Source organism: Lepidochelys kempii, chromosome 12, assembly GCF_965140285.1.
Source record: "Lepidochelys kempii isolate rLepKem1 chromosome 12, rLepKem1.hap1, whole genome shotgun sequence".
In the NCBI taxonomy this organism is placed as follows: Eukaryota; Metazoa; Chordata; order Testudines; family Cheloniidae; genus Lepidochelys; species Lepidochelys kempii.
Genome location: NC_136391.1, coordinates 7,111,793 through 7,220,525, shown reverse-complemented (window position 1 = coordinate 7,220,525; position 108,733 = coordinate 7,111,793). Strand labels below are relative to the sequence as shown.

Below are 108,733 nucleotides of genomic sequence, written 5' to 3'. Positions count from 1 at the left end.
CACTCTTTTCTCTCTCCGTGCTCTTGTTGTGCTGGCAGTAAAATGCTGGAGAGAGAGGGCTCCAACCCTGGTCTTGGACACAGAGCGTTTGCTGTGAGGTTGGGCTGTGACTCGCATCATTCTGTTTGTCTTCTGCTGGAATCCAGTGTTGTGAACCGGAGTACCATCACAGCACAGACCAGAATGCTGATCTCACTTTTCTGTTCTGTGGTCTTTTCATATAATGTGCAGTGGCCATCTACAATCATCTGCCAACACAATGCTCTTCTGCTCTCCCACCAGGCAAAAGAGTGTCGGGGAATATTGGGCAATGATGAAACCAGGCACCAGGCTCTAAGAATTATCCACATGGTATTTCATTTTTAAAAGGAACTGTAAATCACTACAAATATAGAGCCATATTCTCCACTGCACTGAGTTTCCACAGGACTGGAGGCATCACAGAACTGGTTACAGATCACTGATTCCCTGACCAGCCTCAGGGCAGGATAGAGTAGCGTGGGGGCTGCTCTAATCTGCATCCTCCGGCAACAGTGCTCCAAGGACTGTCTGCCAGGAGCGTAAGAGCACAGTACACGTTAGTCATGCTTGTTTCCTGTCTCAGCCTGTCCCTGATACAACCCCTGTGCCAGGTCTCTTCAGGCGCTATTCCAGCTCCGCGCCCAGTGGAGATGCCCCCGTGCTGTTGGAATCCCAAGCAGGGGAGACAAGGCCAAATTCCCTCCCATATGCGCTGCCTGAGCAATGCAAAGGGGACTAAGTGGAGCAGAGAATCTAGCCCATAATTCATGTCCCGGCTAATTGCTACCGGTTTGAATTCAGATTGCTGTTGCTTTTGTGCTGAAGGAGGGTTTAGGAGAATTATTTTGAGACTATCCTTGGGGGAAATTGCACTTAAATGCAGATGCCTATGAAGCTCTTAATGCAAGGCTTCTGTGAACTTACGCAGTACATCGGGGCTTATGAACTTCAGTCAGCGAAAAGACACGCCCCTGCTGAACGGCAGTGTTGCTGCTGAATTGTAATGTTCTATCCAATGCAGTTGCAAGAACACACACTCGGCAGTTTAAAAAAAAAACTCTCAAAAAAGTAATAGGGCAATGGATCAAATCCTCCCTCAGGTAACGCCACTGAACTCAGCAGGATGATGCCAGGAATTACCTTGGCCCACTGAGTCTTACAAAACCAAGTCCCACTCTCATTTTTGTTACCAAAACATTACCTCCTAAGACTTTAAATTAAAATGCATTTTATGTAGCCAGTTATTTTCCAGATAAAAAACAAGGTAGCTGAGAAAAAGCCTTTTTACTTCTCCGTGTCTCCTTCAGCTGAAGGAGAAATTCTTATTTCACAGCAAGGCTTACTTAATCAGCAAGATTAAGTGCTGTGTAACTACCGGCCTCTCATATCTGGGCATAACTGACAACAACATCGCTGCGGTATTGCTCTTATAGGATACTTTCAGCTAGTAAAAGACCGCAGAAAGCAGGCCTCTCGCACAGAAGAATCACTTGTTTGTTTCTATCGAATAAGAATTCAAAAGGGTGAGTATATATGTGGGGTTTTTTCTCATCAGACATTTCATTGCCACTTTCTGGTTATAATAATTCCATGCCATTCTGCATTATACACTGTACCTTCAGCCTCCGTTCTGGCAGCTCCAGCTTTCTCCTCTTCCACCTTCACAAAACAAACAGACAGCGCTAAAGGCAAACATCCCATTCCATTACAAAAAGCGAAACAGAAAAACAATCCTTTCTACGCAAGGGTTGGATTTCAATGCAGTTTTAGTAGCAAACTGAAAGTTCATATTTCTAGACTATGTTAACAAGTTCCTCTGTATCTGGGGGGGGAAGACAGAGGTGGTCTGTAGATCAACATATCAGCTGTAAGCTCCTTTTATCCGGTTCACTCATTTTAGAGCAAAGACTCTTCTTGGAGGTTGTGGCTATTATATTTTCCTTTTCAATTTTTTTTTAAAATACTGTATGCTATACTATAGACTATTGTATACTATAAATACTGTAGGGAAAGACTAATACAATATGATGAGCACAAAGTATACACTGGCAGTTCTACAGCACCCAGAACACAGCACTGTGCATAAAACGCTATCCTTTAATGATGCTACAGGGGCTGGACCTAGAGGTGCTTGGGGTGTGGCCGCACCCCTGGCTTGAAGTAGTTTCAATCGCATGCAGGGTTTAGAGTTTAGGTCAGTGGCTCTCAGCACCCCCACTATACAAATTATTCCAGCACCCCTGAATGATGAACTTTTTTTTTGAGTGGGGCAAGGTGGAGAGCCTCCAGTGTTTCATAAGGAGAAACATTCTGATTATTTATCTGAATTCAGCACCCAGACAGTGTCTCTCTCCCAGATCTGTAGTTTTCAAACTTTTTATTTTCACTGTGTCTAGCTGCCATACTGTTAGCATCTATTAATAAAGTAACTAAATATGTCACAATCCTGAATCCCCAGCTTTACGTTGGTATTTCGTGTACTCACTGTCCTCTGGGTCTTCTGCATCCAACTTTCTAACTTTACTGCGGAGCTGCTCTATCTAAAGCAACTGAAACTCACTCAACTTCTAGGGCTTTCTAGATTTTCTTTCCCAAAGCAAGTTCAAGACTGCAGGGGAGTGGGTCAGCGCTATTACAGTTCCTTGCTCTGTGAACGTGTATTTATATTTCTTCCATCGTTCCAAAAGCAAACCCGAAATATGTACCCAGAGGCAAATCCTGCCGACGAAGGTCCTGAACACAGTGGAATTGGTATGGGCTCCGCTCCACAGAAAAGGGGCAGGAAGACCTTGCAAGAGCTTTACACCCTTTGCGCATCTCAGGGCACAACTACATAGGGAAAGCTACCTTTCCCTGGACAAAGAGGGAGTGGTTGTGGCAGGGATTGGAGCAAGGATGGAGGAGGAGCAGAGCCAGTGGCTCTAAGAGACAATTTCGGCAATAGTGGCTCAACTGCTTCAGCTACTTATCCCGCAGCCTGCAGAAAAGAACTGCCAGAGTCTGCCCCTGAGCAGAAACCAAAGCATTATGTCTCCACAGGCATCATCCTTAAACCTGCAAGCACTTGCCGTGTTTCTGGAGAGGGTGGTTCGCAACCTGAACACCTGAACTGCAAGCATTAGAAGCATTCTTGTACCTGTAGCAAAGGGCCTTTGGGAGCAGCCCCCTGGTCTTCTTCTAGCTGCTCAAAACCCGGGCCAGCGGCTGCCAAGGCACACTCATCCAGCTCACCACTGTAAGCAACACAAGGAGAGTGAGGCAGGGGTCTACAGAATGCAGATGAAAAGCAGCGAAATCAGAACAGGATTTCTTCCAGCCATTTCCGAGCCTGGGCACATGACGGACAAGAGACATCAGGGGAGTGGAAATGTCTCCAATGAAAAGGTCTCTTGAGTGTCAGGTTGCAAGACCATTGCTTCATAGGCTATCTACTAAAGCCCATTTGCAGATTAATGAGAACACACAACTATACCAGAGACGTAGGCAGGGGGCTGAAGGGAGAGAGTCTTAATAACTGTTGTTACTAGAAGAGACCATGGTCCATTTAGCCATTTGCAAAGCCTGTTCTAAAGAAAATAGATATTGATTACTCCAAATTTTTGACAAAAGCACCTTTTTCATAGCACTAACTAGAAACAGACAAATATCAACGAAACGTGATGTAGGTGATAAAAGTTTTAACGAGTGTGTGAGAAGAGACTTTCTTATAATGTTGGAAACAATATTAAGCGGGAGACCAAGTGAAAATAACATAAAACATACAACTCATTTGTAGGAAAATAAACTCATCTCGCTGTGCTCAATACATTTCTAATTTAAATGAGAGCCATCAAAAACCAGCAGAGAGCCTGACTTTCCAACAGGAGCCCCTGTATACTCCATCGAAACCCCCCATTTCCACACCTACATTATCAATGTAACACATAATGCTCATTTACAGCTCCCAGATTGCCAACTTTAGTGTCCAAATACTGATTCTGTCCATCCTACTCCGCCATCCGTATTTAACAAATGGGGCCCACGAGATCAGTGCTTTCAGTTTAATGTGACTAATTAAGTTTAATTGAAAAAAAATCATCAGCTTGGTGATCAACTTCTCTTAATGCTCTAATCAAAAATCACCCCCAGGTCAATGTGTTGGTTGCGGTGGTCGTGGCTTTTTGTTTCGTTTGTTTGCTTTTTGTTTTGGGGGGGGGGTTCGTGATGGAAAATGTGGATAATTAAGAAATTAAATAGGAAAATAGCTACCTACGTGACAATTGCAATGCCCACGTTATCCCATATTAGGTAGGCCCTTCACTATGAGGCTGTATAATAAAAAGAGTGACTCTTTCATCTGCATCCAGTTGTTGCTTCACAGAATTTTTGGGTTCATTTTAATTTAATAAAACCTGTTCAAAACCCCATCTCAAATCTTTGGATCTTATCCCAGCAGCACCCTCAGCCTTTCTCTTTTCCAGTAAAAACCCAAATACACTGAAAGTAGAACAATTGCAAACAAAACTGAAATATACATTTTACTAATAGCCAGTAATAAAGGATTTCACCTGTCTCAAAGCTCTGGTCAATACATTACAGAGCAGCTGTTTCTGAAAACCAGGTTTTGATAAAATAATAAGCAAACATTGTAACGTTTAAACGTTGAACACTGGTGCATTTTCAGTTTCCAGGTGAAAATGGAGGCCTTCCAGTTTTTAACTAAGAGGCAGAGTATAGTATCGCAGGAGTAGTAGTATTCTAGATAATAAAACTCCAAATGTTTGCACCATGTGAAACCAGAACAAACCACTCAGCTAAGCAAAGAAGCTTTCTAATGGATCCTTAGCCCAATGTAGCCATCTATAAAGGTTGCGGACACGTCAACCATTTCCTACAACAGAAAAATGATTTAAAAATTCACCTACTTGTATTAAATTGCATTTGTGGATCTAACACATAATCCCATCTTTAAATCCAGCTCCATAATATTCATAATAATCCTGAATGCATTTTATTAACATATATGTTTTTAAATTATCTGGAACGACTTCGAGACCAAGATTTTTGATCCTGTCTCTCGCTTTTGATGTCTGCAGATTAGCGGCAAATCCTATTTCCTGTAAATCAGCTCGAGTTGCTGTGCAGAGAGTGCCGCAGAACCCCTGTGGGAGGGGGCAACAGTTTAGGGACCAAAGGGCTGCAATTGCTAGGAGAAGCTGAGCAGTTGCTAAGGAGGAGAACATGTCGCTAGGAGACACTTGCTGGTTACTAGGTACCACACGTCATCAGCAAGCCCTTGAATAAGCCAAGTTAGCTAAAGCATCCTTTCCAGGCTGCACTTTAGCAATGATCTCTGAAAACAGTTCTGTCTCCTACACAGAGACATAGAAATATAAGACCGGAAGAGACCTCGAGAGGTCAGCCAGTCCAGTCCCCGGCACTCATCGCAGGACTAAGCATTATCTAGTCCATCCCTGACAGGTGTTTGTCCAGGAAGGCTGTGGAATCTCCATCACTGTAGGTTTTTAAGAACAGGTTAGACAATTTGTTCCAGTGCTTAACCACCCTGACAGTTGGGAAGATATGTGCATATCTTGCAAACAGCATATCAATTGCCATCAGAAAGGGCACTAGAAGATGTGGAACATTTGACCAGAACTCCCATCACATTCAAATTCAGCCTAAGGTGTGATCTGCTTTTGCAAACCTGCAGTGGTTCGTGTGAATTCTGTTTGTGGCTCTAAACTTTGTGACACGTCCAGATATACAAAATGTTTCTCTCTCTCTGCAAATATTTGTAGGCAGCTGCTTGTTGGTGCTTTTCAAGTTCAAAGTGGGCTCCACAGGAGAAGTCACCTGCAGCACATCATGTCGATATTTTCCTACATGGCCTCTCGCCTCCTCTGGCTCTAGCAAACCAGTTAACCCATGCAAAGAGCATGAACCCCCCCAAACTGAATCTTGCCTGTGGGTTTGCAGTGAGATTCATCTTAGGACAAAACCAAGTTTGAACCCAAACCTTTTAAACTCCATGGCCTGCAAAGGCACACGAATGGATTCTGATATAAAATCATAAATCCATGTTGAGCCAAACTGGAAAGAATTCACAAACTCTGAATAGGACTTACCCTGCAATCTTTGTTTCTTCCTCCTCATTACCTTTCTGGGAACATGATAAGTGCAACCTTGGAAAAGGAAAGGGTTCTTGTATTAAATATTCATTGTCTTGCACATATTTTGAGCCTTAGGTGGGAATTTGAAATCTTTAGACTATAAATATATAGCCACTTCTACCTACAAAACTCTTCAATAATCTTCAGGTCCCCTTGGGGCAGGGGCAAGGGAATGTACCTGCTCAATACCACAAAAGAAATATCTGGAGGAGAGGGATTTGGGGAGATTGGCCATGCCTTGTTTCACAGGCCTTCATCATTTGAGGGTTCTTAGTGGGGTGGGGGAGTGAATACAGAATATCTACAGAGTAATGGAGTAAAAATGTTATAAAACAGAGAAATTCAGTCTTGGACACTAAAAATTCTACTTGCTCTGCAGGAAGAGTGTCTTTTTCATAGAATCATAGAATATCAGGGTTGGAAGGGACCCCAGAAGGTCATCTAGTCCAACCCCCTGCTCAAAGCAGGACCAATTCCCAGTTAAATCATCCCAGCCAGGGCTTTTTTATAAGACAGGTTTCAAGTACTCCTTTTCTTTTTATAAGACCCCATTGTTAGTAGAATTCACCCTCCAGGGCAGGAAATCCGCTGCTGGCCATGTGGAATGTTAGGTTTCCAGGACTGTACATTAGAAAAAACCGTGTAACATATTTTCATAACAAATCCATAAATACATTTTCAGCCTGGTGGAAGGACACATCACTAAGCAGCAAAAAGTGAATGAATGGAACTCTGGGGCTCACTTTACGTTAGCACCGTCATTTATTGCAAGGCAAGCTAATCAGTGAGAAGCAATGGGATCCCCAGCTCCAGAACTGCAGAGCAGCAAAATCGATCAAGGACTGTGCCCAGCCGGTTAAATTCACACATAGAATTCAGGGTCTCATCTCTGAGCTAGCAGTAAAGACAATGTTTAAACATGGTTCTAGGACCACAGGAATTGTTATACCAGATCAGTTTCTCCACCACTGTCTCTCTCCCCTCTATGGTCTTATTTACACTACAGTGCAGACTGTGTTAACCAGGACTCATTATGGGGGTTTTACACCTTCCTCTCAAGCACCTGTTACTGGCTACTGTCAGCAAGACAGTGGACTCGGTGGCTCATCGGTCAGAGTTCGTTCAGGGCGGGGATGCATTCAGCGCACTGTTAAAGGGGATCCCAGCTTCCATTCTGGCATGCACTCTCCCAGAGGAGTGCGGACTGAGTTAGCCAGCAGGCCTCTGAAGAGATACAGAGACTCCCATCCCCCAAAAAGCAAGCTGCTGAACCACCTCGCTGAATCATGTTTTAGCCACTTGTTTGAAGGCAATGTAGAAAAGTTAACCCCTCTTCTGTATGTGTGTGTGGCTATGCTGACATCTGTTGGCCAGCCAGGCTCATAGCTCAGTGCTTTGAGCATTGGCCTGCTAAGCCCAGGGTTGTGAGTTCAATCCTTGAGGGGGCCATTTAGGGTTCTGGGCCAAAATTGGGGATTGGTCCTGCTTTGAACAGGGGGTTGGACTAGATGACCTCCTTAGGTCCCTTCCAGCTCTGATATTCTATAAATCCCAACTTCTCTTCCCTGTGGATAGCCTAGTGTAGTACTTGTTGATATCCCAAGAAATATATTCCAGGCCCAGTTTCTTATTCAAAGTGACCAATTTTCTATGGCTATGCAGGGCCATGTATCACATGTGCTGCTCCTTCTTTTCCTAGCTTGATCCAGATTTCCTTCTCCAGGCCCCTGACATTACTATGTTAGCTTGATGTACAGAATGAGATTAAACCAGCAGGATTCCACCAACAGCCTCTGATTTTGCTTTTCCTTCGTGAAACTTCCCTTGCCCCATAGGATAAGAAAAAAACTACCCTTTCTCCCTCTTCCTCCATTAGAGGATGCAGAGCCTGCCTGATTCCATGAAGCTGCAGCATTAAATCACACTACGTACAAGGATGGATTTCCTTTGATTCTTGTGCAATACGGGCTATAATTTGAAATAATTACAAATGTATTTATTCTTGGAAATTCCTTTTCCATGTACTGAATCTCTAGCCACATGGGGCTACTTCCCACTGGGATTTTCTACTCTTGCAATGATGTTTTCCTGAAAACCTGAAATTCAGCACTTGCAAATACTTACAATTTTCTCACCACCTGCAAATGCTGTTATTGAACTCAGAGATGCTTTCACAGTGCACTGCAGCCTCTATGGAAGCGTTTTAGGCTGGCCTATACTATTGATTATCTTTCAGATGCCCACCACACTGAAGACGATTGAATTCTAACAATCCAGGTGATTGTTAGGTAGGTGATTGAATTCTAACAATCCAGTCTTTCCAGCAGAGGTTTCAAATCTGTAAGCTGGCGTCTCCCACAAGACTCAGGAAAAGATCAGGTACATAAATCTTTAGTTACACTATAGCATAAGGGTCTGATGCTGCTCCCACTGAAATCAATGACAAAACTGCCAATGACTTCAATGATACAAGATCAGACCCCACACAACAGGTTTTTTTGGAAGAGATTAGATGAATTATATGGAGAAGGGGCCAAGAATTCCCAGTTTTAACAGTAATTATTGTTTTAAACAAGCCTTTTGGAAGGGATCTAAACCCTCAAGCTTCAGGGCATAAGCCAACCTCTAACTATTAGAGGTTAGGAAGAAACTTTCCCCGGGGTAGGTTATCTCATAACTGCCTACTACAGGGTTTGTTGCACCTTCTTCTGAAGCAGTTACTATTGGACCCTGTCAGAGGCAGGATGCCAGACTAGCTGAACAACTGGTCTGATCCCATCTGGCATTTCCTATGATACAAATCCCAGTGAAATCCAAAGGAAAGTCAATTGCTTGTTTTAGTAACTTTTGGAGGTTTGCAGTGCTTATCACTTCTGTAGTCTTGTGTAAATTACCATCTGCCAACTAACTCACCCAACATATTGTATGGCTACAATGAAAGAACAGACACATATGGATGATATTCAACCTTCATAACACTCAACAGTGGAGTACTTCGTTCTTTATGATACAACAGCCCCTTCCAATATCAACCTTCTCTTCCTACCTCTTTTCTTCTTCCTGAATTTCCTCTCTCCGGGAGTGGCTGGGAGGAGCATACACTGTAAATTCAGCCTCGTTGTCCCAGTGCATCACTTCTTCTCTGGCTTCGTTATCCCAGTTAGTATCTACCTCTTCCATCACAAGATCCACCTGCCCCTCGGGGAGGATACAGACTGAAATGGGAATGGTGGAGGAAGTGGTGAAGTGAAGGTAGCCGGTTTTATAAGCATCTATCCACACCATATTTTTACATGTGGAATGTAGAACTGTATAAATATCAGTAAACAGAGAAGTATTCAAATATGCCAGAACTCCGGAAATGTAGCTCAGGATTTGAATCATTTTCAGTCCTACTGGAGCTGTGATAGACATTACTTTTGTGGAGTTTTCCCTAAGGAAGAAGTTCAGGGGTTCCGTAATGGGTGTGGATAGGCCAAAATAAGAATCAGTCCTGCCTATAAAAAATGGCTTTCTCTGTACTCATATGCCAGCTATTGGGTCAGGTCTTCAACGGGTGTAAATTGGTACAGATCTGTTGACTTTGTTGGAGCGAGACTGATTTGCACCAGTTGAGGATCTGGCCCATCTATCTCTGGGCCATGATCTGATCGTTCTTGCAAAAATATGCAATGGTGGGGAAAGACCCATAGATTTGTAGATATTTAGGTCAGAAGGGACCATTATGATCATCTAGTCTGACCTCCTGCACAACGCAGGCCACAGAATCTCACCCACCCACTCCTGCGAAAAACCCAGAGAGCTCTTGGTCACTTGCACTCTACTACAAACAGCAGCCAGAATCCCCTCCTTATACATGCTGGGTGAAATTCACCCCAGTGGGGGGACATGGCCCCCTTCCCTTCCACTCTGGTTTACAGGCTGGGGCTGGGGCTTGTGGGATCACACCCTGCGCTCCTAGAACACCCGCCTGGTTCAAGTCCTAGTCCAGTACCTCCAGACTCCTTCTGCCTGCCTGTGTTCTCAGCAAGCAGAATGCCTCCAGGAAGTGTTTCTGGGCCAGTGCATCTCCACATGTAACCCTTCTGCTGCAGTGCCTGTTGAAGTCAGAGTTATAGATACGCTGGAGGGCAGGGATAGGATACAGAAGGACCTAGACAAATCGGAGGATTGGGCCAAAAGAAATCTGATGAGGTTCAATAAGGATAAGTGCAGGGTCCTGCGCTTAGGACGGAAGAACCCAATGCACAGCTACAGACTAGGGACCGAATGGCTAGGCAGCAGTTCTGCAGAAAAGGACCTAGGGGTGACAGTGGACGAGAAGCTGGATATGAGTCAGCAGTGTGCCCTTGTTGCCAAGAAGGCCAATGGCATTTTGGGATGTATAAGTAGGGGCATAGCGAGCAGATCGAGGGACGTGATTGTTCCCCTCTATTCGACATTGGTGAGGCCTCATCTGGAGTACTGTGTCCAGTTTTGGGCCCCACACTACAAGAAGGATGTGGATAAATTGGAGAGAGTCCAGCGAAGGGCAACAAAAATGATTAGGGGACTGGAACACATGAGTTATGAGGAAAGGCTGAGGGAGCTGGGATTGTTTACCCTGCAGAAGAGAAGAATGAGGGGGGATTTGATAGCTGCTTTCAACTACCTGAAAGGGGGTTCCAAAGAGGATGGCTCTAGACTGTTCTCAATGGTAGCAGATGACAGAACGAGGAGTAATGGTCTCAAGTTGCAGTGGGGGAGGTTTAGATTGGATATTAGGAAAAACTTTTTCACTAAGAGGGCGGTGAAACACTGGAATGCGTTACCTAGGGAGGTGGTAGAATCTCCTTCCTTAGAGGTTTTTAAGGTCAGGCTTGACAAAGCCCTGGCTGGGATGATTTAACTGGGAATTGGTCCTGCTTCGAGCAAGGGGTTGGACTAGATGACCTTCTGGGGTCCCTTCCAACCCTGATATTCTATGATTCTATGATCCCCAAGTTTGAATTAACCATGCCCTATGGCATTATACACTGCACACAGGAACTACCCTCCACATCCTAGTCATTTGCCAACACTGCAGGGAAATAATACTAGACAATCTAATGGTCCCTTCTGGCCATATGTTCTATCAATCTATATGTCATGTCATGCCATGCATCCAGAAAGGCCAGCAGGCCAACTTCCTGAGAAAAGCTCAGAGTACAGATCTGATCCAAAGCCCAGTGCAGTCAATGAGATTCTTTCCATTATCTTCAGCAAGCATTGGGTCAGGCCCCGCTGTCCATTCATATCTTAGATGCATGCGAGAAAATGAAGAAGAGGAGATAACGCTACCCAGACCATTTAGTACACAGGCAGGTAATTATGGGGTCTCACTAACAACTCGATTCAACAACTCTTGGCCACAAAACACATGGAGCCTATGATGAGTTTAATAAGAAAGTATGCATCAAATTAAAAAATACAGAAAGATAGAAAAAGGACAGTTATGATCCATTTTTATTCCATCACATGTGCACTCAGTAATACACTACAGGACATCATGCTAACACCACACATTTCACTTTCTCTTTATCTAATTTTTTTACAGAAATACAATTACAAAAACACAAAGAAGAAGAAAGACACTTTTCTACTAATCTCGGCTCTTGTTTTTAGAGTATATGAAAATAGGGCAACACAGAGCACTCAGCTACCAGATGGGCACATTATAAAAACACAGCTAGGATATGTTATTTTGGTTGTGTGGACAGTAACTCCTTGTTAAGGCTGCCTATCTTGTAAAGGAAACTAGTGGGGAACAACAGGTTGGCATGAAAAGGAGGCATCCGATGGTTTTTGACAGGCCAGCCCAGAATGCGTTGTGGGGGCATACTGGAGATTTTCATACAATGGCCCCTCTTGGAATAATTTCATTGCTAGGGAGTCACCCTGACATTTTTCAACACACTAGATCTGAAAAGTGACATTGTCTAGGGAAAAGTCAGCAAATACTCAGGCTGAATTAAGTTCACCCTTGTGAAGAGGGCCAGCACCAGGCCTAAGACAAAAGAATCCCATGCACGGCTACAGGCTGGGGACCAACTGGCTAAGCAGCAGTTCTCTAGAAAAGGACCTGGGGATTACAGTTGATGAGAAGCTGGATATGAGTCAGCAGTGTGCCCTCGTTGCCAAGAAGGCTAACGGCATATTGGGCTGCATTAGTAGGAGCGTTGCCAGTAGATCGAGGGAAGTGATTATTCCCCTCTATTCAGCACTGAGGAGGCCACATCTGGAGTATTGCATCTAGTTTTGGGCCCCCCACTACAGAAAGGATGTGGACAAATTGGAGAGAGACCCGCGGAGGGCAACAAAAATTATTAGGGGGTGGGGCACATGACTTACGAGGAGAGGCTGAGGGAACTGGGCTTGTTTAGTCTGCAGAAGAGAAGAGTGAGGGGGGATTTGATAGCAGCCTTCAACCACCTGAAGGGGACTCCAAAGAGGATGGAGCTCGGCTGTTCTCAGTGGTGGCAAATGACAGAACAAGGAGCAAGGGTCTCCAGTTAAAGTGGGGGAGGTCTAGGTTGGATATTAGGAAACACTATTTCACTAAGAGGGTGGTGAAGCCCTGGAATGGGTTACCTAGGGAGGTGGTGGAATCTCCATCCTTCGAGGTTTTTAAGGCCTGGCTTGACAAAGCCCTGGCTGGGATGATTTAGTTGGGGTTGGTCCTGCTTTGAACTGGGGGTTGGACTAGATGACCTCCTGAGGTTTCTTCCAACCCCAATCTTCTATGATTCTATGTGCCATGAATTTCACCTGACAACATTTGCTATTCTGGGTCAGACCCCACCACCCCCACATGCTAAAAGCAGAACAGCCCTGTAGTGGAAGAGAGAGAATACAAGTCTCCAGTGAGAAGTTAAAAGCAATTATTGAATCAAGCTAAGTCTTTGTAAAAGAGAACTCAATTCAAAGAAGTGAGCAGGTTGCAGCTGGTGTTCTCAGGGTGAAATATTTGGTATGTCGTGGCTTTTAAAAACATTTTGTGGTTTCAGAAGTGACGGGAAGAGGGAAAAATAAGAAGCTCTCTTTTTGGAAGGGTGCATGAGGGATATATTTCAATGCTCACATGCAGTATTTGTACAGCCTCTCGGCCATTACTCCCAGCCACGTTCTGAAGCGCCCACAGCTCCACCTCTGAGTTTCACAGATACCAAGTGAAAGCAGTAAAAGAATGAGTATTGGAGGTGATCAGAGTCAGATTGTCTCTAGGAGCAGAAAAGGAAAGGAAGAACCTCCTCTCCCCTTCATCAAAGAGGCAGTCAGTCACATGTCTAAGTCCTGTGACGGGGGCGGTTCTCCAAGGTCTTCATTTTCCATTTGTTTCAGAGGCCCTAAGCCCCTTCCCCCCCTGAAACAAAAGGAGAAGAAGGATTACATTAATAAAGGTGCTGGCTGTTTGGATTGGGAGCAGATCAGTCATTCTATCCAGTCACTGCCTGCATTTGTCGCATAAAACGATTTAAAATGCCACAACACACCAAATCAGAGATTTCACTTAAACCAGTTGTAGTAAGAAGAGGGCCTGAAACATAAGGCCTTATATTAGATGCCTGGTATGAGGCCTGAGGCCTGGTATTTAAAACCTTGCTGATATGAAGCAAACTTAAGTTGTGAGCAAGAGGCAGGCCCTGCTCACAGCATTCGGCAAGCATAGGGTTGATATTGCAAAAACATATGTTCCTAAGAGGTGCTAGGCACAAAACACTCATGCAAGCACATTCCAGAAAGGTGGTACCAGAACACCCCGATAAACACATTCCCCAAAGATAACAGGAACATGCTGACCCATCTTAAGGATAAGGTCAGGATGACAGCATCATGAATAGAGGTGTTTTGATTGCACCTACAGGTACAAGGCAATGGGTGGCGCCCTAATACGTTAGAGGTTGGCACCCTAGTATGTCAAGGATGATACGTAACTTGTATTGCTGTAAAAAGATGTACCTCAGAGGAAGTGTCTTTGTCTGGCCTAGGGGATAGTGGAAAGTCCCGCCACTAACTGACCCGGTCCATTGTCACGGGCATACATGTGTTAGTGTACCTGTAACCACTGAGCCAGGGCATTAGCACCATGCTTCATCAGCAATGAACCTGACCAAGTGTCTTCGCTACGAACCCAGTCTGTGAATGTATTGGGTGGTTCCCTTAAGGTCTGCTGTGGCAGCTGTCTGCGCAGAGCTGGGACAGCACACAGGAGAACACCCAGGAGAACACGCATGCAGCCAAACATCTGACAACACCAGTCATGCATGGAGGGTGAAATTCTACCCTATGCACACAGCTAGCACAGGGCTGCTACTCCACTTAAATCCCACTTAAAATAGGGCTTCAGGGGGACTTAAGTGGAGTATCAGCCTTGTGAAATTCGCCCTGAAAGTAAGTGTGACAGGTTCGGTCACAGAGACCCCCTTGGGACTGTCACCTGATGTGCTGAGATTACCTCTGAGCCTGTTTTCTCTGCCAGTTTGGGACTTCAGATCCCTGTCTTGTTGAGCCTGACATGCTAGCCAGCTGCAACACAGATCCAGGGTCTGAACCAAGCCCCCAAAGCTGCAGACTTAATTGAAAACAGCTCAGCAAGTACTCCTGTCTCCAGCATCCAGACACCCAGCTCCCAATGGGATCCAAACCCCAAACAAATCTATTTTACTCTGTATAAAGCTTATACAGGGTAAACTCATAAATTGTCTGCCCTCTATAACACTGCTAGAGAGATATGCACAGCTGTTTGCTCCCCCAAGTATTAATCACTTACTCTGGGTCAAATAATAAACAAAAGTGATTTTATTAAGTATAAAAAGTAGGATTTAAGTGGTTCCAAGTAATAACAGATAGAACAAAGTAAGTTACCAAGCAAAATAAAACAAAACACGCAAGTCTAAGCCTAATACATTAAGAAACTGAATACAGGTAAATCTCACCCTTAGAGATGTTCCAATAAGCTTCTTTCACAGACTAGACTCCTTCCTAGTCTGGGCCCAATCCTTTCCCCTGGTACAATCCTTGTTAGTTCCCAGATCAGGTGGTAACTAGGGGATTTCTCATGACTGGCAGCCCCCTTTGTTCTGTTCCACCCCCTTATATAGCTTTGGCACAAGGCGGGAATCCTTTGTCTCTCTCTGGGTTCCCTTCTAAATGGAAAAGCACCAGGTTTAAGATGGATTCCAGTATCATGTGACATGTTCACATGTCCTGTGAGACTTCATTACCCACTCGCTGACACACATGTATACCGAAAGGCTTACAAGTAAACAGAGCCATCTACAGTCAATTGTTCGAGTCAATGGGATACAAGATACTAAACCACCATTACTGGCCCACACTTTGCATAATTACAATAGGACCTCAGAGTTATGCTTCATATTCCTAGTTTCAGATACAAGAATGATACATTCATACAAATAGGATGAACACACTCAGTAGATTATAAGCTTTGTGATTGTCAAGGCTGAATCCCCACTCTGGCACCTCAAGTGCAGGAAGTGGGGGCCTGCAAGGATTTTAAAAATTAATACTGGCCACTCTAGGCTTGTATTAAACTCCCAACGTTACAGCTTCTTTCTGACCTTGGCTTGGTAAACACTGCCACTACCCAAATGCAAAAAAACCCCTTGGAACCCAAGAAGGAACACTTGGCTATTCCTCCCTGTGGGGTATCCTCAAGCCCTTTCACCTCCTGGTCAGTTGTGCAGTGCATCTTTGAAACCTGCCCATCCAACTCCCCAAAGAGCCAGAGAAGAATTCTCAAGTAATACAAGCAGATGACATCATTCAACCCTGAATGCTTTTATTTTAATGATTTTATGTCCTGTTTCAGGAAAGCCTAGAATAGAGATTTCTATAAAAGCCCACAAAGAAAAACACTCTCAGGAGTCCCGCAAAATCCTCTGACGTTTAAGTGAAGTCGAGATAATGATAGCTATATATTCCACCTAACAAATACATCCTGCTACTACTTGCATACCCTGTTTCACTTGCTGAATATAAGAGCCACAAAAGTCATACATTCCAACACTAAATTGGGCAGAAAAATCCAGATTTCGTGGAGGGGAGGGGAGGGGACCCAACTCCTGCCTTATTACTCCAAATTCCCAGTTTGGGGAAACATCCTAACACATTGCATGGAAGCGAGTTTAAAAAAAAAAACAACAACCAAACTGTCAATGATGACAACTAATCAACTATGACAACAGTGTCGCATTTTCCTGTATGCCGGCCTTCAGTTTTGCCATGTAACATATAGCTGACATTATCACACAACATCATAGCACGGTTTCATAATGCAGGATGAGCTGTACTTAGCCAAGGTAGATATCATCTCATTTTTTAACTACAAAGTTGTGCTGTGCTATTCAATGGTGGGAGAGAGTAGTAGCTGGGGCAAAGTGCCTTGCCTGTCTGTCTCACCAGGGGCCCAAAGGTGTCACCTGTTGCAAGAGTTACTTACGCCATACCCATGCAGAGGGATTTTCCTTCTAGACCCCTCAAACCCCAAGGACATGCCGTAGAGCATCAGGTCTAGGCTCACGTGTTAACGTAAAGAGGAAGCTTTGGAGGGGTTTAGAATGTATATTTGTTCCAAATTCCAACCACCTCCAAAGGTCGGCAAAATGTCCTCTGGCATTGCCCAAGGGTGCACCTCAAAGTGTCTCATATAAATTCTGTTTAAAGATCATCTGACAGTGACAGACTCACTCCCCAGTTTGGGATGTTCTTCATATTTGGAGAATTTACCCCCAGAATAGGACTGTCTTTCACACCGAGATCCAGACCAAAGAAAAGGCTCTGAGAATCAAACAAGCATCCCAAATCTACTCTGCACAGATTGAAATTTACCGCGAATGTACTGCAGCTCAAAACCATCTCAAAAATGCAACATTGACATTTTAACAATATTGTTCCCACAGCTTCTCTAAATACTTTCAGAACCTCTGCAGCGTGGAACCCACCCCAGACCTACCCGGGGATGTCTCTATACCGAAGCTGCAGCCCTTCTTTCTGAATCAGGTTTTATCAATAAAGGCCAATAATACTTGTCAACTGAAACTGTGTAACGAGAGGAATTGGTTACTTACTCTCTTCCACTGGGCACAAGGTTCCAACTTCTGCAGCCTACAAAGAAAAAAGGAAACAGTAAAATATTAATTATTGTTAACTATTTTTGACTATAGCCTCTCTCTTGCTTTCTCTCTCGGTGTTAACACTCTTCCTCTCTGGCAATTCAGTAGATGGCACCCTTCTCTTTTGCGTCAAACCCGAACCAGTACCCCAGCAAGTGATGCTGTGCTGTTAAAAGTCTTTTGCATGAAATATAAAACCAAGGTCCTATCTGTGGCTGTTAAAAATACCATTGCACTTTTTGTAAGACTGTCAGGGTCAACCCCAGCGTCCTGGCCAAATGTGTCCATTCTACCTATCTAAATTCCCCAGGCAATTTCCATTAGATACAGTATTTTTCTCTCTCCTCGTTAAACTTCTCTATACTACAGCTGTGTGCTGTTCAACAGCTGTCGTCTCACCCCAAATGTGACTGCATTTCAATGTCGGGCAAAGTGAGTTATTCCGATACTTGACAAGAGAGGGCCAAATTCTTCTCTCGGTGAGGTTGCTGTGGAGCAACTGAAAGTCCTCGGCCCACAATTTGTACATTTTGTTATTACGGCTTGCTCACTGCTTGGTCTGGGCAAGATTGCTAAGTATTGGCACAGATAGCTTAACCACGCAGGTTTTGCTGCAGTCTCCAGGGCTAGTCCCTTAACAGGTCTTCCTCCTCTAAGGCAGAGGACAGCCAGCATTGCCAGATTTAGATCAACGACTACAGCACCGTTCTTAAAAATCAGCCCAATTTATCAAGGCAAACAATGCTGCATGGGGATCTCTTTTAAGGCACTAAGGGCTAAGCAAAAAACGTGGGATGGCTCTTCCCCGGCTGACTGAGAGGTCTGGCTGGGGAGGGTAAGGGGGTCAGAGCAATGACAGAAGCATGAAATCTTTCGTCCGCTCTGCTCAGATCCAGGCACAGAACATCAGGTGGCAGCCTCTAGCTTTCTTGGACCAAAATGGAAAACAAATATTAGGCCAAATGCTGCTCACGGTTACACCAGCGTGTACTATGGTTCCACGTGCCCTCTGCACTGGCTTCAGAGCTGCTGGGATCTCCAGGAGAGTACAGGCTGAACCAGCAGGAGCTGTGTTCCCTGGAGCTCTGGGAGATATTGTCCCTCTAAACTCACACAATGGTGAGCATAACGCAGCTCGACGGGTATCCTGGAGGATTTGGGTTTTGTGCAACTTTGTTGTACAATGTATTTAAATATTAACAAAAATAGCATGAAGCCCTGCAAGGCACATCTGAGCTGGAGAGCAGGGGGTGCTACAGGAAACCTGGGAAATACCTGTGGGGAACCTCCCAGAACAGACTGAACATGTGGCCCTTTCACAGCAAGTCAGTAGAATAGAGGAGAGCCCTGCTGAAGATGTCGGAGCTTGGAAAGAGGACGTGGGGTGGGGATTACTAGATGTCGCAAAGTACGGATGAACGTTGCTGTGCTGACCAGCCCATGGCTTATATCTAACGGAATCCACTCAATCGGAGTAGTAAAAATGGGTTGGATTTGTTTTTTTTAACCCAGTCACTGCCACTGGAACATCCACGGGCTACTTGGCTTGCTTGGAGGAAGAACTTCCAGGGCTGGCCTGGTTGGTTCTTTGGATCTGAAGCAATGAAAGGAGGAACTTCATTTTCAGTCCCTGTAAGTTCTTTCTTACTTTATATTTGAGCTTCATTGATTTCAGTGGGAGCAAGATCAGACCTTTCAAATGCTGGTGATATGAGAGGAGCTGTCAGACCAGCTCAGAGCATCGGTCTAGCTAGTTCAGCAACTTTCCTTCCGCAGAGACCAACACCTGAGGTTCTAGAGAAAGGAAGGGAAAACCGAGCTATCATACACAGTTTGGAAACACTGCGCATGGGGGTGTGGGAATATTTCCTCCTGATCCTTGCAGGTGACCATGGTGTGAAATGTCACACTGCACATCTGAATGTTGCTAGTGGTGATAGAATTAGCCTAACTTCTACGACATCCTACCACAGTATTTTACCTTCATGGGTATTGATGCGACTTTGTGCAGAAGAGACTCCACCTGGCCAGCCCAATGTTAACGCATCATCATGGGAGAGCCCCACTGACCCCCTATCATTAGTTTAGTCTCTTTATCATCCCCACCACGTACCTGAGCATACCATTAACCACGTACCTGAGCATCTTGCTTCACTCTGGCGAGAGGCTGTGGAATCACCTTCTCCATTCCCTGAACAAACCACTTGAACACCCTGCCAGTCAGAAACTCCTGTTAAACTCCTGTTACAGCCCTTTCTTTCTTCATCGGGGGGGTTTACATGCAGCTTGAGCCAGGACAGACTTAGCACCACAAAGGGCCCACAATGCAAGAAGCGAATTTACCCTATATCTGTGTCCACCCTCTGCGTATTGCTCTGCACCAATTAATTCAATCAATCAACCAGTGACAAGGTGCCAGAGGTGGCTAGACGCACTCGGCATGTTCTTGGGTTCCCGCCATTAGAATGAAAGTTCCACCAGGCAAACACGGGGGGATGCACACGGGGCAGCAATGGAAAGGGCCAGCGGATCAAAGTGTTCGGGAACCCAAATACGTAAGACACCAAGGACCATCCCAAGGCGACAGAGGAACATTTCAGAAGGATTCACGCTGCACTACCTGCCACCGTCGCCCCCCAGCGTCTGAGGAAAGAGAGATGTCCCGAGTCCCACCAGGCTGTCTGTAGATGCCCGCTGTGAGGTTCCCGATACGCTGTGACTTGCTTGAGAGCTTCCCTTTAGTGCTGTCCTGGTCTTACTTACTTTCCTTTCTGCTTGGGATTGTTCACAGCGAGAGAGAAGCGACATCGTGAGTTTCATTGTAAACAGTGAAGGCCTTTGAGGCTTAAGCTATGTAGGTGAAATCCACCCTTGTGCAGAAGGCCAGAACCAATGAACATCACTGGAGCCACATCCGTCTACCGCAGCTCAGCACCCAGCCCAAGGTCAGAACGAGGTCCATTTTGAGGGCGTAAGTGGGATTTAGATATTGCACCCACAGCTTGTGCCAGCCCACTGCACAGGGGAGAGCTTCATGCTGTAGGACTTGTCAGAGCTGCCACCTGCTCGTTGATTTGTATTGTAGTGGCACCTGAGGCCCAAATCACGGATTAGGGCCCTGCTGTGCTAGCCACTGGACAAACCCAGGACTTTAAGGCAGTCGCTGTGCTGAGGCGCTTACAATCTGACAACCAAAACATCAGTATCAGCACCGCTCTCCATCACGTAGCTGCCTCATCCCAAATGATCACCAGCATTTTGAACTCTAAACCCTGTTAAAGCCATCAGCAGCAGGAGAAGAACGGACGGAGGGGAAGCTTCATTCTGTATTTTCAGTCATTGGTCTCTGAAACTAACCAGCACCACATGGTGTGGTTTGTGCTCAAAAATGAATACAGCTCAGAGTCTAAATGGCATCAACATTTTAAAGCGCACAAGGGGATGTTTCAGAAGGTGAAATGAAAACTGAGGTGCTGTGGGGCACTAAGGGATAAGACTCGGCCCTTTAATCTAGTTTTATAAACATTTATAGCAAAGAATGCCCCAGATGCCTTCGCTCTGCTGCCAACGTATCAGTACAGGATTTCTTCGAGAACTAGGAAGATTACTAACTCAGTGTGTCAGTACAAATTTCCCATGAGTTCTCGGATGTGTACTGCCCTAGGATTGCCATATGCACCCGGTTTTGACAGCACTAGTCCCTAGACAGCACAAGTACAAGTAATCTACTTCCTTTCACTGCCTGCAACTCCAAGGCTATGAAAGCAGGATACCGAGGGAAACCAGTGCAGTAAGATCTTGGAAAGAGACTTGGCTATAGCAGACTATGAAGTTTCCATTCCTGAAACTTCTACAGTCGGGCACCCCATTCACCCCAGCAAAAATCACTCACCTTCTTTTACAGCTGCCTCTTCAGATTTCCTCTCCTTTACATCCTGTCATACAAACACATATGGAATACACTGACATGCCGACGTCTGAATTAAAGTGACAATGCAGCTAATCGCAACACCTCTGCCTCCCATCTGCGTTCGTTTTCGCATGCCTTGGCCTGACAGCAGAGATGCCCGGCAGAAAAACAGTAACCAGCATTTATAAAATGAACAGAAATGAAGGAGTGATTTCCTTGGCTCCTGCTGCTTCCCAGGCAAATGTACAACTCTGGCTTATCTGACAGCTCAGTTCTACTTTGCCATGTTACCCCTCCCAGTATCAATACCCCTCTGGGGGAAATAAATGTTGGCAAAACGTATCTCCACTATCTTTTTTTGTTAATTGATTTTAAATTTTAAAAAGCAGCCCCTGAAGACTGTAACACCCTGCAGATCCCAAGGAGCAATCAAAACGAAACTTTGTGCGTACTTGAGAACTAAGCTTAGACTTCATGGTCCTGTCTACACTAGGGGAATTGGTGGTGGCACCAGTAGGAATATTTCAGTCAAGATTCACAGGGCCGATTCTGATCTCACACAGGGTTTATACCCATGTAATTCATTTCATGTAATGATTTCAGTGGAGCGATTCAGGTTTTACACCCAGGTAATGATTTCAGGGGAGTGATTCCTACATACACTCATGTAACTGAAAGCAGAATCAGGCTGTCACCTACTGGGGTATAAAATAAAACGTTGTTTGTTTTCTTTTCTAGATGCTCTCAATAGAAGATCATCAGGTTTCCCTCCCGAGGGGTTTGTGTCTAGATAGAGCGAGCACAGGGAAATCAGGAGCACGCTTTTCCCTTTGATCTTTCACTGACCTGACCTAAAGGGCAGTGCTTCTTGCTCACTCTTAAGTGAGCTTGGGCTAAAGATGCTTCCGCAAGAGAATCCTGCCTGTCAATAGAAATCTGTTTATTTTTGATCCTCAAGCTTTTGTGTATGCTGAAAATAATTTTTTCTCCTCTCCTGTCAGGTCAATGTTTGGTCCTGGATCGGCTGGGCAGGCATAAAAACAAGCAGGAAAATACCCCCAGGTGGATCAGATAAAGTATCAAAGAAAAATGGGTTCGTTTTCTTCGCAAGAGATCTCTTCTTGAGGTACAGCTCCATTCAGAATTAGCCCAGATGATTTCCACTGCTTGGGTATTTAAGAATATCATTACAGGCATTATTACTGGAAAGTCAGAACCACAACAGTCACTGACCTTAACTGACCGCACATTACCCAAGAACAAAGTGGTTTGCAGGACAGTGTGTCCCTGTACAAACCACACTGTATCACCACACTTACGTCTTCTGCTGCCTTTAGCTTGCTGGGGATTGTTTAACTCCGAATGTCCCAGCCTTCATCAGTATGGGTCAGATGCTAGGTGCTCTTTTAATGCAGAGTTTTACTGTTTAATTTGTAAAACTGGAAAACAAGTAGGTTGTGGAGGAAAATTTCCATATGGAATGGTCTTCACTAGAAAATTAAGTCATGTCAAACCATGCCCTTGAGGAGTTGTGCTAACAAACAGAATGTTAAACACCGTTAAGTAGTCCAGGTTACAGGAATCACGATACTTAACATTGTGAGTAACACCTGCTAGAACCGAGGGCTAACCACAACTAGCTGACACAATGTTAAACACAACTTGTCTCTGTCTGCATGGACTGAAAATTGTTTTACTATTGTGTTAGTTAACATGCTTCCTCAAGCTCATGTTCTTATATGACCTAATTTTCTAGTGAGGACCAGCCCATAAACAGCCGTAACAACGTTTACAGTGTCTGAGCCGTTAAAAAGTCAAAGTATGTGTATTAAGCCCCATAGATTCCTCATGGAAACCAGTACGTATGAGACAATCCTGCTGTTGCGTCTTGTGTTTACTATATTTACCTTCTCATTTTTCATTTCTAGAGATGGGTGGAATGGAATCTTTATTTTAAGAGCTCATCCTTCACCCGACGTATAGGGCACTCCAGGCAAGGAGAATAATATGCTTGCTCCAGCAATTCTGAAAATTAGCAAAATGGAGGCTGGAGTGACACGGGGAGTTGCTAATGGAGATTTTCACCCCTAGTTCACAAGTTCACATATGGACCAAATCAATAGGAACTGGAAGCCAGGATCACCTGACAGCTGTCTGGAGGCTAATACGAAATGGGCTGGGGGACTCCGTCTAGTGCTAGGGGAAAAGCGTCCATATCACAGGTGGTACTAACTGGCCCCTTTCTTGTCCGCAGCATTGTTATAGCCTTGATGGTGACTATGACTGGAGGGGTGTTAATGGGCCACTTCACTGTGAGTGGTCCCTTGAAATGTATTCATAGAATCAAAGAATCTCAGGGTTGGAAGGGACCTCAGGAGGTCATCTAGTCCAACCCCCTGCTCAAAGCAGGACCAATCCCAACTAAATCATCCCAGCCAGGGCTTTGTCAAACCTGATCTTAAAAACCTCAAAGGAAGGAGATTCCACCACCTCCCTAGGTAATGCATTCCAGTGTTTCACCACCCTCCTAGTGAAAAAGTTTTTCCTAATATCCAACCTAAATCTCCCCCACTGCAACTTGAGACCATTACTCCTTGTTCTGTCATCTGCTACCACTGAGAACAGTCTAGATCCATCCTCTTTGGAACCCCCTTTCAGGTAGTTGAAAGCAGCTATCAAATCCCCCCTCATTCTTCTCTTCTGCAGACTAAACAATCCCAGTTCCCTCAGCCTCTCCTCATAAGTCATGTGCTCCAGCCCCCTAATCATTTTTGTTGCCCTCCTCTGGACTCTTTCCAATTTTTCCACATCCTTCTTGTAGTGTTAACTCCTTGTGCTAAACAATCTGTTCCACCTTGTATTTAGCTGTGAAGCTCTGAGTACATTTCCCAGATCTGAAGAAGAGCTCTGTGTAAGCTTGAAAGCAGAAGTTGGTCCAATAAAAGATATTCCCTCACCCACCTTGTCTCTCCAATGCCCCCTTTCTTGACAGTTTCAACAGAAAGATCACAGACTGAATGAGCTCCAAAGACTGAATTGCCCTCTCTCCCCTAGAAGCAGTCCCTTGGCTTCAGGATTGGAGACATGCATATCTGCTACTCATGTTGCACTGTTCTGGAGACAAGCAGAGGACTCCAGTCTCCAGTGCTGTTAAATGGAGATTTTGCACAGAAGGCCAGAAGGGGCCACTAAGATCCTCTTGTCTGAGTTCCTGCAGAATACAGACCAGAAAATTCCATCCAGCCATTCCGGCAGTACAGGGAATTGCACTGCCCTATTGCTAAGTGAACACTGTTGAGCCCAATAACTTGTAGCCAAGCTGCAGCATCTTTCAGAATAAGATCCAGTCTGGATTTAAGGGCTCCAAGCAATGGTGCATTGTGACACATACCATGTCTAGCAGTCCCAATGGTTAATTACCCCCTCTGTTAAAAAGTTGTATCACTCATAGAATCATAGAATAATAGATAGATTAGCAAAACTTTTGACATGGTCTCCCACGGTATTCTTGCCAGCAAGTTAAAGAAGTGTGGGCTGGATGAATGGACTATAAGGTGGAAAGAAAGCTGGCTAGATTGTCAGACTCAACGGGTAGCGATCAATGGCTCCATGTCTCGTTGGCAGCCAGTATCTAGCGGAGTGCCCCAAGGGTCAGTCCTGGAGCCGGTTTTCTTCAATATCTTCATAAATGATCTGGAGGATGGTGTGGATTGCACCCTCAGCAAGTTTGCAGATGACACTAAACTGGGAGGAGAGGTAGATACGCTGGAGGGTAGGGATAGAATACCAAGGGCCCTAGACAAATTAGAGGATTGGGCCAAAAGAAATCTGATGAGGTTCAACAAGGACAAGTGCAGAGTCCTGCATTTAGGACGGAAGAATCCCATGTACCACTACAGACTAGGGACCAAATGGCTAGGCAGCAGTTCTGCAGAAAAGGACCTAGGGGTTACAGTGGACGAGAAGCTGGATATGAGTCAACAGTGTGCCCTTGTTGCCAAGAAGGCCAAAGGCATTTTGGGATGTATAAGGAGGTGCATTGCCAGCAGATTGAGGGACGCGATCGTTCCCCTCTATTCGACATTGGTGAGGCCTCATCTGGAGTACTGTGTCCAGTTTTGGGCCCCACACAACAAGAAGGATGTGAAAAAATTGGAAAGCATCCAGCAGAGGGCAACAAAAATGATTAGGGGATTGGAACACATGAGTTATGAGGAGAACTGGGATTGTTTAGTCTGCAGAAGAGAAGAATGAGGGGGGATTTGATAGCTGCTTTCAGCTACCTGAAGGGGGGTTCCAAAGAGGATGGATCTAGACTGTTCTCAGTGGTAGCAGATGACAGAACGAAGAGTAATGGTCTCAAGTTGCAGTGGGGGAGGTTTAGGTTGGATATTAGGAAACACCATTTCACTAGGAGGGTGGTGAAGCACTGGAATGGGTCACCTATGGAGGTGGTGGAATCTCCTTCCTTTGAGGTTTTTAAGATCAGGCTTGACAAAGCCCTGCCTGGGATGATTTAGTTGGGATTGGTCCTGCTTTGAGCAGGGGGTTGGACTAGATGACCTCCTGAGCTCCCTTCCAACCCTGAGAGTCTATGATTCTATGATGCTATGATTTCCAGTTTGAATTTTTCTAACTTCATTTCCAGCCAGTGGATCTGGCTATTCTTTTTCCTACTAATTCAAAGGTTCCCCTAATATCAGATGCCTTTTCCCCATGTACAAACTGAAATCGAGACGCTTCTTAACCTTCTCTTTGAAAACTAACTAGCTTGAACTCCATAAGTGTCCACTTGCAAGGCATGTTTCCCAGACCTCACTTTTCAGTAGCAGAAAATTAAGGTAACGATTTAGAAAAAGATGGGTCAATCAGTAACAACCCCTCTAGAAAGCCGCTTTCCCCAAATTGCAAAATCATGGTATTAAGAAAGAGTTGCCGTGGGAAAGCTGAGGGTGGAGTGTGCTTGAGGTCGAGAGGATACCATCACTCCTGAGGGTCAGAGGACTTGTGTACGTGTCTGTGTGTGCACGGGCTACTACGCACGGAATACATCATCTCTTGATGACACAGTGGTCTGGCAGAGCGATACAGGGAGCTGTCCCATGCTACAAGTTGAGCAGTTCCTGTTAGCCCAATGTCTTAAAACAACAAAGAAGGGGTGGGGGTCTCAAGAAAATTATTTGAAGTAACTTTACAAATTCTGGAGACCATACAAAGAAGTCACTAAACTGATCAAAATATCATCATTAATGGCCTAGCAGATAGAGCACAAGACTGGGAAGCAGGAGCCTGCATGCTATTTCTGGCTCTGCCACTGGCCTGCTGGGTGACCTTGGTCTATTCACGTCATCTATTGGTGCCTCAGTTTCCCCATATGCAAAACAGGGTAATGATGCTGCCCTTCTTTGTAAAGTGCTTTGAGATCTTCTGATGTGACGTGCTAGGTATTATTGTCATCATTATCAGGGGTCTTTCTATCACAACATAGGCTGATGCTTGAGCCTATACAGCAGAGGACCCCAAACTGTGGGGAATGTTCCCCTACCCAAGCCGCAGCCCTGCTCCTGGCCCAGCTCCGAGGGAGGCAGGGGGGCATGAACAGGGGTAAGGGGGGGGCGCAACCCTCAAAAGTTTGGGGACCAGTGCTATACGGTCTGGAGAACAGGAGGCTATACAGATCATATTGTCTTATTATAGTGCATAAGTACCCAAAAAGGATCACACAGGCTGGAATAAAGATCTATTTGAACTAAGTAGTTACAGGAGAAATCGACAATGCTGGCATTCTTTTCTTCTGAGGTTGATCAGTGTTTGGAATTCTGCATAGGTGCTGGTAGATTCCACCTTGTGGGGATTCCAGAAAAAATAACAACAGCAGCCAGATGAGTGCATGGAGCAGATGCTTAACACGGATTTCTGCTCCCCTGGGGAGTTTTGCCTGCATCAAATCTGGCACTGGGAAGCAATTTTCCCCACGGCCATATGGCCAGGGCCTTCCTTGCTTGTCACTGAGCATAGAATGTTCATTAAGATCAGGTGGGCAAACTCCTGTAATTACAAGGAGCCTCAGACAATGGTAGTCCCTAGTCCTTCCATCTTCCTCCTCTGTGTTTCAGTAATCTCAGACAAGGAGGGGGCTATTGACCATCCTGCAGGGACCTGTGGGGAAGAAGGGGTGAGGGGAGCCATTGCGTCTGTGTATGTGTGTGTGTACACCTGTAAGCCTATGGAAAAGTAGGGCTCGTCATTACACATTGGGATGTGTGAGCTCATGACATGTACTGGTGTTTCTCTTGTGCTGCCGTGACGATGTCTCTTCTTTGTCTTTGCTGCACTCACCTCAAGCTTGTTCATGTTTTCCGGCTGCGGGATCATCTTCCCAAATCCCTGCACCAGCCAGCTAATCACCCTGCTGCCAGTCCTGCAGAGAGAGATCACCCACCGTTAGGAGAGTTCTCCTTCTACCCTCACTAGAGCTGGAGCAGATCCATTCCCCTCTCCTCTCCTGCTCTCTCCTCTGGGCCCTAGAAGATTGCTCTCGACCGCGAAGGGCCAAGCAGCCTCGGCTGCTGTGGAAAGCCTAAACAATCAGGTTTTTTGCAGAGGCTGGGGAAAGGACAGAATCTTTCCCCCCTCCCCTCTCAAATCCAGAGTTGGGGCACAGAAGAGAGACCCAAAGCATCTCCACAAGGCACTCTCCTCCCGGTGGTACTGCCATCTGCCAACCTCTATATCCCTTCTCTGTGGGTGTTTTGGCCAGCAGATCTCCATAGTTCACAGGACCAATGGTCATACCAATAGTCAGCCATGGTTCACCCCCAAATCACCCCTTTTCCTGCACGGCTACATGGATTCATAGAGTTTAAGGTGAGAAGGGGCCATTAGATCATTCTGCACATCAGAGGCGAGAGAATTTCACCCCATTAACAGAGGCAGTCACAGTGCAGCAATTCTTTGCAGCAGGCAGAGAGAACCCCAGAGCCACCCTTGGCAAGATTAGATCATCTGGTCAGACCTCCCCACACCAGAACTCAGCTGTTCCATTGCTTTCCAGGCCACGTATCCCCAAGCAAGGGGCCCTAAATCCCTATCAGTGTTATACACGTATAGAGACTAGCTGGGGATCAATATAACAACAGAGCCTTAAGTGCAGGTTTATACACAGAGTAAGAGTGAAATTGGCATGACAGACAGAAGGGTGAATGAGGCTCAGATGAATTACCTGAGACAGGGTAGAGCTCAGAGGGGGAAGAAAGCAGAATTCTCACACTAGTCTACCAATAAATCCCAACCAGAGCCATCAGAAATACTAGTGACAGGCAAGCCGACTTTGTAAAATAAGCCCCATCAAAAGACCTCATGCAAAATCAAAACGTCCAAGCCTGTCCCTGCAATTCGCACACATGCACTCAGCGTCTGCATCTCTGTGCTTCCCAAATTTGAGTTAGACTAGAAGGGGAAGTACCAAAACACTATGCAAAAACCTGTTCTCATAAAATTTCCAATCCAGTTCTGCAGAGCCAAGTGTGCGGGAGTTTGGTTGCGATTTAGAAAAGCGTCTTTAAGCTTGGAGAGAGTGTTGTCCAGTGTAGCCTGACTGATTATTGCAATTATAAAATTGCTTATTGGGGTGCAACATGCACTTGTCACAAACAGCAGGTTCTTTATTCAGGTGGCTACTTAGCGTTAATTAAAAAGATGAAACTGGGGAAGCACCCAGCAACGCGATGAGATTTAGCTAATATAGACAATTATTGAAATCACAGAAAAATTTATATACATAAGTATATGAATCAGATAACTACAGTGAAGTGTTTCCTACATTGTTCATACATACAGGCTTGCATTGTGCATACTTACAACCTTTGGAGACATTAGAAACAAAGCTAGGAGGACCAGTCAGTGGAGCACATCAGAGCGTTGGTACTGATTTAGTTTACACCATCTCGAGAATCCAGTGCACCCAGAATTTAGGGAACTAAGTCACGTCTTTTATACCCATTCTTTATGTAACCATTGAGAAACAGAACCCTTTTCGATGCTCTTCTGTGACTATAATAAAGTTAACACCTGCCTATTATCCATATGTGATAATCTGGGTGTCCATAATTATACTTCCAATCACTGACCTAAGCATTATGAGTCAATCCATTTCTTAATAGACCATCTGCATCACTGTGGTTTAACTGCCTAGTTACTATGGTACAAGACATTGCAGAAAATCCCCCAAACTTCCTCTTACTTGGGCAACTTGCGGTGTACCTGTGCTTCTGTGGTCACTTGTTTGCTACATCTAATAAGAAGGTATCATTCATGACCTAGGGTTCAGTCCTCAGACCTGCATTAACTTCACTTAAAATTCAGCCTGTGGTTGACTAAAATCAAGCTTTTTACACCGGGCCTTTTTATTCTAACAAAGCCTAGGAACCCAGTTACGTGTGCTCTCCTGCTTGCAGTTACCACTTCAATACTGCTTCCATTATTATTTCTATGAGCAGACATAGTAGACAGATTATATTTTACCCAACCTTATAAACCCTCCAAAATTAGATCAAGGGTCCACACCAGGGAATCAGACAGTTCTACCCCAGCCCTGCTACTGACAGATCTTGAACAAAGGTTGTGTGATCTTGAGCAAATCACTAAACTTCTCTGCGCTGCCAAATTAAACTCACCGGGAGCTGGAAGGATCAGAAGTGCGATGGGCTGCCATCTGCTAAGTAGCCTGAGGGACTTGGGTGCCCTCCTGTTGAATGGGGCTTAAGTGCCTCACTGCCTTAGGTGTCTCTGGGGACATCTGAGCCATACTTTTTAATGAAAATATATGGGCCGTGTAGGGCACCCGTCTCTCCCTCTCTGCTAATCAAACTAAAGAGAAATACTGGGCATTGCTTTTGCCTCCTCCAGGATGAGGCTGTTATTGGTTCTCCAATGGCACCCTGCCTGTCCCAGGGATCTGTACTTTACTTGTACCTCATTGCATTCACCGAGCAAAATGCAGAGCTACATCGATCCTGCAGCCCAGGACCAGCAGTGTAAGAAAAGAATTACACTGTCCGCGATGAAGTATATCAGACCAGAAGGCCACGGCGAGTCACAGGTGCCGGAGGCAAGACACCACGACAAGATTTTAAGGACAAATGGATTTTTAAACAAATCTGCATCACTACTCTGGAGACAGACTCCCTGTGGCAACCATGATCCCAGCATTGCCCTACAGAGATTCCCCTGTTATGGAATGTGAAGAGAAATCCAGTCTCTGCATTCGTTCAATCCTGGGCACTCAAGCCAATATGGAAGGCCCACCTTCCCTTAGAGCAAGAGGTAAAGACACGGGCAGTTTTCAGTTCAATGAATAAAAAGGATAGATTTTTTTCCACACACCGTCTCCATTAACCTTCAGAGCAACGTGCTATCCCAGTCTCCCCAGCAGCGTGGCAGTCATGAGCATTTTAAACCCAATCTGGCTGCGAGTCAAGAGGGAAGGTGGCAAACCCGCTTGGGGTGGCTACCAGATTAGAGTTCCAATGGATAACCTCGTGTGCTTGAAATAAAAGAGGAAAGTGACTAAATGGACAGGTGCTACCATGCTACACAGCTTTCGGGAGGCTTAAGGGAACTTACCCTTTTTCTGAGGCATTATTATCTGAGCTGGAATGCAGCTCGCTATGATCCTGAAGCTCATCCTCATCTGGAGCGAGGGTTGTTATCTCTTGAGGGGCAAAGTAATAAAAAGACAGCATCAGGACAGTTAACCAGCTCTGCTGAAACAAACAATGCAGACGATGCAAAAGACAAGATTGCAAAGGACCCTGGTAGGTTTTAGTCACAGCTGATTAACCCACAACCACCCCATCAGTCATTGGGTTTTCTCTGCAGGTGGTGTTGGGGACCTGTGATGTACAAGAGATCAGACCCTTCTGACCCAAAACTCTGCAGAAAAGGACCTAGGGGTTACAGTGGATGAGAAGCTGGATATGAGTCAACAGTGTGCCCTTGTTGCCAAGAAGGCCAAAGGCATTTTGGGATGTATAAGGAGGGGCATTGCCAGCAGATCGAGGGACGTGATCGTTCCCCTCTATTCGACACTGGTGAGGCCTCATCTGGAGTACTGTGTCCAGTTTTGGGCCCCACACTACAAGAAGGATGTGGAAAAATTGGAAAGAGTCCAGAGGAGGGCAACAAAAATGATTAGGGGGCTGGAGCACATGACTTATGAGGAGAGGCTGAGGGAACTGGGGATGTTTAGTCTACGGAAGAGAAGAATGAGGGGGGATTTGATAGCTACTTTCAACTACCTGAAAGGGGGTTCCAAAGAGGATGGATCTAGACTGTTCTCAGTGGTAGCAGATGACAGAACAAGGAGTAATGGTCTCAAGTTGCAGTGGGGGAGATTTAGGTTGGATATTAGGAAAAACTTTTTCACTAGGAGGGTGGTGAAACACTGGAATGCGTTACCTAGGGAGGTGGTGGAATCTCCTTCCTTAGAAGTTTTTAAGGTCAGGCTTGACAAAGCCCTGGCTGGGATGATTTAATTGGGGATCGGTCCTGCTTTGAGCAGGGGATTGGACTAGATGACCTCCTGAGGTCCCTTCCAACCCTGAGATTCTATGATTCTATGAACCCAGCATTGCTCAGAGCTCAGACCTGGCATCACTCCCAATGGGCTGGTTTAATGAACAATACAAGCTGACTGGGAAGAATGGAGACTTTAAAGGACTGTACAGCCTGAATCTTCCCAGCGGCTAGTATTTATTATTTGTATTACTGTAGCATCTATGAGTCCTTGTCAGAGATCAGGACGGCATGGTGCGAGGCACTGTACAAACAGAACAGAAAGACAGTCCCTGCCCCCAAATTGTCACTTCAGGTCTGCTCCCAGTTGCCGCAAGACTGGTTTTACAATCTGTGTGAACAGGAACCAAGACGGGGCATCAAGCACCGAGAGGCCTCCCAGAAGAATGGGGAATCCTCTCCCAGTCCCATAGCTTATCGGGAGAGACTGGGCAGCGGTTTTACTTTCCCAGCCAGGCTTGCTGCTGAAGGAGATCAGGCTGTGAGTTACTGGTGCTTATGACCATCCCTGCAGCTCTCATTACTGTAGAGCTCAGGATCAGGCATATTTCCAGGGAGCTGAGCACTGTCCGTTACAGTCTCTCTCTCACACACACACACAGGCACCCTGACAGCTTGGGATCATCTCTCGGTGCTGCTTGGAGTTCCCAGTTCCAGAGGAGTCACACATGGGGTGGGCAAGACAATGATCATAGATATACTGGAGCACGCTGAGGATACAGTATAATCCATCCAAACCCCTAAAGAGCAGCAGGTGACATGCTCCCTCCTGAGCATGGCCAACCTGCAGGATGGGTGAGTTGCTGCAGTTCATTGTGAGCCTATGATGACAGAAGAGGATATTTCACTGGTTTTGCAGCTGCATCCACCTTTAAACAGAGTGGCCAAGTGTACAAAGCAGTGGACTAAGACTCAGGAGACGTTAGTTCTACCCTGGATCTGCCACTAGCTCAAAGGGTGACCTTGGGCCAGTCACCTCCCCGCTCTGTGACTCAGTTTCCCCATCTATAAAACACGGATAATGCTCTTGAACTCCTTTGTACAGTTCTTTGGGCTCTACTGATGAAAAGTGCTATATAAAAGCTAAGATATTATATCATTATTAAAAATTTTACCTAGTAGGTCGTCATCTTCCTTTATGCTCTGGACTTCAGTCTGAAGGGAACACAAAAAAACATGATTAAAGCCGCTGGCTAACACACTGCTCACAATAGGGGAACTATGGCATGAAACTCAAATGCCGTTACTCAGTGTTCCCATTGATCTGGTTCTGGTACGTACCTGATCAGGGTAGTCCAAACTGTTCTCGAAGCTCTTTCCAACGGTCTGCAGCATCCCTGGATTGTGGGCTGGCTGAGGGACTACCTTTCCCAGCTCCTGAGACAGCCATGAAAGTACACCCCTTCCAGCACTGCAAGAGAATGGACAGGCTAGGGTCTGCCAAGCTAATCAAACCGCAGGAGACAGTTTATGTCATACGCTTTCCCTTGTGGAGATTCCCCCACAGTGACCCAACAAAGAAGTCACTCCCTCCTCCATGGAGCAGATCACAGGATCCTCTAGAAACCTTGTGGACCCTGTGGAAGCTGTAGGCGATCAGGGCCAGTCACTGAGAGTTCTTCTCTTGCAATGTGTCCCCATCGGTCCCTCTCCAACTCCCAGCCAGCCCAAAGGAGCCATGCCACCAGAGACTCCCCCAAGGCCCAGAGACCCTAGCCTTAAAAGAGAGGTCCCCAGTGCAGAGGGGACTCTGGGCAAAAGATAATGCCACCTCAGGCTGTGTCACCTTTCCTTAGTAAGTTCCACAGAGCTGGACAGATAATAATACTCCATTGGCCCTCCCCCTGGCCTGCCCATTCCTCCTGAGCATGCCCTTTCTCCACTCCTTGCCCACAAGAGGACCTCCGTGGAGGGGATTGTGTGAGACCAGGGAGATGCCATGGAGGCAACCAAGCTCCTTTTGGTATGTAATTGGGGAGATCAGGGTGCAGAGGGTTCCTTCTCCACACAGATCCCCGCCCCCCAGAGCCAGATGTCTAGCAGCTATCTAAAGCCCTGCCTCTTATCTGAAGTCAGAATTCATATTTGTTAAAAGTCCTCTCTCAGCTGGTATTTCCAACCCTAACTCCTCACTGCCACGAGTATGAGAGAGAAAGAGAAAGTGAGAGAAAAAGAGGAAGACACCTTTCAGCTGAAGACACTGATGATGGGCCTGGCTCCTGGGCTGTGATGAATGTCACTTTCTTCCCTGCCCCTAAATGAAAGCAAAAAATAAATAAATAAAAAACACTTGGTAGAAGGACCACTGGTGGCCTAAACAGCTATATCTTGTCAGCACAAGCCAGACTGTTTGCTTTCAAGAAATGCATTTTTAAATACCCTTTCAAATCACCATCTCTTTGGGTTTTCGCGGTGTGCGGAGATGCCAGATTCTGTCAGGTAACATCAGTGGCGACGTGCAGCCCGGTCTCATGCACCCCGGCAAAGCTCTGCGCATGCAGATCTGTGATGACGTCGGCCCAGGCTCCCACAGGACCAGGCCCCTGCCTGGAGATGTTGCGACAGCACTGTGAGTGCTTTGGGGGAGTGAGCACGCTGTCGTACACCTCTGCACCTGAGGCACCCTGGGCCAGGAGAATCCCTTCAACCTTTACGGAATTCATATACGTGAGTGAAAGTTGCGGGTCAAGGCGGTGACCAGAGACACCCCCGGAGGGTGTGGTGTGGACTAGAGGCGTGGGCTGAAAGGCTGAGTGTATCTGGGCAGTGGTGAACAATGTACGTGTAAGAGTGACTTCTGGCTGAGAAATCCTAGCAGAGCTATAGTGGCATGACATGGAGGAAGCTCTGTTTTAGAGCTGATGCCTCCCGGGCAAGTCTCAGGTAAGCTGCCGTAAAGGGAGCAAACACTGAGTCCTGCCGTGGGACCATGATGGCTGCTTAGTAGACTCTGCTAAGTGGTAAAACCCTCTCTGAATGTCTGGCTTCCAGCAGGGGAGAAAGATGAGTAGCCAGTAGCTGACCCCGGAGCCCTTCCCAAGCTGGCTGAGTGGCCATGCTCTGGATACCTACCATAAGCTCTTGCTATTTTCATTTATGAAGTTTAGATTTTGCAGGAACGTTGTTTTCAGGAACTCACCCTCTATCTGACCGCAGTTGGAAGATTTTCCTGGACATGTGGAGTTTCCTTTTGGCAGCTTTTAGGGATTAAAACATGAAAGGAAAGATTTCAGGTGAAAAGTTACGTCACAACATCCATCCCTGTACTCCTAAATCGACCTGAGCTTATCAAACCTCAATTAACATCTAAACGACTTCATCCTCTATGCTCCTTTTCTACAGTTCCCACAGTCTGGACAATGAATATAGACTGGCCCCATTTCACCTTTGTTTACAGATGGATCCATATTCTGTATTTGGAACCACTTCGGCATGTAAGTTAGTGGGCGCGAGTGTCTGCCCATGCCGTTCCAGCTGGAGAATCGGGACCTTTGTTTCTAGTCAGTTTCACTGCCTGGTTCTCATGAACTAACACAAAGGTGCAGCAGTTTCAAACAGTGCCTGGGAACCTGCTCATGAAGACAAGACAATGAAAGCTCGAGCTAGACCTGTGTATTGTGCAGCCGGCATGCGCTGTGCAAGCCTCACTCACCCTGTTGGCCAAGAGACTTCTTTTCTCACCCGCATTCCCCTGCCTCGGCCAGTCTCCAGGAAGAGTCTCATCGGCAGCGTCAGTTTGGTTGCGGATTGGGATTGTTGGAGTTTGACAAGTAACCCGCCCTCTGTCTAACAAGTGAGCGGATGTGTAGCGGGATGCGCGCGCATCGCACTCTTCGTGCCCCTTGTACTCCCAGCCTAGCAGTGGCCAGCCCCTGAGCTCCCCCATCTCCCCTGGCTGCTCCCCGCTCACCTGCTCTGCCCCTCCAGGCCTGGGTGCGACAGTTACCACCCTGGGTTCTGCATTTTTGTCTCCGTTCTCCACTAGGGGTGGCTGGTGAGGGGCCCCAGGAGGGCGAGGCACCACTCTCTCGATCCAGCCAAGCATCCTGTCGCCTGCAGAGAAGAGATTTGTATCTTTACTTCTTTCTAGAAAGGCCCATTGGTGAAGACATGAAACTGCCAGGAGAGCTAGTGAGAGACACAGCACGGGTTGAAATGTCAGCAGGAGGCAGATAACAGCCAGCTCTGCATCTCCTTAATGTCAGCTCCATCCCCAAGCTGCCTGACTGCCTCTCTCAAACCTGCACCTGGAGAAGAGCAGCTGGATGAAGCTAAAGACTGAAGCGATGCTAGTGGGAAGGGAGAAGTGACTTGATGAGCTCTCGTCCTCCATAATAATCCCTTCCAGAAAAGGCATTTGCCCTCCGATTGTGAAATCAGCTCACAGCCTTGGGGTCCCACTAGGCCCTGCACTGTCCTTGGACACGCAAGTAGCTACAGCAGCAAGAAATGCTCACTACCAGCTGTGGTGTCCAAATGAATGCACCTCATCCTATCAAATGCAGCCCCGGCCTCATCTAAGCTAGTCTATTGCAATTCCTTCTATCCAGGAAGGAAGCCCATGCCCCGAGGAAGCCCCAGCTTGGTTCAGAACACAGCAACCCACCCACGTAACAACACAGGTCACTGGAAATACAACACCCTCTTATGCCACCCTCTGTACCGGCTCCCCATTGAACACAGAAACCAATTCAAGGCAGCTGTCCTGATTTCCAGAGCCCTGCATGGTATTGGTCCTGGTCACCTGTGAGATCCACAATCCTTCTGCAACTGTGACCTCCCCTGATAGCTGCATTTCACTGGAACAATGAAACTGTCTAGCAAGGGGTGTAATCTCATGAACAAAGGAGACAGAACCTTCCCAGGAACTAGAGCAAGAATGGGGCGTATGCTGCCGGAGGATATAAGACAAGAATTATCCTCACCACATTCAGAGCTAAATGCAAAAACTTCATCCAGGCTTTCCCACAGTAATACCCTCAGTCTCACAGATTCGTTAATAAAAAACACCCAACCCCTCTAAGCCTGCTTCTGGCTGGCAGGGAAGGAAGATAAAGAGCAGGTCATCTTTTAATTTAAAAGAGGTGTTTGAGTGCTCTGGTATGAACGTAATATAAATGACCATGTCCAATGCTTCCCTTTAGCTACTCCCTTTAGCACTCTACAGCTGCGTCCTGCTTATCTGAAAACAGTCCAGTGATGATTAACCAGTTCTCGTCCCAGATCCAGCCTTGTCTTACTTCCACATTAACTATTACACCAAATACCTGGTTACTATTCACTTTTTTTTTTTTATGGACTGAAGCCCAATAGCTATTAAGCATGTTTTCCCACAATTCTTGCCTTGTTCTAAGACCCTCGCCCACCTTCTCTTCAGGATTTGGGGGTCTATATGGCTGCGCAGAGTCCCCATGAATCGTTGTCTGTACTTTGCTTCCTTTATCTTAAGCAGAAGACTTTCAAGATTTGTATCTCCTAGCGCCATATGTGTCCAAACTGCACAGTATAAACATGTCCTCTAGGCATCATCCCCTCCCCATCCGGATCTGATAAGGAAAAAAGGGCCATTTTTACACAGCCAGTCTTCTGACCACAGCCTCCTCTGTAACTCTGCCCCCCTTACCTATTGTGTTTGTCAAACCATTCCTGTGACTTTCAGGCATTTTAACATGGATGAAGCTCATAGATACTAAGGTCAGAAGGGACCATTATGATCATCTAGTCTGACCTCCTGCACAACGCAGGCCACAGAATCTCACCCACCCACTCCTGCGAAAAACCTCTCACCTATGTCTGAGCTATTGAAGTCCTCAAATCGTGGTTTAAAGACTTCAAGGAGCAGAGAATCCTCCAGCAAATGACCCATGCCCCATGCTGCAGAGGAAGGGGAAAAATCCCCAGGGCCTCTTCCAATCTGCCCTGGAGAAAAATTCCTTCCCAACCCCAAATATGGCGATCAGCTAAACCCTGAGTATGTGGGTAAGATTCACGAGCCAGACACCCAGGAAAGAATTCTCTGTAGTAACTCTGATCCCACCCCATCTAACATCCCAACACAGACCATTGGGCCTATTTACCCTTAATAGTTAAAGATCAATTAATTGCCAAAATCATGTTATCCCATTATACCATCTCCTCCATAAACTTATCGAGCTTAATCTTGAAGCCAGATAGGTCTTTTGCCCCCACTACTTCCCTTGGAAGGCTGTTTCAGAACTTCACTCCTCTGATGGTTAGAAACCTTCGTCTAATTTCAAGTCTAAACTTCCTGATGGCCAGTTTATATCCATTTGTTCTTGTGTCAACACTGGTACTGAGCATAACCACACGCCCATGCAAGACCCGTGGAGTGAACAGGAAGGGACAGAAGTCCGATTGCATGAACCACAGCTGTGATTCAGTTAATAGACTGTCTGAAGCGGTAGAGTTAACACAAAAGAGTTATGCAGGTATAACGCATTCTAGAATAGAATTAGGTTGCTTCTAATGAGGATTAATTAAAGCAGGATAATATGCCATTGAAAAAAGAAATTGTGTGTATGGATGCAAGGCAATTTATGGAGGAAAAACTAAAGTTATACCAAAAAACTTTCTAGTGTAGACAAGGCCTGACCAATGAGTCCTCACAGAACTCCTGAGATGAAGGTTGTCATAAATATAAAGGGAAGGGTAAACCCCTTTGAAATCCCTCCTGGCCAGGGGAAAGCTCCTCTCACCTGTAAAGGGTTAAGAAGCTAAAGGTAACCTCGCTGGCACCTGACCAAAATGACCAATGAGGAGACAAGATACTTTCAAAAGCTGGGAGGAGGGAGAGAAACAAAGGGTCTGTGTCTGTCTGTATGCTGGTCTTTACCGGGGATAGACCAGGAATGGAGTCTTTGAACTTTTAGTAAGTAATCTAGCTAGGTATGTGTTAGATTATGATTTCTTTAAATGGCTGAGAAAAGAATTGTGCTGAATAGAATAACTATTTCTGTCTATGTATCTTTTTTGTAACTTAAGGTTTTGCCTAGAGGGGTTCTCTATGTTTTTGAATCTAATTACCCTGTAAGATATCTACCATCCTGATTTTACAGGGGGGATTTCTTTATTTCTATTTACTTCTATTTTTTATTAAAAGTCTTCTTGTAAAAAACTGAATGCTTTTTCATTGTTCTCAGATCCAAGGGTTTGGGTCTGTGGTCACCTATGCAAATTGGTGAGGCTTTTTATCCAACATTTCCCAGGAAAGGGGGGGTGCAAGTGTTGGGAGGATTGTTCTTAAGATCCAAGGGTCTGGGTCTGTAGTCACCTAGGCAAATTGGTGAGGCTTTTTACCAAACCTTGTCCAGGAAGTGGGGTGCAGGGTTTTGGGAAGTATTTTGGGGGGAAGGACGCGTCCAAACAGCTCTTCCCCAGTAACCAGTATTAGTTTGGTGGTGGTAGCGGCCAGTCCAAGGACAACGGGTGGAATATTTTGTACCTTGGGGAAGTTTTGACCTAAGCTAGTAAAGATAAGCTTAGGAGGTTTTTCATGCAGGTCCCCACATCTGTACCCTAGAGTTCAGAGTGGGGGAGGAACCTTGACAAAGGTAACTGCTACAATCTCCATTTTATGGATGGGGAAAGTGAGGCAGAGAGATGAAGTATAACTGCACCTTAAGACTGCCACTCAAATCTGCACTGTGTTAGAGATTGCATCTCATATATGTAAGTGTGACATTACATTCTTCATAGGAATATTGGTATGACATGAATATGGCATAACTAAAACAGGCTTTATGCAAGATGGGTCATGTGAGGTATCATTGGAAAGGTTATGATTTACTGGATATGATTATCCTATTTGTATGCATGTATCATTTATGTATCTGAAGTTAGAAATATTGACTATTTCTGTTGACTATTGACTACATTCCTTGAGTAGGAAATAATTACAACTGTGTTTTCACCTGAGGAACGCCCACCAGACAGTATGCAAGCAGCCGGGACGGGCCATTAGGAAGACCAATAGGACTTTGAGGATACTTATCTCCCTCCTTCCTGACAAGCTTCCTGGGATGCTACTTTGACACTGCAAGGCCATGTGATCATGTCACCTGGTATGGGATTCCATCTTGATCTGGTATTTTTTCCACTGGAAGGAAACAAAAGATTCCCGCCATCTGTAAATCCTATTTAAGGCTGGGGAGTGAGTTAATCTGGGCTCTTCTCCACTGACTCCCTGCCCAAGAAGGAAGACTGCTGAAAACATCTGAAGAAACAAAGGAACTAAGCTGGGGGGAAGCAGAGGCTGAGCCCAGGCGAGAAAGGTCAGCCTGTAGAAGGAATCCCTGGAGATTTAAGCTGCAAACAGTGCAGTTTACCTTCAAGAAACTGCAATCTGCTTGAAACAACATTTACGGCGAGAAATCATTATTTGTAGCCAATATTCCTTAGTGTATGAAGCTTAGTTTGCGTGTTTTGTTTTATTTGCTCAGTAATCTGCTTTGTTCTATTTGCTATTCCTTATAATCACGTAAAATGTACCGTTTGTAGTTAACAAACCTGTTTTTTGTTTATTCCAAAACCCAGTTTGTGCAATTCATAACTGGGGAGGGGGGGGGGGTTGAGCATATCTTCCTCCACACTGAGGAGGGAGCGAATTTCATGAGCTTACAGTATATAAATCTCTATACAGCCCAAGACAATATAATTTTGGGTTTACGCTCCGGAGGGTGTGTGCACCAAAGTGCTGGGCAATTCCCTGAGCTGAGTCCTCCCCAACAGAGCTGATTGCACACTCAGTGTGATTCTACAGATGGGGGTGTCCCTACCTGTGTGTGTGCTGGAAGGGGCCTTGAGAGCCTGCCACAGCAGCACAGCGTAAGGGGAACCCAGGCTGGTGGGACAGGCAGGCTCAGTGGGACCCCAGGAGAGGGGGTCCAAGCCATCACAGTAAGATCACCCACTAAGGCTGAATCAGAGCCTAAAAGAGGAAGCAAATGAACTGCAACTCCAAGACACTGCCCGATCAACTACAGAGTTGAAAGAGAAATAGGAATATTCTGCACTAACGCCACTGTTATGCGAGGTTGTCAAAGCACTTTACAAAAATCAATTACAACTCTCCTCACCTGGTGCAGTAGGTTAGTAGCATTGTTTCTATTTTACAGAGGGGAGAACTGGCCCACGGTCACCCACTGGAAACAGAAACTGGAAGTCTTAATGCCCAGCCCCTGCTCTAACCACTAGACAGCACTGTGGACCTAAATCCGTCTACAGGACAAACTGGTTCTAAAACTTAAGCAATGCATGGATTTGAGTTTCTCTGGCTGCTCCAAAACTTAAAAAACAATGTAACTATTGTATAGCTTTCAAAGAAATATTTTAGGTTTGGGCTGATAAAGTGTAAGCCAAGTTTCAGCAGCGCACAAAGTAAACCAGGACGTAAGACATGAAATGTCGGTTTAAAAATACAATAGCATGTCTTCTAATGGAAACGCTAATGGAAAAGTGACTAGATCCTTGTGGCATGAATATGCTCCCGGAGCCGTAAATTTGAATTGATGCAAACAGTCAGAACCTGAGGAACTTGCTTTGCTACAGCTGTGGCCTGACTGCAGACAGATGTGATCGTCTCAAATAAGTGGGTCCCTTTGCAGCTGTGTTCTTTGCCCATACACACATGCTCGGCATCCAGATACCTGTGCTCAGACAGCTGAGCTCTACTTCCACACACATGTACCCTGCACTGATTCATGTATACCCAACTACCGTGCAGCTGTACCTTTTGCTCGCTCATACATCCCCTCCTTCCCAATCCCTGTGCCCATGCAGCTATCCCATATTCCCAAATGCCTGCAAGTCAATTCCTGTGTCCTGCAGTTCTGGAACATCACAAAAAGGCGGAATCTGGGAGCAAATTCCTGCTCCAAATGGCAGCTCTCTCTGTCGCATTTTACCTGTTTGCAAAAGAATTAGTTCAGGTCGTCTGCGTTGATTTACGGGCATCTCAGGAAACGATGACACTCACTCTTCAAAGCATCTACTTCTTGTTAGGCCGCAGGTGGCATCCATGAAGGTAAGAGATAGCAAGTACTTCCTGGGCTATTTGGAGCTCCTTAATCCACACATACCCAGCAGGAAGCAAGAGACAGTTTATCCCATGCACAGCCAAAGCCCTCTGTCTGCAACATGTTGTAAACTCATCCTGCTCCCTGGAAACAACTCAGGGGTTGGAAGCTCACCCTACCCCTTCACTTAGAACAACAGCTTTTGTGTGCTCAGAAATCTTTGGATCCCTACTCAATAGAAAGCCATATTGAGGCACCTGATGAGCACTGACCTGATTGCCACAGGTATAAACGCATGTGGGGTGCAAAAAAGCACATTCGATTGCACACCGAATTTGTGCGTGCGACTCTTGCCTCCCACCAAAAGTGCATGCACAGATTGGGCATTTTTTCATTATAAATGATACTTTGCTATTATTGGTTACGTGGTAGCCATGTGTTCAGTGCTGCACAAAATACAGAACATGTCTCTGCCCAAAGAGCTTTGAATCTAAAAGAGTTTAGACAAAGACAGACCCGGAGAACAGCAATCACTTTATGGGATGGTTTCTTCTGGAGAAACCGTTGGGTGAGCAGGATAGTAGAGAGAACACACAACAGGGTTGTGTGACCTAGTGGTTTTAGCACCAGGAGTTTAGGGTCATCACATCCCTCACAAGTGGCAAAGTCAAGAGAAAGTTATGCAACTCCCTCCAAAATGAGTGTGGATAAAATATTCCAGGGCTAGAAGTGAACGCTGGTTCCCACAGGAAGCTTGAAATCTCTCTTCCCATCAAGGTCATGAGATGGTAGAACGTAACTGCCTCATCCCTGGTGCAGGAATGAATATTGCGCTGAGCAGTTGATTTTTCAGGGGGTGGAAGATCTGTGTGTAGGGCAGGATTTGCACAACAGGAAGAAAGATGAAAACATTTCCCTGTCAAGTCGCTTTAACAAAATATGGCAGCTCCTTGAAGCTGCTCTTTGGAATGTCAGAGTTAGACCCGTCAGAGACAGATTGGTGGGCAGAGTGCTGGTTAGACGGTCAAATGTGCAGGATAAACTGCAGATAAATTATCATTGTTTTGCAATTTATCATATATATATATTATTATTATTTATTATTAATTATTATCACTGATGCCAAGCCCCAGAGCGTGCTATGTGCTGTCTGGATATACAGAAGCACTCCCTGCTATCTAGAACATGGGGATGCAGCGTTGAGAAGGCAATGGTACAATGCAGCGGTGGGTTAAACATTCGGGCGTCTCATAAGAAGTTGATTTTCAGGAGAAATAGGAATCACAAAAGGCCGATGATTTGCCCGTGCAAGTAACCATTGGCATGGCAATTGTACGAATTGCATGGGCAAATGAGGTGCACAATCATGCACGCATTTTTGCACACTCAGTTGCATACACATGCATTGTTAAACATAAGAGACATGGTGTCTGCTAGCCTCTCTCTCCACGCACACAGAGACACAGTAGCTGAGTATCTCCATTCCATACCACTGACCAGGTTTTGTACACAATTCACGCCCGGCGAGCTCATCTTGGGACACTGCACATGGTCCTATTGATTGAGCTGAGAATGCCAGTAGAGGGACATTGGGAGAGTTCCACAAGAATCGCAGCAACAAATGAGCACCTCTCTTTCACTGTACCTGCTCAGACTCCAGCCACCTGCTAGCCCTCTCTCTGGTTTCTAACCTACTGCCTTCCTTCCTTGGAATACAACAGGGCCCTGGAACAGGCAGGAAGCACAGAAATTATTAGCAACTTGAAATAATCCAAGAGCAGTTTTAAAGTTCCCTAGAGTGGAACTGAATTTGTGTCACTCAGTTAGTTACTGGTTAAGCACAAGTGACCAAGCTTCACTCTCTGCTACGTGCATCACCTACCTGCTGTTAGGTTCCAGAGTAGCAGCCGTGTTAGTCTGTATTCGCAGAAAGAAAAGGAGGACTTGTGGCACCTTAGAGACTAACAAATTTATTTGAGCATAAGCTTTCGTGGGCTACAGCTCACTTCATCGGATGTTCTCATAGTCACCTAATTACACGTCTGCCCCACTATCCCACACCCACTCCCTGTATCCTTCCATTGTCCCTTGCACCTTGGCCTCATTACAGATCAAACACCTCCAGGACCTGTACAAAACTGCCATGATGCACAGTCTATCATCTTCCTCACATCTTTAGCTGCAGATCAGAGCTCTCCTTCCTCCTCTACATCCCTGCCGTTATTCTGCCTTCAGTCACTGCTTGCTCCTCTCTCTCATTAGTGATCTGAACTCTCCACCCTTACTCACCTTTTTATGATACTCCTCACGGAGTCTAGTGAAAGAACCCAATTCCTTTCTTAGCAGAGACAGGGCCAGGGCTGCAAAATTCAAATTAGAATCCACACTTTCCCAAAGTTTGGGGGTGTTTGGATTCAAGATGTTGGTTTGGGTCCATCTACTTCCTCCCCTCCATTAGCTAAATTGAACAGGGAGCGGGCTGGCATGCAATCTCTGAGAGTTTGGGAGGCCACAGAAGTTTCAGCTACCCCATCCTTCTCAGACCCCATCTCCATATCCCTGTTCCCCTGACACCCTTTGTGGGTTCTCCTAGTGGCCCAGTAGGTGGCTTCTGCCTTTCACCCCTCTGGTTCTTCCTGATACCCAACGGCGAAGTGCCAACCAGGATCCCAGCAGCTGCGGATTTAGGCGCAAAGGATCTCTAAATCATTCCCAATATGGGGCTGCTCACCTGGGCTACTGTCCAAAACACTCAGCTGGTCACATTTCGAAATTTAAACAGACAGGCTGTCGCCCCTACTGCCTGGTCCCTCTCCACGCAAATAAATCCCCAGCAATCCCCCTCCTGCTTTCCCTTCACCCACAACCTCAAAGACAGAATTTCAAGATCAAAACCAAAGCCAGAGGGTTGAATTCAGCCTGTGACTTTGGCCTTACAGCCAGCTCCACAGGCTACAAACCCCCAGAGCTGTTGTCCTGTCACTTCTACTACACATCAGCCTCTCTGTCCATTTCGTCTTCTTCCACGCTCACTCCAGCCTCCCGGTAACAGGACTTACCACAAGGTGTAGTCTGGAGGAATGCAGAGGTCCTGATTTCCCCTGGGTCATAGGAATTCTCTCCCCAAAAATGCTTGAGAGGAAATGAATCTAAGGAAAGGAGTTTGTTTCCTTCTCTGTTTACCTTGTAATCTATTGTAGCAGCTAGTGAGAGAGCCTGTTACTGTTACTCTGAGTCACTGTAATCCTGGCAGGGGATTAGCAAAGCACACCGTATGAAAACGGGGATTAATGGGGTAGAGTTGTATTACAATCCAGAGGCACAAGACTGTCCCATAACTCAGACACACCAAAGTGCGTGACTATTCCGGACCACAGAGGGTGTGTAATGATGCCCCACATAGCTGACCAAGAGTACAGTGTGATCTCTATTCACACCACTTTCCGCAAGACATGGATCTCTGCTTCTTGGCATGGCAGTCTCTGGGCACTTGGGAATCTGCAGATTCCTCTTAGTACTTGCCGCAGCTGGAGACATTAACATGATAAAGCACCGAATAGACTCCAAAATTCAGGAATCTAGGGCTGCCCCAAAACTCAGGTACAGAAAACTACGGAGCTGTCCCAAATGATAGCGACTGCAGGTTTATCATAACACTGTAGTACAGGGGTATGTCCTGAAACTGATGCAAGACTGCATCCCAGCACGGAGGTGCTGGACTATAAGGCTGTCTCCTCAACCAGGAGTCTGAAGGTGTGGGGACTGTAAATATATGGGGCACAGGAAAGCCGAAGGGTAGGATGATGCTAGGCTCTGCCCTAGCTCAAGATTTAAGAACACAGAGGGCTGCCCCTCCTCCCAAGGCTCCATCCCCACTGTCACATGGGGAGCGGGGGGAGCAAGTCTGATGGTCAGCAGAGGATGTCATTGAGCTAATCCTGCCTTTGCTGAGGATGCCAACTGCAGGCTGATCCATTTACTGCTGACCCTGTGAGGCTAACAGGATTTCCAGGTGTCCCTAATCCCTCCCTCGCTGTTTTAACGTGCTTCTTCTGGAGAGGAGGGGGCACTGAGTGAGGGCGCAGAATCCTCCCGTCCATGGCTGGATTGCCCAGACAGACAATCCATGCCAAGCACAGCCCACTTTCTGCACTCCTCTTGCTGTCAGCGGGAAGTGAGTGGGTGCATTCCGGGTAAGCCTGTATCAGCACTGACTGGCAGAGTGAAAGGCAGGTGGATTGTGGGAGCTGTAAATGCAACAGGCAGTGGAAGTGGGATGCTCAGCCTACCTTGGATTAAATTTTCCCATGATGCAATAGAATCCAGGCCACTTTCCAACAGTGCAGCTGTAACCCCTGTGCCTTGTGCTGCAATATTTGACATTAAAGTCTAAAGAAAGGCAGAGAAACAGGTGGGGAGGAGACATGGACTTTTGTTTGAATCCTCTGCTCAGCAGCTGAGCTAGAAAGGCCTAGAATCACCCACAAGAAGGGTCTGGGAGTTAGTAGGTATCCTTGGTAGCTGTTTCTGAAGCTGTATAGGAAGTTTCCATTAAGGGCAAGCAGGCTTGCAGGCCATACACATATTAACAATCAGACAGCTGAGCCGCTCAGTGGGGGAAAAGTTATAAGTACAGGCAATAAAGACAGTCCTGTGGATTCAGTGGCTGATCAATGCAGGACCAAGAGCTGTTTCTGCTGTGAGAGCTGAATCCCAATCCTGTACCACTTTGGATAGAGGCTACAGGTTTCCTAGCTCACCAGGAGTGGAGGAGACCAATGACCTATTAACCCAGTGCCTGGCATGCTGCTAGCTGGAAAGTGCCTCAGACTGCTGACAAGATTTGGGAGTGTCTGGACAGGAACAGCGATACTGCATCTTCTCAAACTCAGAAGAACCCCGGGGGCATACACTACATATTGTGGCCACAGTATAGAGACGGAGAAGTCATCACTGAAAGATGAGAGGGGAATGTGTTCATACGTGGGTGCTAAAGTACTGAAAGTAAATGGCATGTTAAAATCTGACACTGAAATATACCCAGCAGCAGAGTGGTAAGATTTCACATAAGGCACACCAGCAGATTTACTATCTAATAGCTTTTGTTTAAGAGCTTTTCATAAGCATTCCAAATGCTCTTTGCAATATTTTTCCATGTGTTAAATGTTTGTGTACTAAGAATTGTGGGGTATTCTGTTTGAACTGGGGGCTGTAATTAACTCCCACATTCAGGGCCTTGCATACAAGAGCTCTGAGGCTTAACTCTGTTAAATGCTTTCCAAAAAGACAGAACCCTGATCTGTGCTTCCAGAGCTGAGGTGCTGGAAAGGCAAGTGGAATAGAGTGGTACATAATATAATCCCCAGCATGCATTGCTCCCCCCCCCCCCAAAAAAAAGTGATGATCCCCCCATATCATGCCACCCTTACTTCTGTGCTGCTGCTAGGGGCCGCGCTGCCTTCAGAGCTGGGCACCTGGCCATCAGTCGCTGCTCTCCAGCCGCCCAGCTCTGGCTCGGGCTGTCAGCCCCAGGCCTGGCTGATAGCCAGAGCCCTGGTATGCATGGGGGCTGACAGCTTGTGACCCCCTCCGTAATAACCTGGAGGTCGCAGCCCCTAGTCTGAGAACCCCTGAGTGTGGCCTTCTAAATAACACAGGCCAGAGAACTTCCCCAAAATCATTCCTCTGTGATCAGGAGCAATTTTTTTTTTAGAAAAACATCTCATCTTGATTTGAAACATATCAGTTATGGAGAATCCACCACAACCTTTGGGAAGCTGTCCCGATAGTTCACTACCCGCACTGTAAAACCATACACCTTATGTCCCCTCTGAATTTGTCTAGCTTCAACTAAGCGAGTGAGCCTAAGGCCATGTCTGTACTCCAGGGACCACTGCAGCTAAGCTATGGCGTCATAACTACGCTGGCATAGCCCCAGAGCGTAAGCACGGCCCACAGCGATGGGAGGGGCTTTTCCTTTGCTGTAGGAACACCACCCTCCGGAGCGGTCATAGCTAGGTTGACAGAAGCATTATTCCATTGACGCAGCTACGCCCACACCAGGGGCGAGGTCGACATAGGTGTGGCATTCAGGGTGTGGATTCTTCAGACCCCTTCCCACCGTAGTTATGTCAACCTGCATTTTAAGTGGCAACCAGGCCTAAGTCTGCACCTCTGAGAGTCAGGCCTTGACTATCCTGACAGATGTACAGCGCTGTGAGTTAAACCCGCCTTCGTACAGCTGAGTAGGGAAAGCGCTGCAGTCTGTCCACACTGCCAGCTGCCAGCGCACTGTGGTGGCCACATTGGCGGCAGCATTGGGAGCGGTGCATTGTGAGCAGCTATCCCAGCATTCAAGTGGCTGCAGCGTGCTTTTCATATGGGGGGTGGGGTGGAGTGTGACAGGGAGCGTGGGGGGAGAGAGGTGGGTTTTGGGGGGCTGAGAGTGTGTCAGCCCACTGTCTTGTAAATACAGGACCCCCCCCCTTCCCGTCTCTCTCTCACTCACTGAAAGCAAACGGCAGGTGTTTCTTTTTTTCCTCATAGACGAGATAAGCAGCCGCTCGCCGAAATGGACCCCAACCCTGCTCCTCCCCGCGCCGCCTCTCTCTTCAAGCAAACATTAGCTGTCGGCACTCCAACGGAGCCCCCCGCCTGCCTCTCACTCATTCAAAGCCAACAGTAGCTGTGTCGTAAATATAAAGGGAAGGGTAAACACCTTTAAAATCCCTCCTGGCCAGAGGAAAAGCCCTTTCACCTGTAAAGGGTTAAGAAGCTAGGATAACCTCGCTGGTACCTGACCACAGTGACTAATGAGGAGACAAGGTACTTTCAAAGCTGGAGGGGGGGGAGAAACAAAGGGTTCTGTCTGTCTGTGTGATGCTTTTGCCGGGAACAGATCAGAAACGCAAGCCTTCCAACTCCTGTTAAGTTAGTAATTAATCTAGCTAGAAAATGCATTAGATTTTCTTTTGTTTAATGGCTGGTAAAATAAGCTGTGCTGGAGGGAATGTATATTCCTGTTTTTGTGTCTTTTTGTAACTTAAGGTTTTGTCGAGAGGGATTCTCTATGTTTTGAATCTGATTACCCTGTAAGGTATTCACCCTCCTGATTTTACAGAGGTGATTCTTTTACTTTTTCTTCAGTTAAAATTCTTCTTTTAAGAACCTGATTGCTTTTTCATTGTTCTTAAGATCCAAGGGTTTGGGTCTGTATTCACCTATGCAAATTGGTGAGGATTTTTATCAAGCCTTCCCCAGGAAAGGGGGCGTAGGGTTTGGGAGGATTTTGGGGGGAAAGACGTTTTCAAGCGGGCTCTTTCCCTGTTATATTTTTGTTAGATGCTTGGTGGTGGCAGGAATAAAGTCCAAGGGCAAAAGGTGAAATAGTTTGTACCTTGGGGAAGTTTTAACCTAAGCTGGTAAAAATAAGTTTAGGGGGTTTTTCATGCAGGTCCCCACATCTGTACCCTAGAGGTCAGAGTGGGGAAGGAACCTTGACAAGCTGTGTTTGTTTTTTTGATAAGCAGCCCCCCGAAACAGAGCTTTGAAACAGCACTGCGGCATCTGGAGTTCACAACCAAACAAGAGAGGACGCTTCAGCTGAAAGGCTTATGGGGAGTTTCCGGAGGCCAATCCGTGCGTAATAACGTTACTCCCTGTTTACGCTGGAGCGTCTCCGCCAATGCACCACAGCTGTTAATCCCCTTGGGGAGGTGGAGTACCAGGAGCGCTCCAGCCAGGGAGTCCGAGCGCTCTACGTGCCTTGCCAGTGTGGACGGGGAGTAAGGTAGAGCGCTCTGGGAGGCTTTATTGCGGTATAACATGCAAGTGTAGCCTCAGATCACTTTTCCTTAGGAGGCTGGACCTGCCAATGTGTCTTTGACACACCCTTCTCCAACCCCTACAAACATGTCCCACCACACTGCTGGAACCTCAAGCACCCAACAAAGCTGCAATTACACTCCCTTCTCATCAGAGGCTGCCATGAACATAAGATTGGCTATGCTGGGTCAGAGCAATGGTCCATCTAGCCCAGCATCCTGTCTCTGACAGTGGCCAGGTGCTTCAGAGGGAATGAACAGAAGAGGGAAAGTATTGAGTGGTCCATCCCCTGTTGTCAGTTCCAGCTTCTAGCAGTCAGATGTTTAGGGACACCCAGATCATGGGTTTGCATCCCTGACCATCTTGGCTAGTAGCCATTGCTGGACCCGTCCTCCATGAACGTAGCTAACTCTTTTTTGAACCCAGTTATACTTTTGGCCTTCAGAACATCCCCTGGCAATGAGTTCCACAGGTTGCACTGTGTTTAGAAGTCCTTTTTTGTTTGTTTGTCTGTTTTAAACCTGTTGCCTGCTAATTTCATTGCATGACCCCTGCTTCTTGTGTTATGCAAAGAGGTAAATAACACGTCCCTGTTCACTGTCTCCACCCCAGTCATGATTTTATAGACCTCTGTCATCTCCCCCCTTCGTCATCTAATTTCCATACTGAACAGTCCAAGTCTTATTAATCTCTCCTCATCTAGAAGCTGCTCCATCCCCTTAGTCATTTTGGTCGCCCTTCCCTGGACCTTTCCCAATTCTAATCTATCTTTTTTGAGACGGGGCGACCAAACTTGCACCCAGTATTCAAGGTGTGGGCGTACCATGGATTTATATAGCGGCATTACGATATTTTTAGTCTTATCATCTATCCCTTTCCTAATGGTTCCTGATTCTGTTAGTTTTTTGACTGCAGCTGCACATTGAGTGGATGTTTTCAGAGAACTATCCACGATGACTCCAAGATCTCTTTCTTGAGTGGTAACGGATCATTTTGTATGTAGAGTTGGGTTTATGTTTTGCAATGTGTGCTACTTTGCATTTATCAGCATTGAATATCATCTGCCATTTTCTTCTCTGGCACTAGGGCAGAAGGCAACCAGGCTGACCCAGCTCTTCCCCTCTCTCTGCTCCCCTTGCCAGCTAGCAGCCAGCATGGAGTGAGAAGGAGGCACCAGAGCCCCCTCGGTGCCCACTGGGAACAGGGTGGGCAGAGGTTGGAATGCAATGCCACAAGGGTCGGGACCATTGGAGCATTGTTCAGATGGAGGATCCTAGAGCAGAGGGGTGGCTGGGGTAGGTGAGAAAGTTGGGGGAGAGCTTCCCTATTGTATCCTGTGTACAGCTGCTCCCTAGGCTCCAGGGTGTCCCTTCCCAAAATCTGCTCCCTCCCCCAGACACCTACAGACTCCTTGTTTATCCCTGGTTCTCCCCACACACACTCCCCTCCCACCTGCACCCACCCCTTGAGGGGACGGAGTTAGTGACCGATTTTCATCAGGGGAAATGCCTCACATGGAGCTGCACAAAGCTGATCAGCTTCGGGTGCCTGAGTTTGGATGTGAGGGGCTAACTTCAGGCTCAAGAGTTTGAAAGTGCTGGCCATGGCCTTCTGCTGCGTGGCTGGGTGCCGTTCGCACTGCGGGCCTGGCTGTTCTGAGCACAACGGATGCCCTTTAGACACCCACCTAGCTGAGCGCACAGAGGCCCCTTTCAAAATTAGCTACTCCTAAAAGTGAGCATTTACCTTCATAGAATCCTAGAATATCAGGGTTGGAAGGGACCTCAGGAGGTCATCTAGTCCAACCCCCTGCTCAAAGCAGGACCAATCCCCAACCAAATCATCCCAGCCAGGGCTTTGTCAAGCCTGACCTTAAAAACTTCTAAGGAAGGAGATTCCACCACCTCCCTAGGGAACGCATTCCAGTGTTTCACCACCATCCTAGTGAAAAAGTTTTTCCTAATATCCAACCTAAACCTCCCCCACTGCAACTTGAGACCATTACTCCTTGTCCTGTCATCTGCTACCATTGAGAACAGTCTAGATCCATCCTCTTTGGAATCCCCTTTCAGGTAGTTGAAAGCAGCTATCAAATCCCCCCTCATTCTTCTCTTCCACAGACTAAACATCCCCAGTTCCCTCAGCCTCTCCTCATAAGTCATGTGTTCCAGTCCCCTAATCATTTTTGTTGCCCTCTGCTGGACGCTTTCCAATTTTTCCACATCCTTCTTGTAGTGTGGGGCCCAAAACTGGACACAGTACTCCAGATGAGGCCTCACCAATGTCCAATAGAAGGGAACGATCACGTCCCTCGATCTGCTGGCAATGCCCCTCCTTATACATCCCAAAATGCCTTTGGCCTTCTTGGCAACAAGGGCACACTGTTGACTCATATCCAGCTTCTCGTCCACTGTCACCCCTAGGTCCTTTTCTGCAGAACTGCTGCCGAGCCATTCGGTCCCTAGTCTGTAGCGGTGCATGGGATTCTTCCATCCTAAGTGCAGGACTCTGCACTTGTCCTTGTTGAACCTCATCAGATTTCTTTTGGCCCAATCCTCTAATTTCTCTAGGGCCCTCTGTATCCTATCTCTACCCTCCAGCGTATCTACCTCTCCTCCCAGTTTAGTATCATCTGCAAACTTGCTGAGGGTGCAATCCACACCATCCTCCAGATCATTTAGGAAGATATTGAACAAAACCAGCCCCAGGACCGACCCTTGGGGCACTCCACTTGATACCGGCTGCCAACTAGACATGGAGCCATTGATCACTACCCGTTGAGCCCAACAATCTAGCCAACTTTCTATCCACCTTATAGTCCATTCATCCAGCCCATACTACTTTAACTTGCTGGCAAGAATACTGTGGGAGACCATGTCAAAAGCTTTGCTAAAGTCAAGGAACAACACATCCACTGCTTTCCCCTCATCCACAGAGCCAGTTGTCTCATCATAGAAGGTAGGGGTGTCAGTTCCTTCAATTCAGTGGGGTGGCACCAACTTACGTCATCTCGGGATCTGGCACACTGACGTACTTTCTAGGGTTGTCAAGTGATTAAAAAAATTAATCTCGATTAATTGTGTGATTAATCGCGTTGTTAAACAATCATGGAATACCATTTATTTAAATATTTTGGGTGTTTTCTACATTTTCAAATATATCGATTTCAATTACAACACAGAATACAAAGTGCTCACTTTATATTTATTTTTATTACAAATATTTGCACTGTAAAAAACAAAAGAAATGGTATTTTTCAATTCACCTCATACAAGTACTGTAGTGCGATCTCTTTATCATGAAAGTTGAACTTACAAATGTAGAATGATGTACAAAAAATTACTGCATTGAAAAATAAAACAATGTAAAACTTTAGAGCCTACAAGTCCACTCAGTCCTGCTTCAGCCAATAGCTCAGACCACCAAATTTGGGTACAATTTGCAGGAGATAATGCTGCCCGTTTCTTGTTTACAATGTCATCTGAAAGTGAGAACAGGCATTTGCATGGCGCTGTTGTAGCCAACATCGCAAGATATTACGTGCCAGATGGGCTAAAGATTCATATGTCCCTTCATGCCTCAACCACCATTGCAGAGGACGTGCATCCATGCCGATGACGGGTTCTGCTCGATAACGATCCAAAGCAGAGCAGACCGATGCATGTTCATTTTTATCATCTGAGTCAGATGCCACCAGCAGAAGGTTGATTTTCTTTCTTGGTAGTTTGGGTTCTATAGTTTCCGCATCTGAGTGTTGCTCTTCTAAGATTTCTAAAAGCACGCTCCACGCCTCATCCCTCTCAGATTTTGGAAGGCACTTCAGATTCATAAACCTTGGGTTGAGTGCTGTAGCTATTTTTAGAAATTTCAAATTGGTACCTTCTTTGCGTTTTGTCTGATCTGCACTGAAAGTGTTCTTAAAACAAACGTGTGCTGGGCCATCATCTGAGACTGCTATAACATGAAATATATGCAGAATGCGGATAAAACAGAGCAGGAGACATACAATTCTCCCCCAAGGAGTTCAGTCACAAATTTAAGTAATGCATTATTTTTTAATGAGCATCATCAGTATGCAAGCATGTCCTCTGGAATGGTGGCTGAAGCATGAAGGGCATACAAATGTTTAGCATATCTGGCACATAAATACCTAGCAATGCCGGCTACAAAAGTGCCAGGCAAAGGCCTATTCTCACTTTCAGGTGACACTGTAAATAAGAAGAGAGCAGCATTATCTCTTGTAAATGTAAACAAACTTGTTTGTCTGAGCGATTGGCTGAACAAGATGTAGGACTGAGTGGACTTGTAGGCTGTAAAGTTTTACATTGTTTTGTTTTTGAGAGCAGTTATGTAACAAAAAAAAACCCTGCATTTGTAAATTACACTTTCAGGATAAAGAGATTGCATACAGTACTTGTATGAGGTGAATTGAAAAATACTGTTTCTTTTGTTTATTATTTTTACAGTGCAAATATTTGTAATAAAAATTGATAATATAAAGTGAGCTCTGTGCACTTTGTATTCTGTGTTATAACAGAAATCAATATAGTTGAAAATGTAGAAAAACAGCCAAAACGATTTAATAAATTTCAATTGGTATTCGATTGTTTAACAGTGAGATTAATCACAATTAATTTTTTGGAGTGACTCGCGTGAGTTAACTGCAATTAATTGACAGCCCGAGTATTTTCCTGTCCCCGGAGTGACACATCAGGTGCGGTGTCCTCTGTCTTCTAAGGAGCATAATTCCCTTTTAGCTTCCTGCACTGAACATGGGTTATTACACCTGGCACCACTATGGGTGGATCTGTGGTGTCCTATGGGACCTCTGTGCTTGGGGATAGCTTTGGCTGTGGGGCAATGCTCTTTCCCCAGTCAGCGCTCTCCACTAGGGATGCTTTCTAATAGGTTGCAGCTACCCAGCCCTGTGACTTTTCTCCCTCTGCAAACAAACCAGCTCTTTATCAGGAAGCTACAGCAGCTGGCTGGAGGCTTGCCGGTTTTGGAACTTTCCTTTCAGCCAGGCTGCATGGGGGTCACCGGTTACCAGGTAACTGCAGGGACACTGCTCTGGTTACTTAGCAACCCTGCCCTCATCACCTAACAACTACTTGTGATATTGGCTGCCTGTTGCTATGGGGAATAAGGGATCAGTAAACAGAATGACTGGAGTCCACCTCAGGCCTGAGACAACGCGAAGAAAGCTGAGAAAATAGGTATCCCTTCGGTTTAGATATTTATAATTATTTACTATTTATGCTATGGCAGCACCCCAAAATGTGCGAGGCTCTGTACAGACATTTCTAGTCGATCCTAAAGCCCGGGTGGTTGCTTTTCCTTTGCACTGTCTTTGTCGTGTCTTTCGACCAACCCTGCTCACAAGGGAAGAATCTAAGGTGTCCAGAAAAACTTGCACGTCCTGGGGCTGATGTCTCTCTCTTTAGATCTACAGGGAGCATTTCTCCTGGGAGTCAAATGTGGCAGTGCAGGGAAAACTCACAATGAACTCCCTGCCAGGTGCTTCCTGAATGCAGCAAGATGCACATGTCAGAGCTTCGCTCCTCCAAGTTCAGAGGGGTTAGAAGCCAGGATTTGAGTTCAGCTGGTTTTGGAGCTAGGGGTCCGCTGGGAGGTGGATATGAACTTTCCCAAAGTTTGGGAGTGATCCAAACCAGAGTGTTGATTCCGGTGGACCTCTGTGGGTGTGGTATGTAGGTGACTGAGTTGTTTGAGAGTGAGATCAGCTTACAAGAGAGACTATGAATCCTGAACCAAAATAGTACATTTAATGGTGTCCATGTTTTTCTAGGCGATTTTCACCATTGGTTTTACTGATCTCGGAGTAAGAGGTTTTCCATTGACTTTAACCAAGTTCTTCCCCAGCTTTGCAGATGAAAACAGGCTTCCAAGCTGCCATTGTTCTCTGTCTCTTCTTCTACCCCTCCTGCTTCAGAAACTTGGGGAAGTAATCTACAGTCCCTTTTTGCCTCATTTGCAGTCATGTACCCTCCGCAGATCTGAGCACGTTGTTATTTCTAAAGTGCTATGAGGGCCATGGCTCTTTACAGCTGACCAGGTCAGGTGCCAAACAAGACCGAAATCTGCCCTCCAGTGTTTTTCTGATTCCACTGCCATTGCAGTGAGCATCTTACAATTGACTTCAGTGGGAATCGGATCAGGCCCTAAAAAGTCATGAGTGGATCCAGTATAGACCAATACAAACAGAACAAAGCCAGGGTGGCTCCTGGACAGTGCAGCTGGAGCTATGGAGTCACATTAGCTAGGAAGCTGATCCCAGCATCCAGGGCACCATAAGCAGGCATGAAGTGAGGAGTGGGCATAGGGCACAGAGGACGTAGTCAGGAGGGAAGCATGGGCACAAGGCAGGTGTTAAGGTGTCTGTGTCTGAAGATGGGCACTGAAAAAGCACCTCAAAGTAGGAGCTGCTTCTGAGAATTTGATCCTGAGTGACTAAGGTCACTGCTGTCCTGAGACTGCATGTACACCCGGCCCTGTGCCTTCATCAGGACTGCAAAGGGGTATCTGAGCTCAGAGCGTGGAACGTTCTAACAGGCCCTATTTAATCACCTGCCTGGTATGCCTGCAGCCCACCCAAGACCATTTGTGTTTTGAAGTATTGCATGGAAAACCCAGCAAACATTCATTGGGCCATCTCCATTTGATAGGTTTGTGTATTGTTCCCTTTGCTATCATACCGGCAACAAAACAGGGAAACAAACCATGCCTCACCTCTAGGGGATAAACTGGACATCCTGTACACATCACGTTATCAGGACACACAGTCTGTCGGTCAGGATAGATGTATAGCCGTTAGCAAGTAAGTGCCATGGTTTTGCACGTGTCTCTTTCATTTTGCTCTCTCGTTGGCCGTTTACAGCAATGGCCCAAGTAATTGATTTGGTACCATGGCCTGAAGATGGCCATCGTGTCTACACGGCCCCAGCTGTGCTCCTGCCCCTGGACCCTAGGAAAGTCATGCTGGCTGGAGTAAAGGACAGGCTTTTCCACCCAGACCTGCCAACCTTACGGCGAATGGACATGGACTCAGCAGGGAACAAACTCCCAGATGAACATTCCAGGACAATCACGGCCTGCACCAAAGGTAATGCCAGCACTGGGCTTTGATATACTCTCTGGGGAGGCAGTGTGGGCCTGTGGATAGTGCGCTGGATGGCGCCTCAGGAGAATGGGTTTTATTGGTAGTGCTTCAGTTGGACCATCTGTAAAATGGAGAAAATGATCCTTACCCCCTTTGTAAAGCACTTTGAGATCCTGGGCAGAGATGCTCTATATATAAGGGGCTAGGCAGCACTGTGGCCTGCAGGCAGGTAACACCACCCTTTCTCAAGCGCTGACATTATCCTATAAAACAGCAGCCTGGCTTTCAAAGGTGCTGAGCCCTACGACTCCTAGGGAAGTTACCGGGAGCTGTGGATGCTCCACACGTCAGAAAGGCAGGCCGCAAGGTCTCCGTCTACCTGCAGCCACTGGTAACCCAGAGCACTCTCGTAGCCTAGGTCACATGGACACTGCAGCGAGGCACGAATGTGACTTTCTTCGGTAATGTCATGCAGCATCTGGGCACTAGGTGAGTCCGGCATAACCCAAGGGACTCAGCTAAATACACAGCCTGCCCTTGACTACTTTACTGATGCTTCTATGAAGCATGCTACTGGTCCCCAGACAGACCATTCTACCAACCTGTCTTCAAATTAAGATCAGGCTGGTTTCAACAATACAGCCCTCCCATCCCAGGGTAACTTCTCACTTGTATGCATGCGCTAGCAAGCACAGCATAGCCCAGGGGTTCTACTGTAATCTTTGCCCTGGCTCTATAGAAAGATGATCTGAATCTAGATAATACTTAGGCCTGCCATGAGGGCAGGGGACTGGACTAGATGACCTCTCGAGGTCCCTTCCAGTCCTACAATTCTATGGGCTCACCTGAGGTTTGCAGAGCTGGGCTCACCTCGGTGTCTTTAGGCTTATCCCTGAACCCAAAGCCAGCAGCTTTTCAGTTCTTTTTGGAAGATGAGACCCCATGCCCACGCCTCGCAGGACAGACGTGGATTTCCGTCCCACAGGAACAGCCCCCATTCACTATCTGCGGTTCAGATTAGCTATGATAAAACCAGATGTGTTTGTCTTAGAAAAATGACAGGAGGGGAATCAAAACAAGTAAAAGTTAAGCAGAATAAGACATGACTGTCTAGACTTCATAAAGTCTACCTAGCCAGGCCAAATCCCATAGCTAGTGTCTATTGATCAGTTCCTTTCATCTCGGCAACGGCCTAGATTGTTCTTGCCAGCAGCAGGCTGGATTCAGTCAGTTCCAATGCATGTCTCCCCAGGGCTAAGGCTTGTCCCCTCTCTATTTATAGATTCCAGCTCCTTTGTTTTAGGGTGTCAAAATCCCTGGTTGCAATGTCAAACTTCCAGCCAAGCCTCCCTGCTCAATTAGCACGGAGACATTGCTCATTAAGTTTGTGATCCCTGCTCCCCTAAACTGAGAGCAGTTCCTCCCCAGTTAGCAGCTGCGGTGTAGTTAGCATATCAAAGAGTATCACCACCTCTTAGACAGTGCCTTTGTTTTCCTGCCTGAATGAGTGGGGTAGCATATTTCCTTTACCTTGTCTATACACAGAAGTTGATTTGAATCAGCTGAACCAAAATCAGTTTAATAACTGATTTAGGGCTTGTCTACATGGGGAAATTTACCAGCATAATTATACAAAGCTCTATAAAGGGGTTAAGCGAAACTGGAAAAAGACACCTTCTGGAATAAGGGTGCGGCTTCACTCAGATAATCAGCACCTGGCTTAGCCTAGTCTGGGTGCAAACAGTCACGTTACAAAGCCTTACTGCGTCCTCACTGGGGCTGAACTCACCTGTGTGTGTCAAAGACTCCTCAAGGCACATCCCATGGGTCTTTGTGCTGCAGAGCACTGAACTGCTCTCAGAGTAGCAGCCGTATTAGTCTGTATCCGCAAAAAGAAAAGGAGGGCTTGTGACACCTTTGAGCATTTATTTGAGCATAAGCTTTCGTGAGCTACAGCTCACTTCATTGATGAAGTGAGCTGTAGCTCACGAAAGCTTATGCTCAAATAAATTTGAACTGCTCTGTGAGTCTTTCCCAGTGAATTTGTGGATGAACTTAGAATCATAGAATATCAGGGTTGGAAGGGACCTCAGGAGGTCATCTAGTCCAACCCCCTGCTCAAAGCAGGGCCAACCCCAACTAAATCATCCCAGCCAGACAACTTGTTTGTCTTACTGGGCACAGGAGGGGCTTGTGGGAAGGCAATGGACAATGCTCGGCACCCGAGGGGTTTAGCCTGCATCCTCGCTGCAAAGTGGGCCTTACCAGACCACATGAAAGTGGCACCCAGGTTTTAAGGTGTAGTCCAGGCTGAGGCAGCTAGCCTGGGTGGAAAGAGGCACTAGAATTGAGTGAGCGGGTTTTGTGTGAGAGGGGGCAACACCCAGTGAAGAGCCAAGTGCTGCAAAGACATCCCGAAGAGTGTCCCCACAGGGAGTAATACTCCTCTAACTATAGTGATATAATTATACTTGGCATAGTTGTACTAGTGACTTTCCCCATGTACACAAGCCCATCATTTAACAGGCGCAAACCTCTGTGTGGACACACATATCAAGTTACAGCTAGCTCTGTTGGTGTAGCATTGTGCCTGCCAGGCCTTGTCCGCTTGAGGAAGTTGTACCAATTTACCCCCAAAAAAGACCATCCCTGCCCACAGGACAAGCTCACCTCAGGTTTTAATTTACAGAAAACAAATTAACGCTGCATTCAAACTAGCCGCCAGGGCGTTAAAGTCCATACCATGCACACTCGTCCTGCACAGAGCCCCGAGGCCAGTGTCGTCAAGGTTAGGCCCTGACCATGCTCTACGGGTTAGGGCCAGGACGGAGAGCTTCCTTTCCCTGCACTGGCTTCACCCTGACGAGTGACAGACTTTTTATCTGGCCTGCTGGGTCCTGATTGGTCCACGCCTCCTGCAGGGCTGATCATGGGAGGCCACTCCAGGCAAGCACTGGAGGTCTGAACTTGTGGCTCTTCTCTGCATGGGGGGTGCCCCAAGCTGGCTGGTAGCAAACACCTGGAACACCCCGTCACACGGCCCCAGTGAGATTCTCACAGATTCATAGAGTTTAGGGCCAGAAGGGACCATCGAGTCTGATCTGTAGGTCACAGGCCATTAAATCTCATCCAGTGACCCCCCCCATGTTGAGCTCAGTGACTCGTTTTGGACTACAGCAGCTCCCAGAAAGGCGTCCAGTCTGGATTTGAAGACAGCAAGAGCTGGAGAATCCACTACTTTATGTGCAGGCCAGGCCTGACACGCCATCTGAAATGCACTGTCCTTCTTGAATAGTGGCAATATGTTTGGAACAAGAAAGGCTCATCTTGTCACAGATGACATCATCCTAGGTCACTGTCAAGTGATCCTCACAGTCAGGTGAGGACAGTCGTACTGCCTCCTAGTGGTTGCAGATGTGAGCCGAGAATGCGGCTAAGAAGAGGGTGCACAGTGCGATTTCAGGGGGCCAAGCCTTCCTCTCTACACCAGCTGTTTTGGGGTGCACTTCCATTTGTGGTACCAAAGGGCGGGGGCTGCCTGTGTATCCTGGGGAAGGGTGTCATGCTCTCTAATCCTGAGGCCTAGTGACACAGAGCTGAGACCTCAGGCAGCTGCCTGCGCCCCGTTGCCACAGATCCTAGTGAGCCTCCCACTTGGCCTCTCACTAGGACTGTTGTGAGAGGGATCCAACCGTCTATGCTCTGGATCCCCTGGTGGCGTCAAGCCCCTGTAGACCAACAAAGTCGAGCCACTGCCCCAATCCAGGAGTCACTATGCACACGCTTAGGGCACAAACGTTCTATCAGGCAGCCCCCTCCGAGTGCTGGGACCTGCCGTCCACGCCCCCCAGGGAACAGCGCTGACCCTTCGGACTCCCTGTCCTTAAATGCACCCCTCTTCCAGAACTCCACCCCAAAGGGGCAATTAGTGAGGCTTCTGCTTACAGTCTAACTCTCTCTGGGACACACAGTAGTTGCTAAGCAGTCAATATGCATACACGGTCCAGTCGAACTCCTTTCTGTACCAAATAAAGCACAGGAGACCGCACAAAGCGATCAAACATCCTAAAGGCAGTGTGACCCTCCCCGCTTACCCTCCCTTTGGCGGATCATCCATGCTCCACGAGGCAGGGTCAGTCCTCCGCCCCCTTGCCTGCCCTGCCCCTTGCAACAACCTCCTTCATCTTAATCTGGTACAAAATGACTCTCTCCCCCCAGTTCAGTTTTCCCCAGCGAGTCCCTTTATAGGCTCCTGCTGGGGTCACCTGCCGCTTTTGTTCTGCTTTTTGGTAATTTCCCACTTCTCTCAAGTACCCCCCAGATGATGTCTAGAACAAACCCATTGTCCCAAATTGTTGTACTTCCACCACCCTGTCCAGTGCTGCTGATCACTCACCAGGGCCCCTGGCTTGGCAGAGACACGCCACAACTCTGCTAACTCTGGGTGGATCCACACTAGAGGCTTTCGTTGACTGCAACTTCCTGATCCAACTTCATCACATCAGCCCCAATTCAGAATCAGTGCCGACAGAACTTCGACTTCATCGCACCCATCCATGCTAACATAGCCACTCTTGTTACCACCGCTGGGGGAGCACCCGGATGGCAGGCTTCTGAGGCAGTCTAGCACACAGAGGGCCTCTGCAGCCCTGTCTGTGCTGAAGTCTCAACACAGTTCCTGCTAAGCTGGTTTTTAACACTATTATTTATTTGTAGTATTTCAGAAGAGTCTAGAAGCCCCAATAAACATCAGGACCCAATTGTGCTAGGTGCTGTACAAACACATAGTGAGATAAGCTCCTTGAACCAGGGAGTGTATGTCCTAAACAAAGACAGATGCAGCATGGGAGGGGAAACGGAGGCAAGGAAAGGGGACATGACTTGCCCAAGATGACCCAGCAGGTCAATGGCCAGGCCAGGCAGGAACCAAGGTCTCCTGACGTCTAGCCTGGTGTCATACCCACTAGACAACACTACCCCAGCATGGTTTTAATCAGCAGAGGTGGGGCTAAACTGTTTTAAAGCCATTTTCTAAAGCCCCATTCAGAGTGTTCCATTGCAGGACTCCAGGGGTCACCCTTGGGAAATAGGATCACTCCTAGATTCCAAAATATGTTCTAAAATAGTTTGGCCTTTTGCCCTCACTGGCTGGCCAAGCTGTGTCTGGAGCCAGTTCAAACGCAGTTTTTGAACAGGCTCCAAAGCCCAGTGCTTTGTCTTGGACACACTCCTGGGCCAAACAGGTGGGCGAGGCCAAACCTGCTCTCCACTCTTTGGAAATGACCAAGAAGGCCGCGGTTCTCATTTCTCTCCCTTCTGTTTCCTGCAGAGGATTTTGCCAACGCATCCTTCACTCTGGGAGGAGTCCCCAACAAGCGCCTCTCATCACTGGTGAGTCACTTCAGCCAAATGAAGCAGCATTATGAGGGACACTTACACATCTGGTGACTTTCTGTCTAGGTCCTGGCCTTCATGTAACCCACTTGTGCCTTCCCCTCCCTATAAGCTCAATCCTGAATATCACCCAGATCCACCTTTGCTTAAGCACTGAGGGACCTTCAGACATTAGCCAGCATCAGCTGTTTGCTTGGCCCTGTGCAAACAAATAAGGAACTACAGTCCCTGTTCCAAGGCACTTACAATCCAGAACAGGTACAGACAAACCAGCTCATGTCTACACTAGGATAATGTTCTTGAATTTGGCAATCAGTTTCCACCACTGGTTCCCAGCTTGTTCCCCAACTGGGGTTGAAAAGAACATGGCTGCTAGTAGACAGAGGCAAATCAGTTTCAATACCAGCTACAGAAACATGCCAAACGCCTCCTTCCAACCAGGGCAGAGTATCCCTTCTGGCGTGGGTGTCAAACCAATTGGTCCATTTGTTTTCAGCCCTGGTTGAAGGAAGATGTGGGGAGGGGACTGACTATGGCTGACATCCGTTGCCCTTGCCTACACTGGACTATTCAATTCTCCCACCATTGCTACCATCAACACAGTTCCAGCAGCAGGAGCCTGAGTGTAGACAGGGCACCTGCATCCTGTGGCATCTTAATCACCATGTTGGACCAGACCTGGGCAGGGTTAGATGACTGGTAGGTAAAACACCAGCAGAGGCTCCTGAAAAAAAAAAACAGTCCAACTCAAGAAGAATGGTTCACAAAAATCTGGGAGGTGGTTATGACGGGAAAAATAATGCACCAGTTACATACTGCGCTGGGGTGTGCACCTGTGGTGGGATATCTAAACCCCTCACTGGACAGCAAAGGGTTAAAGAGCAGATCCCGCCCCTGTGCCCTTGCAGAGCATGCGCCAATTGGAGGCGGGGCTTAAAAGGGAGCCGGCGGCCGGCTCAGCTGGGGTAGGGAGGAGTTGCTCTGAGGGTGCTGCAGGAGGATAGAGCCGGAGCTGGGTAGGCAGCCCACGAGATAGCTCTTATGGGGACAAACAGCAGCATGCTGTAGGAAAGGTTTCAGGGTTAAGCAGCCGGGTTAGTCTGTATCCACAAAAAGAACAGGAGGACTTGGGGCACCTTAGAGACTAAACAATTTATTAGAGCATAAGCTTTCGTGAGCTACAGCTCACTTCATTGGATACATTCAGTGGAAAATACAGGGGGGAGATTTATATACACAGAGAACATGAAACAATGGGTGTTACCATACACACTGTAACGAGAGTGATCAGGTAAGGTGAGCTATTACCAGCAGGAGAGAAAAAAACAAAACACCCCAAACCTTTTGTAGTGATAGTCAAGGTGGGCCATTTCCAGCAGTTGACAAGAACGTGTGAGGAAGAGTGTGGGGGGACCAAAATGAGGCTTGAATAAAGACTGGGAGTGGATGTGTCATAACACAAAGTAAAACTATTTCCCCATGTTTGTGTAATGACCCATCTATTCCCAGTCTTTATTCAAGCCTTATTTCCCCCCCCCCTTACTGTTCCTCACACGTTCTTGTCAACTACTGGAAATGGCCCACCTTGATTATCACTACAAAAGGTTTGGAGTTTGTTTTTGTGTTTGTTTTTTTTCTCTCCTACTGGTAATAGCTCACCTTACCTGATCACTCTGGTTACAGTGGGTATGGTAACACCCATTGTTTAATGTTCTCTGATATAAAATCTCCCCACTCTATTTTCCACTGCACGCAGCCGATGAAGTGAGCTGTAGCTCACGAAAGCTTAAGCTCAAATAAATATGTTAGTCTCTAAGGTGCCACAAGTCCTCCTGTCCTTCTTGCTGTAGGAAAGGGGGGGATAGGAAGTGACCCAAGGAGGCTGACTTGAGGTGCCCCAGGGTGGAAGATGCTGGATGGGCTCTGAGTTGGAACCCAGTCGAGCAGGAAGGCCTGAGTTCCCCTACCCCTCCTACAGCAGTCACTGGGTGGTGGACCATGGACCTGAACCTGTTCACAGCTGCCCACACTGGCCCTGAGAGAGCTGAATTAGGCCAGGTGGGTCTAATCAGCCAATTAAGCTGCAAAGGGGGGAGACTTAGGCTGTGTGGAGAGTGCTAATTAGCGGGAAGCTCACCTGTGAGGGGACAATCAAGGCTTCTGTAAAGCCAGGAGTCTGGTAACAGTGAAGGCTGCAAAGAAGAGGCCTGAAGTCTGTCCCCCAGAGGGGGGCACACCTGAGAAAGAGGTTACCTAGCAGCCTTAAGAGAGGGGGTCTGACTAGGAAGACTTCACTGGAGAATGAAAAGCTTGGGGAAGCATAGTAGGACAAAGTCCAGGGAAGAGAGCACTACGGTAGGTATAGCCATAGCCCTTAATTACTCGCTGTAGGGCTCTGGACTGGAACTCTGAGTAGAGGGTGGGCCTGGGTTCCCCGACCTCCACTGCAGAATGGCCATGCTTGGGGCAGTGAATAGGAAGAATGCGGGAGTGACGCAGCGGGTGTGAGGCTGCCTGATGCTGCTTGGGGAGAGACACTTTGAAAGACTCCCCTGGAAGGGGGATCACAGTGTGAGCTGGCTGGAGAGCTGAGTCACGAAGCCACGTTGCAACTCTGTGAGCAAAAGAAGAGCTGCAAAGGTAGAGGAAGAGAAAGGGGGTGCTGAACCAGGTGGAGCTAATCCCCAGCATCGCCAGGAGGCGCCACCCAGCAGCATGTCCTGTGACACATACCCAGCAAGATAGAAGATGCTCAGATATTTTGTTACCATTTATTCAATACTCAGAGTATGCTCACTTGCCCCAAAAAACAGCACATCTGTTCAATTTTTTTTTGAATAGTAACATTTGACAGACATACCTGGTCTGTTAAATGTGTGTAATCAGAGATTTCAACCAAAAAAATCTCACACACAAACCCCCCAAACAGTAGATGTCCTCCACTAGGATGAACTGCTGGTGGCAGAAGTTGGGATTTTTAAGGGGGAAAAAATATCTAAGCCCTAATTCTCATTTGTACTAAGGCCACTTTTAGCTCTCCAGCAGCTTAAAGGGTTTTTCTGCTTGCTTTAAAACCCTTTACACCATCTTAGCATAAATGAGATTCAGGGCTCTAATGTAGACACATTCTTGGACAACTGGTGGTAAATATCCCTTTGTGATAAGGACATCAGCTGCCAGGAGGGGCATGACTCATTGCTGAAAGGCTTTGGGGAAGAACTGTGTTGATAAGGGAGAGGAGGGGGAGAAGGAACAGGGGGATTGGAAGTGGCAGGAGACGAAAAGGTGTAATTGTAAATACACTTGTTTCTTTGATATATTTGGCCCAGATTTCTCCTGAATGTGGGGTGTGTGGATCTTGTTCTCTCTTCGGGCACTGCGGGGGGGCAGTTTGAGCTCAGTTTTGCTCCATGGCGCTCTCCCAAGGCTTAGCTTTCTCAGAAGTTAGTTACCTGCAAGGAGCAAACAGAGATAAAGAGGAACTGCTTTCTAAGCTCATCCTCTAAGCAGGATTTCCCTATGCCCCACTTCCTGTCAAAGTTGGATCCATCTGGCTTTTACTCCAAGCTCTGTTAAACTTCTGTTAAACATCCGTCTTTCCTGTTTCAGAACAGGAGCGAGTAGCTTGCAATCACTTTCATCAGCTCACGCTCTGACTAGTTAATTCCGTTGCCTCTGTGTTTTTTGTTACCATGTGCCATAACTGTGGGGCCTGGAGATTAAGGCAGCAGGACAGTTTCTACAGGTACTGTTATCTGAGGATTTTAGAAGCCAATGTAAGCCCAGAGAGCAGCTATTCATAAAAAACTTTAGAGAGGTAAGCGATGGTGGTTTTGCAGTAGAAGAAGGTAAGGATCCTGGATTGCACCATAAAAAGCTGTTTGCAGTGAGTGAATTCACAGAGAATGCAGGCCCACATTTCAGATGCTCAAACCCCAGCTTAGCCTAAGCAGTGGGATCATTTTCAGGGCAGGTGATAGGATGCCAGTTATTAGACCAACATACGCTTTGCAATACCCCAGCTGACAGTCGTTGGGACAAAGGGGCTTCTCTTTGCATATTTGTTGGCCTATTCAAAGGCACTATGTTGTGTACTTTTAGTAACCAATGCAAATACAAGCATTTTCCCTGTATAAAGGCCATGTGTGATGGAGTGGGCCAAGCATAGGAGCCAGGAACCCCTGATGTCTAATCCTGGCTTTGACACTGTCTGGTTTTAAGCATGTCACATCACTTCAGTTCCTCAATTGTTCCTATTTGTAAAATGGGGATAATACTTTCCCTGTATCACAGAGTTATTATGGAGATTGATGTTACTTGACAGTTCTGTAGCACTTTCTATCCCAGGCTCCTAAATTACATTGCAGGCACTGATGAGTTGATCTGCATAAACCCTACAAGGTAAGTATCTATTAGCAACTCCATATCACAGATCGTGGGACTGAAGCACACAGAGGTTAATGAGACATAGCTATAGGGAGTCAGCAGGGAGTCACTAGCAGATCTCAGAGTAGCAGCCGTGTTAGTCTGTATCAGCAAAAAGAACAGGAGGACTAGCAGATCTGCTGGCTCCCTGTACTCTCCCTTGGCCCAGACCCTCAAAGGTGTTTAGCTGCCCAACTCCCATTGAAATCCTTTAAGGATCTAGGCCCTTAAGTGCAAGATTGTTCTTCCTCCATTAATCAGATAAGGTTCACAAGACTTTGCCAAGTCTATAGCATTCTGATTTACACATATTTGCTGCATAAAAATAAGCCAACTAGCCAAGAATCTGGAGCCAGGCCCCTGCCAGGTGGATGTGGATCAGTCTGACTGTAAAAGGATACCAGAGTGAAAAGATGACTCTGGATTTTCTACTTGCTGGCTGCAGATTAGGGGGAAGGGGAGACTAAACCAGGGGTTTTCAAAATTAGGGGGACTAAACCAGTGGTTTTCAAAAAAAATTTCTGGCGACCCAGTTGAAGAAACTTATTGATGCCCGTGACCCAACGGAGCTGGGGATGAGGGGCTTGGGGTGTGGGAGGTGCTCAGGGCTGGGGCAGAGGGTTGGGGTGCAGGGGTGAATGCTGCAGGGTGGGGCTGGAAATAAGGGGTTCAGGGTGTGGGAGGGGGCTCTGGGTTGGGATGTGGGAGAGGGTCAGGGCTCTGGGGTGGGGCCAAGGATGAAGGGTTTGGGGCGCAGGGGATTGGGGCGTGGGATTGGGGCTTACTTCGGGGGGCTCCTGGTCAGCGGCACAGTGGGGGTGCAGAGGCAGGCTTCCTAGGTGGAGGCACGCGAGCAGCTCCGTGCGGTTCTCACCAGCAGGCACTGCCCCCCCGCCCCCATTGGCCAGGAACCGGCCAATGGGATTTTGGAGCCAGTGCTCGGGGCAGAGGCAGTGCGTGGAGCCCCGTGGCCCCCCTACCTAGGAGCCGGACCAGCTGCTGGCTGCTTCCGGGGCACAGCGCAGTGTCAGAACAGGTAGGGACTAGCCTGCCTTAGCCGGGCAGCACCCCCGCCGGGACTTTTAACGGCCTGGTCGGTGGTGCTGACCAGAGCCGCCCTGGCCCAGTGCCTTCCATTGCATCGTGACCCACGGTTTGAAAACCACTGGACTAAACTCATGAAATGGGAGGGCAGTCTATTGAATTGGCCTGCAGGCCAACAGCATGGGTGGGATGCAAAGGGTTCAACTTTGCTGCTTGCCCTGCACCCCACCCTTCCCTGCTGAGCTCCCAGCTGGGAGCCTGGCGTAACATCCCTTTTTTGCTTTGCTACTCAGGGGATGACCGAGCTGGGCCAGTCCCTCACTGCAAGGTACCGAGCAGGGAAGATGGCTCCGCTCACTCCCAGCACTAACCACGAGGAATGGCCAAGCTACACACAGGCGATGGCTGACTGGTCACGCTTCATCTCCTCTGCTGGAGAATTCAAGCTACCCAGCGTGAATAAGAAAGGTACAGCCAGGCATATGGGAGGGGCAAAGCCTCCCTTTGAAGGAAGGGAAAAGTCATCGTCAGTTCCTCTCTTAGATAGGCAGCTCGAAGACCCTCCTGCCTGCCCGTTTGGGAGACGGGCTCCCATGCTGCCTACTCCTTTTGAGGTTTAATGACTGGAGGCTCTTCCAACGAGCAAGATGAAGCCAGTCCAAGACTTCACTGGTAAAATGACAGCTGTGATATTGACCAACACAGCACCCCAAGAGCTCTGAGGGATTGTAGGGGCCACTGCCTTGTGGCTTGCCCAGGGGGTTGTAAGTGTGGCATTTCCACACGTACATGCTGCATCAGAGCCAGCCCATATGCACAGTAAATTGCCCTCTCTTTTTGGAATAGCCGTGCTGTCAGATCAGGCTACAGAGCCAGCCGGAGACACAGATGAGCCGGATACCGAAATCCATTCACTCTCCCTGTATTTTCCAGAATGACTTGCTCATAACCAGAGCCCCGTATAGAACGTGATTATGCAGAGTTTTACTTTTAGTTGCCACGGCTGTGGTATTCTAGATTCTTTCCTTTCATAGTAAAAATATTAAGTCTCTAATCCTGATGGCGGCGAAGAAAGCTTTCTGGTTGTGGAATGAACATAACCAACGCAGTGCCCGAGCTGGCTCAAAGGTGCAAAAGCTCCCATTTGTCTCCATGGGGTGTTAACTCAGGAACTTAGTGATGACAAGTCAACACCAGTTTGCTGATCACTTTTGCAGAACGTGCTTCCGCCAAACCGTCCCCAGGCCTTCCTACGTGCCAAAAACCCCCAATGTACTGCGGAAATTGGCAGCAAACTGGCCAGCGCAGAGTTGAGGGCAGTGTAAAATGAAATGAATATCTAAATATGTTAGCCAAGGGCACCCAGATGTTCTGGTGATGGGCACCACATCAGTCCTGGGCTGGCTGGGGCAGTGAAGGGGAAAGGACAGGAGGGGCTATTGCTTTATTCTTTCATTTTACATGGACACTGGCGAGCAGGGCAAAGCAGCTCTCTTGACAGCGCAAAGACCATCAGTGTGGACATGCTGGCCGGAGCTCCCTCCGCCTTTCTCCCTCAGCGCATCCAGCTGAGAGGGGCCAGAAATATTTTAAGCTCTTGCTGCCAACCTTGGAGGACAGGAGCCTAGCGCGCAGGGGGGATATTCACCATGAGGAAGTCAGTCTTTCCGCATTCCCAGGGGTTGCCATGCGGCGTTCTCCCAGCATGCCCTGTTGCCTGGGTATTGTGTGGGGCTATCAATTCAAGCCAGAATTAAAATATTAGCGTGCAACAGGGCTGGGGTCACTAGTGATAACAACGTGTGCACCGTTCTCTCTCCCCCCAGTGCTCGGGTTCAGCTGTTACGCCGTCAGGTACTTAAAGCCAGACATCTCTCAGACATGGAGGGTAAGGAGTTCTCGGTGCCACTGAATTGCCGTGCAGCTGCCTCCTGCTGGGAGCCCTGGGGATCACACGTTGCCTGGGGAAAAGTGGAATTTACGTTTAACCTCCTCCAGACAGGCATTTTGCATCAACACATGGGATATCAGCCACGACCACCCCGTCCTTTCCGTATTGCTCACTCTGATGGAGGTCCTGGCTAGAGGGAAGGGGAATTCTAGGAGTTGCCAGAATGGAGAAATTGAGACCCACTGGGTTAGTGGAACACTGTCATAGGCAGGAGGTCAGACTAGATAATCACGCTGGTCCCTTCTGCCCTTAAAGTCGGAGTCTAATTCACTTCCAGATCCGGTTGGCTGATGCTGGGGAAGGCTCTTACTGTAGCTTCATAAACGTGAGAGGAGGAAAGGGCCTTTCCTTCATAGCCTACCAGACTCCTCGACCCCCCACAAGGGTTCTCAGATTTCTCTTTTACCAACTACGACTCGAGTTCATATCCCACGCTGGGCTTTACCACTGCAGAGAATTCCATGTCACCATTCCCCACCCTACAGCCCCCCCGGGATCCACTATTCCAGCCTGACTCGGTCCACAGGTAGTTACAGGTACACTCATGCCCCAATGTATGTGCACTGGGGGGGGCTGCCTGTATACAAGTCAGGTTCCTTGGGAGATTTGGGTCCAGAGATATAAGGAAAAGCTGTCTGGCAGTTATACTGCGGGAGGGGAGGCCAGGAAAAGGAAAGGAGCAGGCAGCTGCCAACTGGCAGGAGTATCTTTATAGTACCAACACCATCTCACCAGTAGCAGCAGCTGTCACCGCCCTGGGCTGCCTAAATCACAGGAACTGAACGGGAAGCAGCTCCAAAGTTCTACATTTCCTTCACAGTAATAACTCCCACCACTTCCAGACTGGACCTCCTCTCCTGAAAGCTTCTAGAGTGCTCTACAAGTTGTACTTCCCATTCCCTCGGCACTAAAACGCAGCCACATCTGGGGTGGAACATGGGAACCCTTCTGCACCTGCCACAAGGTTTTTTGCTCTTGTTTCAAGAACCAGAAGCCCCATGGGCCCACCACTGACCACAAGAATTTAGGTTTTACATCTCATTTGAGCAACTGTGACCCTGGGCACCAGAGGCAGACAGACCTTGCAGTCCCTTCTAACCCTATGATTGGCTCAGGCCTGACTGAGACAAGAGCGCCACCTATTGAAACATGTGCACCACTGCCTACAGCACCTGGATTTTCCATGATTATGTCCCATCCAAGGTGTGACCTGTTCTAGCACTTACTAGCTTCCAGATCTCACCATGTTTTGGAAGGAGGTCTTCCCTGGTCACAGAAAAGGTTTCTAGGTACCTTTATTCTTGGGAAATACCATTTCAGTTCCTTCTCTTGAGACTAATGCAACCTGCCAATATAAATCAGGTGTAACTCGACTGAAATCAATAGAATTACACTGGGTGGGAGAGGAGAATAAGGCTCAGGTCCTAGATTCTAACATTAGGCATGCAGCAAGTCACCCGGGGGGCTGCTACGGAAACCAATGGGAAACTTGACTTCCACACGTAGTGGTCAGGAGAGGCTGGACTCTAGTACAGTGGTCCCCAAACTTTTCCCTCTTGTACCCCCCCCCTTACCAGTAATGGAACATGTCCACGACCCCCTGGGCCGGGAGTGGAGTCACAGCCGAGGGCCAAGCTAGGGCCAGGGCCAGAACAGAGCTTGGGGCAGAGTGGGGCTCCCTCCCCACCCGCCCGCGGGGGCTGGCTTGGGCCCCGCCATGCTCCTCAGATGTTCCTCTGTGCCCCCTTAGGGGAGCACACCCCACAGTTTGGGGACCACTGCTGTAGTGGCTGGCCAGGTGGCAGCAAAAGGGTGCAGCTGGAGGGGAGGGGGGTGCTACTTGGTTACAGTGACCATTTCTGACCACTCTCTGTGCTGTCCTTCCAGTACTGCCTCAATCAGAACCCCAGCCTGGACAGATATGGACAGAAGCCCCTCCCTTACAGCAGCACGTAAGCAGCCCCAGGTTCCCTGACCCAGGCTGCCGTTGTAACCCCTTTGTGCCTTTCTGTGCCTTACAGTCTTCTGTTCCTTTGCAGCAATACTTTCAGGAACTTTGGGTCAGCCTACAGGTAAACAGCAGAGATGCTTCTGAATTCAGCAAGTGGGCCAAGGCGAGGGGGCGAGAGCTGGGGGGACAAGTGAGGGAGGCAGGGTGGGGGTAGATGGGCTGAGGCTGAGCGCTGAGGGGAGGGAGTGCATGGAGGGAGGTAATGTGTTCTCTCACCCTCGGGAAGTTGGCTGTGGGGAAGGAGGAGAATAATTTGCATAAAGCCCCTTGTCATCCTCCCTCTGCCAGATATTCCCTGAGGGCCAGACAGTAAACTCTATACGCTCCCTGGGGGACTATGCAGGTGAATAACTGCTCACCGCTGGAAGGAAGGGGTTCACAGTCAGGATCAGAAGCACACCAGCACCGGCCCCGGCTTACAGCTGGGGAGGAGACAAATACCACACGCACCCCAGTTTTGATTTGCAAGTGCTAATGGGATTCTGCGTGCGCACACATGGTCAAGGGACTAGCTGTCCTACTTTGGCTTGCTGCCAGCTGGGACAGTCCTAACCCATCTGCCTTTAGCCTAGCCTACATTTGGACAACACAATGCTACTATGCAACTCCGCCATCACACTGGACTGCTGGCAAAAAACTCTCCCCATCATGGGCCTGTGCAGAAAGCTAGCATAGGCAGGGAAAGCAGTTAGTGAATCATTCAGCCCCCAACTCCTTGCCGTTTAACATCTTTGAGCCTGTAAGAAGCACAAGAGCATACCAGGGCTGTACAGACTTTACAAACAGTATTGTCTACTGCAGCAGCGTGTATGAATGCCACACTGTCGAGAAGTTTACAGCACAACAGTCAGACTTTAGACGCTGTGGTTCTTACACCAAGTGCAATTCCTCCTCCTTGTCAGTCACTCGTATTCTGCTTTAACACCCAGGATTGCTGTAACTAAACCAGCATGGGGGCATATGGAAGTGTAGCTTGTTGTGGCCGCTGTCACAAGTTATGTTTTTTTCATTTGCGGAGTCTTGCATTTCACTTCTCCACCTCAGCATGCTCTTCACATAGCATGGGCTTTCCTGAGGGATTTTTTTTAAATTGAAATAAATCCATTTCAGGTTACATGCTGTGTAAGAAATCCAGATGCCAATTCCAGCTAACTCCAGTTAGGTGTACGTGCTCAAACATTGATCCCATGCCAAAATTAATTACTCTGCACATGTATACATGGAGCATCTACCAGAGCGTGCATGCAAGCCATTCGAATCAACACACTGGTTTGTGCAAGCTCCTGATAGGTGTGAGAGAGCGCGAGCCTGGTACCCTAGGACAAGACAAGTTAGTTCCAAATATTAGAGGCAGGGGCATGTTTACTCTGCACTTTAGAGGAAGCGAATAGGGATGCAGCTTAGGGCACTGCTAAGAAGAGCAGGGAGGAGAGCGGAGGTGGAAGGGACAGAGAAGGGGAGGGTCCCTGGAGTGGATAGAGAATAGGTGGGACTCTGGGAAGGAAAGAGAGGGAGAAGAGGTTTCTCTTAGGAACAGACAAGGGGAAAGGAAGTGCTCCATGCAGGGAAGATGGGCCAAGGCCCAGTACAAGTGCTTAGGGGGAAGGGGGATCACCTAGTGAAAGCATTTGAAGCCATTTGTTGTGCTTCATCAAATGCTGTGTCTGTTTTCCTTCGTAGCCGCTCTCACTACCTCCAGCCCTGGCGCTAGACGGCAGGAAACAGGAAAGGGTGTGGAGCCAGAGGTGAATCTACTTGGCCTCTGACAGCCAGGTCCAACAGCCAAAGCGCACAGGATCCAAGGGCAGGAGATACACATTGGTTCCACTTCCTAGCAAATAAAAACCACGCTTAAAATGTCTAAATATAAACGAAGAGAGGATGAGGGAGGGACTTCCTGGAGGTTTTCAGACCTCTCTCTTCCCTACCCTGCCATTCAGCCTGAGCTGTGAGGAAACCAGGAATGGAAAGTTGGTGTGAGCTGGAAAAGAAAGAGGTTTGCTGGACATTTTCAGAGATGCACCAGTCAATTATATGCAGAAGCACCAAAAGGCCCCAGTCAAAGATGAAGGCGCCACTGCGCTAGGTGCTGTACATATATCAAAGATACAGGCTCTTCTCCTTCCCTGCTATGCACATGTAGCTCAAACAAAGAATGCTGGGCACTGAGGCAACCCTTGTGTCCTGTCTGTTGGAGATGTCCATAGTGTCCCAGTTCTCTTCCCCCCCAACCTCCCCATCCATCTAAACCTGCTAGCATTTACTTCCTGTCATTCACTGGGATAAGGCTCAACTCTCCCGCACCCAGCCCTGACCTCCAGAGCACTCTGTGCCTCCCAGGGCCAGGGCCCTCCCCCTGCCAGCAAATACCCTGTCTGCCCAGAGTCCCTGCGAGAGAGCCATTTCCATACCATGACGCAGAACTTCCCAGCCCAGCTCTCTGTGCCTACTGGATAGTGTCATGCCTAGCAGCATTCTGCACGGTCTGGCAGAGCAGATTTAGGAATAGTTGGAAGGTGCCTTTAAAATGGCCACAGGCCTAGGCTGGCCCAGGGGAGCTCTTTAAACTTGGGTGCGTCAGCCCCTCTGTGCCTCAGTTCCCCGCCTGTGAAATGGGGATGGATATTTGCACTGCTCTGCCTCTCAGGACTGTGGTGAGGATAAATACCTGAATTGTGCAGGGCTCAGATGCTACAGTGATAGGGTATGTGTCTTGCTCCCAGTTAGACAGACAAGCTGGGCGTAACAAAGCAAGTTACTGGAGAGCACGGAGAAGCAGCACTGGAATTGGGCCCTGCTGAGCAGACAGTCTTCGGACAGATGCCAAAGCCAGAAATGCATGGCCCTGTTAGGAGCTGGTGAGGAAAGGGCCATTGCATTAAGTTTTACACTGACCCCTTGCTTAAGAGACATTCCCGGGCTATAATGCTACCCGGAGATGGGTGCTAAGGGAAGGCATGGAGCTGCATTATGCCAGCAAGAAATAGTCACAGTATGTTTGATGCTTAACCATGGGGCAAAAATAGATCCCTTCAACGCCAAAGTGTCTAATTTCTGTGGCTAACGCATTCTGGCACCTCCGCTTCGGTTGAAATTGTAACAAAGGGCAGCTGACACCATCCAGCGATCAAGGGCATCAGCAGCGACTGGATGCCGGAACTTCAGCGCCAAAAGCACAAGCCCCTACCACCCCCCCCGGGGCAACTTGGAACGAAGCTGCAGCTGTTTGAGTGGCTAGTGCAAGACATACTAACTAAGCCAGCCCATTTCAGAATCACCTCTTGGTAGAAGGTGCCGAAATGGAAAGAATTTAGAAGGCTTTGAGTCAAAGACTAACATCTTATCCTGGAGTTTGGCTTGGAGAAGAGTGGACGCAGACACAGGGAGGTAATGCCAGGGGTATATTAATTCTTAAAAACCTACACCAGAAAAAAACAGTATTAAAAAAGGTGGACAAGCACCCACACACCAAATGGCTCAGTAAGAAAGGCCAATAGTGGCAGATGGGAGCCCAGTGCTAGGCAATGTCCCATACTCCCGGGAACTAGATCTTCATCTCTATGAAAGGGCTTTAGATTGAATTTGGTTGATTCCTCCTGGCGCAGTATTCATGGCACGTCCGTTGATTAAAACCGGGCTGCGCAGCTCACTGGGCATTGTACAGGGTTTCAGGACGGCAGCACAGTCCAATGGAGTGGAGCACTGCCTGGGAATCTACAGACCAGGCTTCTTATCCCAGCTCTGCCAATGACCTGGTCAAGTCACTGCACCTCTCCCTGCTTCTGCTTCCCCTCCCTCCCTTGGTCTTGTCCATTACACTGAAAACTCTCAGGACAGGGAGCGTTTCATATCCTGCATGCACAGCACCTAGCCGCACTCTCAGTGGGAACCTTGAGGGTCCTGTAATAACGGGTGTATGAAATAGCGTGAAGCACCTACAGCCAAGGACAGGCATGGGGAAAAGATCAGGAAAGAAACCACAACAGCAGGATGCTGGAGTAGCTTTTAATAGGGTAATTGTACTAGAGCGATGCAGTCCTAACCCAGCAACCCCAGCCACACCGCTCCACACAGGGCATACCGCAGCAACAGTTGCTCGGTCACAAGACAAGTAACAGGGCTGGGGCAAGTTGGTGCCTGCGATGCAGTTCTATTCCGGGCCATTCACATTCTGCCTCACCCTCTTAAACACAAGGACAAGCGCCAAAATCCTACCTGAAAGCTACGAATGCTTTTTCGGGACAACTAAAAAGCCATTCAATGTACGTTAAGCCTGTGCAATTACTGGTTTTGAGGCAGGATGAAAGGAGTCTGTAAAATGAAGGTTATCCCTTCTCTGCTTCAGTATATTTCAGGTGGAAAACACATCACACGTTTATACAGAGCACAGTTCTGTCACCCGCGTGCGGAGCAGTAGGATTTACCTGCAGGAGGTAGGGGCGTCTCAGCGAGAGACCGGATGGCAGAGTCAGGCCCAGAAGAGAGCAGGCAGACACCCCAGCTGTCTAGTTGCTTGGAAGATCTCATAGTACTTTCTTGTTCATTGATGAGACCCAAGAGTAGCAGGGAGGCTTCTGTTACCTGCCCTTGAACAAGGCATTGCCAAGGGCATTTAACAAAATGGAAAAGTGGAGTTAAGAGACTAATACTTATTCCTGTGTGGCAGGCCCCTCCAAGCAGGGTTAGAAGGAGCTTTTGGTACAGAAATCAGTGTTCACCAATTCTATTGTGCAGTTAAAACCTACCTCAGAACTTTGTGTTGCTCAGTCCACTCACGCTGCTGTGGAGGCCATGTTCATCGCCTGCAAGGAGCCTTACCCCGACTCTACATCCCCGAGAGCTTTATAGGGGCACCAATATAATGGCTATCACAGCTTTGATTCCAAAGGAAGTTTCAGCTCATGCTGCCCATGCCTCAGTGTGTTTTGACGAGCACAGCGGTCTTGTGCCTAGGGTCAGTTTAGAGCAGACAGGCTAAGTTACTAGAGAGCAGGGCTTTAGAGCCATGAGGAAGGATAAAAGAGGGAGATACAGTGCTCTTCCCGGTCTATCCAGGGAAGGTGGATGATCAAAAGGCAACTTACAAATAACAGGACATATCTGTTTCTAAGACAATTAGGAGGTCGAATCAAATACAGTATTTCACTTTCCAGCAAGCTAGGAGTAACAGCACAGAACACAACCAGCTCCTGTCAGTAAACAGTGACCCCAGTCCCTGAAATGGAGAGAAGCCTCCATGATCTTTGACACAGGCCCAATTAAAGGGATTGCACAGAAAGGTGGAAACGAAAGATACAAGCCGAGAAATAAAACAGCCCTTCAGTACGTTCAAAGCAGCATGAAGCCTTTCAGTTGAGTGGATTCCAACCACTTCCCCACTGGTACTTAGCTGATTGCTTCCATTGGAGCCCTGCATCACAGTAGGATGGGAATAATGCCTATAAATATAATATCCTCTGATGCTACTCACATTCCCACCTGTGTGGCATGCTGGTTTAAAGTTAGACTGAGAATGACAATGGGAGAGCTTTTCATTGACTCAGTTGGCCTTGAAAACATTAGGAGTGCTTACCTTATAGAGGAGACGACATGGAGCAAACATGTTAACGATACACAAAACATCGAGTGGTCTGGACAAGGAGTATTGACTGGACACTGCTACCCATTCTCTCAAACATTTTAGATGTGGAAAGTGAGGCCGCGAGGTGACGTGCCCATGGTCACTCAGCTAATCAGTGTCAGAACCAGGAACAGAACTCTGGTCTCCTGATTTGTGGAATGGGAAAAGCAGTAGCCCTTAAGCAGCACTGAACAATGCAAATACCATCACAGGCAACACAAGCTGGTAGGAGAATTCCAGAGCAGCACCACCGAGTTACTCAAGGTGGTGGTGGGGGTAGGCACAGAAGAGGTTTTTCCAATCACAGAACAGCCTTTTTCAAAAAAGAAAAAAAAAACTAAGTGTGATGAGAAATGGTCGCCGTTGTGGATATTCTTTCTAAACACCTTTCCATGACATCATTCATTTCTCAAAGACGTTTTCTAAATTACTGAAACTCCTCGTTGACCAAACCCCAGTTTCCAGTAACAAAACAGTGTTTTTGGTAAACGACAAATGTCTATCGCAGTTTCAAAAGCTATTGCAAAATAAAAGAGGGGGACCCCACCAACTTTGAACCCTGTGAAACAGGAACCACTTCAACATTTTGAGCAGTTGTGTTCCCACCGTTTGGCCAGCTCTACTTATTACTCGTTAGAATTTAGCCAGCTCTTAACCCTTTGATTTATGCAGATTTCTTGGTTTTATCGTTATTTAGTAAATTCCAAATCAAAAGACACTTACTGTGCAAAGCTGCCAGCGTTTGGGGGGTGAACCGGCCCCAAAGACATACAATATTATCTGATGCTCTAGAACAAAGTTCAAACAGTTCCATATTTTAAAACCCTAAAACACAATTTAACTCCCCCCGCCCCATGTCTGGCTTGGAAATAACCTTACAAATAAGGAAGCTAGGCAGTGGTGAGGGGAACCCCCCCGCCCCCCATTTACATCAATAATTAGACACAAGGCTTGAAAAACATGCCACAGAAGTTTTAATGCATGTGGTCAGAACCATGCTTCTCTCCCCTCCAAAAAGCCAGGAACCCCAGCAGCACAGAGCCACTCACTCAATACTGACCCAGAAGGGAAGGCAGCCACCTAGCTGAATTGCCAGCACCACCTTCCTGAAGGATCTAGGCCAGGGGTTCTCACAACAGATTTTTTGCTGGCCTCAGAGTGCGGCCACCAACTCTTGCTGGTGGCTGCTCTGACAATTTTTTCCTAAAATACTTAATTAACTTTAGGAAAAACAAATAAATATGCACATATCCATGTCCAAATCATTGTAATTTATTTATGTAGGGGTTTGGGTTTTTTGCAGACTCAATAATAAAAATAATGTACAGTTGTCCCTATTCTTTACTGGACCTAAAGAGAATAGAAACACAAAAGGTGCTTTGCATGTTTTGCTTCTTTGGGTTGATTTTTTTTTAAGACTTGCTAGCTAGTAAGTCTGCTATTGTGAAAAGTGATGTTTGTATTTTTGTTAATATCACTTTTCACAGCAGACTTACTCAGCCCTGGCAAGCTGAGGAACAAATTAAACCCTGGATGGGGAGGTGGGTAAGGAGGCTGGAGGGCCAGGGCAATGGAGGACTGGATGGGGAGGTGGAAGTGAAGGTCAGGGCGATGGGGGTGAGTCTGGGGATGGAGCCTGGAATCCTGCTGCATGGGTGAGGGCTGGAGGAGGCAGCAGGATCCAGGGGCGATGCGGGGGCATGGGGGGATGGGTTGAGCCCAGGGCCGGAGCCTGAAGCCCTGGGACTGGGGGACAGAGCCTGCTGCTGCCGCATGGCCAGAGCCTGCCACCCACCACCCCAGGGCAGAAGCCCAAAGCCCAAGCCCCACTGCCCCCAGGAAGGTGGAGAACTCACACTGGTTGCCTGCTCCTAGTGTTAGTGGCTCCAGAAGAGGGCAGGGACCAACCCCTGCTGGCAACCCTGGGGGAGGGGCCTCTGCTTTGTTCTCCCCCCTCCCAGAATCACCATCCAGGAGGCTGTGGCTGCAAGAAAAGCCCACGGTGGCCACATTTGAGAAACGCTGATCTAGGCCTTAATTAAAGATTTCCCAGCCATATGATGCTGCCCTGCCCAGGTTAGGGGGTCAAAGTCTCAGGCAAGTCTCCCTTCACAATAAAGGATCTAAGCACGCAATAGATCCAACTTCTAGGATACAGAATTGGAACATTTCCCCTCCCCCTCAAAACCAGGAAAACGTAACATGCTGTCCACATAGTGCAGTGACATTATGGGCTGTTTCTAGGAAGCCAAGAATTTCATTCACTGATGCAAGTGCTACTTAACACAGACGTGGGTTCTGTTCCCAGCTTTGCCACTAAGTCACTTTCCCTCTGTGCGCCTCCTTTCCCAACCTGTAAAATGCAATGACTACTTACCCTTCTTTTGTCACAGTGCTTGGAGATCTAGGGCTGTATATTTATAAGCAGGACCATTTAGAAGGGAGAAATGTTTTGAAGGTGCGACTGCTACAGGATAGGATCCCAAGGGAGACACCTAAAAATGAGGAGGGAAACCGGCTACGTTTGTTGCAGCGTGAGTTTTGATGTCAAGAGATCCCTCGTTCCTGATCCGGGTCTCTCGTTTTCAGAGTTACACAGCCCTGCCATCTCAACCCCCCTGACATTAATCGTGTGCTGCTGGACTGTATGTTCTCTCCCAGGTTTAGATCTCAAGGGGGATAGGGAGGAAGCGGGGCCACAAACAGGCAAAACTGTTTTCCTCTTTGCATCTCCATTATCTGGCCAAAATAACAAAACCCGCATGACGGAGTGGGTGGAGGGGAGAATAACTTTGTGCATTTGAGAATTTCTGTGCCTGGTTTCTGCCCAATTCACCGCCAAACCACAGAGTCATTACAATGCGATGACTAGATGAGCGTTGAGGAAGAAGCAGAGCTCCTTTTGACGCTGTGGGAGCCTTCCCTGGAATCAGAATCCTTGGAGCAGGAATCGATCCATTTTACCAATTAAACCGTTACTAACTGTATTGGAGCCACAGAGCGCCTAGAGCCATCGCTGCTAAGCTGGTGGCAGTGGAAGCCTTTGGCCATAACCTTCCATCCAGGGAAAGCCAGCAGATGCGACAAAGGAAAGCAAAGCACTCATTTCTAGCAGGAGTGGAGCACATCAGAACTTTTCCCTCTTTTGTTTTAGTTTTAGCAGCTTGAATCCTGAACGTTTTCCCATTTCATGACCTTCGGTATCAGCAGCACATGCTCTTGTTTTTCCCTCCACAGATGCTCAAAAACAGGAGCAGCCCCAGGAGTAGATTTACAAAAGAAGGATAAACGCCATGGGAAAGAGGGGGTCATGCGTGATGTCCCCCTCTAGAAACCTTACACACCCACAAGAAGGTATAAATAACTATAAATTTATTAGTAAAGCAAAACCATTTGACAATCACACAGGAGAGCTGGACGTGTTAATACAATATATATACACACACGCACGGGATACAGTCTTAACACATGGAAAGCAGTGTTAAAGGCACTGCAAGCCACACCGAAGCCTCATCGCTCACGAGTACAATCTCACACAGCCCTGCCAATTCACAGGCACGGAGTCACAACCATAGGTTATGCGGATCCACCTATAACCTCACCCCATCAGAGACTGTGGGTGGGCCAACAAGCCCTCTGCTCCACTGCACCGAAGAACTGCCCCTGAAAAGAAATCAGATCCATGGATCACATAAAACTTTACGGACAAGCACCTGGAGTTAGGGGTTAGAAATCCACCTTGGGGTTCTGGCAAACGGATTCGCTCTCAGAGGTCTAGGGATGTTGGGAAGCTCAGTTCCTGGATGTCTGTAATGTGCTTTCAGATGGCCAGCAGGGAACGTGCCATAGGGGAACAAAGTGGATCCCAAATCACAAGAGACGCTCAAGTTGCCAGAACCCAAGACGGAGTGGTAGCCCAAAATTCATACTTGCCTGTCCTTATTGCATCTCTATGGGATGTCTGCATATACAGGAACAGAAATCTTCCTGCGAGTTAACTCAGCGTGTCACAGCTTGATCAAGAATAGTTAACATTCAAGGTTAAGGTTTTTGCATCATTAGTTAACACCCAGTTACCAGCTGCAGTCCTGGGTTGACTGCAATGCCCGAAGGAAATAAAAAAGTGCTTTTCTCCTCCCCAAAAACATCTCGCAGGCAAGTTATTCCAGCGGAGAGCCAGGAGACTGTGCCAACCCATTGTCACACGCCGCTTTTGTGTCATCCTCATCCATCCTCCAGTTTTTCCCTTTATTGTTCACTTTCATCAGCACCAACTCTTCCAGAAGCCACATGGCAACCCAACGCTTAGCACACACATTAGCACCCAGCTCTCAGAGGGACACCCTCGCTCCGCATCATGCCCCTACGCAATCACTGAATATGGGACCAAGATCAGACAACTGTACCCAGGGCACAGGTACAAGTAGATTGTACCCACCATGGTGAAGCCAGGATATCCTTCCACCTTGAGAGCTACAGCGTGACAGCCCCACCGGCAGTAGTAGGAAGAACCACTTAAGGAGAGATTGAAGTTTTTTAAATTCCATCTTCACAGTGTCAGTGCGCATCATGATACACCGCTACCTGACCATTTCTACCCCATGAACCCTTCAGGGCCCTCCACTAAGTTACTACCAAGATTTGCCGTGACAGTGTCAATGCACATAATTTATTGGAGAAACTGCAACTCCTCAGGCTATGTCTACACTACCGCGGTAAATTGATCTAAGTTGCACAACTCCAGCTGTGTGAATAACGTAGCTGGTGTCGACGTAGCTTAGGTTGACTTACCGCCCTGGGTCAATGGGAGACACTCTCCCGTTGACTTACCTTACTCCTCTCGTTCCTGGTGGAGTACCGGGATCGATCGGAGACCACTCTGCCGTCGATTTAGTGGGACTTCGCTAAACCCATTAAATCAACCCCGGTGCATCCATCGCCGGAGCATTGAGCCCACGGTAGGGTAGACATAGCCTCAGGCTGGCGCCTGTTTTACAGCTATGCTGACCAGTCTCCTCTTAGCTCCACCACCTCAGTTTCCTACACAGGAGCATTGGGACACACTTTCCCCATACTTTGTTGCCAACACCCCCGCATGCAAAGCTGAATTGACATGCCCAGGATGGAACTGACCCTAAAAGAGAATGAGGAACAGTGCTGCGTAAATCCTTTCCTAGCTTTGGCTGTGCCACTCAGGGCAATGGCTCTGTAGACCGCAATTGAGTTAGTTGCTCAAATCCCACTGGAATTCAACGGAACTGGGCACCTTCCCCATCAGGTTCCTTTAAAATCCCCACCATTAGAGGTCTTCAAGTAAATGAGAACTACCACTGGTCTCCGAAAGGTATTTATTTTAAAGAAATCCATAGTAGAAAAATAATCAAAATGGCAAAAGGGAAAAAGGTACCATCCTTTACAAGGAGCAAAGCCAACATACGAGGTGCAAAGCAACCCCGAGGTGGTTATAAAAGGATAATCCCCAAAGACGGCTGAACAGCACACAAGAGACATGGGGAGGGAGAAAACAAAGATGTCAAGGCCTTCTGTGGCTATGCTGAAAGAAGGGAAACAGGAAAAGGGCGGAGGACAGAAAGAGACGGGTAAGAAGGAATCTCTCTTTCCTGGAGGCAAATACACAGCTACGAAGAACTGAACACATTGTCTGCAAGCCAGTCACCCGGTTGCAGAGGTATAATGTAGGCACCCCCCACCATCCCACCTTTCTATGAGTTTCCAAAAGTTCCATCTTTTCATTCCTATTCTTCTGATCTTCTAGAGAAACAGCCACACGCAAGACATACCCCCATCTAGCCAATAACATCTTACAGCTATTGAGCTATTGCGCCTGGCTTCCCGCGCTCAGGGAAGCTAAACTCTTTGGTGAACAATATTTTATCAAGGCTGAGTTACAGCTGGCCGGGACCGTTAGGTACTATGAGCAGACGCAGGAGTATCTTTTGAAACCAGGGTGTGGGGCTACAGATACCCCAGCCGTGTCTCTCTATAAACGTCAGAACGGAAGAGAAAGGAAGTGCAACACAGATACAGAGTTTAACACGTTTTACCCCATAGAGGCTTTGGCCACATTTGCTCTTTGGTTTGAAAGTAAAATGCCAACTGAAAACAGTCAATAGCTGATGAGCCCTTCCGCCCTGTAGGATGGTGTCATCATAACCCACTTTGGAAAGGCAGCCATTGTATCGGCTTCCTGAGCCCCCCAGAAGCAGAACCAGGGGGGTTCTCTTACAAGATTATGTTCCACTATTTCTACCACTTACTCCAGTTTAAAAAACAAAAACAACCTGACTCTGAAAGGCACAGCAATGTAAACCAACCCTCTTCTCCCCAACCTAAACATCTTTAAGGGAACAGTTGGTGGTTAAACAACTTTCTTTACCTAATAAAAATCCAGGGCTGTAGCGTCAGTTCTACCACGTAACTTGTCCCCACCCTGCCCTCGTCCCAGGAGATCAAGGTACGGCCACATACACCCGACGAGTAATCTGCTCCTGCAACACATGCTGTCATCAGCTGTTAGGGCAACCAGCTTTAAGTGGAACTGGACTGCACTGTTACCAAACAGAACACGCCAACGGTAGTCCTGAAGCCACACACAGAATCACAGAAGTGTAGGGCTGGAAGGGACCTCAAGAGGCCATCTTATCCAGCCCCCCGGGCAGAGGCAGGAGCAAGTAAACCTAGGCCATACCGGAGAGGTATTTATCCAACCTGTTCTTAAAAACTCCTACAACCTCCCTTGGAAGCCTATTCCAGAGCTTAATTTCCCTTATAGTTAGGAAGTTTTTCCTAATAGCTAACCTAAATATCCCTTGCTGCAGATCAAGCCCATTACTTCTTGTCCTACCTGCAGCGGACACAGAGAACAACTGGTCACCATCCTCTTTATAGCAGCCCTTAACATATTTGAAGACTCAAATCCCTCCTCAGTCCTTCAAGACTAAACATGCTCAGTTTGTCTAACCTTTCTTCATACGTCAGGTTTTCTGAACAGTTTATCATTTTTGTTGCTCTCCCCCGGACTCTCTCCAATTTGTCCACGTCTTTCCTAAAGTGTGGTGCCCAGACCTGGACAGAGTGCTCCAGCTGGAGCCTAACCGTTGCCGAGTAGAACGGGGATAGTTACCTCCTGTGTCTTACACATGAGACTCCTGTTAGTGTACCCCAGAATGAAATCAGCCTTTTTTGCAGCTGCATCACACTGTTGACTCATTCAATGCGTGATGTACTATAACCCCCAGATCCTTTCCTACAGTACTGTCACCTCTCCCATTTACCAACTATTAGGGCTCCTGGGATGCATCTGCCCTATCTCGGAGAGCTGGGTAATAGCCCTGGGTGTGACTAGACCTGAGAAATGCATGCCTCTAGCTTGCAGGGTTGCAGCTATGAACTGCATTTCCACAGACAGATTGGACATAGATTCAAGAGATCTTGGGCCTGATTCTATTACACTAAGACCCTTTTATGGTGCTCTGGCAGCATGAAGGTGCCTTAAAGTGGGTGGAAATGAGTAGCCCCCTTGCAAAGGGCCTCCCCAGCCACTACTGAACAAGTCTAACATTCCTGTAACACCGGCATCAGGGGCAGGCCTCTGATGCGTATTACCAGCTATTTACTTCACAAACGAAGAGTCTCTGGCAACTAGAGTCATACATCAGCATCCTCCATCCCTTAAATGTGTAAATAAGCATTCCCTTCTCAGAAAAGGGCCAGATCTCGCAACTACGCAATACAAGCCATCCTCTCCATCCCCTTCCAGTTCATCACCAATCATCCCTGCTTTGGGGACTAGCTTAGAAATAACTCACACAGCAGGAAAGACAGAACTGCTGCCTTCTGCCACTGCTGAGTTCAGCTGCCCACTCCAGCACTGAGCAGCCAGGGTACCAGCTACACGCTGGGCTGCCTAGCTCCCTGCTCCCGCCCTGAACAGTTCAGCAGCTCATAGATTTCCTGGCTGGAGCAAGACAGCTAAACACAGCATGACAGAGCACCAGAGCCAGCGGGGAATGCAACGAGGGTTAGCCTGGGTTCACGTACTTCTAAATTGGCTACAAAAACCAGGGAGAGGTACTGAGCTGAGAACAGATCCTTCGCATCCAGAGCTAGCTGGTGCTCTGAAGCGGATGGGACAGAGACCAGAATGGGCGGAGAGGAAGAGGGGAAACTATCTCGTTAATAAAAGTAATACTGCCGAGATGCAACAGGAGTGGAGCCTTTATATCGGAAAATAACTTATCTCCCTACTTGAAAGGGGTTAGGAGACTGTAAATGCCACCTATACATTCATATCCGCCTCTACAGCACCACTCGTATCTCTTGTGGAGGGTGTGGTATTTGCCACCCACAATAAATCTATTGTTTGCTGTTTAACTACAGTAGAACCTCATTCATCCACTTTTGGTCTCTCCACAGCCAAGTTTAATACAGTAGCTGGCAGAACACTAAGAATCATAGAATCTCAGGGTTGGAAGGGACCTCAGGTCATCTAGTCCCACCCCCTGCTCAAAGCAGGGCCAATCCCCAATTTTTGCCTCAGATCCCTAAATGGCCCCCTCAAGGACTGAACTCACAACCCTGGGTTTAGCAGGCCAATGCTCAAACCCCTGAGCTCTCCCTCCCCATAAGAGTAAGGTCTGCTCCCCTATCTCGGTGGTGCAGTTTACTGCAGAACATTTACCTGTAGGTTCTGAACTATCAATGCTTCTGGCTGTCAAAACAAAACGAGGGAGGACACTGGGAGCCACTCTTGATTTTTAATTTTAAGTGGGTTTATCATCTTATGAGCCAATCCACCAGCGTTGGTGGTTCCCAATGGATGTCCCAAAGGCATTAGTGCAAAACGCTCTGCAGCTGGAACAAAAATAGTCTCTATAGCCAAGTGTATTGCATGTCGAACAATTTGGTTCTTTAGTTCTCTCCCCACATCCTGAATTTCCATTTCCATTAGCAATGTCCCCTCCAATGCCACCTTTCTCTGACTCCCCCAATCTGACCCACTTATAAAGACAACCTGAACAAGATTAGCTTTTCTTGTTTGTGTTTCAGTTTTACTCCTGTAGTTAAGGATACACTGAACTCTATATATTAACATCAAAAACCAGCTACCTAGAACTGAATCTCTCTTTTTAAAGATCCAAAATGACATCAAATTAAACTATACAGGATTTCTTTTAATGAATATTAACAAACTGCTTTAAAAAAAAAAAGCAAAATGGAAAATAAATGCAGAAAGAAAACTTGGTAGAAGTCGGTTCTACATCTCTGAGGCAGTGTGAAATACGAAGAGCACTGAGTCACTCCTCCTGAGGTGCCAGAGGTTCATTTAAACGCCTTAAAGCTGCTCGTGAGGAAAACTCAGGACCTGTTCCTTCAACTGTTCCAGCCCCCTGTGGAAATAAGCTCTGGTCCTCTTTACGGTGCTGGAAGTGGACACGGAGTGGGGGATCCTTTGAGAGAAAATAGGTATGACTTAACCTTTTACAGGGTTAATGTGGGTTTCTGTCACCCACAATGGACCTGCTTTTGTGGCCCTATCCATTTGGGCAGCATGCAGGTAGTCTGACCACCACTGCTCTCACTAGTTACAACCAGTGTGCCCCAAATTCAAACACTAGCCAGCCAAGCTGGTGGCAAGGAAAGGATTTTGGGAAAGGCAGCAGGCACTCTGGCCTAGGAAGTGCCAAACTTTAGTTGAAGAACCCTTGGTCGTGAGAAGCCAACAATATTCTGTAAACGACAGCTTTTGGGGCTGGATCAGCCCAGTCAATGGGAAAACAGAGGATGGTGACTTTTTTTTTTTTAAATGGTTCCTGGCTGCAATATAAAGATGCAATTCCCATGAAGGATACAGGTGGGATAAGGGGCCAACAAGAGGGGCCCACAGGCACTCCCAGAAAGGAAAACGTTCATCCCTGACCCTCTGCTAACCTGCCCTTCCCAAGAAGCCAATTACACAGGAGAGAATGAATTCTCCCCTACTCACTGTCTGATCGGAATAAAAAGATCATGCCCCAAAAGATCACAATTTAATGCCACAGAATTTGGGAGGTTCAATTACAATCCCAAATTCTCAAACTCATTTCTAAACAAACTTCTCTTTTGCTGATTTTTTTTTCAAGTTGTATTTTAAGAGTAGTGTTTTCCCTATCCCGTAGTGTTTTACTGCTGATCCCACTCAGAGACCTCTTGCTTTCAGCACAGAGCCCCCCGAGGCTGGGATTGTATGCCCCTCCAAGTGCATCACTGAGAAGCACTATGAGAGAAGGGCTTGCTTTGGCAGCAGTTTTAAGTCTTAATAGCAGAGCTATGCCTCAAGACAGCTGAACTCTTAGGAAATTCAGAGACTCTCCCCAGGTGAGCAGCTTGCAAACTTAAGGTTCTCAGCCAATTATAGAACCAGGAGTACTGGAGATCTAGAGGATTGACCTAGCCAACTTCTCCAAATACCGTCCAGCACTCATGTAACCCTTAGACTGCATCAGAGTTACTGGGGGTCAGGTGAGAGGGAAAGGAACCTCTGCAGACTTCTACAGCCAGCAAAGACTGGAAAAGCAGCAATGGACTTAGTACATTAGGAGCACAGCAGTCCTGTTGCTGTTCCCTCCTGCTCACTCTAGTGAGAGGAATGTCTGGGGAGCTCCAAGGGCCATTTGGTCAACCAGTGCTACTGGCTCAAAACTGCCTTTAAGCAACTTAACTGTATTTGGACTAACAAGCACGAAGGCTCCCACAGCGGAAGCCTGCTGTTTCACTGCCTGGGGGAGAAAGTCATGCCTGGGTCTGGCTTGTTCCTGAGCCTCTATGAGGGCCAGGGACAGTCAGCCGGCTCTCTCAGGGAAACTCGTTACTAGGTGGTGTGTGTAAAGGGCTACAGTCCCCGGGGGCGGCTGAGCGGAGACCTGCAAACTCACGTCCCTTTGAACTGCAGGTGCAGTGGAACTACAATCCAGAAAAGGACAAGCAGATACGGGATTTGCTTTCACTATTTCCTCCCCTTCTCCTCCACTCCTCTGGATTCTTCACATACGGTCCAGCAGATCAGTAAGACACTAATACAGGTGGGATAGAACAAAGAGGCCAGAGCACCGTCAGCCAGGCCAGCAGCCCATCGCCCACTGCCCCACCTGGGTACGGGCATCGATCCTGTATGCTCCGGGAAGGGACGCAGGCGGGCGAGGAGGCCTGCATGCCCCCCGGAGCCTGCCGAGGAGGCTCACGGCAAGCAGGCCGCCACCTGGTAGGCCCCCTCCGCGGTGTGCTGGACGCTGTGCTCCTGCAGCAAGCCCAAGTCCAGGAACCGCTCCCCGCACCACATGCACTTGTACTGCTGCTCCCGGGCGTGCACGCCGTGGTGCTTGTTGAGGTGCTCGCGCTGCTTGAAGGCCTTCTCGCACGCCGGGCACTTGTACGGCTTCTCGCCCGTGTGCACGCGCCGGTGCCGCTGCAGGTCCGAGGCGTATTTGAACCGCTTCTCGCAGTCGGGGCACTTGAGGGGCTTCTCGCGCACCGGGTCGCAGCGGTGCTGCACGAACTCCGAGGAGGAGAAGCAGCGTCTCTCGCACAGTGTGCACTTGAGCGGCTTCTCGGCGCAGTGCGACAGCTGGTGCTTCTGGAGGGCGGAGGCCCTCTTGTAGGACTTGTTGCACACGGTGCACTTGAAAGGCCGCTCGGCGTTCTGCACGCACTTGTGCCGCAGCAGCTCCGAGGACTGGGTGAAGCCCTTCTGGCACACGTTGCACTTGAACAGGTTCTCTATGCCGTGCACGTGCTGGTGATAGAGCAGGTGCGAGGGCTGCACGAAGCCCTTCTCGCACAGGTTGCACTTGAAGGGCTCCTCCGCCTTGTGGGTGCGGCGGTGACGCATGAGCGCGTACTGCTGCTTGAAGCTCATCTGGCAGAGGTCGCACTTGAAGGGGCGCTCCTCGCTGTGCGTCCGCTCGTGCTGCCGCAGGTCGGAGGGGCGCTTGAACGACTTGCGGCACTCGCCGCAGCGGAAGGGGCGCTCCCCGCTGGGCGTGCACGGGTGGTGCAGCAGCTCCGAGGACTCCTTGAAGTGCAGCTCGCAGACGCTGCACTTGAAGAGGTGCTCGCCCGAGTGAGCGTACATGTGGCGCACCAGGTGCGAGCGGTGCTTGAAGGTCTTCTCGCACACCGTGCACTTGTACGGCCGCTCCGAGCTGTGGGTCCGCTTGTGGTGCACCAGGTGCGAGGACTGACTGAAGCTCTTGTCGCACAGGGTGCACTTGTAAGGTTTCTCTCCGGTGTGGACGCGCTCGTGCCGCGAGAGCTCGGACAGGTGTTTGAAGGTCTTCTGGCAAATGGAGCAGCTGTAGGGCTTCTCCAGCGAGTCAAGGGCCTGGGAGGGCTCCGCCTCGGGCGGCTTGTAGGTCTTCTCACAGATGGAGCACTTCACGGCGCTGCCGTTGTGGACGTTGTGGTGCTGCGCCAGGGAGGTCAGCAGGGAGAAGCCCATCTTGCAGACCCCACACACGAAGGGCTTCTGCTCCACCTGGATGCACTGGTGCTCGAGCAGATCAGTAGCCTGGTGGAAGATCTTCAGACACTGAGTGCACTGGAAGGAGCGGTCGTGCCCTGGCAGGCACTGGTGCTCATGGGGGTTGGACAGGTGAGTAAGGTCGTGGCCGCACACACCGCATTTGTGGGATGGCTCCCCAGCCTGGATCGGAGGGTGCTGGTGATGCTGCGGATTGGGGTCTGGTTGGAGCAGGATGCCGTAGACAGCGCAACCCAGAGGGTTCTCAGCAGTGCTCGAAGGGATCGAGTGCTCTGGGAGTGCTGCTGTGCCGGCGTGATGTTGTTGCTGTTGTGGCTGCGGCTGCTGCCAGCTTTCTGACATGCTTGGGAAAAAAAAATGGGGTTTCAGCAGACACAGCTTCAGCTTTTCGGTCGAGGGGAGCAATTCAGAAGATACTGATTCCCAGCAGCTGGTCCTCAACTGGGGGTGGGGAATCCAGCCCACGCTCTAGATCTCGGGATCAAATGAAAAGCACTCCCTTTCGCAAGTTTTTTGGGTAAACTAAATGGAAACCAGAAGCAAAAAAAAAGCGTCTTGAAGACAACAGGAGGCCTTTGTCCGTGTTGACCCAATGCACTCACGTTGGCAAAGGTGAGGAACACACTCCAAGGAACAATTCTGCAAGGAAAGAAGACAGCTCACATCAGTTCCCACAGGTAAGCAAGACAACTGTGTGTTCAACCCTTTAACCCACGGATCAGACTAAAAATAATCTGTTATACCTATTCTATCCAAGCCACACTTACGCAGAAAAGGGGGAAAACTAACTGAACCAGGAGGAACACATACAGTCTAGGCCAAGTTTACCTAGGACCAGAAGGGACCAAGTCCTGCCCTGACAGCCACGCTCCCATTAGACAGACTTTGTCCTAAGGACTAGCAGCCTTGTTTTTTGGCTCCCTGCATTTTCAATCAAGTGTGATGGCCCAGAAAGGGAGGCATGTGTACATGTGGCTGTTTCAGTTTACAGAGAGTCTGGGGATTCTTTTGTCCCCATTTGGGGCTCAGATTGAGACTATCTAATGACCTGTCACCATCTCTTTCCTAAATTCTCAGCAGAGAAAACTATGTAGTCAACTGGATTAATTTAATCAACATTTCAATTTCAAATCCCCATGCATTCACTTGTTATGAAACCATTGGCTAGAGATAGCAAAAGTGGATTGCTCGCCAAAAGACAAGCCCGACCTTTCTGATTATTTCATGTAAACCTCACTCAAGAAGACATACAGACCCTACTCTGACTAAAAATACTGCCCTCCACAAACCCATATGAAAAAATCACTGCACAGGAGCGTGACAGGATCTGCTGGGGTTCAACACACCTACTAAAACCAAAACGTTGTCTCACTGTTGTGCAGTCCAAGGGGGTAGATATACACTGCTGTATGCTAAGAGCCAATCAAGTTTTACACTGAGATATAACATCATAAGCAGAGTCCACTCTGATCCAGTTAGGACTGGTTGAGTACCAAAGGCTCACTGGGGGAAACAGTCTCTGATATTTCAGGATTTACTTCCAATCCCCAACTTTGTTAATGTACCTGACACCACAGCTGTAGAAATGAAACAGCCTCACTAAAGAGGGGATTCAAGTGAATAAGATATCTTCTTATTTTGAGACTCGGAAGAACAAGAGGGCTCCAGGGAAACAACTACCCTGCTTACGATGCTTACTACCCCCACGCGACATTAACCCGTGAGACTAGAGCAAAGGCCTACTTACAGACAGATCACAGTACCCAAAAAAGTGTTTGTAGCCATATAGGTCTTTTAGCGAACGTGGCCAGAGTACATAATGTGACTGGTTGGTTACAGAGACTGCCAAACTGCTGAAGGGAGGATCACTGCAGCCTACAAACTTGTGCATAATTTACTCATTGCCCCCAATGAAAGGTATCACATTTTCTGCCTCACAAAGACGACTCAACCAGAATTGTAACCCTTCCCGACGCATAACATGGGACTAAGAAAATTTACCTGCTAGTAAGAAGACTAAATCTATTACAGATACAAGAGAAAGATAGTGAGGTAACAGCGAGACCCAGGAGCAGGCCAATCCCCTGGCAAGAATTCCAACACCACCTCTTGGGAAGAAGGAGGGTACCGATATTCCTACTGGACCACTATCCCAGGCCCTGCTCAAAAGCTCCATCTTTCATATTAGTTTCCCATTAACAGGCGACTTTGGATTCAGCAGAAACTGATGGCTTAGTCTCCCACTCATTGCTGCAACTGTCTCAAACATCAGTGGCAAGTGGCAAAAAAAACAACCCAAAACTTCAGCTAGCTTATGGCATTCAGCTCAGATTGAGCGGCACTATTTTGGTACTCAATAGGATGCTGCACTAACCAATTTGCCTTTACAACATTATATTTAATGGTGCACTATTCAGAGAAGCCACCAAACTCCTTAGGGCTGGCAGCTTCACTGGGATCTCCCTTTCCAATCCCGCACATTCCACCCTATCCCCAGCTTTAATTTAGAACTATTTGAACTAAAAGAATATCTGCAGTTACACTAGCTGGAATAAGACTTTAAGAATAGATAATCTCATGTTTCAGGGCATAAGCCAACCACTAACTGTCCAGGAAGAAGAAGAAAAACTTCCCCTGTGGGCAGGTTTAATCTATAGTTAGTTGTTGTGCAGTCTGATAGATAAGCAGAGACCGCACTCTGGACTATGGCCTGATGCAGTATGGAAACGGCTAGGTAATACCCAAACAAACAAAGCCCTTAGGAAATACCAACCTGGGTATATTGATATAAACAAACAAGTTAATGCAGATGTTCAGTCTGGCTCATCCCTTGGTGGGACACAGAAAATGACGACACTTTAATACAGGGGTGGCCAACTTGCGGCTCCGGAGCCAGATGCGGCTCTTCAGAAGTTAATATGCGGCTCCTTGTATAGGCACCGACTCTCTGGCTGGAGCTACAGACGCCAACTTCCCAATGCGCCGGGGCGTGCTCACTGCTCAACCCCTGGCTCTGCCCCCACTCCACCCCTTCCTGCCCCCTCCCCTGAGCCTGCCATGCCCTTGCTCTCCCACCCCCCCACCCCCCCGAGCCTCCTGCATCCCATGAAACCATTGATCAGCAGGGCTGCCGATGGGTGGAAGGCGCTGAAAGCTGGGTGGCGGGACGAGGAGGGGGACACGACTGATATGGGGGCTGCTGACGTATTACTGTGGCTCTTTGGCAACGTCCATTGGTAAATTCTGGCTCCCTCTCAGGCTCAGGGTGGCCACCCCTGCTTTAATAAGAGCGTCAGAATGAAAGAGGTACTCTCAAGTTGGAGAAGAGGCTGGCAATGTAGCCATCTCAAACACAATCTGGCCCTTCTGCACAATAATTTGCACCTTCTGCGCATCATTTCTCTTCCCTTTTTGTTATGAACCTATTTGTGTTCTGATCCCCACCTCTCCATTTCAGGCCCAGCTTCACTTCCCGATCAGCCTCCAGGTCACAATCACAGCACCAAGTCCAACTAACTAATACATCACAAAGAGAAGAGTAACTCCAGAGTGCAGGCCAGCAGCGGAGGCTACATGCAAGAGAGTAGGGCTCAGAATCCAACCCACATAGATTCACAGCAGCAAGGGGCATAGAGGAAATCACAGCACAGGCCTGTGCCTTAATTAAATGGTCTGTTCCCGCAGGTTTACTCCAGCACAAGTGTTCCTCTGAGTTTCCTGGCGTTTGTCATCTGCAGCCTACCCTTAATGTTAATATGCTTAATAAATATGTTTAACAATTCCCCAGGAGAAGATACAGCTAGATCTTCAGACGAAACCAAGCACCCTCAGCTGCTACTTGTTCCTCAAAGACATCTTTACCTTTTTACCCTACAGTCTGGTAAGCTACCCCACACTCAGCCCTCTATTCAGCTTTCACCCTGGTGGGATCAAGGGAAACCCAGTGCTGACTAGAACAAACTACACCGTTATGTTACGGAGAACTCACAAGATAGTTAAAATATGTAAAGAGAAGCAGGAAACGCTACAAATACCCCACTGAAAGTCCTCTTTGTAATGAGCGTGGAGACATGACAGGAAATAAAGCCTCCCCCTCCATGCCATTCATGTTACACCCCCTGTCCAACCAGACCTTAAGGTGAGACATCCAAACCACGAAAGTTTAACTTACAGATCAAAAAAAGAACGTGTTTCCTTTACGTGGAAGTAAAAACCCTCCTCTTTCCAGACCGTGTCCTACGTGTGAAGCTGGGGACATTTCCAGCTGGGAGGAACAAAAAATGCAGGGGAAGAGGAAGGGAGAGACATGAGACAAATCTGGGAGCAGAGCTGGGGAGGAGGGAGGAAATAAACAAAAACAGACCTAATTAAATAACTGGACTCTGTCTCAAGGAGGAACCGCTCCCGGGGTGGGAGGAGGAGGAGCGGCAGGGCGCCCCCGGGGACAGGCTGGCCCCGAAGAAGCGGGTCGCGGAACCCCACAGCCCCCAACGCTGGCTGGGGTCGGGAGGGCCGGGGACACCCCCAGGATTTGGGACACGGCCCCCTGGAGAGGGGAGCGGCGGGGATCCCCCAGCGACAGCGCAGGGAGCGGGGCAGGGGAAGCCCCGCCGGGGAAGAGGGGGACACACCGGGCTACGGGCAGCCCCACCGTGCCGGGGACCCTCCAGCACTCGAGGCGCGGAAGCCCCAGGTCCGGGGGAGGGGGGGGGGAGCCCCCGGCAGTGGGGGCGGGGAGGCCCCGGGTCTCGGGGGGGGGGGGAGGCGCCCGGCCCCGGCGCTCCCGGCTCCCCGCTCACCTGCAGGCCGGGCCCGGCGGAGGTGGGGCGGCCTGTGTCAGCCCGGCTCGGTCCCGGGGGCCGCGGCCTGCGGGCTCCTCCCGATCCCCGAGCTGGCGTAGCGGCCGCGGCCGGCGGCGCAACCCGGAGAACGGGGGCCGAGGCGGGGCCGCGGCGGAGGAGGAGGCGGAGGCCAGGCGGGCAGCCGGCGGCTCGGCGCTGGGGGGGAGGGGGGGTCCCGCTGCCGGGTGGGGCCCGCTCGACTCTGGGCGGCGGCTGCGAGCCCCGGGATGGAGGGAGTCGGAGGAGGCGGGGCCGAGGGAGGGACCGGGAGGGGAGGGGGGGTGCGCCCTGCCGGACCGCGGGGGGAACTGCGCGCCCACACTGCCCCCTGCCGGGCCGCGACGAGAACTTCTGGGGGCCGCTTACCCCGGGCACCGAGGAGCGGGGGGGGCAGATGCCCCCGGGCAGGCTGGGGCTGGGGGGGCTGGGGCAGTGCTGCCCCACACGGACGGGGCAGGGGACATTCTGGGGAGGTCTTGGCCGCGACAAAGGCCCCCTGACCCTGACTGCAGGGGCCCAGAGGGGGGTGCGGTGATCCGAGCCCCAGGCCATCGGTCTGAGACGGCCCCTCCCCGCACCCCCTGTAAACGGGGCGCCGGAGGCTGGCCCCCGCTGGCCCGTATAGCTCGCGGGTCACTCATGATCCTCCCCACGCCGGTGCCCGCTCGCTGCTGCACGCGTCCGGCTGCGGGGTCAGCCTGGATTCCTTGCTCCCGGCACCAGTGCGGGGCTCCCGCGGGAGGGGGGGGTGCCACGGGCGAGCTGCCCTCGGGGTACCCGGGAAAGAGCCTCCATCCCGGCAGCTGCTCGTGCGCAGCACCCCGCCCCGGGCGCATCAGACAGCAGCAGCCCGGGGCGGGCGGACGAGACCAGGGCGGGGGGGAAGGGAAGTTAATTCCTTCGCTCGCTGAACAAGGCGGCAGAGAGGACCCGGTTCCTGCTCCCAGCCCCGTGACGGCTTCCGCGCCCAGCCCCAAGCCTCTGGCCCCCCGCATGCTCCGCTGGGTCAGGGGACAGCCCGGGTCCACCCACCGGGGATGCAGAGTCCTTCTCTACACGCCGCGGCCTGGGAGCCGCCCCTCCGCTGCCCCTAGGAAGCGCAGCCCCGGTCCTGGAGCCACCCCGCCGGCTCCCTGCCCCCCCCGCCCCCGCTGGCTTCTCGCCCCCTCTGTGGACTCGCTCCGGCTTCCTGCTCCGCCTCCCCCCGGCGGCCGGGCGCCCCCGCTGCGGCCTCCCTCCGGCCCCGGGAGGGGTTCGCTCGCCCCAGCCAGGCGGGGCCCCGAGCGCCGGGGGACGCGACACGCTGCCGCACGGAGGCGCCGCGGCGGGGCGGGCGGGAGGCGGCGGCGATCCGGCCCCCATGAGCGGGGCGGCGCTGGTGGGCTACAGCAGCAGCAGCAGCGGCGGCTCGGAGGATGAGTCCGGCGGCTCCCCGCCAGCCGCGGCGGGGCGGGAGGAGGGGGCGGGGGGCGGCTCGGCGCGGGGGGCGGCGACCCACGGAGCCGGCCCCGCCCAGACCAGGTGGGTTTGGGGCCGGGGGGCCGCCTGGCGGAGGGGGGCCCCGGGGGGTGCCGGCCGCAGCTGCTCGCGTCCCCCCCACCCCGCTCGGCCTGTTGCTTCGCACGGAAGTTTGGAGTGGGAGGAAAAGAGGGATCGGATGGGGCTTGGCCCTGGCCTGGCCCGCTGCGTCCTCTGGGCCCGACACAGCTCTGCCCCTGGCCCTCAGCCCAGACCTCCTGGTGTTACTCCTGGAGCCCCCGCTCAGGCTTGTCTACACGGGGTCATAGCCCGAAAGAGCTGATGCTTAATAGCCCAGTCCAGGGCCCCTGAAATCAGGAAGTGCTGCAGGTCTGGACAGAGCCCTGGCAGATCTAGGGGCTTGTCTACATGGGGAACTATTGTGAAATAAACTAGAGTTTGAATTTTAAAGTGCAATAGCTATTATCTCCCCCTGCGGATACAATTATTCTGCACTAAGAGCACCTTTGGCCCGTTTAGTTTAACCCACTTTGGAAGATCTGCTCGCTCCCCTCAGTCCTGGCCTGCAGTACCTCCTAATCTAGGCCTGGACTCCCCCTTAACGCAAACACACCCTCACCCAGACCTGTAATGAATGCCCTTTGCTATTTTATTGCTGGATCTCTGCTCGGTGGCCTGCTCTGGTTGTGCTGAATTGTGTAGTGGCTTTTCACTGTCGGTGAGTCGGTTTGACAGGCCAGTGTTCAGGGACTACAAGATGTAGGCCTGGTCGGGAGTTGTCACTTTCCAGTTTGTCAGTGGCAGCCAAAGCTTGGTCGCTGGTGCGTGGTGTTGCATTTGGTAACTGAAGTGTTCTCCCGAATTTAAGTGTTTGAAATACAGCATCATGAAAGTGTCTTCGGGAAAAGCGTGAGTGCAAAGTCGGTTTGGGGAGGAAATAAGAATTGATTGGGGGGTATATTGCCTCTTCCCTTCCCTTTTCTAGGCCTGCAACTGGGCTGTCTGGGATTATCTGTCCTCTGCAAAACCACAAATAATATTGGCAATGGGTAGAGCAGGAGGTGACCTATTGGGCTTCTGAATGCAGTTGGGCTTTAGGTTTCATAAGGGGAGGATGGGAAGAGGGTTAAAACTGATAGCACTGATTGCACAGGACCGGGCCAGCCACAGGAACCTAGGGCTAACAGATGGAGGCCCTTGTGTTGAGAGGGGGAACCCTTCCTGGCTCCAGAACTGTATAGAAGCTCTCCTTGCTGGCTGACTTTGGAGGAGTCTAGAACACGTCTGTGCAAATGAGGAAGGATAAGCCGTTGTCCATGGCACAACTAGCCGAGGACACTTGCCTCTCTCTGGGAGTGGGCCATGCATGTTAATTTCCTCTTCTCCTCTCTCCTCCCCTCAACTCTCCTGCAGCATGCCGATTCCTCGCCTCCCTCTGCCGGACAGTGTCTTAAACATGTTCAGAGACCAGGAAGAGGAGGTCACGGATGACAGCTCCAAGCACGGCGGACGAGTGCGCAACTTCCCCCATGAGCGGGGCAACTGGGCGACTTATGTCTACCTGCCCTGTAGGTAACTTCAGCCCTGTCCCCTCTGTTTCCCGGTATGGGGACAGTGAATGCTGGAGCAGGGGAAGAAGTGGGAGTGCTGGGAAGAGGAGCACTCTGTTCCAGTGTGGGGCTGGTGTTGGCAGGAACAGATGAGGGACAGAGACCCCTGGGAGCATAGGCGCCGACTTCATGGGTGCTCCAGGGCTGGAGCACTTACTGGGAAAAATTAGTGGGTGCTCTGCACACACCGGCAGCCAAACTCCACGCCCCACCCTGCCCCACCTCACCTCACCTCCGCCTCCTCCCCTGAGCACACCACGTCACCGCTCCTCTGCCTACCTCCTAGCGCTTGCCGCCACCAAACAGCTGTAGCAAGCTCTGGGAGGGAAGGGAAGGAATGGAAACGTGGCGCGCTCGGAGAGGAGGTGGGGCCAGGGCAGGCATTTGGGGAAGGAGTCGGAATAGAGGCAGGGAGGGGGCGGAGTTGGGGCAGGGACTTTGGGGAAGGGGTTGGAATGGGGGTGGGAGGGGGTGGGGCAAAGGTGGAGTCGGGGTGGGGGCAAGGGGGGGGTCAAGCACGCACCGGTGGCAGTAAAAGTCGGCGCCTATGCCTGGCAGTGGAGTCCTCCATGTGGAATAAGCAGGAAGAACTCGAAATGCTAGGAAATAAACACAACTATGACCTAGTTGGCATCACAGAGACTTGGTGGGATAATACGCATGACTGGAATATTGGTATAGAAGGATACAGCTTGCTCAGGAAGGACAGGCAGGGAAAAAAGGGAGGAGGTGTTGCATTATGTATTAAAAATGTACACACTTGGACTGAGGTTGAGATAGAAATAAGACACAGACTTGTTGAAAGTCTCTGGGTAAGGATAAAAGGGGTAAAAAACAAGGGTGATGTCATGGTAGAGGTCTACTACAGACCACCTAACCAGGAAGAAGAGATGGGTGAGGCTTTTTTTAAACAACTCACAAAATCATCCAAATCACAGAACGTGGTGGTGATGGGGGACTTCAACTACTCAGACATCTGTTAGGAAAATAACCCAGCAGGGCACAGATTATCCAACAAGTTCTTGGAACGTATTGGAGACAATTTTTTATTTCAGAAGGTGGAGACAGCTACTTGGGGGAGGCTGTTCTAGATTTGATTTTGACAAATAGGGAGGAACTGGTTGAGAATTTGAAAGTGGAAGGCAGCTTGAGTGAAAGTGATCATGAAATGGTAGAGTTCCTGATTCTAAGGAATGGTAGGAGGGAAAACAACACAATAAAGACAATGGATTTCAAGAAGGCAGACTTTAGCAAACTCAGGGAATTGGTAGGTAAGATCCTCTGGGAAGCAAGTCTAAGGAGAAAAACAATTGAAGACACTTGGCAGTTTTTCAAAGAGACATTATTAAGGGCACAAGAGCAAACTATCCCACTACATAGGAAAGACGGGAAGTCTGGCCAGAGACCTCCCTGGCTTAACCAGGAGATCGTCAATGATCTAAAACTCAAAAAAGAGCCCTACAAAAAGTGGAAACTCGGTCAAATTACAAAGGATGAATATAAACAAATAACACAAGTATGTACGGACAAAATTAGAAAATGCAAGGCACAAAACGAGATCAAACTAGCTAGGGACATAAGAAACAAGAAAACATTCTGCAAATACATTAGAAGCAAGAGGAAGACCAAGGACAGAGTAGGGCTGTTACTCAATGAGGGGGGAAAGACAATAATAGAAAATGTTGAAATGGCAGAGGTGGTTACTGACTTCTTTGTTTCGGTTTTCACCAAGAAGGTTGGTGGCGATTGGACGTCTAACATAGTGAATGCCAGTGAAAATGAGGTAGGATCAGAGTCTAAAATAAGGAAAGAACAAGTCAAAAATTACTTAGATAAGTTAGATGTCTTCAAATCACCAGGCCCTGATGAAATGCATCCTAGAGTACCCAAGGAGCTGACTCAGGAGATATCTGAACCATTAGCAATTATCTTTGCAAAGTCATGGAAGACAGAAGACATTCCAGAAGACTGGAAAAGGTCAAATATAGTGCCCACCTATAAAAAAAGGAAATAAGGACAACCCGGGGAATTACAGACCAGTCGGCTTAACTTCTGTACCTGGAAAGATAATGGAGCAAATAATTAATTAAGCAATCAATTTGAAAACACCTAGAAGATAATAAGGTGATAAATAACAGTCAGCATGGATTTGTCAAGAACAAATCATGTCAATCCACCCTGATAGCTTTCTTTGATGGGGGGAAGCAATAGATGTGGTATATCTTGACTTTAGTAAGGCTTCTGATACTGTCTCCCATGACCTTCTCATAAACAAACTAGGGAAATACAACCTAGCCGGAGCTATGGGGGAGGGTCAGGCTCTAATCCCGCTACTCTTTTCCCTGGCAGGTGAAATCCAGGAGGAATTGCTGGAGCTGCGGGAGCTCCTCGTTTCCCACGCCCGCAGGTACACGGTGTCGCTCACTGCCATGGAGGAATTCCACGTCAGCCTCTCCCAGAGCGTGGTGCTGCGGTACCACTGGATAAACCCCTTGGTCCAGTCTCTCAAGGAACACGTAGCCTCCTTCTACAGGTAGGAGCAGCAGAACCCTGGAGGCGCACTCCCCGTGCGTCCCTCTCTCCTCGAGTCACTCCAGCCATTCCTAACCTCTCAGCCTGCTCTGACTCTGGGACTCCTAGCGATTCCCCCTGACGGGCTGTGGATCCCGGTTAATCCAGTGTCTGCTCTCGAGACCCCTGCGCAGGGGGCTAGATCCTGCCCCATTGAAATCAACGGGAGTTTTTGCTTGGACTTGAATGGGTGCAGAATCTGGCACCAGATTAGTCTGGCGAGCAGGCCAGTGGCCCAGGGGGCTCTGGGGTGAGGAGCAGTGACAGGGTTGCATTGTCTTGTAAATTTCTTACCAAAGGTCTCTCCTGAGTTCAGTGCTTACAGCTGGCTTGGAGACCCCCCGGACACAGCCTCATGCTGTTTTGATGGCTAGGCTTGAGAAGTGCACAGCAGAGTGGAACCGAAGGGGGGGTAATGCCTGATCCAAGCCCCAGGGAGCTTCAGTTTGGATGGATTCACCCTTGCTAGAAACAGGCCTTTGCCCATGCGCTTGGCCAGCAAGAGGGAAGCCCGGCTGCAGCAGCTTAATGGCGGGGCACTTTGCATCTCCTCCTTTGTTTCTTTCCCTAGTTGAATTGCTGCTTTCCCCTATTTCAGGTTCTTCTGTACGGCCAGCCAGGTTAAGGTGTATACCAACCAGCGCAAAACCAGGTGCGTGAGTAGCAGAGCACGCTGTCCTTTTCGAGAGCACTGGGGAGTAGGGGAAAGCTGGCACTAGGAGGGGTGGATGGGGCGTGGTTCATGCTGTGTGCAGACCCCTTGATCAGCGCTAAGCAGCTTGGTAGCTGTGTGGGATCCTATCCATTTGTCCCAAAACCCTGCTGCTGTCGGTTTTCATAGCCGTCCTCCCAGTTCCCCCCATCACTTCCAGGCTGGCAGCCCAAAATATATTGATAAATACAGTTATCTGACTGGGTCGGTTCATGGCAGCTCATTGAGCTGGTACCTTTGCCTGGTGGTTTCACCTTGCACAGCAGAACCGCAGCTCTCATTCAAAAAAATAATGCAAGTCTCTAGCCCTTTCAGCTGCAAAGGTGACTTCAGTGCAACCAGTCCAGTGACATCTGCCTGAGTCTGCAGACAGCCTGAAACAATAGCCCTGACAGAAGAAAGAGCTGTCCCAGTCATCTCAGTTGTGTGTTAACTCTGAAGCCTAACTATGGTGATTTAAAATGTTGAGATTGTTAACTGTTTCATTGCTGAACAAAACACATGAAAAAGGAGGACCATCAAACTAGGAAAAATTGCTGACTCCACTGTGAGTGCTGGCTTGTGTTGGTGTCATGAACGGGTGGATCTTGGATAGCCGGTGGAGTTTAGGAGAGCTCCACTACTTTTTTCCCCTCAGTCTGACATATGACACCAGGAAAGGATGGGGACTTGGTTGCCCTTAGCAACCTGCCCAAATTCATAGGGGACTCCAAGGTAGGGTAGTAACACGGCTCTTCCAGTGCGACAAAAGTTTGCTCGGAGGATCTTCCTGCACTCCATCTTTCTCCCTGTCGGTGCTCAGGACCTTTGTGGGCTTGGAGGTCTCGTGTGGGCATTCTCAGTTGCTGGAGCTGGTCTCGGAGGTGGATAAAGTTATGGAGGAGTTTGATCTCCCAACGTTCTACAAGGTAATGGTTTGTCTCTTGTCTTCTCCCTCTTCTCTGCCAGTCCAAAACCTCAAAGGGAGGCCAGAGCTCTTAGCTGCCTCCCTGGCTTTAATATGGAGGCGGTGGGAACAAGGTCATAAGGGGCTTGAACTTCAGATGCAGCAAATAAAAGGGAGTGGGAAAACATATCACAGCGTGAACTCGCCTCCTGCTTCTGTCCTCTCTCCACTTCTGCCCCTTCCAAGGGGGATCCTGGTTTGTCTGCTCCCATGTCACTCATTTATCCTGCTTTCCCACTGGTGGCCATGCTGGTCATTAATTACTGCCTGCAATAGCACCAAGCGCTCAGGCTCTGTGCAGGGCATTTCCTGGCAGTCAGTGGCTGACTGGATCAAGGGCCTGAGGTCACTCACTGACAGTAATGCGTGGAGGTCGGTATTGCCAAATGAGAATGGGGCTAGCACAAGCCTTTCACTTCAAGATCACATCCCACCCGGGACTGTAGTGATTTTTATTCATTACCGTCCAATGGCCCTTCTGTGAAATGCGTTTCCTGGGTCCGAGCCCCATTCCCAGGGGACAGGGGGACATGTCACAGAAACCACCACCAAAACTGGCACCTTGTTGGCAGGAGAATGGCCTAGGGTTGTATGGGCCATGGAGGGTCCTGCTCCGGTCGTCTTTGAGCCACATTGGCAGGTCACTATGCAGGAAGCTGGCGCTGATGCTGCCCGTTCTGTGGACAGTCTCCTGAGCTGCCAATCCAGCATCTTTCTCTGTGCCTAAATTCACTTACAGGGTTTGGGGGTTTTATTAAATAAACTCTGATCTCTAAGTCTATGGGCTGAGTTATGTGCTCGCTTCTGGCTCAGAGGTATCAAACAACTTCTCAGATCTGTATCTGTGTAGGAGGTGTTTTTCCACACATTATGAATACATCTTGCAAAGCTGAGAGACGCTAGGCAGGGAAAGCCAGCCTTTGCTATTGATACCAGAGGTAGGCGGACTGGGAGCCAGGATTCATGGTATCTAATCCCCTCCCTGACACTGACTCGCATTGGGTCCCTATCTGTAAAGTAGAGATAATGATGCTTACCTATTTCACGGTGGATTGTGGGGCTTCACACATGTAAAGCGCTCTGAGATCCTGGGTGGTGGGACCCAGCAGGGCTGAGTTACACCAGCTCTCTGACTTTGCAGCCACCTTGCCCTGAGCTGCTGTTCCATCGCTCTGTCTGAGCTTCTGTATCTCTCTGTACAGAACCCATCATTCCATATCAGCCTGGCCTGGTGTGTCGGGGACCTGACTGACAAGCTGGAAGGGCAGTGCCTCCAGGAGCTTCAGGTAACACCCCATGCAGCTGTCTACTGAGATTGGGGGGGGAGGGGGGAAAAAGTAACTCACCAGCCAGGTGTCTCCAGAGATGAGGAGGGATTCAGGTAACTTCCCAGCCACATATCTTCAGCTGGGAGCCTTCAGGTGACTGAATTGTAAACCGTAGAGAGATGAGGGAAGAGAACTTTTTTGGTGGGAGTTTGAGTTTGATTCCGCTTCTCTAAGGTGGTTTCCTTATGAGCTGCCTGGGAAGCCTGAAGACCTCCAGCTGCTACCTCTTCATAAGGAGAGCCATGGTCTGTGTGCTGTGAGTGACTGACTTGATCCGCGGCAGCCCCCTGAGCTCACACACAGTGACACTTCCCTTATGGGCCCTGGGTATGTTTTCCAGGAGATTGTGGATGGGTTTGAGGACTCCACGTTCCTGCTGCGATTCCAGTGGGATCAGATCCGCTGCAGATCTGGGAACAAGTTCTTCTCCTTCCCTTTGAGGTAGGAGACGGAAAGCCACGCACTCCAGCAGCTCCAACGCCTCCGCTAACTGTTGGACAGTTTGGAGTTTCACATGCATGCCGAGTTGCTGTTCTCAGCTCACAAGCCTAGGGAGGTTTGTAGCCTCAAGCCAGGCTGCTTTTGTTTGAAGCCGCTGGCCCTAGATGTGTGTATATGTGAGGCTGTTAGGTTATTGTGCTTTGTAGACTGCCATCAACACAGGCAGTTCTAGACTACCTGTGGTTGCCAGATGTGCTGATGTTTTAAGCTGTAGTTGCCTTCTAGTGCAGAGGTGAGGGAGGTTGCTAAGGGGGGAGTGTTACACAGCTGGAAATTGCACTGCATTGCTAAGGGGATCTAGAGCATAGTTACTGTCCTGAGCTCTGAGTCCTTAGCTATTAACTGCAAGATCCAGGTGTGCAGAGTTAGGTCCTTCTCTCTGCCTACAGCTGCCTGGGGACAAGTCCCCTTATGAGGCTCCTCCTCCCCGATGCCTTTATTGCCACACTGGAGAAATTGAGCATCAAATCCTCAGTCCTTGCAAGTCCAGGTGGGATTAAATCTGGCAAAGCGGAGGAAGGCCCTTGACTTTCAGGGCTAAGCAGCCTAACTCTAGTTTGGGACTAGTGGAAAGTGTTCAGTTTAAACGGATCCACAGAGAGACTTTGTGGAGGAGAAGAGCAGCAGGGCCCTGATTTTTAAGAGAATTTTAAAAGGCACAGGGCAGGTTTTTATCTTAAATAGGAGGCTTGTCATACTGCCACAGGCCCAAAAGAGGGCAGTGTTGGTTTTCCCAAGTGAACTGGCTAGCAATAAGGATATTTGGCAGCCCTCTGATCATACCCAAGTTCAGAATTACCTGCTGTTGTTTAGCTTAATTTGGGCAAGCCAAGAACATCGGTCTCCAGGGCGGGGCGCACCTTGCACCAGGACTAACTCCACTTTCAAATGAATCAAGCCAACTGGGTCCTGTAATGATAGCCCTGGACTGTGAACTGAACTTCAGCTCCTGCAGAGATCCTGTGCAGACTTACTTTCCTGCCCTTGACAGGTGCTTTGGCCTCTCAGGCATTCTGGAGAGGGCAGGCAAGTGCTGCCTGGTATCCATCGTTCCATAGTTGTCTTCCAGAAGAACCTGAGGCTTTTGTTTTGTTACAAACCCTGGATTCTAGTTGCCATAAAGTTGTTTTCCTGGTATATTCTGGACCTGTAGGGCCTGATTCTCAGAAGTGCTCCCCTTGACTTCAAAGGAAATTGTGGGTATTGAGTGCTTCTGAGAATCAGCCCCTCCGTGGCCCTTCCCTCCAGTGAGATTGCAGGGGGGTGGTGTCACTGGCCAACGTGGCTTCGAAAGAGACCAATGTCACAGGGGATTCATTGCCATTTAAAATCGTGTTAAGAAGTCCTTTATGTTTATCAGCTTCTTATCTGCAATATTTGCTTTAAAACATTCTTAATGGTTTCCCTGGATGGGTTTGTAGAGGCCAGGAGATGAAATTCACTGTTTAAAATTTTGTATTAAATATATACATAAATAAAACCTTCTATTTCTGCCTCTGGTCCCTGTGTCTGTGTTTTCATACAGACTGAAGTCTAACTGTTCTAGCATGTATTCATTTTCTTCGCAGCCGGTAATCTGACTGTCTTGAGAGCTCAGTTCTGTCAAAGGTTACTTCAGTCTATGCAGCCTTGCACTGAGTTAATTCTGTGTGGTCCATGGAGTTTAAGGGTAAGATCTTGAGATCAATGGAAATTTTGATTCTAGTGGGGCCAGGATTTCACCCCAAGTGCGCAGTTATACCAGCAGCCTTTAGCAGGAAACACTTCAACTCTCTTTCCTCCCTGAAAAATAATCCAGGTATCAGGATCTACCAGCTGTTCCCAAACAGTGATGTCTTGAGAAATCACGCTCTGTCACTTTTTGTCATTATTAGGAACACTGCCCCACCACTCCCCCCGTACACAATGTAGTAATAATTTTTAAAAGCCTTGGTGAAGTGAGGTCTTTGTTCCACCCTTATGATGGTGTGTTTGTGTGGCCATGCCGGATGGGATGTGGTGGCATCGACCCATGCTCACAGTGTGGCTTTCTGCCCATGCGAATGTGGCTTGCTCAGGGTGCTGCACGATTGCTGTTGTTAACAGGCTCCCCTGAGGAGGGCAGCACCCAACCGTTGTCGGGGAGATACTTTGTACATCTCTGTGGCCTGCCGTTGGAGGATCTCAATGTGCTTTACAAACAACAATAGTCTAAAACAAACCCCCCTCTCCACTCTCACGGGTGAGTATCCCTAGCCACAATCCTACACATGGGGACTGAGGCTGGATGGAGTCACTTGCCCAATGTCTCCCAGTGAGTCAGTTGGAGAGCTGGGAATTCTGTCCAAATCATGTCCCCCTCTCCTGAGTTTTAACTTCATGGCCTTTTTTCCCCCTCGTCCATTTGGCCCTCTTTGTAACCCGTTAGCCACAGGGGGTAAAATTCTCTGTCTCATTTGCAAAGTGTCTTAGACACTTAGCAGCCCAAGACCCAGTGACTTTCAGGGAGATGACGGCTCAGCAGCCACTTCTGAACAATGTACCCCTATCTGCTTTACTCATGGTTTGTCCCCACTAGCAATGGGTTAATGTTCGGTTGGTAACCATGAAAGTCCCCGGTCAGAGTCCAAAGCCAGCACATAGTGCCTTCATGTTGCAGTGTAGGCAGGATTCCCTAACTGTGCCTCTGTAAATGGATCGGCCACTCCTCTGTTCTCCCAGCTCCCTGTGTGGTAGGACGTCCCAGAGGTGTCTTACTAGTGCCTGTCTGTGAGGCACTATGGGACGGCTGGCCAGGCTTCCCAGGATTTACCGATACGAACCTGGTGAGGCGGCAGGGTGCTTGGCCCGGAGGCGCGCACACAGTTATCACAAGGTCACCGGGTGAACAAAGCTGCTGTTGTCCATGCTGAACTCCAGGGTGTTCATTGTCACCTGGTCAGCAGAGGGCTGCCAAGGCCCAGTTGCGCTTGCAGTGTAGACGGGGCCTGAGGCGTGACAACGATGGGCTCCTCAGTTGCTGGAGGCCATGAGGGGAGTTGTATTGCGAGGTGAATGGGGAGAGCTTGCAGGGTGGGACAGCTAAGCGACCCCTGTAGGGTGAGGAGAGGTTGGCTTGGTAGTGATCAGGATCTCAGCAAGGCCCTGTCTTGCTCAGTGTGCAGGCTGGTAGCCTGTGAAATGCCGGAGGTCAGACTAGATGATCTCTGGTCCCCTCTGGCCTTCAACTCCACGACCTTGTTCGCAGGAAGCCCTTGACACCTCACAGGAGCAGGCGGCAAAATCGGGGTTGGCTTCCCTTGCCACCATCAGTGCAAGTGCTCCTCTGCTTGCGCAGCCCTTCCTAGCCCGGCAGAGCTGGGGCGCGTCCCCTCCCATCTTATCCTTGGCAAACAATGCTTTCTTTCCCTGCTGGCCACTCCTGGACTCATCTAAGGGAAGGTGAACGAACCTGGCTCCCTGACTTGCTTCCTTGTCTGTGCACTAGCCTCATTGCTGCTGTCTGCTCCAGCTGGAGAAGCAGAGCTGTTTATTGCAAGTGCTGGAGCCAGCAGTGGGAAGACACCACTCCCTGTCTGATTGCTCCGCTCTTCGTGGGCACGCGCTGGGCCGGGCAGGGCAGGGCAGGGCAGAGCTGCCTCACAGCCCAGGGTTCTTGCAGGTGAGACAGAAGCATGTCTGGATCTCCATCACACAGAGTAAATAGAGTGATGTCCATGAAGGCAATGGAGATGCTCTGGATTTACGCTAGGGTGACGAAGCAAAGTCCAGCCCTGCCACTGGAGTGGCTTGCTCCAGTCGCTTGGAGCTGGGTCCTCCAAAGACACCCAGTGGTTACAACATCACCCAAGCACTGAGAGCTTTCAGGTCAAGGACTGGAGCATCATCACCTCTTGAACGAGGCAGCACTCATCCCTGGGATGCTCCAGGGCAGTTATGCTAGGGATGTAATTGGCCCAACAAGAGCAATAACTGGAAGTGAATTGCCTTGTGCATCTGTAGGGTCACACGCTGAAATAAACCCGCTGGGAGATGGCTCAGCAGGACATCAGCGGTACGTGCGACAAAGGGAACGGCTGTGTTGCGAGGCACGTTCTGCGCCTCATACAGCCTTGGCTGGGGAACTTCCTGCAGAACTGGGCTCCAGCGTCTCAGCTTTCATTTTATTAAAAGCTCCATTTCCAGCCCTAATGGTTGAGAAGAAAACCTTCCAACTGTGACTCAGGTGTGAGTGAGGCAGTGATGCCTGTCAATTTGCAGAGACCCTGAGCCAATAGCCCAGGGAGGTTTGAGCTACTCCCATTTGTCTCACTGGGGTGTTGACTCTGGAACGTATTAATGACTCTTTACGTGTTGACTATTTCCCTGCCAAACTTTTTAGTAGAAACGGCCCACGCAACAGTACCAAATTCACCACCCCACCCCCCAACACACACACACATTGTATCAGGCTCTCTTTCCCTGTGACAGCTCCTACACTCCAGGTCTGTATGGTCAATACAAAGATCTACAGCCTGTTCAAACTGGAATTGTGGGGGCAAGATACATTAAGTGGACTCCAATTTCAAACTCCAAACCAGAACTGTTGCTAGAGGAACTGTGTTATTCAGGCTTGTATTTAATTCAATAAATCCCATTTTAAATATATATAAAAAAATCATTTTTATTTTGTCTGAATCTGCCCCAGAATTTCCAGGCCAGAGAAATGCAAGGGGTCTGTGCACTAAATTTAGGTCAAGCTCAAGCTTGCTGCAGGGGTTCTACCTTGGATTTAATTAATTATCGGTTGTAAAATGCTTTGAGATCCTCTGAGAAAAGACACTAGAGACATGTACATTAAAGTGAAATAAACCTTAACTTTACCATTATAACCAGAGAGGCAAGCAGAGCATCAACTGCTACCTTGTTCCCTGCCAACAGAAGACCGTATCCCAAGCAGAGTTTCCGAGAACCAGAAAAGGGAAAACAAGCCAGTGCTTTGTTGTTGGTAATCT

The 108,733-nt window shown here is 48.5% G+C and overlaps 4 protein-coding genes across 8 annotated transcripts; 2 read left to right on the top strand and 2 right to left on the bottom strand.

The window, feature by feature from the left end:
• Window positions 1–6,124: 6,124 nt before the first annotated feature.
• On the bottom strand, window positions 6,125–33,214 carry LOC144929173 (uncharacterized). Its single transcript, XM_078848159.1, has 10 exons — window positions 33,093–33,214; window positions 32,927–32,966; window positions 30,861–30,948; window positions 27,576–27,657; window positions 21,219–21,261; window positions 19,947–20,100; window positions 19,464–19,539; window positions 17,282–17,318; window positions 9,220–9,388; window positions 6,125–6,185 (listed from the first exon to the last, which is right to left on the bottom strand). Exons 1-10 carry the CDS (start codon window positions 33,144–33,146, stop codon window positions 6,125–6,127), a joined length of 804 nt encoding a protein of 267 aa, XP_078704285.1. The 5' UTR covers window positions 33,147–33,214.
• Window positions 33,215–54,804: 21,590 nt separating this feature from the next.
• On the top strand, window positions 54,805–78,516 carry SPMIP8 (sperm microtubule inner protein 8). Its single transcript, XM_073307379.2, has 8 exons — window positions 54,805–54,885; window positions 56,568–56,792; window positions 62,119–62,180; window positions 67,946–68,120; window positions 69,479–69,540; window positions 71,491–71,555; window positions 71,643–71,675; window positions 73,295–78,516. Exons 2-8 carry the CDS (start codon window positions 56,570–56,572, stop codon window positions 73,323–73,325), a joined length of 651 nt encoding a protein of 216 aa, XP_073163480.2. The 5' UTR covers window positions 54,805–54,885; window positions 56,568–56,569; the 3' UTR covers window positions 73,326–78,516.
• A 7,891-nt stretch (window positions 78,517–86,407) lies between these two features.
• On the bottom strand, window positions 86,408–95,759 carry ZNF319 (zinc finger protein 319). 5 transcript variants are annotated; one of them, XM_073307373.2, is made up of 3 exons: window positions 94,572–95,759; window positions 93,944–94,101; window positions 86,408–90,411 (listed from the first exon to the last, which is right to left on the bottom strand). In XM_073307373.2, the coding sequence occupies exon 3, from the start codon at window positions 90,112–90,114 to the stop codon at window positions 88,471–88,473; it is 1,644 nt and encodes a 547-aa protein (XP_073163474.1). In that variant the 5' UTR covers window positions 90,115–90,411; window positions 93,944–94,101; window positions 94,572–95,759; the 3' UTR covers window positions 86,408–88,470. The 5 variants fall into 5 exon arrangements, with proteins under 5 accessions (XP_073163474.1, XP_073163473.1, XP_073163476.1 ...); XM_073307372.2 differs by having other exon boundaries at window positions 93,944–94,036; XM_073307375.2 differs by having other exon boundaries at window positions 93,944–94,036; window positions 95,646–95,759.
• USB1 (U6 snRNA biogenesis phosphodiesterase 1) lies at window positions 95,460–105,260 on the top strand. The gene is made up of 7 exons (XM_073307378.2): window positions 95,460–96,134; window positions 97,506–97,660; window positions 100,052–100,235; window positions 100,872–100,925; window positions 101,788–101,893; window positions 103,134–103,217; window positions 103,600–105,260. The coding sequence occupies exons 1-7, from the start codon at window positions 95,974–95,976 to the stop codon at window positions 103,702–103,704; spliced, it is 849 nt and encodes a 282-aa protein (XP_073163479.1). The 5' UTR covers window positions 95,460–95,973; the 3' UTR covers window positions 103,705–105,260.
• Window positions 105,261–108,733: the final 3,473 nt, after the last annotated feature.

Bases quoted from the DNA above. Each gene is read 5' to 3' on its own strand.
- ZNF319 (XM_073307373.2), bottom strand. From the start codon at position 90,114: ATGTCAGAAAGCTGGCAGCAGCCGCAGCCACAACAGCAACAACATCAC.
- LOC144929173 (XM_078848159.1), bottom strand. From the start codon at position 33,146: ATGCTGCAGACCGTTGGAAAGAGCTTCGAGAACAGTTTGGACTACCCT. The intron at 32,967-33,092 runs GTACGTACCAGA...TGTTCCCTTCAG, and splicing joins GTTTGGACTACCCTGATCAG to ACTGAAGTCCAGAGCATAAA. The intron at 20,101-21,218 runs GTGAGTGATTTT...AACAATCCCAAG, and splicing joins AGAGGCAGCTGTAAAAGAAG to CAGAAAGGAAAGTAAGTAAG.
- SPMIP8 (XM_073307379.2), top strand. From the start codon at position 56,570: ATGGCCCAAGTAATTGATTTGGTACCATGGCCTGAAGATGGCCATCGT. The intron at 68,121-69,478 runs GTACAGCCAGGC...CTCTCCCCCCAG, and splicing joins ACCCAGCGTGAATAAGAAAG to TGCTCGGGTTCAGCTGTTAC. The intron at 69,541-71,490 runs GTAAGGAGTTCT...CTGTCCTTCCAG, and splicing joins ACATCTCTCAGACATGGAGG to TACTGCCTCAATCAGAACCC.
- USB1 (XM_073307378.2), top strand. From the start codon at position 95,974: ATGAGCGGGGCGGCGCTGGTGGGCTACAGCAGCAGCAGCAGCGGCGGC. The intron at 96,135-97,505 runs GTGGGTTTGGGG...ACTCTCCTGCAG, and splicing joins GCCGGCCCCGCCCAGACCAG to CATGCCGATTCCTCGCCTCC. The intron at 103,218-103,599 runs GTAACACCCCAT...TATGTTTTCCAG, and splicing joins AGTGCCTCCAGGAGCTTCAG to GAGATTGTGGATGGGTTTGA.